The 142773-nt window shown below is 38.1% G+C and overlaps 12 protein-coding genes, 1 long non-coding RNA gene and 1 other non-coding gene across 20 annotated transcripts; 9 read left to right on the top strand and 5 right to left on the bottom strand.

Moving 5' to 3' along the window:
• The first annotated feature begins 12099 nt into the window (after window positions 1–12099).
• LOC116195549 (leucine-rich repeat extensin-like protein 4) lies at window positions 12100–15321 on the top strand. The gene has a single exon (XM_031524801.1). The coding sequence runs from the start codon at window positions 12349–12351 to the stop codon at window positions 14674–14676; it is 2328 nt and encodes a 775-aa protein (XP_031380661.1). The 5' UTR covers window positions 12100–12348; the 3' UTR covers window positions 14677–15321.
• A 9315-nt stretch (window positions 15322–24636) lies between these two features.
• Window positions 24637–32187, top strand: LOC116194701 (probable serine incorporator). Of its 4 annotated transcripts, none has more exons than XM_031523582.1 (13): window positions 24637–24978; window positions 28381–28696; window positions 29388–29461; window positions 29559–29718; window positions 29837–29861; window positions 30004–30093; window positions 30261–30432; window positions 30532–30605; window positions 30802–30871; window positions 30962–31033; window positions 31113–31246; window positions 31439–31512; window positions 31654–32187. In XM_031523582.1, the coding sequence occupies exons 2-13, from the start codon at window positions 28474–28476 to the stop codon at window positions 31710–31712; spliced, it is 1227 nt and encodes a 408-aa protein (XP_031379442.1). In that variant the 5' UTR covers window positions 24637–24978; window positions 28381–28473; the 3' UTR covers window positions 31713–32187. The 4 variants fall into 4 exon arrangements, with proteins under 4 accessions (XP_031379442.1, XP_031379444.1, XP_031379443.1 ...); XM_031523584.1 differs by lacking the exon at window positions 24637–24978 and adding an exon at window positions 27253–27369; XM_031523583.1 differs by lacking the exon at window positions 24637–24978 and adding an exon at window positions 28022–28272.
• A 283-nt stretch (window positions 32188–32470) lies between these two features.
• LOC116194700 (probable ADP-ribosylation factor GTPase-activating protein AGD14) lies at window positions 32471–39558 on the bottom strand. Of its 3 annotated transcripts, none has more exons than XM_031523579.1 (14): window positions 39304–39558; window positions 38586–38693; window positions 37726–37787; window positions 37471–37558; window positions 37322–37380; window positions 37147–37243; window positions 36509–36916; window positions 35219–35833; window positions 34967–35122; window positions 34736–34858; window positions 34570–34650; window positions 33965–34139; window positions 33796–33841; window positions 32471–33127 (listed from the first exon to the last, which is right to left on the bottom strand). In XM_031523579.1, the coding sequence occupies exons 2-14, from the start codon at window positions 38679–38681 to the stop codon at window positions 33016–33018; spliced, it is 2118 nt and encodes a 705-aa protein (XP_031379439.1). In that variant the 5' UTR covers window positions 38682–38693; window positions 39304–39558; the 3' UTR covers window positions 32471–33015. The 3 variants fall into 3 exon arrangements, with proteins under 3 accessions (XP_031379439.1, XP_031379440.1, XP_031379441.1); XM_031523580.1 differs by having other exon boundaries at window positions 38586–38690; window positions 39304–39531; XM_031523581.1 differs by lacking the exon at window positions 32471–33127 and adding an exon at window positions 33195–33216.
• A 5567-nt stretch (window positions 39559–45125) lies between these two features.
• On the top strand, window positions 45126–46302 carry LOC116197026. Of its 2 annotated transcripts, none has more exons than XM_031527031.1 (4): window positions 45126–45358; window positions 45493–45607; window positions 45705–45736; window positions 45886–46302. In XM_031527031.1, the coding sequence occupies exons 1-4, from the start codon at window positions 45319–45321 to the stop codon at window positions 45960–45962; spliced, it is 264 nt and encodes an 87-aa protein (XP_031382891.1). In that variant the 5' UTR covers window positions 45126–45318; the 3' UTR covers window positions 45963–46302. The 2 variants fall into 2 exon arrangements, with proteins under 2 accessions (XP_031382891.1, XP_031382890.1); XM_031527030.1 differs by having other exon boundaries at window positions 45131–45358; window positions 45705–45816.
• A 17378-nt stretch (window positions 46303–63680) lies between these two features.
• Window positions 63681–65257, top strand: LOC116195669 (protein SODIUM POTASSIUM ROOT DEFECTIVE 2-like). Its single transcript, XM_031524966.1, has 3 exons — window positions 63681–63982; window positions 64228–64303; window positions 64874–65257. Exons 1-3 carry the CDS (start codon window positions 63734–63736, stop codon window positions 65035–65037), a joined length of 489 nt encoding a protein of 162 aa, XP_031380826.1. The 5' UTR covers window positions 63681–63733; the 3' UTR covers window positions 65038–65257.
• An 882-nt stretch (window positions 65258–66139) lies between these two features.
• Window positions 66140–70716, top strand: LOC116195668 (U-box domain-containing protein 52-like). Its single transcript, XM_031524965.1, has 9 exons — window positions 66140–66599; window positions 66850–66953; window positions 67105–67226; window positions 67348–67623; window positions 67771–68074; window positions 68495–68596; window positions 68700–69131; window positions 69293–70078; window positions 70296–70716. Exons 1-9 carry the CDS (start codon window positions 66416–66418, stop codon window positions 70350–70352), a joined length of 2367 nt encoding a protein of 788 aa, XP_031380825.1. The 5' UTR covers window positions 66140–66415; the 3' UTR covers window positions 70353–70716.
• Window positions 70717–70881: 165 nt separating this feature from the next.
• On the bottom strand, window positions 70882–82958 carry LOC116195667 (DNA topoisomerase 1). The gene is given in 23 exon segments (XM_031524964.1): window positions 70882–71415; window positions 71767–71862; window positions 71949–72014; window positions 72427–72516; window positions 72607–72721; window positions 74161–74244; window positions 74453–74529; window positions 74608–74715; window positions 74793–74864; window positions 75325–75384; window positions 75513–75581; window positions 75661–75744; window positions 75965–76054; window positions 76198–76290; window positions 77110–77210; window positions 77309–77418; window positions 77711–77757; window positions 78465–78551; window positions 79296–79396; window positions 79399–79949; window positions 80449–80897; window positions 81267–81932; window positions 82664–82958. Coding segments are annotated over 23 exon segments (3411 nt in total). The 5' UTR covers window positions 82736–82958; the 3' UTR covers window positions 70882–71292.
• A 1256-nt stretch (window positions 82959–84214) lies between these two features.
• On the top strand, window positions 84215–90094 carry LOC116196701 (calcium homeostasis endoplasmic reticulum protein). The gene is made up of 4 exons (XM_031526560.1): window positions 84215–84444; window positions 86009–87039; window positions 88596–88873; window positions 89059–90094. The coding sequence occupies exons 2-4, from the start codon at window positions 86075–86077 to the stop codon at window positions 89817–89819; spliced, it is 2004 nt and encodes a 667-aa protein (XP_031382420.1). The 5' UTR covers window positions 84215–84444; window positions 86009–86074; the 3' UTR covers window positions 89820–90094.
• Window positions 90095–96260: 6166 nt separating this feature from the next.
• LOC116194346 (gamma-glutamylcyclotransferase 2-1-like) lies at window positions 96261–100171 on the top strand. Its single transcript, XM_031523147.1, has 8 exons — window positions 96261–96631; window positions 97568–97689; window positions 97795–97871; window positions 98091–98147; window positions 98497–98594; window positions 98758–98829; window positions 98919–98998; window positions 99590–100171. Exons 1-8 carry the CDS (start codon window positions 96276–96278, stop codon window positions 99763–99765), a joined length of 1038 nt encoding a protein of 345 aa, XP_031379007.1. The 5' UTR covers window positions 96261–96275; the 3' UTR covers window positions 99766–100171.
• Window positions 100172–105807: 5636 nt separating this feature from the next.
• On the top strand, window positions 105808–111437 carry LOC116194345 (spliceosome-associated protein 130 A). The gene is made up of 4 exons (XM_031523145.1): window positions 105808–108883; window positions 109584–110075; window positions 110718–110879; window positions 111054–111437. The coding sequence occupies exons 1-3, from the start codon at window positions 105875–105877 to the stop codon at window positions 110853–110855; spliced, it is 3639 nt and encodes a 1212-aa protein (XP_031379005.1). The 5' UTR covers window positions 105808–105874; the 3' UTR covers window positions 110856–110879; window positions 111054–111437.
• A 9421-nt stretch (window positions 111438–120858) lies between these two features.
• LOC116193639 (antifungal protein ginkbilobin-like protein) lies at window positions 120859–121278 on the top strand. The gene has a single exon (XM_031522382.1). It carries the CDS (start codon window positions 120859–120861, stop codon window positions 121276–121278), a length of 420 nt encoding a protein of 139 aa, XP_031378242.1.
• A 2914-nt stretch (window positions 121279–124192) lies between these two features.
• On the bottom strand, window positions 124193–125143 carry LOC116193638. Its single transcript, XM_031522380.1, has one exon. It carries the CDS (start codon window positions 125141–125143, stop codon window positions 124193–124195), a length of 951 nt encoding a protein of 316 aa, XP_031378240.1.
• Window positions 125144–129531: 4388 nt separating this feature from the next.
• Window positions 129532–130551, bottom strand: LOC116197960. Its single transcript, XR_004155121.1, has 4 exons — window positions 130480–130551; window positions 130273–130361; window positions 130039–130170; window positions 129532–129594 (listed from the first exon to the last, which is right to left on the bottom strand). It is a non-coding gene; the product is annotated as an uncharacterized LOC116197960 (long non-coding RNA).
• Window positions 130552–132685: 2134 nt separating this feature from the next.
• On the bottom strand, window positions 132686–132809 carry LOC116198345. The gene has a single exon (XR_004155280.1). It is a non-coding gene; the product is annotated as a small nucleolar RNA snoR77 (small nucleolar RNA).
• Window positions 132810–142773: the final 9964 nt, after the last annotated feature.

Below are 142773 nucleotides of genomic sequence, written 5' to 3'. Positions count from 1 at the left end.
TGGTATCAGAGCTAGTTTTGCTTTCACATAGACGTTTAAGCTCACATCATATCAAGTTCAGTCCAGTTTCGAGGCAGTTAAAAGTGTACCTCTAATCAAGCTTGAGTGTGGAATCCCTGATTAGTTTAGCCTAATTGCAGAGAGAAGCTCGTCTCATCGTCAGTTGACCACCGTCCTCCTCTCACCTGAGGTGTGGAAGAAAAAAAAAACCACCTCATCGTCAATTAAATCTTCTAGATCGAACTTTTATGTTGAAGATTAATTCAACGGTTTGTAGCTACAGTGAAAATTTGATAAAGTGCTAGTGTAAATCCAATTGACTAGAACTATGCAAATTGCATGGCTGACAGTAGCTGGTTTTGATTGGACCTAGCAACATTCTTAACATCTGACCACCTTTTTGATGAGATCTTAATATTTGACCATCAAGAAAAGAAACGCATATCGATCTCATAATAATACTCGAGGACACAATTGTGGATGCTTTCCTTGGCGGTCTATACACGCCATGTCTCTAATTACTGTGTCTTCTTTTTCATTACAACATTTCAGCTTCTCTTGGGCCTCGTAACTGAATGTTTGGTCCCCCGATAATTTCCTTAAATGATTTTCCTTTTCCTTTTTTTCGATTATAAATCGTAAATATCTAATAAAAGAATACAAATAGCCCAATTAGGTATCGAACCTGCAACTTATAGATCAACAGATGAGGGTGTGCGCTACTATATTATACCCTCTTTTAATTCATTTTCCCTTGATTTATTTATAGCTGAATATTACTCTCTAAAACACAGATATGCAAGGCATTATGATCATTTTCTTTTTTGAGCAATCTCAATGTGGTGTCGGACCAAATTACGCACTCTCAACTAATTCATCTTCCAAAGTGAGATGAACGCGAAAAAGGAAAAAGAAAAAAGAAAAATTCATGCTTAGCCTGGAGATTTACTTACAATCATGCAAGGTATTATCATCATCATTGAGAAATCATAAAAATAATGTCACTTTTTTCGGTGAATATAGAGGTCGTCGGAGCGTTCCATCAGTTGTCGTGACCTCCCTTGAGATTGTGATAGCGGGCGGCGAAGCCCCATCGTTGGGACTACCCTCCCTATCCCTCTCTTCAAAATCTAGAGGACAGTGGTTGGCGACAAAGCTTCTATTGACAATCTGCACCGTTTTTTTTAGAATTTTTTATACATTAAAATTTTAAAAATTTTATTTGTGACGCCATGTCAGCTGAAATACATGTGGTACCCTATCAACTAACACGTAAGCAAGAGGAGGGGGTGGGTGCTCTATTTTAAAAAGAGAGGATGTCAATGTCCTTTTAGTAAGTTATAGAGATAATTTATGAAATTTAGTTTAGGCAAAAAAAGGACTTGCACTTTCAAAAGACTCGAGGGTTGCTCTTTGAGATATAACCAATCAGCACAATGGGTATGGCATTACCACTAGCAAAGAGCTACAAAAGACCTCTCCTAAATTCTTGATGGACACGTCTAGAAAAGTGTTATTTTAAAGAACTAAGATTCGTCTTTTCCGATGTCCTGGTGAAAAATTTCTTTGATTTCCTAAATAAAAAAAATTGCATTTCGAAATAATGGAATGCTAGAAATGGTAGCTCATGCTAACTTAACCATTGACATTTTCATCCACTATTAACCTAATCAAAATGGCGGATACACGGGGGGGGGGGATGAATTATACAAAGACAAATTAGGAGCGATGATGTCGACTGAGCCAGCTGGGTCAAACAGTGAGAATGAGTCAACTGCCACGTGGGCCCCCTACTCTTCTCGTCTCATCGTCCTTACATGCATGGAATCCTTTCCTTTCCTTTCCCCCTCTTTTATATCGCCTCTCCTCGTCGTTGAACAGCTCCACATCCATTTGTATATAAAATTGTTTGTATAAATATGAAGCAATGAGGTTCTTTTTTATCCGAGAAAATCGGAGAAAATTAATTTTTTCAATGTTCATATTAGTATTTGAAAGTTTAATGGGTTTCGACTAATTCAGTCGAGCCGAATTAGTATATTAAAAATCTCATTGCATAAATTTCTTCATTCAAAATATTTAAATTCGAGATCTTATACGAGAGAAAGAAATGCGGAGTCATTTGATATAATCCAAATGACGAGAAAATTGATTTTTTTTTGGTTGAAAAGGAAAAAGAACAGATACAGAGGAATGGAAGCGGATGCTTCTGCCACGTGTCCCAGGAGAGCCTTCCAGCTGGCCTGCCGGCTGGCACTTTTGTCTTTGTCCTGGTCTTACGTGTCATGGGTCCCACGCGTCTTTTGTTGTCGTACTTAGTTTCTCTTTCGCTTGATGGATTTTTCCCTTTTTTTTAATTTATTTTTAATTACAAGACAGACAGGATGAGCAATGCCTCCAGCAGGGGATAAAGGCAGCGATACATGGAAAATGCCTTCAGCAGCAGGCCTTGCGGATGACTTTACAGGTGATTAGTGATGGTGATTAAGGATTTTTTTCTAATCCCAAGATATATATATATATATATATGAGAAAAATATTAGACATTTAAATCAAACTCAAAACTTCTTAATTTGAGATTTGATTGCGAGTTCCATTATATTACTCTCTTTATCGGGTAATTAGAGCTGAGGTATTTGCTATTACGATAGACATCAGTTTCACTCTTATGTATGATATTATATTGGGTAAATTTCGTTAATAACCAATAACATCCTCTCATTCCAAAATTAGCCATACACCCCTCTATCGGCAAATTGGCACCAAGAGTGCTTAAGCATTCACAACGTACATGATGTGCCAATGCTCTCCATAAAGTCGGATATATCGGGTCAGTTTATGGAGCACAATGCATAACATCCACGTGGCAACGATTAAGTATTCTTGGTATCACATTTGCGAAAGGAGGATGGTGTATGACTAATTTTAAGAGGATGGGTTTCATTGGTTATTTACTAAATTATATAAAGTCTCGTCCAAATTTATCAATTATATTTAATGAGCTAATTAGTTATCACGAGCTACTATATGTGTATGTGCCTGATTAAGTATGCATGTGTATATTTATAGATTAAAATATTAAAGGTCTCTTTCATGCGTTTATATATATCTACACGGGAGCATGGCCAACTTTATAACAAGTTCAATTTTTGTTTTTTTCGTTTTTCCCTTAAAGAAAGATGAAATAGAAGATAAAGAAAAAGTCAAGAGATAAATGAACATTATAATATGTATGCACGAGTTTGTACAAAATATACTTTTAACTTTTTTCTGGATAAATTGTACAAAATATACTTATTTTCAAGAAAGAAAAACAATCTCATTAATCCTTAACCGCCTAATAAAATTAGACAAGACTGATCAACATGATATTTCGAACCATTTTATTATCACATAAGGTTAAATATGTAGGATGACCAACAAAGTTACAAGAGTTGGAGAGGGACTCTTCTTATTTTGCCTCAGCTCGTAATTAACGAATGTCTTTGTTCTTGTATTCGACCAAGAGAACCCCGAACAGGTCAATCTTAAGGCGCCGTTTGATTTGGAAATATAGTTCTTACTCCACCTTACATCTAACAATATAATCATTATTTTTTTTTATCTTTTCCTCATATTTAATAATATATTCTCATTCATATTTTCTACTAACTATTATCGTAATCAATTTTTACTAATATATTCTTCCATTTTACGCCACTCCATTTCATCCTTCAACTACTTTTTTTAAATTTTTTTCCCATTTAATAATAAATTCAATCTCATACTTTTTTTTTCTAATTATTATTATAATCAATATCTTAATGATAAGTTTTTCCAACTATTTTGTCTTACACGGGTGGAGTAGAATCCTAACTCTGAAGCCAAATGACTATCACCAAATGTAAACGCAGGCGGGAGACGATATATATGCTACTAGCATTGTGAAGCCTGCACGAAATAAACTATTCTAGGCTTGTTATTATTAAGATAAACACAAAGAGAAGATGACCCATCTGGTCAAAAGATGCGATGTGGCTAAAATAATAATATCAACTCTTCCAATTCAAATGTTAAGTATGTCTAAATGAATAAAATCTATATATACGTATAATGCATGAGGCATGATGTATAACCTATACCACGCATGAAAATGTCTGAACGGTACACTTTCATACCGTTTGATTTTTTATCAACAGCTGGACGTGCGTCTGACTTTTGATAAATAATCCTTATAATTTCCAAGTCAATTTTCGGTGGCAAACTGATTTAATTAATAGACATTCAACGTGTATAAAACCATGTATAACTGGACCGCATATGCCCAAGTGTTTGATGCTGTCATCCACTTCTTTTTTCTTTCTGGAAAATATGATATATATATATATATATATATATATATATACCAGTGAATCTACACATGTATTGGACGTGAAATATTTCTCAATTAAGTGGTAAGATATAATACTTATAAAATGCTAGAAAATATATAAAACTAAATTTCATTCGAAAAATATACCATTAATTATATAAAATCAATAATAATTAAATAAATATAAATTACTTAATATTATTAACGTATTTTAATAATTTTATTTAAATAAAGCATAATTAATAATATAAAAAATTACAAGTAATTAATTCAATTTTTTAGTCAAAATTAAGTCAATTTACCTTAAAAAATTAAGATTAATATAAGAAATGAAGGTGTAATCTTTTTATATTGGACATTACAATATATATTTGTCAGACCTTTGAAGTATCTAGTTTAACCGATAAGAAATTGTAATAAATACTCATTTTAAGTATATTAGTAATTTAATATTCTTGTTGTATTGCATGTAAAATAAATGTTAAAATACGGGAATAAAATATGAGTAATAAATTAATTGATATAATAAAGCCTTAGCAGAAAGTATTATTATAAAATCATGAGAATAAAAAGCAAAATGAATTAACACTGTTAAATGAAAATGAGAGAAAAGAAAAATAATAAAAACAGATCGTTTAACCTACACTATTATAATGGGAAATAAAAGTAGTTGGAGTGGCTTTCCTTCTACCAAAAATGCCCTTAATTAGATAAAATTAACTAAATAAAAATCACTAAACTATTGAAAGTTAAATAAAGGATGACTTAGTCAATTCTTATCTTTAATTAATTTTAGTCAATTCTTGTTTCACTTGTATTGTTTGAATGAAAGGTATTTACCGAAGGGTACGATGATTTCAAGAATTAATTTGGTTTTGTTAATTATGTAAAGGGGAAAATTTGTAAAATCATTATTTGCGTATGGGCAAAATGGGAAGAAAAATTAGAGAAATACATCATATTTTTATTTTTTCCATTGAAAGCGTGGAACGGTGCAAGAGACAAAGATTGAGTGAAGTCGTTGGGCAACGAATATGTGATACAACGAAATTTTGAAATTATAAATCAATATGAAAAAATTGGACAAATGTACCGACAATAAGGGCTAACTCGGTTGAAATTGAGATGAGAAGAAAAATGTCAAAAATTAGTGATAAAGAGAAACAAATATATGAATATAAGAATTATGAAAGCATGCGACAGAAAGTAACAAACTTTAATAGGTGCAACGAAATGTTACGATGGTTGGGTATTTTTAAAATAATAAAATTGAAGAAATACCTCATACTTTTATATAGAGTATAGATATATGAAAGTGGAGAGCATCTACCTTTTCCATGACATGCCAAAACAAAATAACCTCTCGACTAGGTTTTTTAATGGACTAATGATTGTCAAATTAGATGCATATTTTTTTTCGTTGATACAATGCAGGAACGTTCTGCATGGACAACTTCTGATATATATAGCGACCCGAAGCATACCGAAGATATGTATACCCACCTTCAAGCTTTGTTGGCCTTGAGATCAACTATGGGCAATTGAACCTGTTAAGTCAATGAGGATAGAAACTTAATTAATTGTATGTTAGTTTTGGAAAAACTAAACTTTTATTACTACTCGTAAAGCCAGGAATGGATCAGGGACTGAAAGGAGCAATCTTTTTTTTTTTTTGAACATTACCTTAACTTTGATCACTTTAAGGAAATGCCCATATCATTGTCCATTTTTAATGAAATTCTTTACATTTCATCCCTTTAATTCAAAAATGTTTATCATCTTATTCGTTCTTGGAGGAGCCCACCCTCTGTAGTCCGAATTTTGAAGCCGTCCGTGCACACAGTTGCAGAAAATAGTCAATAATATGGTTTTTTTTTAATTATGTAACTAAAAAATAACTATGTGGAAATAAATATGAATATGTCTATTCAAATATACTCCTAGCCACAAAAGCCATCCATATGGGATCCCGCTAGGCATTAGGGAGGCCAAAGCGCGTTAATTAGCTGGTTCAGCAGGTCCACTCAATAACTTGGTTTATAAGCTAACCAAAATAATTAACCAGAGAAAATAAATAGCTACCCAAAATGCATTTTTTTCTTCAAATTAAAATTGTTAAATAGAAAAAAAAACAATGATTAATAAATACCAAAAAAATAATAAAATGGAAGCTAAGAGAGGCGAGCGGAGAAAGTTTAGGGTACGGGAATCCACTAGCAAGGGGACGCGGTACACCGCAAAGATGACGTGGGGGCCCATCCAATTGCTAACTATCCAACCATGCAAGACGTGACACGTGGGCTCCATGTCGAAACGTCGTCATAAGGTTATTTACATTAGAGCAAATATTATGTGAATATTATTCATCCATTTAGATATATAATATCTAAGTAAGACACTTGAAAGTGAAAAATTAACTTTATTATAGGCTCACGAATTCCGTTTACATTTTAATTGATTTTTATTTATTTAAAGTGAAAGTATAATACTTATTAAATATTTATTCTTTACATTTACATTGGGACGCTGTTTGCTCTAGAGCCAATCGGAGTGGTGGCGGGGTCCCACTTAAACTTTCGTGCTTTACAGAGGTCAAAGTAAACAAAATCCATCTGCATCATCATCATCATCATCATCATCTCCATCATGATGGTAATCACACGGTCAAAAAGCACCCATTCATCCTTAAGTAAAAACTACGTTTCCGTGGAGGAATTCCACCCGCGTTTATACAGCCTTCTTCTTTTGTATTATTATTATTATTATTATTATTATTATTATTATTATTATTATTATTTTTTATGCCCCCCAGCCGGACTCATTACCAATTGGTGGCCATCATTAAGTACATCTCTTCCAGCACTAGCAACAAAATTTTGAGATTAATTTCCACAAAAATTAAAAAAAAGAAACTTGAGATTAATGTAATTAACGAAAGATTTATATCAGTCTACACGTGCCAAGTAAGTATCAACTGTGCGAACATTGGAAAACACTGAATAATCTCTTCAATTGATTAATTATTGCCTATTGTTTCATAATTCATTTATGTCTGATTGGAAAAAAAAAATCCAGGATGGTCGTATTGGATAATTAGATACATCACTAGAGGCGTCGGTAAAATTTTCACTTGGACCAACACGAAATTGAGCCAATTTATAATCCAAAAGTTTAAATCGATAGGTTGCTGAATTCAAATCTTATATAAATACGTGGTTTATTTCTTAATTTTTCTGTATGAGATAACATATTTTAACATCCGCCTTCACGTGATAACGTGTGGTTTAGCACGTGCCACGTGTCCTAAGATACCCGCCCTTAACAACTGACCACGAACGGGGCATTCTCTTATGTGCTAGGGCGAGGGGGACAAACATCAAATTAGTCTCAAACTCCACGCTCGGACCTAACTAGAGGTGCATCTTTAGCTACCTCGGAATTGGATCAGGTTGCTCTCGGGCTTAAATAACATGAGACGCACTCTTAGTTGCCTTCAAGCCGAATCTGGCGTGATGTGAGCTCACACGTACGTGCAAAAACGTAACACACTCTGATACCAAGTAAAATTTCCACTTGAGTCTACACGGACTTGCGTCTCTCTGCAACCCAAAAGTTTTAGCCGATAGATTGTTGAACCCAAGCCTAATATAAGTTCGTAGTTTCTTTCTCAATTCTTTCGTGTGAGACAACGTATCTAAACATTGTTCATAGAAACTCCTTATAGTTTTTTTCATCATAATTTCTTTATGGTAATAAAATCATTTGTCACTACCTAGAATTTGGAGCATCTTCATTTGTATTTTAACCATGGATTTTGAAAAGGTTCTCGTTTTTCAATCATTTAGGCCTTGTGTGGCAAATAAATTTTTTTTTAACTCCACTCCACTTTAACTTCACCGATCTTCACAGCACAATTATTACTTTTTTTCATTTTCTTCAATTTTTTTAATCTTAATTATCATCCAATTCAATTTTTAATATTAAATTCTCTTAACTATTCATTACTTTTTTCCATAATTTAATAACATAATTATAACTTTCTCTAAACTCTTTATTACTTTTTCTCACTTTTTTCCCATAATTTAACCACTTTAACTCCACTCCATTCCCAAATAAAGTCGTAATATTCTTTTTTGGTTTTTACTTTGGATTGTATATGGGTAGATAGGATTCACGTTTTTAGTTTTGTGCCAGAAATCAACATTATTCTCACACTCTCAGTATTTTTAGAAATTAAAAAAAAAAGAAAGAGAAAGAACACTTGGAAGAAGCTTAAATTTTAAATTACCTTATTTTTTTCGATTACAAAAGAGACTTAAAATCTAGTATAAGAAAAGAGAAATCCTAAATAACTAATATAAATAGTCCTAGGTAGTCCCATTAGGTATCCAAACTACGATCTCTAGGTCAACATGTGAGGTATGCGCCATTACACTACATTCTCTTTTGATTATTTTATTTCATTATTACCGTTCTTGTTGAAGCGATTATTTATTGGTTAGGCCTTGATTTGTTTGATTTTTATGCGCCATTAAATATTAAGTTTGAGTTAACTTTGTCAGCAACTATAACGGTTAAATTTTCACGTGACCCTCATCATCATTAGCAGCATCACTTCTTGTAAGAAAGCCCAACTAAAAATTTTCTTTTTTCGTTTTTTTTAGAAAGAGGGGCCCAAAGAAAATTAAAGGGTACAAAAACCAGTTATGAAAACCCCAACGATATCTCCTAACAAAAGTTGGCCTAAATAGTAGGGAACCGACTTAAGGTAGGAAACACCGAGTGAGAATAAGGAAGCTCTCCACGACAAAGAAGAATAAATTTCGACGACACTCCTTATAGTTGTAAAATGACTAGCGACACCCTTCATTTTCAAAATTAGTCACACACCACCGTTCTTTTCGTTGATTTTTACCTTTTTTTTAAATCGGGTTAGATTTGGTTCGGGTAAAGAACTCAGGTGACAGGTCAATTTGTGCAGTTCCGTGACATGAGATTCTGTGGCAAAGTGAATGTTATCTTTGTGCCATATCAGCGAAATGAATTGTGGTGTGTGTCTAATTTTTGAAAGGAAGAGTGTCACTGGTAATTTCACAAATTATAAAGGAAAATGGAAGGGAAAATTCCGTTGTACTACATCATATGATACCTCGGATTGAGGGGGTCCGCCTCTGTTCGATAAGGAATTAGGACTCATCCAACAATGGTAATATCTCAGATATTGTTACCTGAGAACGGTGAAAGTTTCCAAAGATGCCAATGGTTGTCATTACTCATTATGCAGTCCTAACTAACCTTTGATAACACGCAAGTAATGCCAAATTCTGCAATGCGCCAATTGAGATAAGTGTATAAAAAGTCCCTTTTTAACAAATTAAAATATATTCCAATACTAATATGGGTTCGTTATTTGTGAATGGAGAAAATCTATGTTGTAAGAGTTTTATTCCTTTAGTAGGTCGACCCGACTCAGCTGGATTAGTCGGGGCCGATTGAGCTTCCAAACACTAGGTACACACGGAAAAATATTATATTTCAATGTTTTTAATGGTCTCTAGTTTTGAATTTTTGCAAAAATGGGGCTTTGATATCATTCGTGATCATTCAATTCTATGTGTCAAATCCAGATATTAGAATATTGAAATGGCTCATCCTAATCCCCTTGTATTAGTCAAGGTGACAATAAGTTTCCAGTGCCTCCGAAGGCCATTCATAAATCCAGGTGATTAGTTATACAGTCAGTCTTATTATTGTATAAAGTGGTGACATAGAGTTTCAGCTTTAAAAATATTCATTTATATGATACTGTAATGTCAAACTATCAAGATAGAAGTTACAAAAATTGATGCGAAATAAAGTTACAAAAATTGATGCGAAATAAAGTTACACATTAGTAAAGATTAATAAACTACTCTTTTTTTATAATTGAAATTTTTGTATAGATTATTAATGAAGACCAAACATTAGAAGATTCCATCCTATCGCTTTTTTATGGTTTATTAATTGAGTAGAAGTAATGCGCTTATCAATCTCAAAATTTACAGGTGACCTATGAAAGTAAAGCATTCGTCGGAAATTTATTTTTCTAGTTATTGCGTTTAGTATTATTGAGATTTTCACTTGTTATGTTCCTTCTATGATGCGTTTTGGGATTAGATTTATTCCCTCGGAATGATTGATTCTGGTCACAACCATTGAATCAACTTTTTTTTTATGAGAATACGACACAAGAAAAAAGAAGAAGAAGAAGAAGAAATGATCAAATAATTGCAAGAAATTGAGCCGGCCTAGGAGGGCATATGAGAATTCTCCGGTGATTATTATGTGTTCTCTACATTTGTTGAAAGTAAAAAAGAATTAAAAAAAAAAAGTGGATTAGCAACTTTCCTCTAATAAGGAGCCCCATACAACGATGGCAGATCAAACAAGAGGACGTAAAAACCGAGGAAACGTGGGGGCAATTCGGTAATTGGGGGCACGCGTGACTACCAGTACCATTTATAATCCAAGAGGCATTGCTTTTTTTTTTTTATATATATATATATTTATTTATAAATACCACTATATATCACAACCTTTAATTTTTTTTAATTTTATTTCGACATCGATTTTTTTTTTAAGATATCCTAACATTATTATTTTGCTTTCAAATCTATCATGTAGAGGTCGAAATACATTGTGATATTTTCTTTTCTATTTCCTCGCTCGCAAGAGGCTTTGTTCATTGTCAGCTAAACTAACGAACAAAGCACAATAATAAACAAATGGGTTTTAAAGCCTCCGTGACCCGCTCCTCACCGGGGAGAAATTCCCAAAATCTCGTGAGAAAATCCCCCCTTCATCTCGTCATGATATGCTAGCTGGTGACCGGTCAAACCTTCGCCGGAGCCCCGGCGCAACATCAACGACCGGCTCCCTCATTGACTACTAACAACCCCCATCGATGTGCAACTACTTCATAATTTGGAGCATAAAAGAAAATTAAAAGAAGAATCATCATGATTACTAATTATTAAGCCCAATTAGTTAACTAATTAGGGATTAGATTAATTATGAGTCCAGTTTTAAACAAAATCTTTTTTTTTTCCTTTTTCTCTTTTGGGTGTTTGTTCTTATTGCATGCTTTGGGCCGTAGAGTATGATAAACAATGGGTTTTCCCTTTTTTTTTTTTGCCCTTTCGTTTTCTCCTTTCAAAGAATAAGAAAAAGGGATTCCAAAAGAATAAGATGGCCTTTACGAAGAAGAAAGAATAACATAAAATATGTCCAATAATTCTGAATGATTATATTTAATTCAAATAAATCATCGGGGAAGAAATTATACACGAACATCGACCAGTTTAGAGCAACATATCATACTACATTGATGGTACATGCACAAATTTAACAAGAATTTCTGGTCAAGTTTAATGAGCTTGATTATGAAGCTTCCTTAGTGCATTGGGATTTACATTAGGCACAAAATGTGGAAGACTTTGTAGGTTATACCCAAAGAATAAACAGATAAAAAGAAAATGGGAGAAATGAGAAATCTTTCCACAGAAAATTATTCCAAATTGCTGAGAGGGAAGTGGGAAAAGGTGGAAGAGAGAGAGTGTGGGATGGAGGAGGAGAAGGGTTTGAGCTGTGATTTAGCTGTCTCTCTTTTTGATTTATTGTCTTTTTTTTTATTCATCATTTATTTTTATTATTAATTACAATTTTTTTTCTCCTTCCCCACTCTACTTCTTCCCCCCCTCCCTCTGTCTCTCTCTATCTATCCCCTCACACACACCCCTCCAAAAAACCCTTCTCCCCCTACTCTCACTCCGATCTCCTCATATCCCCCACTTCCCCCCTTCTCCTTTACCCATTCCTTCTAACACAGCCATAGCTCTCTCTCTCTCTCTCTCTCTCTCTATCTCTACATTGTCTTGCTCAGGTCTCCATTGTTGAGGGACAGAGGCTGAGGCAGACACAGTGGGCATTTGTGTGAGATATCAGATGTCTCATGTGAGATGAGGCACAAGAACAGCAACCTCCGTCATTCCGATTCCCTGCTCCGGCCTTCCTCCGCCGTCTTCCTCGTCTTCTGCTGCCTCATTGCGGCTGCCGTGGTTCAATCCGCTGCCGCCACCGCCGCCAAGAGCTTCCACTCCATCACGCCACATGGCGGCCTCACGGACGCGGAGGCCCACTACATCCGCCACCGCCAGCTCCTCTACTACCGGGACGAGTTCGGCGACCGCGGGGAGAACGTCACCGTAGATCCGTCCCTCGTCTTCGAGAACCCCCGGATACGGGCGGCCTACGTGGCCCTCCAGGCTTGGAAGCAGGCCATCCTCTCCGACCCGTTTAACCTCACCGCCGACTGGGTCGGATCCAATGTGTGCAATTACACCGGGGTTTTCTGCGCTCGCGCGCTCGACAACCCCAAGATCCGTACCGTCGCCGGCATCGACCTCAACCACGGCGACATTGCTGGGTACCTGCCGGAGGAGCTGGGCCTGCTCACTGACCTGGCTTTGTTCCACATCAACTCGAACCGGTTCTGCGGGACGCTCCCTCAGAAGTTCGGCCGGCTGAAGCTGCTGTTCGAGCTGGATCTGAGCAACAACCGGTTCGCCGGAAAGTTCCCGCGCTTGGTCCTCGCGCTCCCGTCGCTCAAGTTCCTGGATCTGAGGTTTAACGAGTTTGAGGGGACGGTCCCGCCGGCGCTCTTCGACAAGGACCTCGACGCCATCTTCATCAACGACAACCGGTTCCACTTCGACCTCCCCGACAACTTCGGCAACTCGCCGGTGTCGGTCATCGTCCTCGCCAACAACAAGTTCCACGGCTGCGTCCCGTCCAGCCTCGCCAACATGTCCAACCTCAACGAGATCATCCTCATGAACAACGGCTTACGGTCCTGCCTCCCGACGGAGATCGGCCGCCTCGTCAACGTCACCGTCTTCGACGTCAGCTACAACCAGCTGGTCGGCCCGCTCCCCGAGTCCGTCGGCGGGATGGTCAGCCTCGAGCAGCTCAATGTGGGCCACAACTGGCTCTCCGGCAAGATCCCCGAGAGCATTTGCCGGCTCCCCAACCTGGAGAACTTCACCTACTCGTACAATTTCTTCACCGGCGAGCCACCGGTATGCTTGAGCCTTCCTGCTTTCGATGATCGGAGGAACTGTCTTCGCGGGAGGCCGGTGCAGCGGTCGGCGGCCCAATGTAAGTCCTTCCTGTCTAAGCCCGTGGACTGTAGCTCGTTCAGGTGCAAGCCTTTTGTGCCGACCCTGCCGCCACCACCCCCGCCGTCGCCGCCTATGCCGGTACCCTCGCCCCCACCTCCGCCGGTATTTGTGCCGACACCACCTGTTTACACTCCACCATCGCCACCACCACCCGTGTCCTCTCCTCCTCCGCCTCCACCAGTTTACTCTCCGCCTCCCCCTCCGCCGGTTTACTCTCCACCACCACCTCCACCACCTCCCCCACCGCCGCCACCCCCGCCTCCCCCACCAGTTTATTTACCTCCTCCACCACCCCCATCACCTCCACCACCGTCTCCACCTCCGCCTTCCCCACCGCCACCATCTCCGCCCCCACCATCTCCACCACCACCTGTCTACTCACCCCCACCACCATCACCACCACCTCCATCACCATCACCATCGCCGCCTATTTACTGCCCGAGGCCCCCGCCCCCACCTCCACCCAGCCAATCTCCACCACCGCCCCCACTGTTCTCTCCGCCACCACCCATCTACAGCTCACCGCCACCACCACACCACTCACCTCCTCCTCCACACCATTCGCCGCCGCCTCCACCACATTCACCCCCACCTCCCCCACATTCTCCCCCTCCACCAGTTTATCCATACCTATCACCACCTCCGCCGCCGGCCCCTGTCTATTCTCCCCCGCCGCCCTCACCCCCGCCACCTCCAGCATGTATTGAATACTCCCCTCCACCACCATCGCCAACACCGCCCCCGCCACCGCCATCTACACCATACTTGCCACCACCGTCTCCTTCACCCCCACCTCCATATGTGTATAATTCACCACCGCCACCTCCTCCATCACCATTACCTCCACCACCATATGTCTATAGCTCACCCCCACCCCCATCACCATCGCTGCCCCCACCATATCATAATTCTCCCCCTCCCCCATCACCATCACCTCCTCCGCCAGTTGAGTGCCCACCATCACCACCTCCACCAGTCCACCACCATTCGCCGCCATCGCCTTACATTTACCAGAGCCCGCCTCCTCCGGCGCCGGTATACGAAGGGCCATTGCCGCCGATCCCCGGAGTCTCATACGCATCTCCTCCGCCCCCTCCCTACTACTGATTCTTTTGAGAATTTTCCTCCTCTAACCTCCCTGTTTGAGTCGAACCAACCCATCATACGGCGATCAAGTCTTCTCTTTCCTCTTATTTGGGCGACCCTCATCTTCTGTGGAGATTCATCGAAGAGAAGGAAGGATTCTTGAGCTGGCATACCAAGGAATAGGATACCGTGTGTTTCTTCAACAGAGAAGAGTTGAAAACTAGTACAGAGTGAGTGAGGTAAGAGGAGACAGTCAATATTCTCCATTTTTACTTGATGATGAAGAATTGTTATGGGATAATTTCTGAGTTGTGAAAATAAAATTTATCAGAGGAAAAGCAGAGATTTAGGGGTTGCATAAGTAGTTGTATGTATAGGTGATGAATTTGAACTTCGAAGACCGAATCATAAATCATAATCAGGGCTCCTTTCCTTGTACAACAACACAGTCTGCTGCTGTCTTCGGTTGCCGCTGCTGCTGCTGTTCTTGCTGGGGGGGAAAGATTATTGTTATTATCCTCATTTATATCATACTTTCGTTTCATTTTTTTCCTTGTTTTTTTTTTTTGTTTTTTGTTTTGGATTTATAGCTTTTAATTTAATATTGGAACATTTTACTTGTATTTGATTTGCACAAGTCAGATAATTTCTTCCACCATTAGTTCACATTCTCCTCTCCAGCACTACCAGATTGATGATTGTTCCCTGTCTGCTTAAACTTGTTCACTGACCCAAACTCCGGTTCTCGGGCGAGGTTGTGATCGCTATGTCACTGTCTGTAAAGTCTCTCGGTCGTCCTTGTCGCAGGTTCGGCATCCATGTTGGTTCGCCGACCGAGCACTAAACCGTGATTAGCTGAGCTTCATTTCGTGTTCTGTTTTGGGTCTATTTTCAGACATTCTGGGGCCATTGCTGTCATCTGGGTAGATAAGTCAGCAATAGTTTAATGCGAATTAGTTCCTGAATTTTCGATCGAGGCGAGCACGTCACTATAGAGACCGATCTTTCGGGCACGGATCAAGAACTCGAGAGAGTGGGTTGGACCCTCAAAAGGTCCTTCCTTGATTGGTGCTACTAACAGCTAATTTTTCAATCTTCCAAGGTCACTGCTTCAATTCAAATGGTTTCTTTATTCATATATCCGAGCTTAGCATCATGTGCAATCCTTAATGCAGATTTGAAAAATACAAAAAAAAGTTTTTGGGTTTGAAAAACTGTTACTTTAACGCTCACACTTTTCCCCCCCTTGAAACGTCATAATTGGAATGTCGATCCAATTTTTGACCAAATTTCCATTTCTTGAAAAAAAAAAAAGACAAATAATTGCCTCAAAAAAAGGTTAAAAGAAAAGGAGAAGACATGGCAAAGAAGTGTCGGCCGGCGTGAGGATAAAGCATATTCTAGTTGAGAGCATGAGCTTCAGCATCTCCATTATTAGCTGAAAAATCCGAGTTTTTTTTTTAACCATCTCGACCGCTTCAGAGTTCCGAACTACATTCGCGTTCGTATTAGATTAAGGTTTGAGTTCGGGCAATTCGGGTGCACTGATTTTAGAAAGATCCGATGTCCAGCCTTTTCCTTTCGACTGTTTAATTTTTACCCAGCCAGATGCCGTGAGGGGAGCAAAACGCTTACTGAGATCTGGTTTTATCCATTCTTTCTAGATCTATGAGTGGGATGGGATGGGATCTTGGATCCATTGCCATCTTCACCTGTGAGTTTGCTCCCACAATAAATTCCGCATTGACTCCATTGGAGCCTACAGCCAAGCATTGAAATTAAACCCCCCCACAAAATTTATTATTATGAACCCAAAAAGAGGGAAAAAAAAAAAACCCACTTTACTCCCAATTGTCCTTTTCAAGTACTTTCAACCACCACCTCCACCTCCACCTCCACAGTTAGAATACTACCCACTATCCCAATCTTGCTACTTAAGGCTAGACTGAAGACAGCTCCACGGCAAAATGAAGTTGTAATCATATAAACCCATGAGGAATTACACCCGAGAATAGACGGATTCTGTGAGTTCCCGAAGATCACGGGGATCGTTACGTGTCTGCCTGTGCGAGGATTAAATTGTACGTGTTTTTGGAGTTGTTGCGTCGGATGTAGATGTGGGAGTGATAAGACAACCCATGGGATCACCAAATATCATGTGTTTATGTGCAAGTCATTTTCTCCAAAGTTTAATTTCCAAAAGACTGTTTATATCTGATGAGCATTTGGAAATTGGTAGACAGGTTTAATGAAGCCATTTACCAACAGAAAGGGAATGGAATTAATTGCCCTTTTCTACATTTTTATTATTTTATTTTTCGGTTATAAAGGATATCCATAAATTTAATACTATGAATCAAATAAAAAACAATGAGTAATCTCATTGAACATGTAACCTCTTGTTTATTAGGCGAAAACTGCGTCATTGCACTACACCCACTTTGATACGAATGTACATCAAATTTGGCATTTTCTTTTTTTGATGTTTAAAAAGTTAGGTTTCTACTCCTAAGAATCAAGAAATACTTTTGAGCTATGAAAACCCCTTCTTTTTTTCTTTTTTTTTTTGGATTCCTGCTATCTTTACTAATTACCTATTGAAATCCAGAGATACGATAGAGTTGGTAAACTATGTTTTATTTTAAGATAATATAGAGATTTGAAATCTAAAAAAACACATAGTAAACAAGATTAAGTTGATGTCTAAAACAAACATTAATTTTAGCCCATAAAACTTAGAATATCTCTTAATTAAAAAATAACAATAGTAAAATCGTAAATCTCAAAATTGTGCATTTTATGGGGTTTTTCGTTCTCCTTTAATTGTTTCCCAAAATTTTTTTAAAAGAAAAACCTCTTTCTATTTCTTTGCGGGTTTATTTATTATGTATTTTGCTGGTGGTTTGTCCTTATACTATCTGATTGCATTGACAAGAAGGATGGTGATGAAGTGGGGATGGGCCATATTAGAGATTATACTCACATGGGTTGTTACCGCTCTCTCATAAAACGAGTATTATATCTATATATCTATATATCTATTTACATATATGTAGTGTATACTTATATGTAAATATGAACTTTTATATATATATATATATATGAGTTGGTTGGGTTAATCTTGTATATATGTCATCACTTTGAAATCGAGACACAGCCATCATTTAAATGGAGGCTCTTTGGACAGGCTGTGATTAGGTCATGCATATTTAATAGCATGTCATGTAGTGACATGATATGCTCATGACCCCATGAGCTCTTGAAAAAAGCGAGTAGCGGAGCTCTATCAATGTGATGATGTATGAATCTATTTACATTGTTATTGATCTCCCAAACACAATTGAACAAGTTCCAATAGGACATCTATACATATATATGCATACACATATAAATAAATAAATGTAAATGTATGAATCCAACTGAGAATTGTTTGTTGGGAGAAAAAATTTCATCTGACTTACCTGATGTGATGAAAAAAACTAATAAGACTAATAATAAAGCATTATTATGGCAAATTGGCAATGTTTTGAGTTATTAATTCTGGTGCCGTCAATCATACAACATCCGAATAGCCCACCGATACTATCCTGATTCCAGATCTCCAATGACGACAAGCCGCTCGAAGCAGAAGCCTGAGCTGCCCTACTCGCACTATCAATAGCTGTGGAAAAAGGAATGACAAAGATTTGGTTACGAAGAGACGCCTTGATACTCGTAGATGTCAATTTGCACTCACATAATTCGCCGTGTGAGATTAGAACTATTGTAATGGATATTATTACTAGCCTTAAAAACTTCTCGGATTGGTGTTGCTCATGGATCCCTAGGGACGACAATACCCTTGCCTATGACTTGAGCCAATTTGTCTCAAAGTCAAATTTTCATTCTCTTTGTATTTTTGAAGGGCATCCCATTCTAAATCCACCGGCCTTTGTATTTGGTAATTCTCATTAATGAAATATTTTATCCAACAAAAAGAAATAAAAATTATAATCTTGTCATTTGTTGTAATTTAATTGGCGTTTTTCTCACGTTATGTGATGAAATATGGTTATAGAAGAATTGTTCTTTTGTTGGCGGGTTGTGAGAGAGAAAGCACAGTTGTACATGGAAGGAAGAAAGGTACCCCCACATGCAAGAATGGACACAAATTGATTGAGTCGTTTTCAAACTGTTGTTTTCAACGCGTAGAAGCACAAAGAGAAATAAAATAATTGTCTTGAAGAAGCTAATCATTTCCCATGAGATCTCATTCGAATGCTAAGCTCTAAGGAGGATCGATGGCTACAGCTTTCATTATTTATCCGTTTGATATGAGAAAATGACTTTCTCCAACGTACCATCACTTTTTTCCATAAAAAAGAAAATGCAGTCTATTCGTGTGTTTTCCCGGAGCCTATGGGTTTGCTTTATTTTCGATATTTTTGCTTTAATACCAATTCTAACTGCGTGTTTCCTGAACATTAGTTTTAAAAAGCTGATAGAAATCAGTATCCGGTGCCAGAGAGCATGATGGTGGTTGCATCCGACAGCGGGAGCCACTAACGATGGTCGATAGCGATAGCGAATTGGAGGTGGTGGGATGGTGGAACCAAGAGAGTCGAGTAATAGATGACATGAGATGCTATACGTATCTGTCGCCTTCGTCTCCGTCCCTCTTAACTGGGCCAAAAGTACATCAGCCCAAGGAGGCCTGTTTTGACTTCGGGTATCGATTTCGGGCTATGATTTCTCGGCCCAAAGGTCTTGGGCATTGATTAGTTATAGCCAATTGAGCTACTTAACCGGACCGATTAGTGGGCGAGCTCAGTCTGGCCGGTGGACCGAGGCCCAAAATAAGTTGGGCTTCTGTCTGATCGGCCCATTTTTATGGAGCCCATACTGTTTGGGCCGAATTTCTATTGTGGCAGCAGCTTTAGCAGAAAATGCTGCTGAGTGCTGACTAAAGGAGGCCCCTTTTTCCTGGATCCCCGTTGACTTTTTTGACCAAAAATCTGTATGAATTAATTTATGATGGGAATTTATGGGATTTGATGAAAGCAAATGGGAACATATGGTGAAAATAGACCGGAAGCCGAAAGCAATGATTGCCAATGACTTTCATGAAGACCAAATCGGCTCCTTGATTGGCGTTTTAATGAGTAACTTCAAACCTTTAGATTTATTTGGTTTCATAAACAAAATTTAACTTTAATTTAAGTCTGTTCCACTTAATTTCACTTATTTTCAATTCAACAATATAATAATTACTTTCTTTTAATTATTTATTATTTTTTTCAAAATTCAACGATACAATTATTACTTTCTCTCAACTATTCATTATTATTATTATTATTTTTTTTCTCATAATTCAATAACACAATCATTACAAACCAATTAAAATCAAAACTCAACTCTATTTGACTTTAAAATTAAACACATCATTATATTCTCGTAGGGTCTTACATGAGCTCGTGTCATGTAACAAGGGAATCACAACCGTTCTTTCTTATCTTACATGATCATAGCGGACGACTATGACACGGGATTATGTAAGAATTTTCCTTATCTTCTTTTGCTTACACAGTGAGTAACAGGTTAGTAAATAAATAAAGTAGTATTAATTAAGTACCTTTTCACTTTAATTTGGCAAAATGTCTTAATCCTGAGATCTCAATGCGAATTAAATATTTATCTTTTTGACAGCAAAGCAGAAATTGCTGGGTTATTAGTCGAATTTCTTAATTTTCATATCTATTACATGAGCTTTGGCCCCCAGTTTCAAAAGAACGAAAATAATCTTATCTTTTACATTATAACGTTAAAGCTTAAAAATGAATTTTTTTTACCGAAGTTGGTTCAAGCAATTCAATATTTGTCATCCTTAATTAAAGTTGAGTTCAAGTCTTATGAATGAAGAAAATGTTGATTGGGAAAATATTAACCTTAGTGGCCGACCCAGTTCGAACTGAATTAATCGGGACCCGTTGAGATTCCGGATATCAGAATGCAAAAAAAAAAAGAGTAAAAAATCTTCAGCCTAAAGTACCCTAAGGTTCAGGATGCATTGTATTCCCCAAGAATTCATCGATGTTAAATTCTTGGATTAGTTGATGTGTGCCATAAATTAATAAGTCTAGACACAACCAATTATTTAATTGGAAATGAAAAACTTTCGGTTTGGGAAGTTGATCTAGATCGAAGAATTTATCATAATAAGTATAATCTAAAGATATCGGCTACTTGTGTTTTTTGGCTTCTATGTACATTGCACATTCCGCTTGAAGGGTTAAGCTCACTCGGTTACTCAGAATCAATCTGATAAATATTCATATTGTACCACTTGATATACAGAAGTTCAATGGACTCCGCCTACTTCAAATTAGACCATTATGGATTCTCTTCATGCATTAACAAAACTTGAACTCAAGACTTCATATAAGGGAAATAAATGTCGAATAACTTGAACCAATTCATATTGGTGATCTGGTAAATTTTGAATTAGGGGAATCGATAATGTTGATCACTAATGGGGTTTCGCTGCAATTAACCATAAGCTGTCGTGCATATTAAGTAAGCAAAGCCCCAATGGATGCCCCATCCATGGACCACACAAGGCCACAGTACAATGATCTACACCTCTTCTAGATTCAATTGTTTCAGTTCAATTCAATCTCAAAGTACGATTCTTCCTCCACCCTATTATAATTCAATCTCAAATTCTAACTGCTTTGGACATCACTCATGCCAAACCTTGAGGCTAGATACTCGACATACCTTAACCTCGAGCATGGTATATATTTTCAAGTAAAGCCATAATTAAGCTATTACTCCAAATAGCTTTCTTCGATGACACCCTAATTCGGTCTATCACAACGCCAGGGGTACCCGTCATTTTTTAAAAAGAAAAAGTATAAAAAAAAAAAGGACTGCAGCAGAGAGATTCCCTTCTTGATCTACCAGTCTTCCACGTCTGATCAGATGGTAATTAATTCTTTGAAGAATGTTAATCAGAGGAAGTCTGTCGTCCAGTCCCACCCATCTGATCTATCAAATACAGCTGCTTGTGTTTTGTCTTTATTATATGTAAGCATAAAGCGATTGGAAATTATAGGCTAAAAGATTTTTTTTAAAAAAAAAAACTAGAAACAGTGTATCACCACACGAAACTATATTAGAAATGGTTCATTCTTGCAAGTCATGCTTAGCTTAAGTCTACATGCTTACTTGAAACCTTTGTTTTGAGAAATTAGAGAAGTTCCTTAGGGGCATATATATGTGTGTGCGTGTGTGTGTAAGACAAGTATGTTAAAAGGGCAAAAAAAAAAAAAAGGAATTCAGCAGATTTAGGTCAATCCACTTGATTCGGTGATCTAATATAGAAACTTCGTATCTTATTCTATTCGATTTTCGATTTGAATGGAGGAACCAGATTTGCGTTTTGCGAACTGGATATATTATGTTCGTACCGCACAAATATTGCAATGCCCGACTGGAAGAAGAGTTATAAATAGAGTACTTGTGATGCCCAGCTTGGTAGGAGTTCATTTATTATTATGATGAATTTATATGCTTTACACGAAACAGTATGAGTGAAATTTCTGTTGAGTAAAGATAGAAAGTAGCATATAGCGTGCACCAACATTGTCTCCACCTTTTATCTTCTTCTTTTCCCGCTTTTATCCTTGCCATATTATTTTCTTTTGGCCACATTTTTTTGGTTATTTTACTAATTTATCATGAGCTTAATTTCTAGAGAATAATTCATGAATTTGAATGCAATATTTACAGACTTTTCGATTGGATCCATACAAGATATATATATATATATATATATGATTAATTGCATTGTTGTTAGGACCTTAATTAATAGAGGTACACCCAAAAGTTAATAATGTTGATTATTTCCAGCAGGGCTCCTCAAATGATTGAATAGGAGAACATGCCACAAAAGGACTCATTAATTGTGCATGGCAAATTGGCAATGAGAATGGTGCTTCTCATAGGTGCAGTGCGATGCTCTCTTGATTGCAATTATTAGAAAAATCTGTCCTTCCCGGATAATATATTGCAATTTCTTCACCAAACAATACGTAAAGCTAGCTAGGAGACCGACGATGGACATATATGTAGTGGCTTCTAAAAAAGTTATGATTAATATTCACCATCATTAGGCCGCTTCATTAGCATATAGCAATGATCGGCATGCCACATAATTATGCTTATGAGACAAGAAAACATTAGGCAAGTCGGTACAGCCATCATGCTCGATGGCTTAGGCTTCCACTTTCATGTTGTCTGACTTTCCAAATTAACCGAACAAAGATTTCACCTACACCTATGTGCGGAAAAAATGAAAGATGAGCGGAAAATGTGAAAGGCAATACGTTGTAATGTAATATTAATGTGATGCAACTTCAATGGTAATATAATTGGCTAGTTATATATATATATATATATATATCTATCGATCTCTGAGTTGCTTGGGGCTGGATTAGTTAATCTGATGTCAACCGCTATGTGCTTAGGTTTCCCGAAATTGGAGCCCTTGTCATTGATTGATCAATATTTTTCAACGCGTTACACTGTATCCGAGGGCACTTGTTTAGCTTGTGATGTTGGAGGGTAATTAAAACATCTCGAAGTTCTTCATTAAACTAATCAGTATTCTGATATTTACATTAATAATAATAATGCTTAGGATTCGGCTGAGTAATGAGACACATTAAATTTTGACTTTGAAGGTTATATATATATATATATATATATATACACATGTAATACAAAATTAACCTACTTTATTAATTATAGTCAGTATATACTCTCCGTTGGGAACTAAGAAACACCTAGAGAGAGAAAGAATTGACACATATATTCAATATAATTTCTATTTATCTCCCCATTTCATCATGGGGTGACTCTACAAAACATTTTACAGTGTAATGTAGGACGTACGCACTCTCAAGATCGTTGGATCGTTTTCCTTTCGTCGTTGGGGGAGACTCAACGGTCCTAGATGGAGACCAAGATTATGTACCAATGACCTCAAAATTACATTTGATTTAGCAATATTTCTGTAATTGGATATTGTTGAGATCTGCTTGTTTAAATAATAAAGAGCATAGAGTATATTCAATTGAGAGAGTACAGTGCTAGCATTTTCTCGTTCTTTTCTTTGGTGCGTGTATGTGCGGCTCATGTGGGCAGAAAATGATGTCAAATAATTTAATTTCCTTTTCACAAAACAATAATGATAATAATTAATTGTTTTATGTTAAAAAAAATAGATAATATTAAATAATTGTTTTGTGTACAACAATGGAGAATCATCAATATTTCCCACCAGCAGGTATGACTCCTGGAATATTCTTGTAATATTTTTAGGGAAACTTTTCCAGGACACTATACAAGAATCGAGCTGAGTTACTTACAATGTGAGTAGCTCTTATATATCAAAGTACTTTTAGTACTAAACTGTTTTACAAGAAACATTAATTATTGCTGAAATATATATATATATATATATATATATACTGATTTTACAAGAGCTTTGTAAGAAAAAGTGCACGAGAAATGTTTAGTTCAGACTGTCAAAACTAATTAGTATAAGTAATTACTCGAAGTTTGACATACAGTAAAACTCAATCAATTTTTACTACCACTAATCAATCTACCGAAGAAAATTACGTTTGCTTCTCGCTGCCATAACTTAATGAAAAATTATTTTACAAAATTTTCACAGAACATTGATTCTGCATAAAAATAATGTAAAAGGAAAGAATACTTATGGACTGTATCCTCACACTTCCCGACACCCTCTATACATCTGCTTAATATATGAATATTGATCAATTAAATACACTTTTAACGGTCTAGTTGCTTATTTATTTGTTTGTTTATCTATGTTTGTGTGTGTGTGTATATATATATATATATATATATATATTGTTAAAGGATAGGAGCGGAATCAGAAAGCTTACGGCGGGGGAAAAAGAAGAAAGCACGTCCCCTTCCCTCCTCCTCTCTGCGTGCAATATATATGTACATATATATAATTAACAAGACAATACAAAAAAGAAAAACGAGAAGAGCAAGAAAACACAGTGCTTCTATCTGTCCCCCTCTCCTCTCCTCTCTCTCTCTCTCTCTCTCTATTGTTTCTTGTCTTAGCTAATTTAGAGAGAGAGAGGGATTGATGTGTGTGTATATATATATTGAGCTTTTGGGGTTGGGAGAATTAAGCTGCAGCAGCCATTGCATTTTCAAGCTTCAAGCTTCAAGCTCCATAACATATACATATATTATGCACCAAGCCAGGACTAAGTAGAGTTCCATCATCTGCAGGTACGACGACTACGAACCCTCCTCGATCTTCAAAACTTCAATTGATATGTCTTCCTTCTTGAGTTTCTTTTGGTGTCCATGGAATCGAGTCGACTTGTTGCTTTGTTCGATGGAAGTTGGCTAGTTGTGTCGTGGCCACTGCCATTTGCCTCCATCTCGCATGGAAAACGAGCATGAAAGAAACATTTCTTTGATGCATTCTGATAATAATAAATAAAAACGGAAGAAGTGTGAAATTTTCTGGGCGGACCAATAGGTGCGACGCGCACATTATTGGTTTTGGTCTTGATTTGGAGAGGATGATAGATAGTTAGATTAGCAGAATGCATTCACTTTTCAGCCAACATTGAAGAAAGACGAGGAAGAAGGAGAAGGAACTTTATCGTATTTCTAAGCAATAACATTGCCATTGGAATCAAATCTCTCTCTCTCTATCTCTTCTTTCCTTACAATCCACTGCACTCTATCTCTCTCCAAAATTATTCGCCTGATACAAGCCACATCGCTCTCGATGTGAAATCAAATAAATCATAAATATAATTCTCACCAATAAACTTTCTCATCTACTATCTCTTTTTAAATTCATGAACTTTCTTTATAATCGGCAAAACAAAAATCAATAGATCATATGTCCATAAAGTCATCTCTCTGTCTCGGCCATTCTTGCCTTTCTTTTTTCTCGTTTCTCTAGGAAAAGAAAAGAAAGAAAAAAAGAAGACTGTGACTCACTTTTTGGTGATTTTATTTAATTTTTTCACCTGTTCAGGTATTTGGTAAATCTTGAGTGAATAATTGCCTATATAGTGGCAGCAATTTTTTTTTCGGTGGCTCAGTACATTGAAATAAAAATTTTAAATATCTACTAATTAAGCACGGATAATCCCACTAGATATCGAACGTGAGAATTCTTGATCACCAGGCGAGAGTGCACGTACATTAATGTGCTATTTTCTCTGTTGATTATATAGTGGCTGCAATTATCAACCCTTTAAGGATCATTCAAACTTGCAATAAGGCAAAAGCACATACAGCCACAGCACACATATTTTTTCTCCCGCTTTTCTTAATAAAGCAAAAATAAATGTTATTCCCTAGCTTAGGAATATGAATAATACAACTTTCTTCTGCACAATCATCTCTCGTGCTACAGCATTTAGTTCTAATTACTTTAACTTTCAGCTGACCAGCGATGCCGATATGTTAATCGATTGTGTGGTGTGCGACCATTGAACATCAGGAGACAAGGCATTGACAAGATATCTCTTTTTTTTTTCCTCCATCGTCATACTCGTACTTGCACTTGCCCCGAATATGGGGAACCTGGCTGAAAGTAAACGATTCATTAAAGCTTGCACGCTAGGAATTATTTTATTTTACTTAAAAGAATTGCCCTCTAGATAAAATAATTTTCATTTAACCCCAAAAAATTAAAATTAAGGTGCAACTCGAGAAGCAGTTCCGTGAATGATGCTGAACTATGAGTTTTGAGTGCTTTCAAAGTTTTTTGATTCTTTCATGCTCGTGAGAAACTTGTGTGCCTTTGAAATGGGAAGGGTGAGGTTACTCCGACGTTTGCGGAACTCATAGACCATCATCCGGACTGATAATTAATCTCCCGTGGATCATCGCTTCAAGGCTCTGAAGTTCTGATAAAATTCCTACATACTCAATCGTCGTTTCCGTCGTTTCTCTTACTGTATATGGAATGAACTTATTCTCAGTTTGTCCATGTTCGGTCATGCCATTTCACTTTCGGTCCTTCAAGTATAATCGGTTGAAAGGGTCTGGTTTAGGAGGCTAAAGAGATGACAAATAATTTGATGATAGAACCCATCGAGAAATCGTGGAATATGCCCCAATGCAAATGGCCTCTCAGTTTCCTCTTTTTATCGTAGCAATGGCAAGGGAGTTTTGGTTGTTTCTTGTCGTGCACCGTACGTCTTAATATTTCCCTTTGGATCGTCAATCGCTTTCCCTTTTGTTTTCTCTCCCCAAACTTTAACATTCTGCCCAGCAACCAATCTCCATTCCTATGCACTTGCCCCCAAAAAACAACCACTTCCATGAGATCATATGCTCATTCTTTTCCCATGCTCGCTCTCCTTTGCGTGTCCATTCCATATCAACAGAGGCAAATCATCCGTTCCCATCACGAATCAAGAAACCCGTTATAGCCTAACTTACTTTCTTTGTTCATAAAATCTCATCCTTCCATTTACGTGGTACAAATGACAAGCTGTGCTGATGGAGGATATACTTTACCTACTGCTGTAGGGGTTAAAAATCCACTTGAAGGAGCTCGTGCCAGAACATAAGCGACAATTAGTGGACACTAAACCGATATTAAGAATTGCTCAAACTTGGTGTGCATAAGAAAAGGAAGAAAACATGGTAAGAAATTCAGATCTAATAGGACCAAGTGAATCTGCTGTGAATGGTCCTTGGCTTGCTTCCCTTTTTCCTAAAATAATTATTACTCTGCTGCAATGCAATCCAGTCAGTGGAGGTGTGCATGAATATCGGGTACACCTGGAACCGGTCAGAACATATCCGTTAGGGTAGGGTTTGGGTAACTCGTATTGAAAATAGGGTATGGTCCGGGTATTAGAATTCAAAACCGGTGAAAATCGATTCTGGTTCTTGCATATAGAGTACCAAGAATCGAAACTGAAACTGGAACTGAAACCGATATCCGAATCCGGATAATAATTTCCCATATTATATATACATATATATAGTTTTATTCAGATGTTTCTATATTCAAAAAATATAGTCACTAATTTTTTTAAAAAATATAAATTTATGTTAACATTCTGTTTTGCATGATTACTAATTATGAATAAGACATTGTCGGTTTTATTTAGCGAGATAAAAAAAATTACAGGTTCTAATGGGGTGTCCGTAATACATGTTCCGGATAGATTTCAATTCCCGACCTCAACATGATACAGTCTGGTTTCAAAATATTGAAACTTATTTCTTTACGGGATAAGATTCGAATATAGTAAAAAAAAAATAATTCGCACACCCCTACCAGTCAGAACCGTTAATGGGAAGGGGCTCAGGCATTGAGTTGACGCTTAAGTGACGCTGACACATCAGAAACTGGAAAGACAAAACAGAAACAGAGCAGAGCAGAGCAGAAAAGAGAAAATAATAGAAAGAAACTGTGCATTATTAGTCCTTTCCCTCCCCATGGCAAACTTAAATGATTGGATTGGCGCTGATAAGATTCAACAAGAACATGAGGGGAAATCAGACCCAACATGAAAACCTCCAAATCCCATCACCCCCGTACGAACCCAATCCCTCATTATCAATGTCTCTGCTCTGTTCTGTTCTGTTCTCTGTTCTGTTTTTTCCATGTAAATCTGTTACATTTTTTGTGTTCCTTGTTTGCAGAGTCTTGGACTTCCAATGGTGAAGAACTGACGAGTTAGAGACGGTGATCTGTCCTCTCTGCAGATGCGGAGGGTGTGAAGGGGGCGGCCCGCCATGATGAGCGCTCGAGTCGGGGATTTGGAGAGCAACAGCGCGAGATTCGGGAATAGTGGCAATGCGGTGAGGCTGAAGGAGGAGCAGACATGGTGCAGCCAGTTCAGGAACGGGTCGAACCCGTGGATGGCCCGGTACGTCTACGGGCTCATGTTTCTTGCCGCTAATCTGCTCGCTTGGTTTGCCCGAGATTACGGGCGCGGGGCCATGACTGAGATCAACAGTAAGGCTTCCTTCTTACTACTTTTCGTTCCGCATTTTGCTTACATAATGCTGTTCTCTTCGGATTCCTTCTCGGCTCGGGTGATCTTCTTCAATCAGCTCCTGATGAACTCATGAATCTTTTTAAAGGGGCTTCTGAATGGAAAGTGGTTCCAAATGGGTCAATAAGGTGACAAAGCAAAGCTTCTGGTGTTTGATGCGAAAAGAATAATATCCATATACGAGGGGCAAAGTGGGAAGGAAAATTAAAGAAACTTATCAAAGGATCTCACATCTTTTTAATAATAAATGAGAAACCCAGCAAAATCTGGCCTCCTACGAGGATCGTATGGGCTGTCACGCCTTATTCCGCTCCTTTAACTAAGACATTTCCGTTGCAGATGAACCCCCTTTGTTTACTGTCATGTTTACAGCAGAGAAAAAAAACTAAGAACAAGCATAAAACAAACGGAAATCATAAGGCATGGTCTGCTGATCAGTACCATGTTTAGCGACAGTCTTCCTCGTAAGGAGATATTTTTTTGTGGAAGAACACGAATACCGATGTCCCTGTTTCACAGTAGGAGGACATAAATGTGAGAATGAACATCATGTTTACATAATGCATCTCTAGATAGGAAATGTAACTGTTAATTAAATGTACCCAAGTAGTCCTCTCGATGATTAGAAAGGACATTTTACATTGGTTGCAGGATTAAAAGGATGCCAAGGAACGAAAGATTGTTTAGGTACAGAAGGAGTTCTGCGCGTAAGCTTGGGATGCTTCGTATCCTTTGAGTAGACAGTCTCTAATGCAGTTGCATTTTCAATCCACTTTTGAGTACTATTACATAAGCTTTGAGATCCTTAATGCTTGTCTCTAGACATTCTATATGATAATGTTCTTGACGACGGTTGGTAACTCAAAGTTGCATAACCGGAGAGATTCTTGGCATTCTGGATGGTGGACAGCTAAGATCATCCTGTTGATCGGGTTGATGATCATTCCCTTTCTCATCCCGGCTCCTTTTATTCAGCTCTATGGTAAGCCGGATCTCATCATCTCGAAAGAGTTCTTTCCCAGCTCCATTACACCTTTGCTCTACTCATCGTTTCATTCTCTCCAGTAACATCTTCGATGCATGTTCTCTGGTTCTTGCAGGGGAGATTGCACATTTTGGAGCCGGGTACTTTGACTCTTGCTGTATATTTTCCACCTTTGGTTTTATCTTTTTCAGCAAAACTGATTGCTATTCATCATATTCAACAAGAAATCGGTGAATAATTGTTCTTGACCAAGAGGTTTGCTCCCTGAATTATTCTTTTCAGGGTCTTTCTCCTAATTCAGCTCATAAGTATAATTAGCTTCATCACGTGGCTGAACGACTGTTGTCAATCAGATGAAAATGCAGAAAGATGGTAAGCAAGGAACGAACATTACAAATTCCCTTGACTTCATCTGTTAAATTTAAGGTTTTGCACTGGCCTGGTTTAATCTCTCGAAATTCCATGGATTATGTTCTGATAAACTCTACGGGTCATGGAGATTCATCTCTGAATTAATTTTAGAATCTTTGAATTCGCAGCCACGTACATGCCATGTTAGTCGCAACGACGGCATACGTTGTTTGTATTATCGGGGTCATTATGATGTACATTTGGTATGCTCCCGACGCGTCTTGTCTGCTCAACATTTTCTTCATCACGTGGACACTTGTTCTACTCCAGCTCATGACCAGCGTCTCTCTTCACCCCAAAGTGAGTCCTTTTCTTTCTCTGATTACTTTCTCTGTTGGCTCGTCTTATTGAAACTACGTGTTCGGATGGAGACTTAGTCCTGTTTGGCAAAAACCACAGGTTAATGCAGGTTACCTAACTCCCGGTCTCATGGGGCTTTACATCGTGTTTATCTGCTGGTGTGCCATTAGAAGGTACAGTCGCCGTGTTCAAAAACACTCATCGTAAATCCGCATTTCCATTTAATGTCTAAAAGCTTCACGATTAGATTAGAAAAGATGTAAGCTTCAAACTGTACATCCCATATGACTAGTCCTCCACGGCAACACAAACTTCCTCACAATGGATCTGATCGTATCACTTTTATTAAACTTTTCTTGCTTTCTGCAGCGAACCTGCAGGAGAAAGTTGCAATAGGAAAGCCGAAGCTTCCAACAGAACAGACTGGCTTACTATCATAGTAATCTCGTTTCCCCTGAGAAACCAAATCAAATTTCACTGTACAATAAAAGAAAGAGATTAATGAAAAACATTTTATACTGACGTGCAGAGTTTTGTGGTTGCACTGCTTGCAATGGTTATAGCCACATTTTCGACGGGCATCGACTCCCAATGCTTTCAGGTTTGTACTAAAATCGGTGGGATTATTTACTATTGGGATTTTTGAGTTAGCAAAATGACTTGATGAGCATTTGGTGCAGTTCAGGAAAAAGGATAAACGAGAACCGGATGATGTTCCTTACGGCTATGGCTTCTTTCACTTCGTCTTTGCCACGGGAGCAATGTACTTCGCCATGCTTCTGATTGGTTGGAACACCCATCATCCCATGAAAAAGTATGCTCCACTATTGCAACCAGGGATAGCTGCCTACTGTAGAATTCTTGAATTTAATGATCCCAGAAGATCGATTTTTCCATAGCCTTTTGCAAGCTTTTCGTGAAAAAAGCATATCAAAGGACAATTTTCGAGGCATTATTCATGGGAAGGAGTGATACTCTTCCTTACTGTTTCGTTTATCTGCTGCAGGTGGACTATTGATGTGGGTTGGACGAGTACGTGGGTCCGCATAGTGAACGAATGGGTAGCAGTCTGTGTATACTGTAAGTAACCGACGAACAAACGAGCATCTTGGAGGATGAATATGTCCTTCCCGTCCCACAATTACCTCTTTTCCTCCTATGTTTACTTTCTGTAGTGCCCGTCTCTTTTAACATTCTAAACGACGTGTTTTTGCCATTCAGTGTGGATGCTCGTGGCGCCGCTTGTGTGGAAATGCAGACAAGCGGGCAATGCATCATGAGAGCTTGTCAAAGAACGTATCAAGTTCTGCTTCTGTGGTTTCGCCATTCTTCCACCTCTCAAACTCGAGAAGAAGGTCGAGAGAGGGACGAGAAGGAGGGAATGTAGTTCAGAGGACAAGAAGGCAGAGAATTACAGAAAGGAATTAAAGAGATTGCATTCATTTGATTTCTCCCAGAAAAAAACGAGACAATTTACAAAACGACTGCTGAATTTTTGGAACTCTTATTGCTGAAGAAAGCCCATTTGCCCATTTGCAGTGAGTAAAATCCTATATTGTATTAACACATATGGTAAAATATCAAAAACATATACATATATCTACATATAATCCTCATTTTGATCTCTGGTAGGTTTCACAATGTTTTTACTTCAGCATCTGTTTGAATTTGGTGGCCTGAAATTGGCATTTTGTAATGGATGTAAATAACAGTTCTTTCATCATAGTTATTTAATGTCATCGAGCTATTCTGATACTTGATCTGAACCTAACCTTATGGGTTTTCTTTGAGTTCGAACTTTGATTATCAAGCTATTTCTCACTCGTAACTAACAATTCAGGAACTACAGACCAAAAACGGGAATATATCTAAATCTGAAATCTTCCATCATTTACTGTAAAAGATGGCAACATTACTTCATCTCCTCCTCCCACTTGAATGGGTGCAGATGCCTTCTGCTGCATTCAGGCTAACTTCAGCTACGAGAAAGAAGGAAAACGAATGTTATCGTAGCATCGGAATTATTGGAAAATAACAATAGACAATTCATCACCAGAAGATTTCTAATACAAAACTCATCTCGATCTTCATAGTTCTATAAACAGAACAATATGGCTCCACTGTGACATGATTACAAATCTTCGCCATCAACTCTCAACTTACACAAAATATCTCCACCACCATAACTAAGTTGCTGCAGAAATCATTACAACCGAGGACGAATTATACAATTATGAAAAACAAAAACAAAAAGCAAAATGAAACAAAAAGAGGAATGATACAAATTCTACAGGTAGCCACCCATGCAAGAAAGATTGCGATCCTAAAGAAACAGACTCTAAATTACCATGCCCGGACAACTACATATACTGTTTCTCTCCTGAGCGAATCAAACAATTCCCTACACCTTTAACACGATATATCCCGGCACAAAAGAATTTTATCTAGTGAATCCTCTGGCTTTGCTTCATTCTCTCTAAAATGATAAGAGACCAAGACTTCCCACCACGAACCATTCAAGTGAGCAACAAGATGATGCCATCCCAAAAAATTGAAACTTTGGAGGTTCCGCAACTTAGAATTTCAACCGAACGGGTTTCCTCCGACAGATGAAGAAGGATTTGGTGGGGCATAGGTTGTGGAAAGACTACCAGGGGCAGCCTGATTTGTGAAACCACCCCCAATTCCTTGAGGCCTGCAAAGATGAAAAAAGTTGTTTTTTCCCCCTCTACCAGTAATGCTCAAGAAGTTCGAGGAAATTAGTGTATAGGCACCTGATACTATCTGAAACAATATCACAAGACAGATTAAGCATTATGAACGTTTTTTTTTTTTTTAAGCCGTAAAGAAACATTCAGAATTCTTCTTTTCAGTCAATTTATCTTTCATCCATTACTTTAGCGACCTTTCTGCACAAACTTAGATCCAGCATGGTGACATTCATTATCTAAAGAACACACCTCATGGGGGGAAGAATGATTTGAAGGCCTAAGGAATGAAATCAATTTCATAGGAGACTAATTAAGGGGCAGGAAGACTTGAAGCCTAGATCTAATACCATGTGGAATTTTCTTAGGGCTATTTGGCAGCCGATCTTAAGAGGGGTCCATGCACATGCCCATATATCTAGATTGGTCCTCACTCTCTGGCCACAGCTTCATCCCGAGCTGCCTCTAGCCATACTTATTAGCACAAATGTAAAGTAGAACAAGTTTTTGAAACCCTCTCTCTTTGTTCAAACCAAACCAGTATCCCTAAGAGTTGAAAGGGCAAAGAGAGGAGATGCAGCTTTTTAGCCATTACTCCAATAGGATATTAAGCTTGGTAGATGTTAATAGACAGAAAGGAAGCGGAAGACATTACCTGGGGGGAGGCATACTACCAGGCATTTGCTGTCCCATATATGCACCTGGAATTTTAAGACGAATAATTCAGGGTATAGAGACAATTTATCCAAAGAAAAAAAAAAGCAAAAAAAAAAGGACAATGGAACGGGTATAGATGAGACCGGTAGTAAGGAAATATGACTTACCTGGAGGTAATGTTGATGTATAATTTGGAGCTTGGGAAGGCACTGAAGGTAAATAGGATGAAGGCTGAGGTGGGGTCCATGATGCAGCAGGAACACCAGCAGCAGGGGCATGCAATAATGCAGGTGATGGGGGCACATTGGGTAGAGCACCCCCTAGTGAGGCCATTGAAGGAAACTGCAAAGAGAGGAATACACAGTGACATTGACCAAAATTTCGACAAATGATTGTCCAACAGATGTGAGACAATTTCTAGTGCTTCAACATAACACTTCTATTATGAATGCCTCTGGAACTGAACTGGGCATGCATGGGCCAATAGCATCTCTCACACAAGAGCACTCTCATCTGTCTTCTGTTACTCCCAATACAATTTTCAGTAAGAGATTCTGGATATTAAAAATGTCCACTTAATAACTTGAACCGATATGCTCAGAAGCTGCCCTTGAAACAGTAATCCCTCGCTCATATGTTTTCCATGGACCAATTTTCCGAACACCCAAAACCCCACTCTTTCTCAATAAACTTTTTTTTCTATGACCTTTAGTACCATACATTATGTGTGATATTATATCAGCTAGTAATAAAAAAAACTCTATTCACATACCGTTGAAGCTTGGGCTGGAGAGGGTTCCTTTACATCAAAGGGGTTCACTGATTTGGATGCTGGAGGATACGTTGGCATTGGCTGCAACATGTAGAGTCAAGAATGACAAATGACTCATATTAAAAAAGAATAGAATGACCTTTGAAGGAACTATGTGGCAAATCACCTGTGGTTGTAAAGAAACCATGGCAGGGTTATACGGCATATTGTATCCATATCCATAAGGAGGACCAGCTTGCCACATTGGAACACGAGCAGGATAGAGTGAATATGAAGCAGTAAAGAGATCCTGCACAAAATTCAGAAAAAGTTATACCAAATATTTTTCACAAGTAAAAGCAGCAGACGCACGAGAAAATTAAGGAACAAAACAGAGAACAGAATATAACATAATTACCGCAGGCAATTCTCTTCTTGCACTTGATTTGATTTCTGCCAAGGGATTTTGTGACATAGCACCGTCAACCACATCAGATGGTTTTGAGACAGGTGCTTGTGAAGGAACTGAAGTCAAGGGCCCCTGTGGATTGGGGGCGACTGATACATTCCAAGGCTATCAAACCATCCAAGAAGCAATTAGATTGACATTCTTTTGACCAAACAGAAAGTAACGATGTGCTGTATAAAATTAGACTTTGCATTCACTAACCTGACTGTGAGGAGCACCTGAAACATGGATTGTGGATTGATGCGTGGAATGTACACCAGAAACTGGGAATAGTGAAGGCTGCTGAGGTTGCATGCCATACGAAATCCCACCATTAGGAGGCAAAAGGGGGTTTGCTCCTGGAACAATTGTTGACCCACTGCCTTGGGCAAAGTTTGACAAGCCACTTGATGGCATTACTGTGGTAAAACCAGGAGTCAATTGCACTGTCGATGAATTTCCTACAGGCGGAACAGTTGAACCACCAACAATGGGCAAAATAGGTGAGCTGCTTGGAGGAATCGCTCCCACTGAATGTTGAGCAGGAGCAGGAGCAGAAGCTGGAACTGACAGCTGCGATAGAATATCCAATGCATTCACACAGGGAGGTGGCTGAGATACTTTCACTTCAGGTACAGCATCAAAAGACGCCCAATTGTTGTCGGTTGTGGAACTTGTTGGTTGGGGGGTGGCTTGAACAGCTCGTTGCGCTTGTGGAGGAGCCACAGCAGGCGGTCCAGGATTAGCATCAAAATCAATTAAGCTGGCAGAGCTCTCCAATTTAACTTCAGCTGCACTCCCACTAGTGGATCCCAAGCTACTGGAAGATGCAGTTCTCTGTAACCGAAACACATACATGATCAGAAAGAAAAATCAAGTGACATTTCCAACATGGACTTGATTGGCAATCCAGCAGTATTTATATGTGAGCAGTATTTATAGAGAGCTTGCAGAGCTCTCTTATATTAACAATATATAGAGTATGCTCTCAAACAATTTCATTTCTATTTTCCTTGAATATACTTTTCAAATCTCTGGCTGCTTTTGACTTAAACATTAATATTTAAATTTACCAATTGAAAAGTAAAGCATTTCATTATCATAATCTACAAACATGGCACCAGGATTCACCAAAAAGAAGGCATGGCACTAGGACATTCCCTACTAAATATCTTTGTTTGGATCCAATTACTTCTGATCAAGCGAGTACTAGTGGCTGCGGTCCACTTTCTGTCCTAAAATCCCAGTCCAGTTTACTTCGATATATCTTACACTTGGTTTTATTTAATATTCAGTAATTCATCACTGATAATGAAGCTGCTGAAAAGGTTGAAAAATAATTAATAATTATCTATTGTTTTCTTTTTACGAGTAAAAAATTATTTTTCACTTCCAACTAGTTTTTTGGGCTACTATTTTCATTAGCTAAGACATACATATGTAGAACCAATTAAGCTAAGCATGCAGAGATGCAAACAAGCAAACTGCACAATAACCAAGCAGATCAATAACCTGTGTCTGTGCTTGGGGATCAGCACGGGTACCATTGGCTTTTGGAGGTTCAGCAATTCGAAGAGGCACAACATTCTCCCCTAATATTTCTCTAACTGGTCGTACCACAGGTGGACTGGATGTATCTAGATCTTTTGGTCTTTCTGGTGATCCTCCCACCCGTGATTCTCCATCTGAGATTCTGCGGTCATCAAATTTCCTTCCATTCCCAAATCTGTCCTCTCGACGCCAGTCATTAATAACTTCTGGGCGACCTGGACTTTTCTTATAATCATTATATTGCCGGCTTTCTTGATCGTATGCGGGACTTCTTCCACCAGAGCTGGACCTGTCACTATAACGACGATCATAGACATCCTCATATGGTGGGCTTCGAGAACCTCCTTGGTATGAATCGTCCCTATCACCCTGCATAAGATGTGCTATCAGAAAGGAACACCTGAGAGTTTCTTATTTCTGTTTTCACATAACCAACATTGTTCCTGTTATTTTTTGCACTGGGAAGTGACGAGATTTAATTACAGAAGAAATAAGACCACACTAATCCATTCATTTGATTGAAATGCTCACGGCAAATACATAGTACAGAAGATGCCCGAGACTAAAATGTACAAAAACAAAAACCAAGAGCAGCCTACCGTTTTTGCCCTCAGAGGTCTATCTGAGCCTCTATCACCAGTAAAACGTCTATCCACGTAAGCATGCTTAATGAAATCTCGAAGTCTCTCAACATTGCTGGTAGTAGAAATATGCATTAGTACGAGTATCATAGAAAAATTAATTTAAAATATGATACTTTTTATAACAAATTACTTGCTGTCAGGTACAGCACGCTGTGGATCCCATTCCTTGAAGTAAATTTCCTTCGCCCGCTGAGTATATTACAGGAAGACAAGTCAAATAATAATTGAGGAGTTTAGTAACTTATTTATGTCCCAGAGCTGAAAGAGATGGTGATATACCTGATTTCCACCTGCTTGGAGTGAACTAACTTCCTGTGACGTAAATTTGGCCATTGATACCGATTTCACACGGTGTGTGAACTCGCGGCTGAAAAATTGTATCGTTCAGTTAACCTTGGAAGCAATGACAGCAAATAGAGATAGAAAGATGTCATCCTTAACCAGTTTCTCTTACTCATCGTTCATGACATGGAATAAAAACTGTACAGAAGTGAAGCTACATAGTCTGAATAGCAAACAAATAAAATTAGTTACTGTATTCCACTGCATGTTGTGCACACGAATGTCCAGAAACTGGTGCAGACATACTGTGGTCCCTGCTTAGCAGAAAGAAAAGTAACATAAAATATCAAAACTGTGAGGTTTTTTTACTTGATGAAGAAATTCTCTTCAGATGTTACTGGCACTAAATTTGCAAGACTGTATTTCAAAAATTGCTTCATGCCAAGTTTAATTCTAGAAATGACTAACTTCAAAGGAAGATGACAGAAATATCTCCCCGAGTTCACCCTTGACGCAGTCAATCATTCGATCTTAACAGAAAAGGTTATAATTTCACTGCTGGCCAGTCTCTTCATGTAGATTAGGCTGTGGTTTTTGCTACTAGATGTTATAAGAGCATTTGCTTGAAATAAGTCAAAATGGTGACCAAGCACAAAAAGTGCATTCTTGCTTTTAAGTGTATAAGAGTCAATTGTAGTGATCCTCTTTAATTAGACATTATGGTTATCTGCATCCCTCTCCCAACACCTAAAACAGTACCCTAAATTAACGATATCCAGTCAGTCCATTGACTCTTCCTCATCATAGACTTATCTCATACTCTAAATGTACCAGCTTACCAATTTTCTTGCAAGCTTTTAAAGCGGAAGAACCCTGATAACTAGGTTTTGCATCAGTTCGAAGCCAAAATAAGCAAGTACACAGTTAATTGTGATGAACAGAGAGTTAAACTGGAAAACAAAAGGCTTATGCTGTTGTGGTTGTAAAGTCTTCCATAACGTCGAGTCATTGCAGAAAAATCAGAGGATCCAGGCAATCGAGTAGATCTTAAGTTAACAAGAAGCAAAGGTAAGTAAAAAAGGGCAATCGCAGTAAAGAGGCATTCTCCATACCAGACTATTGCAGTTGATGCATCGGCGATTCTCGGGGAGTTTGAGAAGGCCCCGTATTATGCGCTCGTTTTTCTCATCTTCCTTCCGATTCGCCATTTTCAGTTGCTACTGAGCAACACAAGCCACAAAGCAAACGATTAGAGTGGGGAAAGTAGTCGGAATCAACTCGAGATTCCGAGCATGAAACGCAAAAGACCTTCCACAGACTGATCGAAACCAATCCTCTGACTGGATCATCTGATTACAGTTCAGATCACAAAATTCAGAATTCCCTTCAATTGTTTCATTCATTGGCAAAGTAAGATCGTGAAAATTCTAGTCTACCGTGCAAAACGGGGAAGAACACGAATTCGGAGTCAACTAGCTGGTTAGAACCGCGATTGACTCGATTTGACATGACACGACCGAGAATTTTCAGGCAATGAGGAGTGAAAACTAAAAGACCGCAGTAAGCGCAAATTGTCGAGACGCCACCGTCCTCGCGTATCTCCACTGCAATCGTCAAACAACAACCGACCGAGCAGCAGCTAAACGAAAGTGACGCGAACTCATTCCGCGCCCAGTCAAGGCGCGGTCAAAATCCACGTCCCGGATCAAATAAACACCGGATCTGAGGAATCGAGACTATTCGCAACGCAATCAGAAGAACAAAGATCAAGCTCAAAATCTGCGAAAGCAAATCACTGTGGATTGATGCAGAGAGAGAGAGAGAGAGTACTTGATGAGAGCAGTGACGCTGATGATGATGATGCTAAGGAAAGGAAGGCAGAGGGAGAGGAGAAACGGAAGGGAGATGAAGCAGAGAGGGAGTCTGACAGTCCACCGTCGTCTCGTCCTCGACGGATTATGGAAGCGGAAGGTCCGTACCGTGCAACTATGGCGAAATGTTACAGCTCAGAGCTAACCATTCTTTCTCTCTCCTCGCTCCTCTCTCTTCCTTTTCTTACAAGAGAAATATTTGGTTAGAGAGTGGGGTATTCTACGGTGTTACCAGGCGCAGCGGTGTGGGCTGGTCCGAACAAATTGCGGCCGCGCGTGGGGTAACCTTGCTTTTGGTTCCATAATCCCGGAGCATGTAAGCCCACGACACGTCGGCCAACAATCTTCACGGCGTTGGCGGCGGCGGGAACCTACCTGTGTCAACCGCGCCTAAGCATATCCCTTCAAGCTCGATGATTGTAATTTGCAACTGCCCATCACTCGCATCCCTTCATATTTACCATGCGCTTGATTTTCTTTTTTTAAAAAAGAATCTTTTCGATTTTTAGATTACTATAAAGTTTATCTTTTTTTTTACGAATACAAAAGAGGACTATGAGTCTATTATAATAAAATAAAAATTCTAAAATAGCTAATAAATGGGTACGAGTAGTCCTACTGAATATTCAATATGAAACTTGGAACGAACAAAATGTTAGTTGAGTGGCAAACAACTCCAACCCCCGTAAGGAGAAACCACACGTTGAGTCCTGAAAAGCTTACTTGTTAGGATGGGAAATAACTTTTATTGTTCGATCTCCTGCAATTGTAGAGTAATGTCTCCCATAATTTTATCATTTTGGCGAGAAGAAGAAGCATGTTAAGCTCACCATATATATAATTAGAAAAGGCATTTATGATAATAACAATGTGTATACTATCCGCCATTGACGTCGTAGTGTTAGTACAAGAGATTAAAAGGGTCGTGAACATTGCACGAGCTAATTAGTTAGGTCCTTTTCAGTATGCATGGCATTAGATGGATTCATCCGCATGTGATATGCTCGCAAATCAACTTCTTTTTTTATGTGTCTCTTGATATCCGGAAATTCAACGAACTAGCCTGAGTCGGATAAGCTCATCAAGAAATATAACTCTCCATATTATGTATTTTTTCCATTTACAATACTCGAAACAGAAATTTTGTTTAAAAGGAATGAACGCGGGACCATTTATCAACTCATGTTAATTTCCCACAAACTTATCAAAAATAAATAAATACGCATTTTCATACGACAATGACTGGTAACCGTGTGAATGGACCTCATCGCTTGGGCTCACGTGCTCCCGGTTCAGTCAGTGGGAAGTTTGAATGCGGGGAAGACTAGAGACTAGAGAGAGAGTGTGTGATTCTACTGCGTGTGTGGGGGTTTGAAATTTCGCATGATTACGGTCGCAGGAGGCGACTGGCTAGCAATCCTTTCACTTATCACCACAATTACATTATTACTAACACCATAACGAGTCTAGGATTGGGATGAACTTCCAGGGGATTTACAGTCTTACTTTTTATCTATATAAAAGTCATATTCTCCGAAAATAATTAACCATCAATAATCACTATTAACGTCTCTTAGTCATGTAAAATTTTTGACATTAATAATAGGTCTTAAAAGAAAAATACTTACTAATGAAGGATCACAAGGGGCAGTGATGATTTATGAGTCCTGTTATTTTTTCTCATTAATTGTCTTTTATTTTTTAATTCCATAGATAATTTGTTTTCTTTTCATTTCTTTCATTGCTTTAGTTAATGGTTTTCAATATTGAGAATATAACCGACAAGCATGGAATATGAAAGGACATTGCACTGCGAGTTAAGGGGAAGGCCAACGGTAAGCTCTTGTCGGACGAACGGAAGGCTTTTGTTCGCGAGAGCCTACTTTATATACATAATAGATATAGTGAGAAAATACCAAAACAGGATTCGATAGGGCGAATAATAAGATACGTTTTTTGAATTATGTGAGTAAATATTAGTAATTTCATAAAAAAAATCGGCCAATAATATATCAAGGTTCATGGAATGTTAAAATTTTAAAGGAGGAGATTGTCCACCTCAGTCCCTATATGTTCATTCCCGATTATAATCTTGAGGAAGAAATTGAATAGTTCAACTCTATTCTAACTTTGCATATATATATATATATATTTATTTATTTATTTGGATTGTAATGACTGTGTTGTTGAATTATGAGAAAAAAATATGAAAAAGTAATGAATAGTTAAGAGAAAATAATGATTGTGTTGTTGAATTGTATAAAAAGTAATGAGTAGTTAATAAAATTTCGTATTAAAAATTGAATTGAATGATTAAGAATTTTTTTTAAAAAAGTAATAATTGTATTGTTGAATTGAAGATAAGTTGAGTTAAGTGAAATAAACATGAACATAAACTCTAAAACTAAACAACTCATGAATTTCGCAGAATGGTCATTGTCCTTGTTGATTGAATATTCAAAAAAAGTAGACTAACATGCGGATCGATGCTTTTGTTTTTGCTTTTTCATCTCCCTTTTTTTTCCCTTCCTTTTTGCCCTTTTGGCTGAATTTAGAGTGTTTGCTCAATCATCATCAATAAACTAATCTCTCCACGCTAAGCGCAAGAGAAATTGGTCCATTCCTTTCGACAACTCTAATGAGTTATCGTGGAATCCTTTTTATAATTTAAAATAATCGGAACACAATTAATTAATCTTGGGAGGAGGGTTCCATGTAATAAGACTAAAAAATTTCATACAAGCACCTCACTCTATAACATTTCATATGATCTATCATTATATATTAAATCGTCACGAGGTTATACTATAGATTGTCATGTTGAAAATCTTAGCTCCTTCTCCGACCTGAACTAGTTAGCTGTCATGCGGTTACTAGGGCTTAAGTTTGCTTATCAGTGTGGAATTTGGATCATTAGCTCTTAAAAATGAAAAATATATAGAATCTAGTCACTTTTTAAATTGAAATCTATACCATATATTATAAGATTAATCCCTAATTGATTTATATTTGAGCCCCCATTTATACATATTTAAACTATACATGGATAAGTACCAAATAAGATTAAAATATTTGCTATATTTTCTAATTCGCGCTAGGGCGTTTATTTTTCTGTAAATAACACCATATAATGTTCGTTAAAATGTTTAAATAAGTCCTTTTGAAATTCTTTGATATTTTTACATTCTAGAAATTAAAATTTAATTTTTGAAACATTAAAAACTAAGACAAATTATATGTGTATATATATAAAAGCAAACTGACGAAGATAGGAGATTGAAGGGGGCAGAGGCCGTCGCCGACAGCCAATACTTTCATCAGGGGTTGCTAGCTGTGAGGTCGTCGGCCAATTATAATTGAATTATGCATTCATACCAAATGCATTGTAATCTTCATAGACAATAATTACAATATCAAATTCATAGTTATAACTATTTTATATAATATATAAACGTATGACATGCTTAATCCAACTAAATAAGAATGACTTCTTAATTCATACTTGAGAAAATGTGATGAATAAAGCCATCAGTCTATCACATGACATCACGATACTAATTGTAGTTATAATATATGAGACAGTGTGTGTCGAGTTTGTTGAGAAACCTAATATATTATACACTAACCACAATCTTCATGAAATCTGGAGTGTCTCATTGAAGACAAAGTGGCTGTTGGACTTATCAAGGTGGCATGACCAGCTTCCACGGAAATTGCAAGTAAAATTGGAAGAAAACAAACTTTATGATCAGCTACACATGATAATGTATCGGATTCTAATTAAAAGTTACATATTACAGTACGTGGATGAGTGAAAATCACAGTATTTCTTCTCCCTTCGTGGTCCAACTTAATCATTGCTAAACAACAGATTGGTCCCATATTGGACCTAATCTATAGTGTAATTAATAGAAGGATAGTTAAATCAGGGCATATATTTTGATCAGCTAGCTTTCTGATGTGTATCTTGGCATTCGGAAGCTGAGTGGATAGCGAGCCTCTACTAATTCAGTTTGAACTGGGTTGGTCAATTGAGGGTTAAAACTCTTTTAACCAAAGATATTATTTATTCACAATACTCAAATATGAAATCTTACTTAAGGAGAATAAATACCAGATCGCTTAAACCAACTCTTGTTAGTTATATTTTGATCAGCTAGCATTTGACGCTCATCAAGGATAAAAGGGTAGCTTAATTTTAATAAACGCAGTCGAGTATTGCCTTCCATAAGTTCCAATACCGGACAGCTAGAGAGTTAGATTTCTATCGCTATAGCGCATAAATACAAAGCGCAAACAATACGTTACATTCCCTCTCCACAAATGTCCTAATTTCCTCCACATCATATTTTCAATTTGTTATCAAAATTCACTAAGAAATTATAAGACCCCTACCTTTAGGTCGGACGATTCGTGCTGGTGTCCTGTTCTCTTATTTTTATTAGTTTGTGCTCGTTTTTATGTCAGGATCAATTAAGTCATTTTATTATACTAAGAGGTGTTTGTTTCGACTTAATCAAATAAGTGCTTAAAAGTTAGTTACAAGTTAGTTATAAGGGAAAATGAATGGGAGGAGGGAAAGATGAGAGATGAATGTCTAAACTACTTAATCATTTAGTCAAAAACTACTTAATGAGTTAAATCAAAAAATTTGACTTAATGAAATAAGCTAATTTCACTTGTTAGTACCTTTAACTTATCAAAACACATCTCCTCATTCTTATCAATCCTCTCATCTCATCAGATGCCACCTAAGTGCGTGTTTGTTTCAACTTAGTCAAGTAAGTGTTTAAGAGTTAGTTATAAGGGAAGATGAATGGGAGAATGAGGGAAATATGAGATATGAGTGTCTAAACTACTCATTAAGTCAAAAACTAGTTAATGAATTAAGTCAAGAAAATTGACTTAATAGAATAAATCATTTTTCACTTATTGGTGACTTGAACTTCTCAAAACACATCTCATCATCTTTATCAATAGTCTCATCTTCTTACATACTTCTTTTTCTAACTAATTAAATACTTATTTTTTAAACACTTAATTTATCAAATATGATATATGATTGAATCAAATCCACAATCTCATTTCACATGATGATATCATTCGTCATACTATCATGACTGAAGATCAATGATTGATCAAATTAATTTATGACAACTGGCCGCTATCTATACTCCATGATCTAACATTATCTTTCAACATTACGATTACAAGCCCACATATATATAGATCAGCTACATCAATATTTTCACGAGAATATAGTATCAGTCCATATGATGACTGAATGTTCTTATGACCTCATACTTGTTTTATAGATTTATATACGTATGTTGCACATAGAAAACACCATTTGATTCATTCAATATATTTTTGTGCGGTCTTGCATGATACCACATGTCTTTTCTTAAACACTAGAAAAAGATCTGCTACGCGCGGTGTCACATTTAAACTTAGTTTGTAATTTTCAATGGTGCCACGCTTTGTAATACAGTAAAACAATTATTAATTTATAATATAATATTGGCAATCTAATTTTTCAGAGAATTTTTTTTAATGATTTTTTAATATATTGATTAAGTTTAAAAATGATTTCTAAATTAAATTATCAAATAACAATAATTAAATAAGGAGAATTATTAAAAAAAAGAAGAAAAAAAAGGTGAACTAATGTACAATTTATCATTTTATTTTGGGAAATATAAAAAGTTAGACGAACTAGTTTTTTTCTTCCATTTGTAATAGTATATATATATATATATATAAATAACCGAAAATAAAAGTTGTATATATTCCGTTTCCGGCTAACATTTGATTTCACCATTAGGTGATGATATGAACCTGCAGCGTTTTATCCTAAAAAAGTGATAGAACTTGTTCATTAGAAATGCAGGAATTTCTCCTGGAAGGGAACAGAGCAAGGGCAGAAGGGCTGTTCGAAGTTGAAATGGGAGGAAGTGTGTCTTTCGATATGTGAATGAGGGTTGGACATTTGGGATTTTGGATTATGGAACAAGGTATGTATTATCAGAAACATTTGGACTCTTTTTCTCTACTCTGGATCATTGTGGATCGCTTGGACTCGAAAGTATCTAATTAAAAGGCGATGTTTTTGGACTTTAAAAATTCCTGCTTCGTGGCTCTTGGACAGGCCACTCCTCGAGCACTGTAACAGGGGTTTGCTTTGCTTTCCTACCATCGGAAAGACCTATTTTGAAGCAAGGAGTGTGGATATTGCCCCGATCTACATTTCCTCCAGTTGACTAGTTAAGAGAGTTAGCTTTAGCTATCCAACCTTAAGAGTTGCGGTTTTGTGGTTTGAAGAGCTTCTTCTAATTCTGGCCTATTCACAAACTGCATCAGCGTGCAAGTTATTAAGGCGTCGGAGTACAAAGGTAAACTGGTGGAGAGCTTTGCGGTTCTCTTGGCACATTCCTCGAGTCTCATTTATTTGTTGACTAACTTTGAAAGACAGGTTAGTCACGAAAAACAAATTGCTGGTTTGGGGTTTGTCTATTGCAGCTCCTAAATGTGAGTTTTGCAGGCACGATATCGAATCGAGAGATCATTATTCTTTGCTTGCTCTATTACTCCAGCAATGTGGAGAAGTCTTTTGGGTAGATTGGAGTTCAGAAGGAGGTCAGAGGTTGCTTGGGTGAGTCTATCTAAGGGAAGGAAACTCAACTCCATCGTCCTTCGGCCGTTATGGACGTGCTATGTATATCAAGTTTGGAGGATGAGAAACAGTTGAGTTTTTCAGAAGAAAACCACAACAATCGTAGTCCCAAAAAGAAGATTTGATCTTTCTTTGTAAAGTTTGTTTACAGTTTTCTCAATGCTCTCTCTTGGATAAGGATACGTTGTACATACTCTTTTATTAATGAAATAGACTCAACACTTATCCCAAAAAAGAAAAAAGAAAAAAAAGAAGAACCTGCAGCGCTGTGGATGAAGATTTATAATTGGCCTTCACATAATTTGTCATGATATATATATATATATATATATATATATTTTGTGTACTATGATATCCCGAAATACAACGAGTCTTGACTAATTAATTCGAATTGGGGCGGTCCACTAACTAAGTTTTATAAAGGAATAAAACTCCCACAACACAGATTTTTTTCATTCATAAGACTCGAACCCGAAACCTTTTCTAAGAAGAACAAACATCGAACCACTTAAATCAATTTATATTGGTATGATTTCTAAAATTTGAGTCTACCTAATTATGATAATAATATGCACTATATATAAATGGCAATCTTACTAAATTTAGGCTTCATTTGGGAGTACGGTAACCGTTGCATAAGTGTTTTTTCTGCTGATTCTTAAGCAAAAGTAGTGCTTGGTAAATTATTTCAAAACCATTATTTTGATTTCAATAATTAGAAACGTGATTTTCTCCAACAGATTGATAAGTACTTATAAAAATTGTATCTGTTCATTCTCTATTTTAAGAATTAATTTTAATTCCAGTAATTTAGATGACACGATTGGAAACAGCACGGGGATGACGTGCTTGGACTACACGAAGATGTATATGGTGGCTAGGGCTGGGCCGTTGGATGCCACCACGATGAGCTATTTCTTCTCCATTCAGCTGATTGTCGTGATATCGCCGACAATGGAGGACACGGTCTTCCTAACGATCATTATCATCGGAGGGATAGCATTCTTGCTAGCGTTCAGCGCCATGGTTTACAGTTGTATTCTGCAACAGAGAGAGCTCAGAGCTTTAAGGAGAGAACGGGAGGCTGAGGAGGAGGCTGATAAGATATTCTAGTCCCGGTCGCAGGACCCTCCATCCCATCATTGGAGGCTGATAAGATATTCTGCTAGAACTTTTAAATTATAATTGAAGTTTTTTTTGTCGGAGATAATTCATATGCATATTATTGCTAATAAATTAAATACTATTAATAATATGTATAAGTATAATACCATAATAGTAACAATATATATATATATATGTGATATACACATATGTATACAAATATATTAAAATATGTGTCCACATACTACCTTGTAGAAATAAAAATTATAAAATGAATAATTTAATATGTGATAAATGTGCAAGTTCTACTTTGTTGTATGTATTATAGGTGTGTTTCTAATGATAAATAATGAAACTAAAGTAGAAAATTCACAACTTGTACTTCACATGCAATGAATGTGTTTTCAATACTGTAGTGGGTACTTATATGTGCATCCATATATGTTCTCTGGGATATAATATAGACAAATCAATTAATTTAGAACAATTAATTAATATATCCTACATACGTCCTCTCTCTCTCCATTGAAAGAAACTATTAATGCCACAGACGCGCCGACCATTACGTAAAACTAACTTATGTGGTGGACCCACTATAATCTTTCATAATGTTATTATATATATATATATATATTTGTTTGATAAAATGGTTTTATATATACATATATATGTATATTCAAACATATGATCCTTTGTTGTTTAGCAGGAAAAAAAACTATATGATAATCTTTCCCTGTAATGCTCATGGAGCTCCAATAATGTTCGAGCACAGACAAAGTTTGTCAAATGAGGGAGTCGCAATGAACATGCCGCGTACCACTAAAAACAAAGAGAATAACGCAACAAAGAGGATAAAGTTAACGATAGTGATTGAACTAAAAAACTTCACAGCTTTGATTAAAGAAAAAGAGAATATGGATGGGTTAAAGTGATTTATCGCTTGTTTTCATTAAGTAAAATCACTCTTTCGAGTCTTGTAAATGAAAAAAAATATAATTGAGAGAGTTTTTGGGTTGGTCGAGATCTGTTGGGCTTTTGAATACTATTTTACATGTACATCGAAAAAAGAAAAAGGAGGGGGAAACTATTATAAGGGAGCCTAAAGCGCATGGTGTATTATTATGTGCTATTATGACTATCAACCATGAGATTTATTTCTCAAATTCAATGAGTGAGACCAGATACAATAGTATATGCATGCATCTAGGAATTTAATTGGTTCATAGTTCAATCGAGATGACTATATGGTTCATGATCATGGGGCCGACTCATGATGATGGCGGGATGGAATAGCTGACGCTGAAAGGCTCACACTAGAAGTATATTATTTATTAGGTACTACGTATATAGTTTAGTACTTTGTAAAAGGGGTCTCTTTAAAAAAAAAGAGGCGTTGTTAATCATTCATTAAAAATAGAAGGATTTCTAATAATATTTTATTAGCTCATGAGTTGATAAGAAATTACCATAAACCAGTATTTCTCCGAGGTCTGCTGTAAAGATAGACTTGATGAAAGCTTTTGAGTCTCTAGATTAGAACTTCTTGGTAAATGTTCTAGTTGCTGTTCGATTTCCTGCTTTATATGTGGATTGGATTCGAGTTTGCATAATCTCCCCTTGGTTTTCTGTTGCTGTTAATGGCTCACTAGCCATTAATTTCAAAGGTGCAAAAGGTGTGAGATAGGGAGACCATTGTCTCCGTACTGATTTGTTCTTGCGATGGAGGTATTCTCCAAACTCTTGAACAATGCTGCTGCCACGGGGAAAATGGGATATTATCCATGTTGCAAGGGTGTTCAACTGACTCATCTATGTTTCGCTGACGATCTCCTTGTATTCACTGATGGTTCTATTTCTTCTTTTGAAGCTCTGATGCAAGTTTGGAGAACTTCTATTCTTTGTCTGGTTTGAGGTTAAATGCAGAAAAAACCGAGTAGTTTTGCATTGGTTTAAGCGAATCTCAAGTGGAGGAGCTTTTATTGATGACAGGATTCGAAAAAGGCACCCTCCCAATAAGATATTCTTATTTCTGGATGCCTCTCTGCTAAGGACAGTGAGTCATTGATTGATAGGATTACTAGCAAAATCAAAAGTTAGTCCTCTAGATATTTGTCATACTCCGGGTGTCTCCAACTCATCAATTTCATTTTATTTAGTATGGCGAACTTCTAGTGTGCTAACTTTATTCTTCCCAAGAAAGTAATCAAAACGGTACAGCAAAAGTGTCGTGTTTTTCTCTGGAAAGGTACTGAAGGTTCCGCAATTGGTGTAAAAGTAAACTGGCTTGACGTTTGTCTTCCTAAATCTGAGGGTGGCTTAGGCATTAAAGAGTTAGAACTTTGGAACTCTGTTTGCATTTTAAGAAATATTTGGTTGATCCTTGTAAGTTCTGGTTCACCCTGGGTTGCTTAGGTACATAAGTTTCTTTTGAAAAAGAAAAGCATATGGTTTGTTAATCCCTCTAGCACAAGCTCTTGGAGTTGGAGGAAGATCTTGAAACTTTGTGAATTGGCCATATCTTTTATAAGCAACAAAGTAGGGGATGGACAACGCATATATTTCTGTTTTGATAAATGGATTTCTATTGGCCCACTTATTTATTTTTGCGATAGAGGTGCCCAATCTTTTTTCCTCTATTGGCTTTCTCGAGAAAGTCAGTCATATTTTCAAAGAAGGCATATGGAGTTGGCCGAGATCTAGTGGTTCCCAAGCTGGAGCTTTACAAATCTTAACTTCTCCGGTTGTTCAATATGCTAGCTCTGACATTGCGCTTTGGAATTCTCGCCCTCATTTTGTTAAGGCTCAAGTTTGGCATGATTTAAGGCCAAGGAAGCCAAGAGTTCCTTGGTACAAACTGATATGATTCTCGGGTCATATCCCACGTGTATCTTTCATCCCTTGGCTTGCAATCTTCGATAGACTTGCTATGAAATCTAGATTGCTGTCTTGGGGGTGCTTGGAGGGATCATCTTTTTGTGAATTCTGTAATACTGAAGTGGAAACTCATAGTCTCATTTTCTTCTCATGTACTATCACAAGAGAAGTTTGGTCTAGTATTCAACATAAATTGGAGCTAGTTAGCCCGATGGATGATTGGACTTATGAGCTGAATTCTGCTACTTCTAGGAAGGGAAGAACGCTGGACACAATTATCAAAAAGTTATGATGAACTTGTTACATTTATTTAATATGGAGGGAGAAGAATTCCAGGGTTTTCAAAGGCAAGAAGATGGATCATAAAGTCTTGGTTCCTCATATAATAGAGATAGTTTGCCTAAAAGCAATTTCACTGCCTAACTTTACTCACAAAGTCAGATCCTGTTGTTTAGCCTCTAATTTTAGTTTTCATGACCTGATGTAATTAGTAAAGCACTTTGTTAACTTGTGTTATGTATATTCTGATCCTTGAAGTATTAATGAAATTGCAATTACAAAAAAAAAAGCGCCAAACCTTCATTTGTTTCCTACATGTGATTATTTCTTGGTACCCATTATAGCCTGCATCCCAAGATGAGGTTCTTGAGCTCAATGCCCGATGGATGGACCAACTGATCATGAGTCTCTGTCTGATTTGATGGACAATTGATGCATCATTTTGATCGACTTTGATGACCTCCAATGAGCTCTGTGGTGGCTTGAACTCACAAAGAGAGAGAGCTACATCGAGGGGTGACAACATCTATTTGGCCATCGTACTCTCGAGTAAATCAAAACCCCTAGGAGGAGCGAATTTTGCTCCGTTTGGATTCCCAGTTAAAGTTAAAAAAAATTTAACTTTAACTTTAACACAACACTACACAACAAAACACACTTTTTCAAAGTCAAACTGGTAGGCCCTAAATCTTATTAAAACATACAATCCCATTATAATCAATTATCTACACCATCTATTCATTCGAATATTACTGACTTCCTCTTGTTTCCGCTTGCCATATTGCAATTGCAATACGGTTACGTAAGGCATCCATTTCCCTGCTTCTCATGTTTACATCAACCCGATCTCCAATTAGATGAGGAGGATTTCGGAATTCATCGTAATATTGCCATGCATTTCCATACTCTTCGAATAATCTATTGTGATAATTATTAAGCCGAATGAAATTGTGCAACACGAAGCATGCAAGAGTAATTTGTGTTTGGCAAACCGGGCCGTAATTTGGCATTGATCGCAGTATGGCAAATCTGTTCTTCAACACCCCAAAACACCATTCAATAACATTACGAACGGACGCGTGGCACTGATTGAATAACTCTTTCTCCGTCATTGGTGGGGTGTCATCATTAAAGTCACTGCGGCGATACATTTGCCCTTTGTAAGGAGCCATATAACCACCGGGAATATTGGGGAATCCCGCATCAACTACATAATATTGTTCTGCGAGCACAAATGTAGATATAATGTATAACAGTTGTTGAATGTAATTATGAAAATACATACGCGATTGACAAGGAACATGCGATATGAGCAAGAACAACTTACCACCATATGGTGCGGGGAATGATTGCAATGTAGGGGCATCGGACAAAAGTCTCGAGTCGTGAGCCGAACCCTCCCATCAATAGATTATGGAGTTAAGTGCAAATAGTCTTTAGTTTTTACTCTTTGTGTAAATAACTCTATGAAGTATATAAAATACAAAGTGTGGCTGATCCCACTCATGATTTTCCTTACGATTTCTGTGTTCTCATGGTATCAGAGCTTAGGGTTTGGGAAAATCGTCAACCCAGTTAAGCTTCTGATTCTAGTCGCCTCTGTTGCTGCTTGAATCGTCAACCCAGTTGAGGCTTTCTCCTCCAGTTGCTGCTCCAGGCGTCCCGACTGAAGCTTCCTCCAGTCGCAACTTCTTTGTCTCCAGTCGCAGCTTCCTCTAGTTGTTGCTCGTTGTCTCCAGCTGCTTCTAGTCGCTACTTCAGTCTGGTTGCAGCGTGCTTCAGTTGCTGCTCGTTGTCTCCAGCGTGCTCCAGTCGCTACTTCCAATCTCCAGTCGCAGCGTGCTTCAGTTGCTGCTCGTTGTCTCCAGCTGCTTTCAGTCGCTACTTCAGTCTCCAGAGGTATTGGTCCCGTCTCTGTGCTTCAGTCTGGTTGCTGATCTGGACGCCTATCTGGTTGTTGGCTTATCTTTGCTTCCGTTGCTTCTTGCTGCTTCAGTCTGTTTCTACTTGCTACTTGCTCTGCTTCCGTTGCTGCTTACTGCTTGCAGACTCTGCTTCAGTCTCTGTTGTCTTTAGTCCTTTTGTCTTTAGTTAATATGTCAAACTCGATGAGTACTGTGAGTGTCTCCCCAATCTATGGGAGCCCTGTAATTTCTACCATTAAGTTAAATGGAAAAACCTTCTCTGATTGGAAGGCTTCTGTTGAGCTATGGTTTTTGGGTCAAGGGCACATGGAGCATCTCACCAAAGATGTTTCAAAAATTGAGGAGTCGAAGAAGGCAACTTGGATTCAAATTGATGCATACCTGTGTACCCTTTTATGGCAGTCCATTGATCCATCTCTAATGTCCATGTTCCGCCCTTACAAGACATGTAAATCAGTGTGGACGCGTGTGAAAGAGGTGTATACCCGTGATATTACTCGGGTGTATGATGTACTTTCTAATCTATTTCAACTGAAGCTTTTAGATACAGATATGCACACACACTTGGCCCGACTTCAAGGATTATTTACCGAGTTTGATGAGGTCATGCCCTACACTGTTGACCTCAAGGAATAACAGAATCAATGTGACAAAATAAAAGCTATCATCTGCCTGCAGAGTCTCGGAGTCGAGTATGAACATGTGAGAAGTCAAATTCTTAGTGGAGAGGCAATCCCTCCATTGGCCGATGTGATTGCTCGGTTGATCCGAGTGACTGATATTTCGCAAACTCCATGTACAGTTGAGGAGAAGGTGGCACTTGCTATCGAGTCCAACTCGTCTAGTGCAACCTCTAGTTCAGTTGGTGTTGCCTATTCTCACAAGGGCCATCGAGCATCCAAAGGAGGAAAAGGTCGGGGGAATCCCCCAACGTGCACTTACTGTGGGCGACGCAGTCACAGTCGGGAAAAGTGCTATTCACTACATGGATTTCCTCCTAAGGTTGCAAATACTGCTCAGGTGCAAGTGTCGGTCGACACTGACAGTAGTTCTTCATCGTATAGAGGGACGCCCGCTGGACCGTCATCTTCTGTGGTTATTTCGGCAGAGGACTACGCTCAGTTTACTCATCTCCTTCAGAACCGGGCAGTAAAGCAAACATCTCATCCTCCTATTGTTTCCTTCGCACAGTCAGGTCAGCCAATTGCATGTCTCACTAAATCCTCTCCAATTGGCTCATGGGTTCTCACCTCAGGTGCATCCGATCATATGTCTGGTAACTCTAGTTTGTTATCCCACTTCCATAATGCTAGCTCTTTGCCCTCTGTTACTTTAGCTAATGGTTCTATCGCTTCGGTGAGTGGTTTTGGAACAGCTCAACCTACCGCTTCCATTTCCTTATCCTCCGTCCTATATCTTCCTAATTTTCCCTATAACTTAATATCTGTTAGCAAACTGACCAAAAGTCTCAATTGCATTGTAACATTTACCTCGAACTCTGTGATGATTCAGGACTCGAGGACAGGAGGAACGATTGGAATGGGGCGTGAATTTCAAGGCCTCTACCGACTATCTGCTCCAGTAACTTCTGAGGTACCTATTGCCTGCACCGTTGCTGCATCTCCAGAGCATATTCATAGTCGCCTAGTTCATCCCTCTTTAGCTAATCTAAAACAAATGGTTCCAAGTTTGTCCAAGGTCAGTCAATTAGAGTGTCAATCATGTCAGCTTGGAAAACATATTAGGGCCCAGTTTCCAAGTAGAGTCAGTAAACGTGCTAGTGCACCTTTTGTTTTAGTTCATTAAGACATTTGGGGTCCTTGTCCAGTTCCTTCAAGTCAAGGTTATCGTTATTTTGTAACCTTCATTGATGATTATTCCAGAATGACATGGGTTTATCTATTGAAGAATCGTTTTGATCTGTACTCCACATTTGTGTCCTTTTGTACTGAAATCCAAACACAATTTGGTGTTTCAATTCGTACTCTTCGTAGTGATAATGCCAGAGAGTATTTCTCAGCTTCATTTCAATCATATATGTCCTCTCGAGGCATGATACATCAGTCTTCTTGTGCTTATACTCCACAACAAAATGGAGTTGCCGGGCGAAAGAGTAAGTATCTTGTTGAGACCCTACGCACTCTCTTGATACATATGAATGTACCAGTCAAATTTTGGCGTGATGCACTTCTCACTGCATGCTATTTGATTAATAGAATGCCTTCCAGTGTCCTTCATGGTCAAATTCCTTTTTTAGTCTTGTTTCCTCATGATGCAATCTATTCCTTGCCTCCACGTATTTTTGGGTGTCTCTGTTTCGTCCACCAATTACTCCCAGGTTCATCAAAACTGTCTCCTCGCTCTTTAAAGTGTGTATTCTTGGGATGTCCTCAAGGACAAAAAGGATATAGATGTTACTCTCTAGAACAACGTAGATATTTTGTGATCGCTGATGTCACCTTCTTTGAGTCCAATCCTTTTTTTCTGCGTCTCCCAATTAATCTGAATTAGTTTCTGAATCATTGCCTCTCCCTTCTCCATACGTAATTGTCCCGTCTAATGTTCCATTCACATCCACTCCTCCTCCTGAAATACCTAAGACAGCTGAACCACGTGAATTGATCACTTATCAGCGCAGGAAAAAGGTACCTCATGTTGAATCATAGTCGGTAGAGAGAGTACAGGTGATCTCTCCTGCGAGTCCAGAAGACTCTACCCCTATTCCAGTCGTGCCTCCATCCTCGGATCCATCATTGATGTCCGTACCTGAGCCAGATTTACCTATTGCCCAGAGAAAAGGTACCCGTTCCACTGCCAATCCTTATCCTTCATATAACTTTCTCAGTTATAGTCGTCTGTCTCCTACCTATACTGCCTTTCTTTCCTCTTTGGATTCTGTTTCTATTCCTCAATCCGTTAGGGAGGCATTGTCACATCCTGGCTGGCGAGAAGCAATGGAAGATGAGATGTCTGCTTTACATGCCAATGGTACTTGGGAACTTGTACCTTTGCCACCTGGAAAGACTGTTGTTGGTTGTCGATGGGTGTATATCGTGAAGATGTCACCAAGTGGTTCTATTGATAGATTGAAAGCTCGTCTAGTTGCCAAAGGCTATTCACAGATTCTTGGACTAGATTATGGAGATACATTTTCTCCTGTAGCCAATATGGCTTCTCTACGTCTATTATTGTCATTGGCAGTTGTTCGTCATTGGTCGCTCCACCAGTTGGACATCAAGAATGCCTTTTTACACGGAGACTTGGAAGAGGAAGTTGATATGGAGCAACCACATGGGTTTGTTGCTCAGGGGGAGTACTTCGGCAAGGTATGTAAACTTCGTAAATCTTTGTATGGGTTGAAGCAGTCTCCTCGGGCATGGTTCGGTCGCTTCAGTTCAGCTGTTCTTAAGTTTGGTCTAGTGAGAAGTCAATTTGATCATTCGGTGTTCTTCAGACACTATGGAGGAAGACACATTCTCTTGGTTGTATATGTTGATGATATTGTGATTATGGGGGATAATGTAGTTGGCATTTCTCAACTGAAGACTTATTTGCACTCACAGTTCCAAACTAAAGATTTGGGAGCCTTGAGGCACTTTCTTGGGATTGAGGTTGCTTAGTCTGAGCGTGGTATTTACATATCACAACGAAAGTATGTGTTAGACATCTTAGAAGAAACGAAATTGCTTGAGTGTAAGCCCGTTGATACACCAATGGATCCTAATGTCAGGTTAGCATCAGGAGAAGGGGAACCCTTTTTAGATGTTGGGCGATATCGCAGACTGGTTGGTAAGCTGAACTATCTCACGATTACTAGACCAGACATATCTTTTATAGTGAGTGTTGTCAGTCAATTCCTAGATTCACCAACTGAAACTCACTGGAATGTTGTAATTTGAATTACGAAGTATCTTAAGGGAGCTCCTGGTAGAGGATTTTTATATCAAGATCGAGGTCATAATGAAGTCGTTGGATATACTGATGCAGATTGGGCCGGTTCAAAATCAGACAGAAGATCCACAACAGGTTACTGTGTATTGTTTTTTTTGGGGGGGGGGGGGTGGGGGATGTTATTTCTTGGAAGAGTAAGAAGCAAAATGTTGTCCGATCGAGTGCCGAAGCTGAATATAGGGCGATGGCTTTAACCACCTGTGAATTATTGTGGGTGAAGCAACTGCTTGGAGAGTTAGGAGTAGAACAACCTGGTCCTATGAAGTTGTTTTGTGATAATTAGGCCGCACTACACATTGCATCAAACCCGGTTTTTCATGAGAGGACGAAACATATCGAGGTTGACTGTCATTTTGTTAGAAAGAAGTTGCAATCTCAGGATATTGTGACAGCCTTTGTTAGTTCGAATGATCAATTGGCAGATGTTTTCACTAAGGCTCTTAGAGGTCCTCGAGTAGATTATATTTGTAACAAGCTGGGCATTCACAATATATATGCTCTAGCTTGAGGGGGTGTGTTGAATATATAGAACTCAATAGATTAGGGAGTTAAGTGTAAATAGTCTTTAGTTTTTACTCTTTGTGTAAATAACTCTCTGAAGTATATAAAATACAAAGTGTGGCTGATCCCACTCATGAATTTCCTTATGATTTTTGTGTTATCAGGTTCCATCGATTGCTCCAATGCAATTCTACAGTAATAATGAAAAGAATACGAATTATAGTATAAATCAAAAAATTAATTGCCATTTTAATTTCTCAGATGTACGACAAATACCTTAAAGAATGGGTACCATTTTCGGCATCTCTAAATTTCAGGCTACACATCAACGTTCCTCCGTCTTATGTACGTTAGTGACAACGAATGAATTCCTCGAACTATTAACTTGATGACTCGTGACACCGTCTCCTTAGAATGCTGAAATCGTTCGGCAACCACAGCGAAGCGCGTACTATGTCCAACTACCATTAAGAACATGTCGACCATCTCCTCGACGGTCATACCTTTCCTGGAATTTCTGATTCCACAGTTTGCCCTTAGCGTATCGCACAAGTTATGAAATACGTGAGGGTTCATTCTGAAATTCTCGTAACACTTTGTGTCATTGGCAAGGACTTCCTCTATGTAATGTCTGCCTTGTAGACTTGAGGTTCTACAAGGAATGTTGCGCGGGACATGTTTGGCCGCTGCATTCTCAAGCGCCAAATAAATCCACGTAAGCTCAGTGTCGTAATCTTCTTCATATGTTGCTTGATTATCATTTTGCCGTGAATTCCTGTCTCTTGGCATCGTGCGTTCCCTTTAGCTTAGCGAACTATATCAACAAACAACATGGCATATTATCACAAATTTGGATTTATAAGGTGAAAGGAAGCAAGTTTCTTATGAAAAACAAATGCAAGACCAATGCACAAACAACATAGACAAATATCACAAGATTCACATAAAACAAAGACAAACAATCCAAGCAAAGTACTTGCACACACAACAAATATAAAACAAGGGTTTGGTTAATGTCATAATAGATAAACAATATAAAAATATAACAGAGTAGAGGATGCATCATGCCCGTTCAAGGGCCAACAAGGCGACAAACCCATGGCAGCCTTGCATCATCGACAAAGCACATGAACAGTCGCCTTGTCTGCTCATCCTCTGAAAGACAATCACTGACCACGAGGTACTCCTCTATGGACAGTTCTAGACGCAGTTTATTGAGTACAACCATTGCCTCCTCGATGTTGTTCTTCTCTAGTTTCTCAGGGCTCGTCACGGATTTACTTCTCTTCGATGTTGGAGGGGTACAATTTCTCTCTTTCTCCCTCCTGCTCATATTGCACTTTAACATGTCGAGGCACTCCTGCAATCGGGAGTCGGCGTTGGAACTCCTTTTATGCACTTGATGACGGGACGCTGTAACGACCGGTTCGGTAACCTCATGAACCGAGTCATCACTATCGCCGAAGCCCTCTTCAAGATTGATTGGTTCTTTTCCATGACTTGTCGCTACTGCGAGGAACTCCTCTTCCATGCATGCATAAGTTCCTGGGCTCTTCGGTGGTTCGGCGGATGAAATACGTAACGCACTTGTTGCTGTCTTAGATCTGAACAACTCTTTTAATGAGTTGTAATGCTTGTAGCCTTTGGACTGGAAACTCTTGTAGCTACTGTTCTTCTGCATGTAAAAAAAAAAAAAGAACATTTGCGCAGTTACAACTACTTCCAGTGAAATGATACAAATTGAAAATAGTAATCCTCTACAGGTTATTGTTACTATACCTTAATAAACTTGTCCCACACATCAGCACTCGCCTTTACGGTGTTGGTTGTCTCATCCCAATCGACACCAATGTGCGCAGTCAGCTTAGTGAACTGTGTGTATTGGATCCGCAGCCTTCGAAGTTTCTGTTGGAACTTCTTGGTGCCGAGAGTGGTAACTGTAAATTGCTCTTCCAGCTCCTTATTCATTTGTTCCCAGTCCTTGCCTTTCCAAGATGTAGTATGTGTTCTTGTGAACTTCTTGAGCAAGATGTTAATGAACGCACTCTCCAGAGTGTCTGTCCACTCAAGTATGCCATCACCCTTGGGGGCCATCTCTTTCCAACTGCTATAGCAAAAACTTACAAAGTCACGCACAACAAAATTTGAGAAACAACAATGTGTGGGTGCAGTTGTTAGAACTGAAATTATACTATCATACATTGTAGGAACTGAAAAATTCGATTTTGTCAATTTTCTGCTTGTATGGAAACCAATGTTGAAGAGTTTTTCAGCACTCCTATAGGTCACACAACTACAACTGAAACCACGAGAATTTTTTATCATCAAACTATGGACACATGCTATATAGCAAAACATCTTAGAAAACACATTGAATTCGAGAAATGACACTGTAACATAAGCAAACTCGCGCTGTGTTCGATGTGAAGGAACGGAATCAAGTTGCCATAAGAAATATGTTCTCTTTGATGAAAGTGTATCAACAGACAATATTTCATCAAACAAGTGCAACACAGATCAGCAGGGGTACATGACAGTGCAACCAACGGCGGTAAGCAACACACAGTCACAATGAACAGATCAGTCTCATGTCATCCGAAGCAGATGGTAGCAACAATTCCAGCAACAGCTATACAGAATGCAAACCAACGAAAAAATATACAGAAATCGCACATTTCTTCAACCAACAGTAAGGGCAAGCTTCAATTCTTTACTGAACCAGCCCTTCAACGATGCAACTGTTTGCAATAACATGAAATTGGTCCAACAAATTCATTAATCAACTGCTATACAGAACACAATCCAACGGAAATCCACCAAAAATCGCACATATCTTCAACCAACAGTAAGGGCAAGCTTCAATTCTTTACTGAACCAGCAATGCAACGATGCAACCATTCGCAATAACATGAAATTGGTCCAACAAATTCATCAATCAACTGCTATACAGAACACAATCCAACGGAAATCCACCAAAAATCGCACATATCTTCAACCAACAGTCAGGGCAAGCTTCAATTCTTTACTGAACCAGCAATGCAACGATGCAACCGTTCGTAATAACATGAAATTGATCTAACAAATTCATCGATCAATTGCAATACAGAACACACACCAATGCAAGACCAAAAATCGAACATTTCTTCGATCCACAGTAACGGTTGGCACAATTTCTTTCCCCAACCAGCAATTCACCGATGCAAAGAAAATGTAACATGACATTGGTCACAGAAATTACCTTCGACGTCGATATGGAAGTGGCAAGTGAGCTCAGGCGCCTCTTAAGAAGAGTAAGAACTGGTAGGGGCCCAACAAAATTCGTCCACTTGCTCTCAGATGCACTAGCGACTGAATGCTTCAGAGGTAGGGGCAGCGGCTTCACGCGTTCGCAGAGGACAAGCACTAGGAGGCAAATCACCGATAGATTCGCAAAGAAAATCTTCAACGATGTCGAGCAGAGGAAGGAGAGGGGGGTCGGCGTTCTGTCGCAGGGGAAGAAAAAGGTTGGGAAGGGGGCCTGTTCTGTTTCTGCCTGGGAGACTGATCAAAGTCACAGGGAGAGTAGGGATGGTGGGCTCCACAATGGTAACATTTATTTCTGTCCTTTTCTCAATCAAAGTCAAAGTTAAAGTTTTTGAATCCAAACGGGAAGTAAAATTCGGAGAGGAACCGTATCTCGAAAGATGTAGAGAGAATACCAAACATTGGGAACTACCGGGGAGGAGTTATTAGGAACAGGAACAAGGAAAAGCAAGAACCACTTAAATAGAAGAATCATTTGTATTTCGTCCTTTGCTCCCCATATTGAGTAATAAATATATAAATAAATCATATCTAACAAGATTATTATTTTTTTAAAAATTAGACAGTTGTGACATCTTACCCCTTAGCGACTGTGACTCAAAAGCATAAAATTTGACGACTTATAAATGGCAAAGTAAGAGCATGTTGTTGAAGACGTTGCTACGTACCCATTGGTATTTGCTGAGAGTAGGTACGTTGAGATGTTGTATGGTATGCTTATCTACGGGGAGCCTGGGGCATATTATCTAGGAAACCTTGAATTGGAGAATATTTCCTTATCAGTGAGTATGAAGTATTTATTTAAACAAGGATTAATTTCAAGATAAAAAGGCCCCAACTTCTTTGACCTAAATATAGTCGGAAAAAAAAAAGAATTACTAGAAATTAAAGCATGTATTTATAAAATAGTATCATGTATAGTCATTTGTGATTTATGTTAACTTTTCCGTTCGAAAAATAATTTTCTTAATTTCAGAATAAACAAAAGAAATCTGAAAGCTCATGCTTTGAATTCTAACAACTTTCATTTTTGGTTATATTCAGGAAAGAGAGTAAAGTTAGGACTATTTTTTTTTTTGAAATTAACACTTTAAACAGAAAGTCTAATTTTTTTATTATATAAGAAATTTATGAGGTTTGTACAAGAAGAAAAAATTTATTATATTTGCTCATCTTATAGTTACTTCCTCACCATATATATATTCTCAAAAGTTATATCATAATTTACACGAAGTTACCATTGATATATAAAGATGCTTTATATGGTTTTCGAGAAGTTTGTATTAACACAAAGAGAAGCGAAATAAATGTGCCCTAGGTGGGTGATGTCACTTGTAAGGATTATGGGTTATTTGCAGTATTATATGTAACGGGTATATCATGTGATACTATATCACCATACACTTAAAAAATATTATTTGTTAACAATAATTTTTTTGGTGATAATACTAAAAATCAAGAAAAGTTGGAGAATTTCAATGACCTATGATATTATCAAGTAATATACTCGTTATATATAAAACTTTGTTGTTCAAGGGAGATGCATTGATAATTTGATGCATCTAATAAGGGCTGGATGCATCTTAAGGGGCAAATGAGAACTTATGTGATCCCCATTTTTATGCTGTGAGAATAGAAACCTTTAAAATTAGCACTATCCATACCTAGAAACAGTAGGTCTTTTTTTTTGGGTAAATCGAGAAATAATAGATTTAAAATATTTATTTTATTTTTTATTAAGTAAATTAATTCAAGCGGTTCGGTGCATATTCTCAACAAAATATTGAATTTTAGTATTATGAATGGATAAAATTTATGTTAGAGGCTTTTTTACTCTTCAACGGCGTATTCGTCTAAAATTGAATATTTATTTTTTAAATATCAGTGTCACACGAACAAAAAATTATTTTTTATCCAAAAAAACCCACCAAAAGTATATATTTAGTTTTCTCTAACGCAAATCGAGGTGAAACTCGAGCTATGGGGCAAATATATATGTTGCAAAAAGGAAAGGAAGAAAGAATAACTTATCTCTCTAGCCTAGTGCGACCAAGAATCTAGGAGGGCTATGTGGATGCTTAGCCAGCTAGGCACTAAAAGACATTTTTTTAGAGAAAATTAAGATATGTTCTTATTTAATTTGTTCAAGAGTATGTGGTGTAGGCAAAGAATAAAAAAGGTTACACAATGTTACGTGAGGGCGGATGTTGAGAGAATAAAAAATGTGTTGTTCCCCACCAACCATATAAAAGAAAACATAGTGTTTATAGAGAGCGAAAAGCTTAAGCTAATTTGAATATAGGCCCAAGATAGTATAAGTTTATTAAAAATTTAATATAATATTAAAGTCCAGGTTAGGCGCCCGTGTGGGAACTCACATCACACTAGGCCCGAGTATGGAACTCGTAGTTAGTGAAGTCCGTGCCGGATAGGGAAGCCCGACTAGTGATGACCCCCCTTGCCAAGTGTGGAAGAGGAAGCCAACCTCGAGAAAGAATGAAAAAATCACACGATGTCACGTGATTATGAGTGTTGAAGGAGTAAAATGGGTGTTGCGTCCTTTGACCATATAAGAGAAAATAGGATGATTTATATAATACCACAATTGAAAAGTTTAAGATTGTGTTTGGTTTTAGAGTTGAGTTTTGGTTTTAATTAGTTTGTAATGATTGTGTTGTTGAATTATTAGAAAAAAATATAAAAAAATAATGAATATTTGATAGAAAGTAATGACAGTGTTATTAAATTGTGGAAAAAGTAATGAAATAGTTGAGAGAAAGTAATGATTGTGTTGATTGTGAAAAAAAGTAATAAATAGTTGAGAGAATTTAGTATTAAAAATTAAATTGAATGATTGAAAAATTAAAGAAAAAGAAAAAAGTACTAATTATTTTGTTGAATTAAAGATAAGTGAAATTAAGTAGAGTAGAGTTAAAAAATATTTTGAAACCAAAGGGGGCTTATTTTTGGATTAGAGATGAACTAAGTTCTTGTAAGCGCGATAGAAATTTAAGATAATTAATTGAAATTAATTTTTACTTTTACATCAGGCCAAACAGTGCTTGCGATACATTTTAAACTCCAGCACCCACATTATAAAATTTACTACTATAAAATGAAATTTGCCAGCACGCAAAAAGACAAATTTCTTTTCTTATAATATTGTATATTTTTTATTATAAAGGAAATTTATAATTTAAAAAAATAATAAATAAAGAAGTACAGAGAGTTTCGCATATAAAAGTAAAATTCAGTGACGTTTAATAATATAGTGTAATTTAATTCTATTATCATTTTAAATATTAATTATGTTATTAAATTTGAAAAAAAATAAAATATAATGGAGTTGTAATACGAGTTAGATCCCGAGTGGAAAACAATGGCATTGAAATAAATCCTCTTTTTTCGTTAAATATTGCTGTTTTTAGTCACGAAGTGGTGTGGTCCTTCATTGGACACAGTGCTCTCTGCTCGACCTTTTGACTTTAACGAGGGAAAAACCTTGACCTCCGACTTCTCACTGTCCCCCCACAGTCCATTTCGCGACATTTAATTAATTTAGTCACATCACTTCTCTACTACTATTCTCTTTTATCTTATCTCATATAATATAATATGGAAAAAGAAAAAAAAATCAAATCTGCCTATCAAATCATATATTATAGATGTATATGGTGGAGCCATAACCATATAAAACTTGCTTGCTAGGTGAACGCATGATAGTCCATTATTCTCTCCGAGGGAAGGAAAAGAAAGATAACATCACTTCACTTGGCAATATGGGGAGGAGGGCAAGAAGTTTAGGCAAGATCTTGGGGCTTTTCCTATGCTCTTCTTCAGCTAGCCCATCTTGTTTCTTCTGCATGAACCCCACGGAAGCAGCAGCAAGTCATCGTTCGGAGGACGAGCTCGAGGGAAGGCCTTTGGTTGAGAGCGAAGGAGGCCGAGCGGTGAGACTGAAAGACGTACTTCTCTCCAACGATGATGACGATCAATGTCGGACCTTGGCGTTCCAGTTGAAGCCCAAGGTTTGTGTATTGCCTTGGATATTGGATCACTCTCCTGCTCTTGTTATGTTTTATATTATTTCGATGATGCGAATCTCATACGAGCGCGCAGGCGGGGAGAATTTAATCCGTGTATATCGGTACCGAACGTGATGTATATAGGTTCTACGCATACATACATTCTTCCATGGATTAGCCATTTCTGCAAATTGTTCTTGCATTGTGTAATCGGAGATTGACTGATCCATGTCCCCTAACGTACGCAGACGGTGACCCTCAGGGTGTCCATGCATTGCTACGGGTGCGCGAGGAAAGTCGAGAAACACATCGCAAAGATGGACGGTATGTTAACATCCCTCAGCAAATTCCTTCTTTTTGTTATTTTTTTGGATAAATACTTCTTTCACTCGGCTTCTTTTTTTTTATTTTTCAATACAAAAGAGGCCATAAGTAAAAAATTTGAATAAATAAATGAGGACATATAGTCTGACTGACGAGTCATATGTGGGTTGTGGATGGCCTAACTTAACATTTGGAGCCATCTTACTTTTGCTCAAATCTCTTTTTATTGAAAATTCAATTTGGACCGACCACATGTAAAGTTTTTTTATGCCTAAATCTTTATTCACATCTTCCTTTCTCCTTATCGGGCCCATAAATTTCTCGTATAACTGGAAAACCGAATCTCCGACACCATAGAGGAAAATAATGTATGGTTGTAACCCAATGCTCTCTGAATTGAAGGAAAACAAAAGAAAAAGGATCTGGAAACGGGAGAAAACCCGTCGTCATTGCAACACAGCACTAGCTGCATCATACGAGACGCCGAATACACCTCTGCTTTTATAACCTCTTGTTCATTTTCGATATCATAGTCATGATCATTGGTTTGTTTGATGATGAACAAAACAGGAGTGACATCTTACAAGGTGGATCTGGAAAGCAAGATGGTGATGGTAATCGGAGACGTATTTCCATATGAAGTGCTGCAGAGTGTTTCCAAAGTCAAAAATGCAGAGCTATGGATCAGTCCCTCCGAGTCAACACCTCCTTCTCCCCCCCATGCCCACTCATAGACAAACCATTGGCCCTCTTCTAGGGGAATCCAAAGACACCCTCCAAAAATTACTATTGAGTTGGGAGTAATTGGGTGTTAGAAAGATGTAAATGATATTTATCATGTATTAATACCTGACATTAATCATACGCATGAGTCGGACTGCACATTTGCGGTATGTAATCCGAGATTCGATTGGCAACAACTAACAAGTAGGTGCTTAATTTTGACTTCCAACCCATTCTTCGGTGAAAGATGGGGATGAATCCCACAACTAAATTGAAACGAAATGCAATGTCGAGGTTAGGATGCCCCATGACATCGTTAAGTAATAAAGCGTGAATCGCAACTGGAGGAGTCCCTAGAAGGAGACTCCCTGAAGGATAGGACTCAGGAGAGAGCATGATTGGCGAGCCAGTCAGCGCATCGGTTCTCCTTGCGTACAGTGCTGACATACAAATTAGGTGCGTATTATCCGTTTATCAATAGTAAAGTTGGGTATTTGTAGAAAAGGTCCCAATGTAAAGGTCCATTCGAACGTTTCAATTACTGCGAAGAAAAAAGTTGTATGATTTCAAAATGATGAGACTACGCCCAATTAAGGGAAGTTTTTAGCGTACTGCCGGCTTCGCAACTGTTGGATTTATAAATAAATAAATATAAATAAGTAAAATGCCGAATCCAACGGCTGCGGAGTCATACCATCTGCAGTACTCTAAAATCCTCCTCCAATTCAGATATCTGAAGAGTCGAGATGGATCCGCGATCTTTACACTTTCAATTTTCCATAAATCCACGGCAATTCATCTAGTACGATAGTTGCCCAGATTTTGTTCATAACGATCTCAAATCTTTGGCCGATGATAACTCCAAATTGCTTCGATGAAGCCGGATTGAAGTTTAATTTTGATCATCCCTTGGTTTGTTGGATCCTTATATATATATGTTAAGGTGAACATTTATATTACTATAAATAGAAAGAGAGCTGCTAGCCTAAAATTACTCCTCCTCTCTCATAGTTAGAGACAGAGACTTTCGCGGGCTGACCGTTTGAACAAATCAAACTTCCGTCAAAGCCTTTTCTTTCCCCTTCTCCTTGTCCTTGTCCTTCTTCTCAATAAGAGTCCATCAAGAAGTACAATACTAGAGAAAGTAAAATAGAGGGTGCATCCTTGTCTCTCTGATTGCCCGGAGGGACGAGGACGACGGCATAAACTTATCCAACACGATTACAATCGTTACCCCTGGCAGCAGATAGAGAAAATTACACGAATTTCCCATATTTTCCATTAGGAGGCTCTCGATACAATCTTCCTAGAGAAGACAATATTGATTATCCAGAAAGCAAGAATTGGTAGGAGGGTCGGTATCTGGCCAGTCAATAGTTGAACAAAAAAATGTGGCTACCGAGAGAGCAACCCGAGAAGCGAGGAACAAATGGATTGGTGGCTGTGGCGATCGACAAGGACCGTGGGAGCCAAAATGCGCTGAAATGGGCGGTTGACCATCTCCTTGGGAAGGGTCAGACACTGTTGCTCCTCCACGTCAAGCTTCGGGATCCCTCGGTTTCTCCTGCCCCCCGTAAGTTTCCTTCCGTGTGATCAATTTTCAGATTAGAGGCTACGGATATGGGTGAAATATCCAATTCTGGGATTTTCATTTTGTTAGTATCATTGACGTTCACAGCCTAGTACCGAGTTAACGGGTTATGAACAGGTCTATTTTGTCGGGTTTACAGATGTGAGAGTTCTAACGTATGGTAGTGATGAATTCTTAAGGATGTACATGATTAAGGTTGTTCTTCCTCACTTTTGGCATGTTGTAATTTCAGGGCCTGATATCCTGACCTCAGGCGATTCACTAGCCGGAAAAGACATTGACCCGCAAACAAGGGAAATCTTCCTTCCATTTCGATGCTTCTGTTCACGAAAAGATGTAAGTACTGCTTAACTAAAGTCTCAAGTGCCTATGCGTTCTACGAAAATAATGTTGTCAGATCAACATCATTCTGTATGAAATAGTCTGGACTGATCCTTATTTATTGCATCGATGTTTTTGAATGCGATTAACTCGAGTTTTGACACAGATACAATGCAAAGACATAGTACTAGAAAACACTGACGTAGCAAAAGCTCTAATAGAATATGTTTCCAAGACTGCAATCGACCATCTGGTGGTTGGCGCCCCTGCAAGATCTGCGTTTCTCAGGTACCGCGAACTTGATATCTAATTTCACCATCTATAATGGAGACTTTACTTATAGATACGTGACCGAGATTCGATTTATCATTCTTTCCGAGTGGGTGATTGATCCTTTTATCTTGTGAAGGTTTAAGTCGACAGATATCTCAGCCAACTTGACTAAAGGTGCGCCCGACTTCTGTAATGTGTATGTCATATCGAAGGGAAAAATAAGTTCCATGCGCTCGGCTTCTCGACCAGCCCCACCCATCTCATCTATGCGTGATCAGATTCTTAGCCAGTCGGTAGCAAGAGCAAGTCAGATCGATCCTCGGATCCCCCAAGCTAATAGCATGAGAGCAGTTGTAAAGCAAGCAGTGGAGCAACCCAATATTCCAAATAATCAGGAATCGGACTTCTTTAGGTAAGTCACACCTCCTTTGTCATGGAAGAAAGGTGGATCATTGTCTAGGTTGTCTTAGGCAGGTTGAGATGCCGCACGTATTCTGTAATCTTATTGTGTAGTGTCTTCTTCGCAATGTTAACTTTTCGGAGCCATTTTTTCAAGCAGGTCACCATTCACCAGAGGGAGAGCTGCCAATGGCAGATTGTACGGGGAAGTCAGTATGCCCGACAGTGATATATCCTTTGTCTGTAGCTCAGGCAGACCAAGCATCGATCAGATTTTCCCATCGCTCTATGACGGCCTTGATAGCGGGAGGTCCCCTCGACTCTCAAGCTTGTCCGACATGGACTTTGACATTGCTTCATTGCCACGGAGGTCGGCGGATAGTTACTACATGAACGATTTCTCATCATCTGCATCTGGCGGACAAGACAGCGAGAGATTATCTGTGTCCTCGTCATCTTACATGGTAATGTCACATAACTCGAGCTTTTCCCTTTCATCGTAATAGGGAAAGGATAATCTTGTTAATGTCTGAGAGGAACTACGTTATAGATGCACCTCTACAGTAGTTTGAATATATCCTGGGCAGTTGGAATTTGGAAACACAGGCTGCCCAATTTACCTCGATTCGCATTTGGTTTTGTTGGTATCGTTAAATGATGCCAAGATCTCAAAAGAACATGAACTAGACTTGATCTGCATAAACGAGAAGATATGGATCACAAGCTTTGATTCTGTTGAGTCGGACTCCAAGACATGGGTGTAGTCGAGGATCAGTATGGATGTACAATCTAGTTGCCTATTTCCGTTCTGAACGGGCCATCCTTAGGGGACAGATGATAAAATTTCCTTCTCGAGAACATTGTCGTAATTCTTCATTTTGCAGGATGATACAGAAGCTGAAATGAGGAGGCTAAAGTTGGAGCTTAAACAGACAATGGAAATGTACAGCACAGCCTGCAAAGAAGCAATTTCCGCAAAACAAAAGGTATAAAACTTTAAGGCATTTATCCGATTAGAGGAACTCCGAGAACTGTTCGTAAAAGAAAGCTTTTAAGCCAAACTGAGATAAGAGGAACTGAAATTTTCAGGCGGAAGAGCTCCGGTGCTGGAAAATGGAAGAGCAAAGGAAACTCGAGGAGGCCCGACTGGCCGAGGAAGCAGCGTTGGCTATCGCAGAGAAGGAGAGGGCAAAATCCCGGGCTGCAATTGAGGCTGCTGAGGCTGCCAGGAGGATCGCTGAGCTGGAAGCACAGAAGAGAATGACCGCAGAAATGAAGGCCCTCAAGGAGGCAAAGGAGAAGAAGAAATTCCTCGACAAGATCACACGGGGTGGTAATATGAGATGCAGGAAGTACAAGATAGATGAGATCGAGGCTGCGACAGAATACTTTGCGCAGTCTCACAAGATCGGGGAAGGAGGTTATGGGCCCGTGTTCAGGGGTTACTTGGATTACACGAGTGTGGCCATCAAGGTTCTCCGCCCGGATGCTGCCCAGGGGCGATCACAGTTCTTGCAAGAGGTATGCGGATAAGATTTTAGATATGTTCTATACTTTTCAGATGGATGTGTAGTGTGGATTCGCAGAATAATGCACGACAAATTATGATAATTCGGCAGCATGTTGTTGACTCGATGAGAAACCGATAAAGAATAAACTCGCCTAACGTAGCGCTTTTACAGGTGGAGGTGCTAAGCTGCATTAGGCATCCTAACATGGTACTACTCCTGGGAGCTTGTTCCGAGTACGGATGCCTGGTCTATGAGTACATGGCCAATGGGAGCTTGGAAGACCGCCTTCTCTGTCGAGGGGGCACCTCTCCCCTTTCCTGGCAGCTCCGGTTCAAGATTGCTGCCGAGATCGGCACTGGCTTATTGTTCCTCCACCAGACTAAACCCGAGCCTTTAGTCCACAGGGACCTGAAGCCTGGCAACATCCTTCTCGACCGCAACTTTGTGAGCAAGATTGCTGACGTCGGGCTTGCCAGGCTAGTCCCACCCTCCGTGGCTGACACTGTGACGCAGTACAGAATGACATCAACTGCCGGCACATTCTGCTACATCGACCCCGAGTATCAGCAAACAGGCATGCTGGGCGTGAAGTCGGATATCTACTCCCTTGGAATCATATTCCTACAGTTGTTGACAGCCAGGCCCGCCATGGGACTGACCCACCATGTCGAACGGGCGATTGAGGACGGGACCTTCGCCAGCATGTTGGACCCGACAGTGCCAGACTGGCCAGTGGAAGAGGCAGTGAGCTTCGCTAAGTTGGCTCTAAAGTGTGCAGAGCTAAGACGGAACGACAGGCCAGATCTAGGGAATGTTATCCTGCCAGAACTCAAGAGACTGAGGGCCCTTGGGGAAGAAGACATATTGCAACAGCCGCTATCGACCACCGGCAAGTGCACCATGCTGAGCCAGAGCCAGAGCCAGAGCCAGAGCCAAAGCCAAGTCTCATTGCAGCTGGTGAGTTGATTGCCTCGATGAATACATTCAACCAAAGTATACACTTTGCCTAGCATTTTGATACCCGAGAATCATAACTTCTGTTTGTCATAACACTTTCTGCCATGAAGTGCTAACCGAAACTATGACACGTGGCTCGTTATGATTGGACGAATGAGCCATAATTATATGGCGTGCCGAGAATATATGATAAAATTTGTCGGTTTCTCTTTTGCAGGAGTTGATGAGTCCCCCATCAGGAAGATCAGTTGAAAGCTGGACTAACCCAATTTGAGGTGGAAAGATATTCACAGCAAGAAACAGAGATTTTGTTATAATATTTCTTATCCAAATTGACACGGAGAACTCAGAGGCGGGATCCAGTGATCCACCTCAGTGAGATGCTTCGGAACCCGAAAGGCTTAGGCATCCATAGAGACCTGTCCAATCATTGGATTTCTTCTGAAGTCGGGAAGGATGAATTCACTTGTATGTAGTCGAGCATTCTCCGAGCTCAATCTGATCGGAGTATAGGACTTCTGGATGCACTTGTTATCCTCCTCCCTTTCCACCATTTGTTTTGGTGAGTGGAGCAAAGCTGCAAAGAAAAAGGCAGCCCAAGTAGATTTTGTGAATTTCACAGTTTGTCAATTGAATTTCATGCCCTTCCTGATTTCAATATATATAGGCCTGATATCACAATCAAAACCAGTAGAACTCAACAAAATAAAGCCACTTTAATTTCATAAGTGGACGAGTTTGAACAAATAATAAGTCTAAGACATGAATGGAAAAGCGTGAGAATGATGAGGACAATTTTGCAATTTAATCAATTTCTAGAGTTTATTATTCAATTCACATTTCCATTTCCAACAATTTGTGTGACAATGAATAACAAGATAATGTTACATATACAGATAAATGTAGCCGATCAATAGTGAACGTTTTACCCAATGGAAGCAACTCTATCTATGATCGTTAAAAGGTCCCGACTTCTATCCCTATCCCCTCTTGAAACTGACTATAATAAGAAGACAAAAAAATATAAAAATCGTACATGAAGAGCCTCGACGTATGAACCATCACCATGCTCTTTGATATACACATGTAGCCTTCACCCTGCTTTGGAGAAAAATGGGTTTGGTTGTGTCGGACAACAAAAGGCAATCACTGTCGAACCCTTCATCAGAACTCATCTGAGGCTGCCTTTGAATAAGATGTGCATAAGATACCCACTACATCATCTCGAGGGCTTCTTCAACCTTCGGCTTGCCCTTAGGTCGGCCACAGCGCCTCACATCCTTGCTTGACAATAGCTCTAATGCTTTCTCCATGGTGATATTGCCTGGTTTTAGATTCTGCCCATCAACGTAGATTCTCATAAGTAACTTAAACAAGAGAACCCCCAAAGAATTCACTATCACAAGTAACTACGAGATACCAATTAGGGAATTTAACAATTTAGAGCATGATCAAAATCAATTTCTTCTTTCAATGTGCACCACCTGATATCCAGAAATCCAATGGATCCCAATTAATTCGAGCGGGTCGGCCCACTAAGGAATTAGGCTCTTTCCATCGTGGATTTTCTCTATTCACAATACTCAAATCCGAGACCTTGCTAGAGGTGCCGAACAACCTGAACTAACCCACATTGGTTCTTCTTTTAAGGGTCCATTCTGAATGTAGTCAGAAAATTATAGGAGTACCTTAGGAACAGTAGCAATCGTACGCCGATGTCTAATGGTGAACCCAACTTTAGCGAGTTTTAGTACCACAGGTTGCTTGTCCTTGGGATGCTCACCCTACAGAAAATATAAAAGAAAGAATTGAGCTTCATAGTTCACTTTAACATTTTTTAGCAAAGAATGTAGCCAGTAGAAAGAATTACCAATGTGATCGGATATCGCAACAACTCAAGAGCATCTTCAACTGTAATTGAGTCTACATCCTTCAACTGAATGAGAAGTTTCATTATGTTGGATTTGGTCCCAATGGCCAAGGAAAAAAAATCGATAACTAATCTAAGGGAACTATGAAATTAATAAACTTAATATTTCCATCTACTGTTCTATGCTATTTTCCTATAACAGCTATATACTGTAATGTAAGTTAGAGTGATAGATGAGTTCTCCGACATGCTATGGTCCGATTTTTTCAAAACAGTTACTTTTTTCAGTTGTCTCCCGTCATGCACTCTGTAATCTTCTCCCACAATCATTACCTTTTTGCTCCCCTAGTTCATAAGGAAAGAACAAAAGAGAAGAACAGCTCAGGTTTCCAAGCCAACAGACTTGAAGGCTTATGCAATTGATACAGATATGTTGATTTTTAGTAAATACTGTTACAGCAGGAAAATCATATAGTACCTGCCCAATAGAAGCCCTTTTAGGTGTACAGTTCTTTCTGTCTTCGCCGAGCTGCACGTAAAAACCGTAGGGGCCATTCTTCAGAAGAATCTGCAGATGGAAGGGAAGAGAAGAAACATTAGTAAGCCTACAGGCATGACTATAAACTAATGGCAGATATAGTTTAAGAGTGAGCAGAACCTTCTCATTGGAAACTGGGTGAAGACCAAGAAGCTTTGGTTCCTCAATTGTAGTGTTATTATTTTGAGGGACAGCATCCTCTTCCTCCTCACCATACAAAGTCTTTGCAATGTACCTGCACAGCAACCAAGAAGCTCAGTGACTATATATACACGTTCTAGCACCGATGTCATCAAAGTACGTGATAGGTCTTATTTAAAACCTTGTAACCGACTATGGTGATCAAGATACAATTGCCTTTCCATCTATGACCAGGAAAGCTACCGACAATGGGCAGTTCCAGAAAATTGATGTAACCATAAGTCCAAGACAACTAACCAATATAATCATAGTTATTAAAACTGGACTGGACCAGCTATTGACATGTCAGACCAAGGCTTATCATATGACCAGTAAAAGGACCAATATGCATGAGAATTGGTATGAGCTCGAACCCATTCAAACCATAACTAAACGGTGAGGTTCTTGTCCAGTAAATAACATGGTCTAGATCTTAACTTTTTTAACCCTAAAAATGTTCCGCTATCAATGGAATATAATTCATAATTTCCTGGACCCATCATAATCCCCCAGCAGACCATGAACCCAAGCTCCTGCTTTCACAAGTTTGATGATATAATCGACCCAACCACAAAAATGTAAAAAAGAACTACAAAGAAACTACTGCAGTTTCCTGGCCATTCCCCAGGGTTTCTTTATTGGATGGCTATGCATTCTAAATAGGCTGCCCACCAAACATAGACTGCTGAATTTGGGAAGCTTGGACACCAATAGCACCTGTATCCTATGTGCAAAAGAAGAGGAATTGAGAGACCATTTGTTCTATGCCTGCTCATACGCAAAAGGAGTCTGGAGGGACATCCAAATCTTTTCGCGAGTTGATAAGCCTGAACTCAGGCATGTTGTGCAATGGAAAGGTAAGAAGCTTGACACAGCTATCTGGAAACTATCCTGGACTTACTACATTTATGTTATTTTGGATGGAAAGGAATAGAAGGGCTTTTCAAGGAAAGAACAATAATATTAGAGTAATGGTGAGACATAATGTGGAGCTGATGCGCTCAAGTGTTGCTTCTTTATTGAATGTCTCAATGAAGGTTACTGATTGTCCCCTTGTTTCTCCCTATAGACTGAGAGAACTTATGTATAGTCTTGCAGGTTTTGTAGCCTGTGCTGTTTTTGATCTGTTTCAGCACACCTGTACATACTTTGCCTTGAGTAATAAAATAGCACTTATCAGAAAAGAAAATTGTTTGTTTTCTATTAGTTTCCTTTTTTTTTGGGCCACATTAATTTCCTTCAAAAATGGCAAATCTTTTCCGTGGTTGAGCCCAGCCTCTGTCTAAGATGGGCAGGCCTAGACATGAATCTAGAACCAACCATCAGATGGACCATAAAGAGCTGTTCTTTAAAAATTGGGCTCGACTTGCCCAGCCCATGATGAAGCTTTGCTAGGAATGAAATATAATATTGCAAATAACTTGGTCAGCAGGTAATGAACCCAGATTTTGCTAAATATAAATATTAGTCAGGATTTGAGCTCCAGCTACTTACTTGCATTTTGGATGCTGATCACAACCGATAAAATAGCCAGCACCATATCTACTCACTTTAAATATCAAAGTGCCCTCCAAGCAGCTGCAATAAATTCAAGTTTATAGAGTCCATCTATTGATTAGAAGATTACAGAAGCATTTAAGAAATAAACATATCAAAGAAATTAGGAGAAATTATTGAAATATAAAACAAAAAACCACCCAGAAGTACCAATGCACACATTAATAACCATGTCAAGTGAAAAATAAAAATTCTTGGCAATGCCTCAAAACCCAACATCTGAATATACCTTGGGCACGTCCTGGTGTTATCAGGAAGAGAAGCAAACAAGAAATCTCCAAATTTTTTCTCCAACATCTTCTCCACCTATAGCAACAGTTTTGAAACTATGTTATTCACAGTGAAAATTCAAATAAAGAGAGCATTTTCATACACCTTTCTCACCTGGTGGATATGGACAGTAGCAGCCCGATTACAATATGAGCTAAATCGTGTCCAATAGTCTTTTAGGAGACCTTTCCATTCCGTTAGGCCACCAGAGACATTATCCAGCTATAAAGATATTGGAAAGCTTAGTCATATAAACTCAAATAGGAAAATAATGAAGGATAGAGTGGTTCAAGAGTCACCTCAGCCTCCATGTCAGCAGTGAAGCTATAGTCAGTGACCTCCGAGAAATGGTTAGAGAGGAATGCTGACACCTTGTGATGACATATAATAAATAATTAGTACATAAATAAATTAAGCTCCAGTGCCCAGACAACAACTAAATGTAGTATTTAAAATCTCATTTACTTAAAATCTCATTTTAAAGAATACTTAGACAATTTTAAGAACCCTCAAAAATTGTTATTAAAACATTATCTAACTGGAGCTATACCACTAGTGATCAAAAGCATCTGCAAGATCCGGATCACAATTGAAGTCGGTTAAACAAAATGAGGTATAATTATTGTCCATGGCACTTTTAAATCATATCCTATTTCACTAGAAAGGCACAGCAGTTTTTAGATTGTCAGTCAGCTCATATCTAGCAGTGACCTTAAGCAGGCCTTTTCTTTCCTATCTAATGACAGTATCACACTCACAAAAGGAGGACCTTTGTTAGTTCAAAGAAGTCTAAATTTCAACAGATCCAGTAGAAACTACAAGCAAACATACCATGCGGCCACGAAATTCAGGATAAAGGACACGGCTCTTTACAGACACATAATTTCTGTCCTGAAATGCACAAGATAAAGAATGGATTAATGGTCATTGAAACACTCAAGCATATAAATAAGGGCATCTTTCTAAAACCTGCCTCATTTGAAAAAAATTATGCCATATAAATATGCAAGACAAATTACCTGCAAAACTTTCAATGTGCTCGCATATGTTGAAGGTCTTCCAATCCCTAGCTCTTCTAACTTCTTAACCTTTAACATGTGTACATCAAAATGTTATACTTGTATGGCATGATAAGTACTCTAAGAAGTAAACATGAAAGCAACTTACTAGTGAGCCCTCCGAGTAGCGTGGTGAAGGCTGAGTAAAGTGCTGTTTAAGTTCCACTTGACCAAGAGATACATGATCACCAGCCTAACATGATCATTTAGCCAACAAGATCACAATCCCAATATTATTATATAAAAATATATATATGAAGAATCATCATGAGCAAAAATGTACAGCAATTATAGACTATAGGAAAGATCTATTGGTATGAGAAATCTTATATTATCGATGTTCGCCTGTCCTAAACAATAAATATACAAGATAACCAATTTATGGATCTTGCATGAGTATTTAAAAAGTTTACCTTTAAAGAATTGAGAACTTCGAAAGTTTCAACGCGATCATTCGCAATCTCCTCCTTTTCTTTAGACTTCAGCACTTCACATTCCTTGTCCTAAAATTTAAGAAGTATCAATGTCAGTTCAGAGGAAACAAGCGTGCTAATGCCTCTTAATGCAGAAGCGAACACGTATCAAAGGTCAGGATTGCTTTTCATGCCAAGACAATTCATGCCTATCTTACTGAAACTCGGTATACCTGGAAAACTGCCTGATACCCAAGAAAATCATTCTTCGAGCAAGAAGAGCTGAATGCAATGGATTCATCTGCACTCCTGATTTCAACTTGTACCTGGAGTTTTAGAATGAAATAAATGAGTTAGTAATTGCAACTGACACTGGTGATTAAAATGTATATATCAATTTCAATGATGATGGTATCTGTTTCTCTGAGATTCTAACAAACGCTCAGCATGAAATGTATAAGAGTTTATTTTCCAATATAATGTATATATTTTGCTTGCGAAGAAGTGTAAATTTTCGTTCTCTTATAATTAGAACCTGATATTTGTCCTAATTGCTCTTGAAGATAACTATCACTGTGTAAGATGAGGCATTTAACAAAACTAGAAACAAGTACAAGTCGGGCAATCATGCCCCACCCCCCCAACCCACCCGCCCACACACAAAAAGAGAAACACACACACGCACGCACACGTAACACAAGAAAATGTAAAATAAAAATAAGAGAAGACATTGAAAGTGTTTTGCACATTCTTAAGAAAAGTTTGGACACATTTTGGTTTTGTTCTCTTCTTTGCAGATGGGATATACTCATTTTGCTGAATGAAACTGACTCTTTCTTGTTCCAGATAGTCAGCGTCCTGTATTTGGCTTTTCTAATTTTGTTGTACCTTTTTCCTATGTGCATGTATCTGCACCCTTCTGGCATCTTACTCAGTAAAATTCTTACATGCAACACTCGAAATAAATATCAAAACATACATTTATTTGACAAGGAAGCAGATGATGTCAAACTATATGAAACAGTTCGAAGCTGATATGTTAGTTAATCATACATGGTCAAACTCTAGTTCCAGTTGACCAAAGAAATAAATTAAATAAATCAAGAACTGTGTTTTTATAATATTTAAATATTTATTTTCGTAACCTGACTGAAACTAGCAGGCTCCATTTGGCATGCCATTGTACGAGACCATATAAGAGAGTATAACTTCATCGAATCTTCATCAAGTACTCCAGCAATTGTTGCTAAAAGTTGACAGAGAAGATTAAATCAGATTCTGATCACCCATCAATAACTATCATATCAACGGAATAAAGATTTAGGCTGAATGAACGATTATTACATGGTAATCTCTGAACATCAGTAGGTCTGATTGCTTCATGAGCCTCTTGAGCATTTTTCACCTTCTTAAAATATTTGCGGGCAGTCTTCGATGCAAAATCGGGTCCATACCTTTACAAGATATGTTTTGAGAAGATATTATTACAGGGAGAGCCACTAATGGTGCATAGATGAAGGAAAAAACATAGATCGATGAAGATGAGAGACTAATTACAAAAGAGAATGGCTTTATAAAATTGCACAGAATTATCCCAGAGTGATTGCAATGCAATGCATGCGATTTTGCTTGATGGATAAAATCTAAGACATGATTGACTGCATTGACCTCAGTGGAAGCACCACTAACACAATTTAAAGAACCTAAAGGAGCAAAGTAGTTATATAATTTGCAGAACATCCTTACCTTTCAACTACCAGTGAATTTATTTCCCTTACAGCCTCATCAGAAATCTGGAATGTAAACAAACATGGAAAATCCCATCAATATGTCAAAATGATTAGCATGACAAACGACTGTTGACTGACCAGATGGAGCTAGAAGAAAATTGTACTTACTAATAATACAAACTCCAATTAAGATCTATTAATTTATTAGAGAAGACAACATTGAAGAGGGTCTTCCAAAGAACTACAATAATCGATCTACACAAACCTATACATATATCTATAGTAAAACAAACTACGCTTGCAATAAATGTGCGTATTAGATGTTATCAATATCTCAAGAATATTTCATAAATAAAATATTTTACTAATAATATAAATATTACATTTAATAAGATACAACAAATAAATATATATATAAATCAAAAAAATAAATAGGAACAATATTATAAACAGAAAAATTATGCAATCCATGTGATAATTAACAAATTTGGCTAATATAAAGGCATTAGATATTTTATTTTATAGTAAATAAAATAAACAACGGATGTTCTACCAACCTAAAAAAATAAAATTGTTATTATCATTCCTTTGCAAGTTCACTGCTCCTTCCTACATCCTACATTATTCTCATCTATTGTATAATAAGCCGTGCAATGCACGGGCAATATAACTAGTTCATATAGTAATATTATCTAACATCATCAATACTGAAGAGACTAAAATTGATCTCGCAGTACAGTACGATACAACCCAGAGAAGGTCAAACATACATGTAAACCGTCCGTTCTCATATAAGTTATCAGACCCACTGCATTGCCATCAGATAGTTGAACTCCCTCATAAAGCTTCTGAGCAAGCTGCAATGGTATTCAGATACAATATAAGTGACCTGACGGAAGCATATCTAAATTGCCATATAAATCACATGTGAATCATTACATAGAAGCTAGATCCTTAAAATTGTGAACACCCTAGTGGCAATCCCAGTACCATTCTAATGCAAGAACCTATTAGAATTGACCATTTTCTTCACAATGATCTATTAGATGAAATAAATGAAGGGATGTCCAAGCAGCATCTATGCAAGAGATTGTTACGAATTTATAATAAGTTCATAGAAATCCAACAAATCTTCCTTAACATAGTCACCAAAATCTGCATCTTGGAAAAGAAAGATTGAAGTGCCATCTGTTTGAACTTATAAATTTAGTAGAATATGCACTTCCATTGCAAGAGTTAAGATGGTCAATTTATTATTAGATGGTGAGACAAGTCTCACACATCAAACTAATCCATGAAACCGTCTCATGACTTTTGTTTTAAACCTAATGTTTCAGCTGCCTCTGGATTAGATCCTGAATAGCAGTGATCCTTCATAATCTATGAGATGAAACTATACAATCTTGGCGCAATCATGAAAGGTCGTGGCAATCAATCAGACGAGACAATGAAAATAAATACTTGCAACCCTCAGAATTAAATGATGTGATTTAGAAGACAGATAATGATGCCGATCTAAAAGATGATTTGAGCAGATCCTAAGTATCATATGCATAGTCAATCTTCTGCACATTTAAGTGACGAAGTGAATAATGGAGAACCTTCATAGTATATGTTGCGGGAAAATGCAACTTATTTGCAGCATCCTGCTGAAGTGTAGAGGTTATGTAAGGAGTAGGAGGATTCTTCCTTGTCTTGTTATTTTGGAGCCCATCACTTTAAAACTTGATGATAAAATCTTCTCTTGAATATTCTTCGCTTCTGTATTGGAACTGATCGCGAGCTGATTTAATTTCTTAGAAGCAAAATATGTCAAGTTGGACATGAAAGAAACTGACTCAATGGGAGAACCCGTGAGGCTTTTGTTAAACCCAGCCTCAATGCTCCAATATTCTTGTGGTTTAAATTCATCAATTTCCATTTCTCTATCACATATGAGGGATAAAGCGGCAGACTGGACTCGCCCTGCAGATTGGCAACCCGGTAGTTTCCGCCATAATAATGGTGAAATGTTGAAACCAATCAAATAATCAAGAGCCCTCCGTGCAAGGTATGCATTAACTAAGTTGGCATCAATATCTCTCGGCGACTGGAGGGCGGCTTTAATGGATGACTCTGTTATTTCGTGAAAAACAACCCTAGCAATAGTAATATTATCGCGTAATGCATCCTGTTGCTGTAACATCTCAATAATATGCCAAGCAATAGCCTCTCCTTCACGATCCGGATCAGATGCTAGAATAAGATTATCTGCTCTGAGGAATAAGCCAAAAGAAATCAAGAACGTCAGTGATCTGTGGATGAATTTATAGTTTGGTTATGCATAAATGTTCTAAAAACTGATGGGGTCCAAATAACTGGCTGTACTAGTGCACCCGCTCCATTCTCGATTTGCACTGTTTTGCAAATTGAACCCATCAAAAGCCTTAGAGGACTCAACCGGCCATTTCTTGGACAAGTCCATGAAATAGCCATTCAGATTATATTATACTTTTAAATTTTTATATTTTGTAGACTTGTTGTAAGCCCGTATGCATAAGCCAAATACTTGCTTGGCTTAATCTAACTTCTGGTCTAAAAAATGGGCCTAAAAGAGAACAGCAAATCATATCACACTTAGAGATATCAACTGAAACATGTCATGTTCGGTATGTAAATGGATGGTGTCATTTTTCAGCTTCTCTACATTCTCACTGATAAGACCGCTCCAATAGCATTGTAATATAATATTCATATGGCATGGAAAAACAGTACCCGCTTAAAGCAACCTTGATACTCTTGAGATGAGTCCATGCAGGAGAAGGAACCTCCCATACCATGCTGAAGTCCTCATCAGGACGGACGGATCCCGACCTTGCAGCCAAATCCCTCACATGGCCATAGCTAGGCAATACTTCAAACATGTCACCAAGGTAACGTTGTATAACTTTTGCTTTTGTAGCAGATTCCACCACAACCACCGATTTTCCACTGGGAGGATACAATGGTTTGAGGTTACTTCCTTTGCGAGAATTTACACTGGGAGTCCTTCGGTATCTGTCTATCTCAGGTGTATCCGTAGTCACCTTCACCGGTTGCCCCTGCTTCTCAAGTGATTCGGCAGTCATCTTCGCTGATTGACTCTTAGCCTTCTTTCTAGAGGCCCTTTTTGGTGAAGCAGAAGAACGAAGTGATTCTTCTAGCTTGTTGCCATTAAGATTGTCCTGGAAATGCGTGTGGTTTATGGTTAGTGAAAGAGCTGTAGGAATCTCCTTGCACATTTAGAAAATGCCAAACCGACTATATGGAAATACAAAACGACAAACAATTCTAGACTTAAAATAAATTAATGTTGCATATCAAACTTAAAATATTTGAAGAGACATTAACTTCCAGTCTATCAATTATGTACAGATCATATGCATAAAAGTAAATGTAGAATAACACAAAAAAAAGAAGAAGAAGAAGAAGAGAGAACTACAGAAATAGCTAACCACGTTTATCAAAGGGCAGAAAACAGAGAAATATATTCCATTTCCATCCTATTCTTGCATAGGAGATGGGCCACTAGTCATCAACCAAATCTCACTAACCTCTAGCTTTGTTTCCGAGGACGATCTTCTAGATGGAGTTTTTATTCCCGAACATTTTGACTGAGAATCTTCATCTACAACAGTAACACCGCTCTTCTGCTTTTTGTTATTTTTCTTGGTTCTTGAGTGCTCTTGTTGCACTTGAGCTTTATCATCCTGCTTAGTAGAGAGCTCTTGAGTTTGCACGATAGTATCATGATTTCTACTACCAGATGTAGAGCCATCAGCACTCTTTCTACTCCGAGCAGCCAGTGCCTTAGGAAGCTTCCGGTTTGAATCAAAATTAGCTCTCGAAGCCAAGACACTGGCGCCTCCCCTTTTCTCTTTAGGAAGCACGTCATCCTTTATAAATACTTGCGATTTCGGAAACTGGGAATAACACCGAGTCCTGTAGGCTGAAGCACTAAAACTAGGCCATCCAAATCGGGACCCACCAACGATAGGCTTATAATAGAATCTAGGAGCTGCTAAAATGGATATCTCATCAGAAGCTCCAGTTTGAATTGAAACATTACGAATGGCTCGTGGAGCCTTTAAGCTGTTTGCAATGTTCATACGTGACAATTTGCCCTTTTTGAACTTAAGCTGGGAATAAGTCCTGTATAAATCACCACCGCCAACAGATAACGAACTGATGTGTATCCCCAGTTGATTCAGAAATGGGCCCTGTTGCAAAAAAAATTATCCATTATCAAGTGCAACGGTCAGATATGATATTTGAATAGTATGTAAACTTTTAGCCCACAAAGTCCTCATGAACTTTAGCAAATGAAAATACATGAAAAGCACACTGACCACTGAAACACATGGAAAGCACCAAATTTAAGAACAAGGTCAGTAAGTAATTGTTCGACCAAAACAACTTGTCATCCCCATAGTCCATTCAATACCTATTTATGCAGGGAAGCACATGTGCAACTTCTTGAACAATAGGTATTGAATGAACAACAATTTGAAAAGGTCCATAGAAACAAATTCTCGCTTTTTCATCGAAGAGAGTTTCTAAGTTGCAAGACAAACTCTTCTTCCATGCTTTCTTACAATTCCAAAGAAAGGTTCGATATTTTTGCTATAAAGAATTCAGCTTAATCCTTCTCTCCAAAAACTAAAATTAAATATTTCGCCTTTCTTTTCATTTCCACAATTGCTTCACCCATAATGCCGTGGTATCACCATTTTTCCGCATTCAGACATAACCTCGAGCGAAACGACACCACAAAACTTGACATTTCAAAGCCAAAAAAAGGGGGGAAAAGGGCCTTTAGCCCAAAAAAGAGGAGACATTGAAATGGGACGAAACCCACTGGCAGAAGCAGAAACTTCACAACAATGCGAGTATCAGAACAGATAAAAAGCATGCTTGTCTTAATAAAAGAGTGACGAGAGAGGGCCAAAACCTGAGCCATGGAGGTTTCAGGATGACTGCTCCACAGGAGTGAAGAGAAGCTCCTCCGCAGCTGAAAATTCATCCTCAAGAAGACACACGAATTGCTCCTCCTTTCATAATGTTTCGCACCAATTCCACTTTCCTTCTCCTCGCGATCAGAAATTTAGGGATTGGAAATCAGAAACGGAAGTATCAGCTCGAGAGCTGTTCATGTGTGTGACTGGCGGTGGAGGAGAGAGACGGAGAAGGGAAGGGATAGAAGATGGCGGAGGGTTTTAGGATTGCTGTGCATAGCAATACTACAGGCTATTGTGAGGGTTTTAGTTTTTTTTTTTTTAATTAATGTTAGTTTTTTTTTTTGAGATAATTGAAAAGTCCCGATATTTTGAACAAATTAAAAATATACCCGACATTTTGATGATTGCAAAAGAAATACTATGATTCCATAACTTTGCTACAATGGACTCTCACGTACTATTTAATTTTACTTGATCTTGACATGCCGAATTTAGATATTTGAATAATCGATATGGATAGCCTATGACTACCTTGATATCTATGAAGGTCGCGATCAAAGTTCATAGAGTTCAATCAAAAGAGAGTATAACGCATAACGCAGTGACTCACATTTTGTCTAGTAGCCAAGAAGTCCCAGATTCAATGTTCAGTGAAACTATTTATGCTCCTTTATTAGATATCTAGAATTTTTATTTCAATGTACTAGGCTCATGACCCCCCTTGTAACCTAAAAAAAAAGTTTAGAGAGTTCAAGCTCATTCTCTATAGATTTGAGTGCCCAATAATTTAGTACACATTCGGCTTTTTGTCATAATATTGACAATATGTGGCGGGAACAAAGATTTTATTAGGGATTGGATTTTGGGGCTTATCTGGTTAGGCTCGAGAGGCCCATCGCGGTGTAGCCCGTTCTCCTGCAACACGGGCCTACTCTATGTGAAGCAAGTTCGTTGAGGGGCCATGTGGTCTAGGTTGCTAAATTTAGCAGGTTGCCAACTACTTTATAGTCAAGCAAGCCAAGATATCTTTACTCTTTTGTCGACTTCATGGATTGAGTGAATATTCAAGTAGTTCATCAAATTGGTAACGAAATGTATCTCTAGCCCTCTTATAAATATAACATATGTGTTTATTATAGAGGCTAATTGACATCTAATATACTTTTTTTTTTTGCACATAAAGCCCAATTTGATTTGAGCGCTGAAGAGGAAATCAGGACAAACTCCGAGTTTCGTGACCAAGACCCTATTTTCTAGGCCCTAAAAGATTCCATAATTTTTACATTCTTCTGAAAATTAAATGGTCCTGTATTGTTAAAATGTCGAAGTCCTGCACTTTAATAAAATTTAGAGCTATGGGTCTTTTTTGTAACAATTAAAGTGTTGGAGTAATTTTTTATTAAAATAAAATGTTGGGACTTTTTACTTAATTACACCCATTTTTTTCTGCTGAAGAATAACTATCACACTACAGTTTGGTCCTTCAACTTGTATTTCCTTTTCAGAAAGGCCCTCGAAGTCCTCAACTCTTCGAAATCTCCCTGTTCCTGCTAGGCTTCATTACAGGGCGCGGCTTCCCCACCTCACTCCTCACCGTTTCTACCGCCTCGCCGGCGTCCCGTCAGTCCTCTTGCCGGTATCCTCTTCTCTCTTTCCCTTTCAATTTCAGCCGGTTCCACCTCACGGTCTCTGACCTCCACTCCTCTCGAGCTCCTTAATCTCGGAGCTTCGCAGTCCTCATTCCTCATCGTCTTAAGCTCGCACAGAAGCAAGGGTAAGGCTGAAATTGGTACTATTTATTTGTGTTGTTGCTTCCCAAAGATTGCAATACAGAGGTTTAAATTGGAAATCGTTGTTGGGAATTTCTTCTTCAAATTGGTACTGCTTGATACGGATGCTGAAATTGCTCCGGGGCTGTTTTCGGTTTGCTGAGTGTATTCCTAGGCTGTGAGATTGGGAACAAGAGTGCTCTGAACTGCTTGATTTGTATCTGCGTGAATCCGCTGGCTGATTGTTGAGCGGACCATGTTTCGAAATGTGCAGCTTTCTCAATGTTAAGGATTTTGCCTTTACATCTTTATGTCAATATTTTGTAGGTCATTACTATGAATGTAAGTTGAGCTGTATTTTTAACTTTATATAAACGTTACTGTCCTCGGGTGAAGAAGAATATTTTTAAGCATTATATTCGTTCGTCATAAAGATTTACAATTATATGATTCGATTTTGTGGACCCTCTATCATTTCTACCTAAAAGCTTGATTGTGGCAGTCCTTTGGCTAAGCTAATCCCTCTCTTTACCATGGGTCTTACATTTTTTGTCTTTGATATCGGACAATTTGAAGGTGGAATTTTGGATTTCAAAGGATATGCTGATGGTGTTTGCGAAGGTTTTTGCTTTCTGTGAGAACTCCCGTTGCTCATTAAGCCCAGTTGACTCATTAACGTTCGTCCATTTTACTGGTTCAAATTGAATATCAATCATTACGTGGAGGATTAGTTAGTTCTTCCCATCTTTATTTACTCAATATGCTGTTGATCAATATCTTGCTTGATATGAAGCTTTTGAGAGGAATTGCTTTCTGTGGAGCAAGGTTGATTGACTCTAGAGGATGTTTTAGTTGGTTGCCTTCTTTAGTGAGAGTTAAGTCAGGTTTAGCCGTCAAAGCTAGTATGTCCATCATGAGCTGAATTGAACGCGCCTATAGATGCCAACCTCTGCATTTTGCCAGTTGGAAATGAATATCAGTTCTGTTTCACTGTGAAAGCTCCATCTCTTGTTTATTGTTATTGGCTTAGAAATTCTCATTATATTCCAAATGTTCCATCATAGTGTAAATATGTTGAGACTAGAGGGAAAAATAATCTACTTGTATAAAAAGTTCATATAGTGAATTAGATGTTCCGCAATACTTATTTGGGACTTCTTACCCTTCCTTAGGATCCATCTATCGTGCTGTTTCTCAAGTGTTAGAGACTGTGAAGGGTCATTGGACTTTATATCTCCGACTTATCTATAAACTTTCTTTGATGAAAAAGACTAAATATACGTTATCGTGAAATTCGCTATAATCCGACCAATTTGGAGTTTTCAATTTTACATTTTTTCTTTCATCTGTTATTCTAAACAGAACTGCAGGATGTTTGTGCCCCGTTGCTCTTCCCAACTTGGTATCTAATAAGTGCATCACTATGATGCACCATCTTTTGAACTAGTTGCTCATTCGTACAATGTGTTACTATGTAGGATTCATTTATGGAGTTTTCTCATCATACTTGTGCTTATATTCTCTATACTAAACAAATAGCCAATGGAACACTCTTTGTGTCTTTTTCAGGAAAAAGAAAGAAAATTCCACCTGGTCTCTCCATTTCTTTAGTCTACTCTCATCTATTGGAGTAGAATGGATAGGCAGGGTCATGATTATTCGGCAAATTCTGCTATGGCATATGCTCAGCAGCAGCGTCAACCCCCAAACATGCAGCAACAGCAGCAGCAGTTTGGATTCCCCCCACAGCACCAGCAGTTCCCTTCACCACTGCACAACCCTCCTTTCCTACCAGGACACCTCCAACAATTCCCTTACCGCCACCCAATTCAGCAGCAGCCACCCCAACTTCCCCCTCATGCCCACCTCCTCCACCAGCAACCACCATCTTTCCCACCTCACATGGCCCCACCACCGCTCATGCACTCCCCTTTTCTGGGCCCCTATGACTCCCCCCCGCCTCCTCCCGCTGCTCCCCCTGCTGATCCTGAGCTCCACAAGCGTATTGACAAGCTTGTGGAATACATTGCGAAGAATGGGCCTGAATTTGAGGCAATGATCCGTGAGAAACAGCAAGACAATCCCGAGTACAGCTTTCTAATTGGTGGGGATGGACACGCCTATTACCAGTATAGGCTCTGGGCATCAACACGTCCACCTGGGGCCCACTTCCCTCCTTTCCCGCCGATGATGCATCCACCTCCCAATCCTTTGATGAACCCTTCTCTCCCACTGAATGCTCCCAGGGCATCTTCAGGTTCCATGCTGGGCCTACCTCAGATTCACCAGCCTCCTTTTGGTTCATTTTATGATCCACATGCCCATCCATCATTCAGTCGGCCTGATTATGATCAATCAACCAAGGCCTTCAAAGGCCTCTCAGGACCGCTTCCCTCTGATGTTGCTGCGGAGCTCAGCAACGTGCTTAATAATCTCAGTGGCACCAAGGATTCAATAAAAGGTGCCAAGATTTGGTTCATGCAGAGGTCTCCGTTTGCCCCAGCCCTAGCTGAGGCCTTGAGAGAAAGGGTCTTCTCACTGGATGATTCTGAGAGACAGCTGCACATAATTTTTCTTGCAAATGATATTCTTTTCGAAAGGTATGTGCATTGCTCTTTTTATGTAGATATACATATACAAATCACTTATATTTTATTTTGGTGCTTACACTTTCCTTTTGCCTTAATTCTGACCTTTGATATGTTGTATAGGTAGAATTTTCCTTTTTCTTTCCATTGAATTCCCAGTTTATTTTGCTTGAAATGAGGGAGAATCTTGGACTGGAGGAAGATCTATATCCTAGAGAAGATGCAGCTTTCTTTGGAACACTTAATGATAATGAAAACATTAGCCATTTTTATTTAATTCCATCAGCATAAGTCCTTTCTGCATTAACTTTGACAAGTATCAATTATTCTTTGTGGCTTGGAGACGATGATTTCAGAGAGCTAATCTAATTAGTTTTTTTTAAATTTTTGTTTGGTCATTGTATGCGACAAAGATAACTGGTCCTTTTTGCACCTGGCATTAATTCCTCTTAAGTATTAAAAACCACAAAGAGCAGGCCTTTTTTCCATACCAATAAGTAGCTGGGTTGGCATGGGGAGGATAATCTGTGTCTATGGAATTCCGATGTTGCAAAAAGATGAGGGGCCTAGTGATAGCTATCTGTGTTTTCTATGTCTATGTTGTTCTGCTTGATCGCAAATTTAAGCTGTTCAAAGATGAATGTTTGACTTAGTCGTAGTTTTCTGCTAAGTGTAAACTCTTTTTCATCTAAGAGATAAAAAAACCACATCAAGTCACACAGTTTGCCTTGGCAAAATGAGGTTGGGAGCTTGGTTTTCAGCATTCATTATCTCTTTTTCTCGTTGAATATTGCTGTATAACTTCATTCATCACCTTGTTAGAATCCCATGTTGCCCAATAGAAAAGGTGGAGGAAAAGGAGAATTCATACTCTTGATCAATCATCTTGAGATACCAAAATTCTTCAGTACTTCCACTCTTAAGACGGTACAAAAGTACTCTACCTTAAGAAAATGATTGGTCGATAACAGTCTGAATGATGATTAACCATGTTTTCTCAAGAAAAAGATCAGCAGGAATTGCATTCTGACTTTCATTAAGAGCAACAGAATTATTGAACATTGAAAAAACGACAGAAGACACCTAAACACAATGCTTTATCCCAATTTAGTTGGTCTGTAGATGATATGGTAAATCGGGTTTAATGTTACTATGATTACCCCCCCCCCCCCCCCCCCCCCCCCCCCCCCCCCCACCACCATTTTAGAAGTTTCGCAAAGTACTAATATGCAGGAAAATCAGTGATAGCAGGTTTTGGCCTCTGTTTATCTGATAGATTTTTCTATCTTTCTCCCTTTGAATCTTTGAAGGTGTTCTTTTCCCCCATTTGCCTTGGGTATTTTTTACAATTTTATATTTTGCTTTTTTTCTTGGGTCTGGTAGATTCTTCTATTGATTGTGGTTTTTATGTCTTATGCTCATATACTTTTCATCTCTTACTTTTTACAAGTATGATTGTGGTAGATTCTTCTATTGATTGAGGCAAATTTTCTGGTGTTAGATCTATCATCTATGTTTTGTTTATTTACCTTCTCTAACCTCCCATGCTTTTCTTCCCAAATTTACAGCTTGCACCGGAGAGTTAACACGAATGAACTTGATAATGAGGCCCTAGCTTTCAAACCTGTTTTAGGTTCCATGCTTGCGAGGATTTTCCACAATCCTCAGAACAGGGAGGAAAACCAATCGAGGTTGCAGAAGATATTGCAGTTCTGGGCCTCAAAAGAAGTTTATGACCAGGACACTATCCATGCTTTTGAGAATGAGATGGTCAGCGGAGTATCGAGTAATGCCTTCTCTGGTTCTTCTATAGAAGTATCTTCTGCTTCTACAGACTCTGCTTCAGGTAGGACTCCTTTAACCTCTCTCGTGTTTAAAATTCTACTGTGCTTTATGGGTTTGAAGTACCTGAAACTAGGTAAATTACGAAACCATAGCAAAATAAATGGGTAAACTGCACGGATTATACCAAGAAGAAGGCCAAGCAGAATTGTGATAATGTGGTGGTTGTAATTTGCAGTACTGTCCCAGGAAGCATCAAACCAGAACATTCCCTTTGGCAACAGCATGAGAGACTAGGCTCTGCTGCTGTGTTAACCGATAAAGACCGTCCTGATCATCCCGCCTCTTTCCCGGGAGTTACACCTCCTCTGTCAACCCCGCAATTCCTCCCCAATGCAGTTGTTCCAGGTCCTCCTTTCACGGCTTCCGGCCCAATTCCCTCATCTGCACAGCCTGCAAATCAACCCCCAGTGCTTCCTCCTAGCCTCGGCGAGAAAGTACCTCCCTACCCTATGTTCCCCCCAGGCCTCATACCTGGAATGGTTAGGAAGATGCAGATTGGTAGTGGGGTACCCTACTCCCCTTTGAGCCCATTGGACATTCCGAACACCATCCCTCCCTCAAATGTGCCCCAGTCAGAGATCCTTGAGCGGGTGTCCAAGTTCTTCAAGGAGATTGGGGAGGTTAACCCTTCAGAGGGGCCCATGAGGTCTTCAGGCTCAAGAGACGATGATGATGCTGATGACTATGAGTATGACAGGGAACCTCCTCTTCCTCGTAAAGGTGGAGCCCGCATTCCCCCACCCCCAAACTTGCATGTTGACCCTGAGACTGGGGCTCATGCTGATGGCAGTGTTGAAGGAAAGGGGAGTGGGTCTGGGAGACTTGGGCTTGGAGCGACTGCCAACCCGAACGAGGTAACCCAGTACGACGATGTTTACACTTCTTATAGGAAGCAGAGGAGCACCTCGTATCACACCTCAATGAGCGCTCGGGCGGCTACGAGGTAGGAAATCAAAAGTATAGAGTTAATGTTTCCATCGCTTCTGCTTTTTGGCAGAGAACAAGTGTAGTGGAAGAAACGATGTTATTTTAGCATTGAAAGTGTGCCAAACTTGTCGTACTTCATCGATTCGGCCTTCACTACAAATTTGTAGTTTTGTAACTCTAGTTGGGATGCTATCAGGACTTCAATTTTGTGGATGTTTGGTGGAGAAAAGCCCCCAAAACTTCTTCTCCAGTAGGTTCAATATTGTACATGTTAAGTTCATCTCTATGTTTGCCTTGCGATTATTGTCTTGTGCCCCCCTATATCCAACCGAACTGGAAACTCGAGCTAAAGCAGTTCGAGTTTCAATTGAAGGCTCTCTACATGGTAAAAGATTTGCGTCTTTGGAAATTCTGAAATTAGAGTTTCAATCCAATGAGTCCAATCAGACCACTTCCAATGAAGAAGCCTAATATATATGTATGATTTATGTCAACATATTAACCTTTTTTCCATTGGATAATAGTAACCGTACAATCTTAAATACAGCTGGATCGTCTAGATGATGGGAAATTTTATGGTGCAATCAACGCATCTCCCGTACTTGAAAGCCGGTTGGAGAGTGAAAGAGAGGGCACTGATCCAGTGGCCAGTGGTTTGGGAGCAAGTGCCTTGATGGCACTATAAAAGCCCGGCTAGATGATTATGATTATCCCATATAGTGATGATTGATAGGACAGAAAGAAAACGAAATTCGTAAAAAGATGTGATGGTTGGTAGAAGGCAGGAAAGGGCATAATGGGATCTAAATCGATATAATTGAACTCTAGGAACGTTTCAAAAATTAACATCGCATTTGGTAATGAAGTTGATTTACTTTGATTTAATTTGATTGGAGAATACGAAGAAAAAAATAGTTAGAAAAAGTATGTGAGAGAATTTAAAGAAGAAGATAAAAGAAAGTAATAAATTGTATCATTGAACTGAGAAAAAAATATTGAAATTGAGAAAAAAGTATTGAATAGTTAAAAAAATTTAGTATTAAAATATTAATTATAATAATCTATACTAAATATAAAAAATGTGGAGCTGATCTTTTGTTTCTCCACATTTTTTATTTTCCATTTTACCCTTCTGGTCTATTCTTTTTTTGTAATTCCTTTTATACCCCTAAGTCAAATTTGCACTGGCCTTTTTATTCTTTTTATTGAACGGTAATGGTTCCCCCCTTCTCCTTCCAGCGGAACATCCATGGATTGGATAAGTTAACTCCCACGTTCTGGACTTGACTCTCAAATGGAAGAAGCAAAGAGGTGATTATTTGTTCTTTCCGACCCCATGATGGCGCTTTTAACTTTTGGTTGTATTTTTTGATGGTGCTCAATCTTCTCAAGTTGTAAAGGTAATGTTGTTGACACCTATCCCTCTAAAACTATTTTCATCGTCTATATTGAAGCCTCGTGTTGCATACTCTGATCGCGTTCGGCCGGTTTATTGTCACTATTTTTAGTGAAGTTCCTGTTTCTGCATAACCGAGTGAACCCCAGTTGACTCGCTCCATCAGTGGAATCCGAGATGGTTCGAGCATATATATTTCCATTTTATGTTTTCTGTCTGCCAATCGTCCAACATATACATCTACATGATGTAGTTCATGGAGGATCATGACATGGTTATAATCCGAAACAGATATGGATCTCTTGTGAGCTTTGGCTGATCATCAACTGCCCAAAATATGTACTCATTAGATTACTACTTTTCCTCCTTTTGTAATGCTTCAGCTTTGTTAAAAGGTGTTTTTAACATATACTATGTATAGGTCATTATCAGTTGGACATGGCTTAACAAAGTGCATCATTGACGGTTGGAAAGTCATCGAAGAAAATGACGAATTCAGTCTATCAATTTTCATTCTTCATGCTGGATTTGTGTGTTAATTAGCCTAATGCATCTGTAAGATCGCCATAATTTTTTTTTTAATGAATAGATTACCACTTCCTTGGGCAAATGTTCCTATATATGGCTTATGAAAATATTTCGTAACTGTGGCGGGTTGTACTTCAACCTTTCTCCTCTTTATTATCATGATTCAGAAGCATCTTGATAGCCAGTAGCCTTTATAATCGCAAAAGAGCAATATGAATGAAGCTTTTTAAAAGAATATTGAGTCTTTTGATTTGAAATATGATTATATGCAGGACCATCTTATGCCCCCATAATTTTAGGCCCCACTATTAATTAGGAAGATTACATTTAAAATATATAAAATTACTGTACTTACCTATAATGGACTGAGGCCCCTAACCATTCTTAGAGTATATAAAATTACTATACTTATCTACGATGGATTAAGGCCCCTAACTATTCCTAATAAGAGTCACTTTTCTTTATTTATAATAATTAGCCAAGTATGGCATAATTAATTTCACAAAATTCCTAATTTGTTTCATATACACAAAATCCATACTTTTTCCCTCTTATCAATACTTTCCAGTTTGTTGATCATTTTCTCTCTATTCCTAATTACTCTCCCAATTAACTGTATGTTAGAGTTAATTGAATCAAATTTTCTCATTCTCTTAATCATATCCGGATTTGTCCATCCTCTAAAATGTTCAATCAAAGATTTGTTCTTTTTAGTCATTTTCTTTCCATACCTCTTTTACTGAATTACTCAGCTTTCCTCTGTTCTTTTTTTTTTTTGGGGGGGGGTGTTGGTGGGGAATGGTTAAATACTTTCCTCTTTTCTTCATTATAGGCTTCATATTAAATTTTCGCCTTAGATCACAGTATCTCTTGGACCGCTACTGATTATATGCATGTGACTCTCAAAGATCTTTAGATTCCCATAAGAGGTAATTTAGTAGCAGTAATACTTGTTATTGATGCATACGTTGTTTTTTATTCTTCGGTGGACGAAATTGAGGAAAAAGTAAAGTAAAATAAAATAAAATTTAATTTTGTTAACAAACATACGAGTCTACGATCTTATTGAATCACAGTACGAGTAGTTGGCCTGTCTCATCAAAGAAAGCCATGTTAATGTGATATTGAATGTTGACAAATTTGTGGCCAAAAGAATGTTGACCAATTCATACGCGGTGCTGCTCAAATTAAATGAAAATCGGATCTATTTGACGATGGAGAGATAAACATTATTTAATGGAAGAGAAATGAATGAGTGACACTTGTATATTCATAAATGGCTGAAAGAGTTACATTCTTTCATGAAGGAGGTAAATTTGACATAGATGATATGTTTAGGTAGATATATTAGGGTTAGTCTATTCCCATAAAGTTTTTATATATCTATATCTATAATATAAAGATGTGCGTGCTTCATGTATGTATAAGAGATTAATTTGAAGAACATGTGATAATCGACTTTAAAGCATTTTTATCTGGATTACAAATGAGTATTTCTGCACTAAAATCTCCATCTCCATCCTAAGTACACACGTAATAATATAACTGAAAAAAAAGGACCAAGACAAATTAATTGGAAAAAGAAAAAGAAAAACCAGCGTTTTGAAGAAAAAGAGAGAACCGAAAACATATTCATCCCATTTGGTGTGTCAGAATGGAATGGATTGGAATTCCATTAGTATACTCTATTTTCTTATACGAAAACACTAGTATAAGTTAGAAAAGAGTATTTCATTTGGAGAAAATTTCTTTATAACATGATAGAATGGTCATTCCTTTAAAAAATTTAAGGAATGTTCATCCCATCATTTCTACTAGGTTTTACATATATCATATAATATCTTTTAGTTCAATACATTTAAACATTTGATATATGGATTGATATTACAAAAAATAAGTTTATCTAATTAAATTTTTATATTCTCTAGTTCAATATAAAAATCACTACTTTTCTCTAAATATAATTACATTCACTATATAAAAAACCCATTCTATTCCTTTCCATTCCATCCGGCATACCAAACAATGAATTTTTTTTAAACTTCCTTTTTAAAAAATTTTATATTTGAAAGATTTCCTAAATATTAATGAAGAGGAAATGGTTAATGACATGGTACATATATGGATTATAAATTATAAAAAAGAAATAAATTTGGGACGTACAGATAGTACAGTTATCAAATCTCAAAAACCGATATTTATTTGGTATTGTTCACATAAAAAAAATATTTGGTATTCCGAATCCGAAAATAATTTTTAAAAAAACTATTTTTTATGGACACCTTTACCCACAGGTCGCAATAATATATTTTGCTGTTTACATCTTTCCATCATTTGCCAATTTTGTCTTTGGCAAGAACATCCAATCAAGAAACATGGCTGTCATCGTCACCCCAAACGTTTGGGAATTGGTGCATGTTGTCGCAGGCTGTCTACATTCATTGAACCTAACCCATTTATTTATCCAAGAAAAGAAAGGGCCGATAATTCAATAAAACGACTTCAACTATATTTTCTCAAACGGCCTCGGGGCTACGCGTTAGTATAAACATGTCCAGGTTCAATGAACCTGCTGGATGCATATGCTATGCCATTCACCGCCATGGGTATGGACGCATGCACGAATGCGGATGCTGTGTCTGCACATACCATGTGATGTTGTTGTTACAGTGCGTGCAATGTCAACTAAGATTTTGGTCCACCGATAAAACTATCCCTTTCTTTTTTGGTTACAAGATTATTAATCGAATGGTCGAATGGTCCCGTAATCCGGGTCTTATCTTTATCTTGAGGACGTGGTTTGAACTTGTGAATCAGATGTGCGGAAGAGAGTGGGCTGCATTATCTATATCAACTTTACCGCCTTAAAACATACAAAGAGAAAGAGGTTGAAAAGAATTTCGGTATACAACTAAAGATATCAATAGGCTGTTTGGTTTGAGATTATTTCAATATGTTGTTTCCTATGTGATATCAACGTGCCTGATCCTCCAAGAACGGGGTGCACATTTTACTATTTGCAATGCATATATTAAATTTCGCAAAAAATAGAAGGTCATAGTTTTTAGCTAATGAGAACTCACTAAAATTAATCTCATACACAAATAAGGAAATATATTGAAAATTCTGTATATATCCATTTTCGCTCACATTTACTTTACAACTGATGAAGTAAATTCTCTGTATATATTATTACGTTACTATTATAAGAAGTCCAACACAAATGTTTGATATAAAACGTACTAGAACAGATACATTGCACAATCATTTCGAATATAGCTCCCTACAAGTGGGAAAGAACATCAATGGCTTAAGTTATTGTCGATCTTAAATCTAATTTTTAGTAAATGTAAACACTTTACCCAATAAAATTCTTAGGCCTCTCATTACATTCATCCATAGCAGTGATATACAAATCATCCGATGAATATAACAAAATTGATTTCATAGAATATACTCATGTCTAGGGTCACGTTTTTTATTTAATTGTGTAGAAGTAGGTGCATATCTATAAGTCCTTTACCATCGACAAGCTCTCCAAAGACGTTGGAAATTCATTATAGAGTCACCGACTAGAGCACTTAAGAAGCTCCCATGTCAATTGCTTCCATATTCTTCTAATTAGACCCACTGCAACTCTCATATATAACTAAATAGCTTCAATTTTAATGTGATTATTTCTTAATAGTAGTCGTACATTCTTGACTGATAGTATCTCGACCTTTAACTATCAGAACCTTATAAATATCAGTCGTTTTGCATGGGGACCAATGGTTTGAGTTCCAAGATTTTCGCGCTATGATGGATGCTTTTTTTTTTGGAAAAAGGTCAAATTTGGTCTTCAACCTTTAGCTCTTTTTCTATTTTAGTCCTAAACCTTTTCTTTGGCTAGATTTCGTCCTCAATCTTTTTCGCGCAGTATGAGTTTAGTCCTTCCGTCAAAAATTCCATCCATTTTCCCTTACATGTATATTCATCAAATGAGAGTGAGCGACAAATCACTCATACTCTAAAACGGTTGTTATAGAACAAATCCGATTCTTTTTTTAATCAGATCCGTAAACTAGACTAAGATATTTTCAGTTCTTTTAGGATTCCAGCCATCGCTTCTATTTCATCATCTCACGCACCGACATATGGCTGGAATCCTAAAAGAATCGAAAATATCTTAATTCAGTTTACGGGTCTGACTAAAAAAGAATCGGATTTGCTCTATAACAATCGGTTTAGAGTAGTAGTGATCTGTCGCGCACGTGGTGCACTCTCATTTGAAGAATATACATATCAGGGAAAATGGACGGAATTTTGGACGGAAGGACTAAACTCATACCATGCGAAAAAGATTGAGGACGAAATCCGGCCAAAGAAAATATTTCGGACTAAGATAGAAAAATAACTAATGACCAAATTTGACCTTTTCCTTATCTTTTTTTTTTTGTGGGGCCGGGGGGGGTGGTGGGTGAGGGGTTGAAGACTGAAGAGGATGATGGATGACATAGCATGCATGGGATGTGATGACTGCATGACATGGCTCAAATGATCCCATCCCCACATGCATACGTGGCGGGGTTGGCACCGCACCCCACCCGCCACTATAAATAGTCTCCTTCAACCTGCCGACCTCCTCCTCTCCGAACTCGAGAAAAAATACACACAGAGCGAAGCAGCTCGAAGAGAGAGAGAGGGAGAAATTCTAGAGAGAGAAAGCTCTGAAAACTTCCCCAAAATCTCCGTTCCGGAAGCTAAATTCGTTCCTATTCCCGAGCTTGTGGCTTCCTCTCCTCTCTCTCTCTCTCTCTCTCTCTCTCTCTCTATATCCTCCGGTTTGAATCATTCTAGCTCCCTCCTTCAGATCATACCCAGTTGCGGCTCTGCTTTTCTCCCCGAAAACCTAGCATTTACTTCATTGTAAGTATCACCATTATCTTACTTTCCTTATTCTTCCCTGCGCCATTGCCATCTATTTTATTGTCTGGATGTTCACCGCCATTTGGGCCCGCTGTTTTGTTGATTTTACGGTAAGAAATGGGAAGAATCGAATGATTGTTGGGGAGGGTTTTTTTCGGCTTGCGGATGAATGTAGAGGGCGGTGTAGATGTAGGTGATGCAAATGGGAAGAGATTTGTCGGGCATATGGTGTACTGAAAATTTCCTTTCCGGTCTCTGGTTTCGAAGAATGTTCGCCTCTGAGCTGTGGGTCGATGGGTCATTGTGCTGCAACCATTGCTGGTAGTTTGTGCTTTTTGTTAATTCACGTTATATTCGATGCTAATTGCTCCGATTATGTTTGTATTTGAAAATGAATGCTGCTCTGCTGGAATTAGGATTAGCAGCTTGCCCCAAAGAAAATATGCAGGAGAAAGTGAATTAGGGAAATAAACATGGGTTGTAAGATAAATCCGTTGGCTCTAACCCGGCCATCAATGTCCTTTATGGGCCAAATTCTGTAATGACTTGATATGAGAACTCAACAAGTATTTCATTAGTGAAAAAAGGCTTTGTCTCATGTACTTTATGTTTTACCTACTGTGGTAATTAATGTTGCTTTCGTTCTGTTCGTATAAGTTAATTAGATCGATCTGGTGGTTGAGCCGGGGAAGTCGTCATGATAATAAGTACTATTTTCTCTGAACATGATATTTTTCTTTCTTGGACTTTTTCTTTGAATTCCTCTCGATAATGTGGGAGCCTGGAAATCTTGCTGAGTTTTGGTCCCACGTACAATGCAGAAACTTTTTTGCTAAACTATTATTTATGCTTTAAAAGCTGAAGATATCTGCTGGGGTGTCTCTTTTTTATTTAGAGTCAATATGTGAACCTATTCTCTCTTCAACGTTATTGCAGGTTCTACACAGCCATGGTTTTCTGGGTTTTTGGCTACGGTTCACTGGTGTGGAACCCAGGATTCGAGTATGATGACAAAGTAATTGGGTTTGTTAAGAACTACAAGCGCGTATTTGATCTTGGTGAGTTTTCTTTTGGTACAAGATACTGTATCACTTCTTTTTGGAAATGGTGGGCATTTTTATATAAATCTTTAGTTTAACTTACATTAATTTTGTTTGTCCCAGCATGCATTGACCATAGAGGTACGCCTGAGCACCCTGCTAGAACTTGCACTCTGGAAGAAAATGAAGGAGCAATCTGCGTAAGCATAACGTTTCTCATTCTCATTTACAATGCTTACGATGCATAGCAGTCTTATAGCGGTCTTAAAATTTCTTCAAGAGCTTCATAATTTCCGTATTTACTTGCATAGGACTAAGAGTTCATATTCAACCATTTAGTCTTTGGTAAATTTTGTGGATGACAGTTTCTACCCATGTTTTCTAACTCAGCCTCTTTTGCCACCCTTTTTGCATTGCAGTGGGGAGTTGCTTATTGTGTACGTGGGGGCCCTGAAAGGGAAAAGGCAGCAATGGAGGTATGGATCTTCGACATCCCATTTGATTTAATTGAGAAATACTAGCAATCTTGTCATTCTTTGCGAATTCATTAGAAAATGCATCAGCATATGTGCTTCTCTTTGATAATACAGATGCATTTTGTATACGGAGAAAAGAAATGCTCTTAAACATTCGTATTTTAATTGTGGATGAACTAAAGCTCCATACTGTGCATATTCATTATTGCGGGGGGGGGGGGGGGGGGGGGGGGGGGGGGGGGGAGTTTACCTCAAAATTCACACGTTCTGTTTTGCTGGCTTGAGATCATGTTATCCCTTAAGGCAGATTTTTACTCTGCTCAGACGCTGTTCTTTTACTTGATCTCAGTATCTGGAGCGGAGGGAATGTGAATATGACAAGAAGTCTCTTGTAGACTTCTATAAGGAGGAGGATCACTCACAGCCTGCTTTGACTGGAGTTATAGCGTAAGACACCTTTATTCTTATCAAAATCTTGCACTACCTTATCTTTAACCTGAATAGCTCTTTCAAGTCTGCAGTTTATGCTGCCTGTAACACAATGCTGATGGTACGATATTGCCATGCTGATGGTACGATATTGCCAAGCTGATATATCTATTGTTTGCAGATTTACGTCCACCCCGGATAAATTTTCAAACAGGTACTATTTGGGGCCTGCACCGCTGGAAGATATGGCCAGGTAACAGAGGGATCATCTACTGCGTCAGACCTCGCCAATTTGTTCCTTGCTTAAAATCGATTTTCACAATTTTTATGTTGCTTGTTCAGGCAAATAGCAACTGCTTTTGGACCTTGTGGAAACAATCGAGATTATCTTTTCCTGCTAGAGAAAGCCATGTTTGACCTAGGTAAGTTCTTTCAACTGAAGCAATCTAGCAGGAGTTACCTTAAGTTGCAAGGTCTTGGGTCTAAGTAGGTTGTGCTTTCTCAATCGGGACACAATTTCACTGTAGACACATGATGCAATTACAGGTGTGCTGGAATTTGGAGAAGTTATTTACATAGCCAAAACAAAAGAAAAAAACATAGTAAAAAAGGTTCCTGAAACCTGTTGCCTATATTTCCATCTGAGAGAAAATCCTTGTGGACTTAATACCATATTCCTGCAAAGTATCGAACTGAGTTGCTTGGCCCGTTCTCCACATAAAATGGAAAATTCACCCGACATTATAACTGGAAAAGTTTCATTTTCCCCTTTTTTTAATTAATTTTAGGAATATAACATGCCGGATCACTTTTTGTAAAATAGATTGGGTTATGAGAAGTGTCTTGTTTAGTGCGATTCTTCTCCTACTTTGATTGAGTTTCAATGGGTCAAATGAACTGCTGGAAAGGACAACTCTGCAGAGCCAAAGCTTCTGCTTCCTTTTGTTTTAAGTGTTTGTACGTTTCCTCCTTGGCTTCATAATTGAGAAACTAATGGGTAACTTTTGTACCAGGTCACGAGGATGACTATGTGATCGAGCTAGCAGATGAAGTGCGAAAGGAACTTGAAATTATCGGGAAGCGGGAAAAGAAGTTGATCTCGCCCCACAAAATCCCGCCAAAAGCTGTCCACATCCCATCCCTCCAGAGACGTCCCCTTCAAGAAGCCATAGTCATGGATTCCTCATGAAAGGCAATAAACCCGCCTAAAGAGAGGGCTCTTTAACTGAAGTTAATGCCCGCGTGCAGGAGCATCGGCGCGCATTCAATTTTCTCGAGTAGTATCAGTAACCTCATTCCTTGTTCGCAATTAACCTATCGTAGCTTTCCATTGTTTTATTTAGTACTTTAGCCATTGTTAAGTTCGGGCTTCAGCTGCGCATGGAAGTAGTAGTCCATAGCCGAGAGGACTGACTATATAACTGGGAGACGATAGTGAAAACTAATGATAAAATTGTAGCAGTTGCCTTTGGAGCTTAAATGAAGTTTATTTTAGTAGTAAAGGAGAGGAATAACATATCAGCTCTCACCCAAACTTTTTTACTTGATTTTTCATTTCTATTAGTTATGTTATGATTCTGCCTTTACATTTGGTACACTGAAATGTCTTGGTATGTAATGAATCGACGCGGTTAGAATGTTTGGTTCACTGAACCGTATTGGTACATAATAAATCGACACGATTAGAATTGTCGGGAATATTACGAGCCTTGCCGAGATGGCAGAGCTCTCCAGCTATGGCTGACGGTTTGACTGGTGATAAGTCCGGGGCTGGTCTTGCCTTGGACATGTGAGCCCCGTGATTGCCCTGGGGGTGTAAATGAGATGAGATGATTTGCAAAAGGTTCGGGCACAGTTCGATGAGAACTTGCATTCGGCTCGATCTTATTGAGCTCGAGCCCCGGCTCAGCTCGCCAATCAAACGAGCCGAGTCAAGCTCAGTGGTATTCGATTTGATTGGCTCGCGTGCTTAAACCAGTTTTATTATTATTATTATTATTTGAATTTGATGATTAGCAACTCGTATCAAGTTCCAATCAGTATCGTTGGATTATACTTTTGTAGTATATTGTTGTTGTATAGTTTAGTTTACCATCATTGATTCTGTAACAAGTCCAAACGAGCCCAAACTCAAGCCTGAACCGGAGTCCAAACTTTTTTACTGTACTTGGCTCGTCAACCAAGCCGAGCCCGAATCTGAACCTTCTATTTATTTGATGAACCGAGCTCGAGCTCGGATGTTTAGGCTCGACCAAGTTCAAGTCTAGGCTCACATTGACGAGCCAAACTTGAGCCTCATAAATTGGGGTTCGGTTCGACTTGTTTACACCCCTAATTGCCCCTTGGTCGGAGCACAGGCAAGGGCATGGTGGTGCAAATCCAATCTGAGGAGTCCAAAGGCCACACTGCCCTTGGAAGTTCGAAACTTCCCCAAATAAACAAGTTTTGTCCAAGATAATCTATTGAAAGTATTTCGCAACTAGAGTAAGTTGATGTTCGATATGATTTAGGTATACTTGGTAGTTCCACAAAAGTTAAGATTACATCCTCGTCATGGGCCGAGAAGGGGGGGATCATTGGTACAAGTAGCTGGTGATATAGTTCAGCTTTTCCTATATTGTGAGCAAAATCTGCTTTCAATATCTATTCCGTCTCATGTCCCTATGACCAGGAATTAACATGCTTCCTCACAAAAAATCAAGAGCTTATAAAAAAAAAAGACGCACATTTAATTCCTCTTCCTCTCTTTCTTATATTGTCCACAAAGTAATAAATAAAAGCTTCTTGCACTTTTTTTGGGGATGAATGAATTACAATTTACAAATTTAATATATAGTCACATACAACCCTTCATCTGAAATAAGGACATTTAGGCTCCTCTATTTACTGACATGGATTTCCACGTCAGCCTCTGTTATTAATTGAGTAAAATAAGCCCCTCTATTTGCAGGATCTGATTGTATTTCCAAAATCATCTGCTTCATGTCATCGAAGACTAATTTTCAATTTTTGACTCATTGAAGAACCTAATTCCTTCCAATCCACTCCTCTCCCAAAGACCTTCCCCCCCCCAATTCCACCGATCACATTGTTCTCAACTTACTATCTATGACTGTTGCAATAAAAGAAAATCTATCCTAGACAAGTTGTTCAATTTCATCTCTTACGATTCCGGTTTGTCATCTTAGTAATTTGATTTACAATTTTTTTCAAAATTTTCCTAATTTTTTGGATAACTTAATTCTCAAGTATATTGGTTGGATTATATAGATTATTTTGATGCTGAGATTGATTGAAGTCTCTAGATGTTACGTGTAGATAAGTTTTTAAAGTAAACTGCAATAAAATGAATAAGAACAAGGAGAAGAGAGCAAAGGATTTCCAGGAAAGAAAATAGTTTTTGCCATGGAGAAAAGTAAAAATAATACATTATATCAAGAATTTAAATATTTAAATGTAAGAAATTACAAAAAAAAATCATAAAAGTCTAGAAAGAAAAAAAAAAAAAAAAAAATTACAAGACCATAGCAAAAGAAACAATAGAAAATTCAGAAAATGAAAAAAATACAATAGAATAAAAAATTTTAAAATGCAATTGGAAAATGAAATAAAAGGAAGGAATGTAAAGAATAAAAATTTGAGAATGAAAATGTTAAAAAGCTTTGAGAAATTTCAACTACTTGGGACGTGTCAAAAAATTTGGAGTGAGCTAATATATATAACTTAAAAAAAGTGGAAAACTTTGCAAGGTAAAAATTTATAATTAAATAAAATGAGTAAAAAATTGGAGAAAAAATGTTCATTCTCTGGTGTTTCTTGAATTTCTCTAAACTTATATATCGTTCTGATTTACCATATGCAATTTATTTCTCCGCTCAACGCCCTCTCAATCTCCTCATCTTTGTCCACCGATCTTTACTTCATCTCATCTCTCTTCTTGGTGGAAAGAGAGGAGGAGGGCAAGAGGCGATGGGTAGAGAATGAGGCGGAAGCCGGAAAGGTGAATCATGACAGGCCTTTTTTTTTGTTATTTAATTTGTTTGTCTATAAATTTGTTTATTTTTAATCTTTCAATTTTCTTTTTCATTTTAATTTTAATTTTTATGAATTTTTCAATATTGTTTTTATTGATATTTTATTTTAAGTTTTAAAATTTTCCCTTTTTAAATTTTAAATTTTTGAATTTTATCATATTTCTAGTTGGCATTTAAATTTTTTAATTTTATATCTTTCAGAAACTTATTTTAATTATTATTTTATTTTTTAATTATTTTGGATTATTTTGGTTTTATTTTTTTATTATCTATCTAAATTCGACTAATTACCAAGTTTAAACTCCAAAAATATTTCTATTCTATGCCCTAAGGGCATATGATAAGCAAACTCAAATTACCAATTTTTAAATCCAAATTATTAATGCCAAGATTCTTTTATTTTTGTGCCTAATTTACCATTATTCTATCTTACCTAATTAATTTTAATTTCCTTTTAACATATAATCCCTATCATTTTTAATAGCATTTAACCTATATATATATATATATTTTCATATATATTTTGGGTGAATTCATATATATATATATATATTCAAAGTCATACATATTATATATGTTTCTATATATATATATGCACTATATTTTATATGTTTCTATAATCATGATTTGAAATCTGTTTCTTTATTTCTTCAATTTATTGCATCGATAAATTCTAGAACATAATTAAAATGACCATGTAGGCTGTAGCTACTAGAAAGTTCCTGCAAAAGATGACGTCGTTTTGCTACGTTTCATTTTTGGAAGATCGATGCACGAGAGATTGACAACTAGTTTGTTATTATATCTATACTGCATAAAAAAGGTCAAGAAAGCTTTTGGTCTAACATTTGTTTTCCAAAAAAAGCCCATAGTGCCCAAATATTAGTTAATCTGAGCCATTAATTGGAGGTTAAAATGGTAAATTCAATTAAAAAACTTACACTCTACTTCTTCCCTTCCCCCTTTCACTTCCTCGCCCTTCTCAACTGTATTTTCCCTCTCCCGCCCCACGTTCCCTTTTTCTTTTTTGCATTTTTGATTGAAAATGAATTAAAATAATTTTTCAATTAATGTGAAGATGAATCAATGTAATTTTCATACAACATAATATTAAGTTAGGTCCCATCCAATAAAAATTATTAAATCATGAATAGGACTGTATATGAGTCAATCTAATTTTGCACATAGTGTATAATTCATTGTTTTAATCTTAAAATTCAGCATGTAGGGTGGGTTCTTTTCCTAGTATATATATATTAGATTGAATCATACTTAAACTAAGAACAATGGATACTATCTATATCAAAAGCTAAGGGGGCGTTTGGTTTCAGAGTTAAAGTAATTTTGATTTTGATTGTGGAAAAAGACAAATGAGATGGTATTATAAATTTGACTTGGGAAACGTGTGTTTTTGTTATTTAGTGGGTAGAGTTAAAATCAAAATCATGATTCTAAAATTATTTTATGAAACCAAACAAGCCCTAATAAGTCATTTCCATGCATAGCACAAACTTGCCTCTAGTTTAGACCATCTCCAATGGGAGGGACTCCACGAGTCTCTAAAGTGGGTTCGATCTCGTTACATAGGCGCCACATAGATGAGAGGCATCCCTAAGAAAAAGAGAAACTTGGAACTCCGACGCTCGTCTCTAATCGAGTCTCTATTATAATCCCACAATTTTAATTAAAAAAAAAAGGAAAGTAGCTGTCGCGTGAAGCCTGCGGCTGCCATGCAGCAACCACGAATTGATCTCGCTGCAGAGAGGCTCGTCTCTCAAATGAGAGACTTATTGGGCTTCTCCCAGCTGTAGAGATGCCTGTCGAGTCTTGTTCCACGCCACGTGGGCGTGAGAGAGGCAACAAAGCTTACCGCTAGAGGTAGTCTTATATATAAATCAAGAAATTGATATGAAATATATCTTTATCCATGCCTAACTATATATACTATATATATATATATATATATATAGCTAAAGGAGGGCGACTTTCCTTTATCCACGTGTCATTTAATAAAAATTTCTAATAAAATATTATACCGCTTCAATTTCTTTTTCTTTTTCCACAATTAAAAAGAAAACCAAATGGTTAAATGGTGAGGTATATGCAATAATACAAACATAAATTAGGTTATAGGCGCATTAAGAGGGACATGTCCTTATTTTTCAAGTATATATATATATATATATTAATATATTTGTATCGATAAATTTATTATACTTTCAGCAATACAAATACTAAAACATACTTCAAGAAGTTTTGTAATTTTTCCACTAAAAATGAAAATTTTAAAAATAATATGTTATTTTTATTTACATTTTTCAAGGCGTTCTATATTACTTACATAAAAATATATCTAATTTTGTTAGTATTTTTCTTTATTTTTAATTTTCTAACTTCACAATCTTCCATAAGAAATCCTGCCATGTAGAACTATCTCACTGTTTATATGTATTTACTAAATTGAATGCGTAATACGTGTTTATATCCTAATTAATTACTCAAAAAAATTTCAGGAATAAATATATTTTTAATTGTCCACATGTATTTTATAGTTATAAGTTAATGTATAAAAACAAAACATTCTAAGAATTTTTACTGTTTAAAACTTTAGAGATTAGAACTGTGCATTGCGGTTAATTGACCTAGTAAATTAAAATAACAAAATACAATTAGATCTAAAATAAGGAAATTCTTATTATTATTACTAGACGTAAGCCCGTGCTACGCATGAAATTTAATTAAAAAAAGTGACAGCGCTACTTACAAGATTTTCAACGTAAGGTCGTTATGAAAATTCTTTGTGCGGTGTTTTTAGAGGTTAAAAGAATATTTTTCTTAATTTAATTAAATAATAAAATTAATAAGAGAATATGTTGAAGAAGAGAAATGGTGGAAGGAAGGTTATTTATCAAAAATAAAAAAGGTGAGGGGAAGGTTTGAGAGAGAGAGAGAGAGGAGAGAGCAAAAATAAATGAGGAAAACTGAAAAACGATAAAAAGAAGTGGAGCAATTAATTAATGTGGAGTAATAAATTTATTATATCGCCATTTAATTCAACGGTTATAAATTTTTAATAGAATTTTAGAAAGGATTTTTACAAAATGTGAAAGTTAGATTTTTTTTTTAACAGTATAGATTTTTTTTTTTGCCCTTTCCCTCCAAGCTGTCGCTCTTAGGCCCGAACCGACATGACTTCCGCTTAAAACCCTAAAAAATCCTTCACTCTCAGTTCTCCTGCTCGATCTCTCCTCTCTTCACCTTGCCATGTATCTATACAGCCTCACCCTCCAGAAAGCCACCGGCGTCGTCTGCGCCATTAATGGCAACTTCGCCGGCGGCAAGTTGCAGGAGGTCGCCGTCGCTCGCGGCAAGGTCCTCGAGCTCATCCGTCCCGACGACAGCGGTAAGATCCAAACCCTTCTCTCCGTTGAGGTCTTCGGCGCTATCCGTGCCCTCGGCGTTTTCCGTCTCACCGGCTCCACGAAGGACTACCTCGTCGTAGGCTCTGATTCGGGTCGAATCGTAATTCTCGAGTACAACAAGGAGAAGAACGTCTTCGATAAAATCCACCAAGAGACTTTCGGGAAGTCCGGGTGCCGTAGGATAGTTCCGGGACAGTACCTAGCGGTCGACCCGAAGGGGAGGGCTGTTATGATCGGAGCTTGCGAAAAGCAGAAGCTTGTCTATGTTCTGAATAGGGATACTGCTGCTAGGCTAACAATTTCTTCGCCCTTGGAGGCGCATAAGAGTCACACGATAACTTACTCCATTTGTGGGGTTGACTGCGGGTTCGATAATCCCATTTTTGCGGCCATTGAATTGGACTACTCAGAGGCCGACCAGGACTCAACGGGGCAAGGAGCGAGCGAGGCCCAGAAGCATTTGACTTTCTACGAGCTTGATTTGGGGCTTAATCACGTGTCTAGGAAGTGGTCGGAGGCAGTGGATAATGGTGCCAATATGCTCGTTACTGTTCCTGGGGGAGATGAGGGACCTAGTGGGGTCTTGGTTTGTGCAGAGAATTTCGTGATTTACAAGAATCACGGTCACCCTGATGTTCGGGCAGTGATCCCGAGGCGCACAGACCTGCCTGCAGAGCGTGGGGTTTTGATTGTCTCTGCTGCCACTCATCGACAGAGGTCAATGTTCTTTTTCCTCTTGCAGACAGAGTATGGGGATATATTTAAGGTCACTTTGGAACATAATGGTGGGGAGGTCTCAGAGTTGAAGATAAAGTACTTTGATACTCTCCCTGTGGCTGCCTCTCTATGTGTTTTGAAGACGGGGTTCTTGTTTGCAGCATCAGAGTTTGGGAACCATGCATTGTATCAGTTCCAGGCGATTGGGGAGGAGGCTGATGTAGAGGCTTCGTCCGCTACACTGATGGAAACTGAGGAAGGTTTCCAGCCTGTGTTTTTCCAGCCCAGAGCTTTAAAGAACCTTGTGAGGATTGATCAGATGGAGAGCTTGATGCCAGTAATGGACATGAAAGTGGAAAATTTGTTCGAGGAAGAAACACCTCAGGTATTTATGCTTTGTGGACGAGGTTCTCGTTCTTCCCTGAGGATACTGAGACCAGGCCTGGCTATCAGTGAAATGGCCGTCTCACAACTTCCTGGTGTGCCCAGTGCTGTTTGGACTGTGAAAAAGAATGTGAATGATGAGTTCGATGCATACATTGTTGTGTCATTTGCAAATGCTACTCTAGTGCTTTCGATTGGTGAGACTGTGGAAGAAGTCAGTGACAGTGGCTTTCTTGATACTACACCTTCTTTGGCTGTTTCTCTCATAGGTGACGACTCTTTGATGCAAGTTCATCCTTCTGGTATTAGACATATTAGGGAGGATGGTCGTGTCAATGAGTGGAGGACTCCTGGTAAGAGGACCATAGTAAAGGTCGGTTCAAACAGACTACAAGTAGTTATTGCATTGAGTGGTGGCGAGCTTATCTACTTTGAGGTGGATTTGACTGGTCAGTTAATGGAGGTGGAAAAGCACGAAATGTCTGGGGATGTGGCTTGTTTAGATATCGCCCCTGTGCCCGAAGGAAGGCAGAGATCCCGTTTTCTTGCAGTTGGATCATATGATAATACTATACGTATTCTATCTCTGGACCCAGATGACTGCATGCAGGTTTTGAGTGTGCAGAGTGTTTCTGCAGCTCCAGAATCTCTCCTATTTCTCGAAGTACAGGCATCAGTTGGAGGAGTGGATGGTGCTGATCACCCTGCCAGTCTCTTCCTTAATGCCGGTTTGAGTAATGGTGTTCTGTTCAGAACAGTCGTGGACATGATAACTGGTCAGCTTTCTGACTCCCGTTCCCGGTTCTTAGGATTGAGGGCGCCGAAGCTGTTTTCCATCGCCGTAAGAGGCCGCCAAGCTATGCTCTGTTTGTCTAGTCGACCTTGGCTTGGCTACATCCATCAGGGACATTTCTTGCTCACACCTCTCTCATATGAGGCTCTAGAATATGCTGCTTCCTTTTCATCAGATCAATGTGCGGAAGGTGTTGTTGCCGTAGCTGGGGATGCTTTGAGGGTATTCACCATTGAAAGATTGGGAGAAACCTTCAATGAAACTGCGATACCTCTGAGATACACTCCTAGAAAATTTGTACTCCACAAGCGGAAATCTTTGGTTATAATTGAGAGTGATCAGGGAGCATTTACTGCCGAAGAGCGGGAAGCTGCAAAGAAAGAATTTTTCGAGGCTGCTGGAATGGGTGAAAATGGGAATACCACCACAGATCAGATGGAGAATGGGGATGACGAGGATAAAAATGATCCCTTATCTGATGAGCAATATGGTTATCCAAAGGCAGAGTCAGAGAAGTGGGTTTCTTGCATCAGGGTTCTTGACCCGAAGACTTCAAGCACGACGTGCCTGCTTGAACTTCAGGATAATGAGGCTGCATTCAGCGCATGCACTGTGAATTTTCGGGAGAAGGAGCATGGGACTCTTTTAGCTGTTGGTACAGCCAAGGGTTTGCAGTTCTGGCCAAGACGAAATTTAGTTGCTGGATTCATCCACATTTATCGGTTTGTCGAAGACGGGAAGTCCCTGGAGCTTTTACACAAGACCCAGGTTGAGGGTGTTCCTTTAGCTTTAAGCCAATTCCAAGGAAGACTACTTGCTGGGATAGGGCCTGTATTGAGGTTGTATGATTTGGGGAAGAAGCGATTGCTTCGGAAATGTGAGAATAAGCTGTTTCCTAACACAATTGTCTCGATTCACACTTATCGTGATCGGATTTATGTGGGCGATATGCAAGAGGTACGTGTTGAATACATATGTTGCTGCATATGTGTCATGTAGTCTAAGGTGTACCTGTTTCTTGCATCTTGTTGTCATATGCATATAGGGCTGGGAAGTGTTAATATTTGAGTATCAAAATTTGGATTTTTGCTGTTTAGGGCTACTTTTCTATATTCTAGGGTTATTATAGTTATTAATGTTATAGGAAATCAGAAAATTCATTTTTTTTAGTGCTCAGCTTTCATTTATTATTAATTATTAATCCAATAAAAGTATAGCTGGATTAGTTTATCACTTGATCATGAAATTTCTAGTATTGGTACTGGGTTGTGATTGCTAAGACAATGAGTGAAAATATTTGGAGGAAATCAATTAGATGAATAATCTGTTAGTTGCTTGGGTAAAGAAAATAAAAACGGTAGCTACAGCTTGAAGTGCATAAGATGTTGAAATCTGCTATCAGGCTGATATGTAGTTTGGAGTTTCATGTTATTTCGTAGAGTTTTGATTGCTTACAACCTTATGTTTTGAAGCATGCTATTCAATATCCTCAGACTGCATGTTTGCAGTATGTAATAGAATTCCAAGTAAATTTTTTACTTTTATAATCATCTGAGATATTTTCTTCTATTCTGGTTTGATTTATTGCTACAATGCTATAATTAGTAAATGATTATGCTTCGAAGCTCTAATGTTTTTGACTTCTCTGTATCTGCAGTCTTTTCATTACTGCAAGTATCGTCGAGATGAGAATCAGCTCTACATTTTTGCCGATGATTCCGTTCCGAGGTGGCTTACTGCTTCACACCACATAGACTTTGACACAATGGCGGGTGGGGACAAGTTTGGGAACATCTACTTTGTACGTTTGCCTCAGGATGTCTCAGATGAGATTGAAGAAGACCCAACTGGCGGGAAGATAAAGTGGGAGCAGGGGAAGTTGAATGGTGCCCCCAACAAGGTTGAGGAAATTGTTCAGTTCCATGTGGGTGATGTAGTCACTTGCTTGCAGAAGGCGTCCCTTATTCCTGGTGGTGGAGACTCGGTAATATATGGGACTGTAATGGGGAGCTTGGGGGCTTTGCTTCCATTCACTTCTCGGGATGACGTTGATTTCTTCTCACACTTGGAAATGCATCTGAGGCAGGAACACCCGCCATTGTGTGGGAGAGATCACATGGCATTCAGATCTGCTTATTTTCCAGTCAAGGTAAATTTCCACGTTCCTATTCTTTTAAATGGACCGAGGTAGGTATGCTGATGAACCCTTAATCTACTTATCAAAATGTTGATTGCACGGCGTATTACATCTTCTTTTGGTGTCAAGTTACCCAGAATTTTGTTAAAATTAGATTTAGAACTCTTTACCTATCTATTCATGCTAGAGACCGTTTTAGATAAATCTACTTTGTTCTTCCATTCATGGGAAAAGCATGACACAGAATTTCTTGTTTGTAGTAGGGAGACCGCGCTCATGGCAGATTAGTTTGTCGCTGCATTTTTTTCCTTCTTAAATTATGTTCTGATGGAACAAAAAAAGAAAACAAATAGAAAAGAGAGCAGTTTTAATAGCTGCTTTATTTCTGTCTTTATTTCTGGCTGTCTAGCTCAGATTCACATCGTCTGCTGGAATAGCTGCTTTACTGTTTTTAAGTTCTGTATAAAAATGGTTATTTACACTAGCTGGGAAGAGAAAAAGGTCATTTATGATCATAGTTCAGCTTTCTGGTGCTAATGGTACTGAGTAGGCCAAAACCCATGAATGATTTGGTCATTGCTAAGACATCTGATTTCAGTTTCTTCTTTCTTGTTTGTTTCTATCAACTACTGACATGATTGTTGAATTTTGTAGGATGTGATCGACGGGGATCTATGCGAGCAGTTTCCCACATTGCCTATGGACTTGCAGCGGAAGATTGCGGATGAATTGGACAGAACACCAGCAGAGATACTGAAGAAACTCGAAGAAGTCAGAAACAAGATCATATAAAGAATAAGATATGTCTGTTTCAAGGTGTTCCCACATTGCCTACATATCTCTCTTCGTGGTGTTTTACCTTTTCTCAATGTTGGCTTGGCTGCTTTCAAATTGAGACAAATCACTGCATAAACAGGTCGTTGTTAAAGAGCATATATCTATGAAGTTTCCTGATTACATTGCTGATATTGAGCTTCATCTGCTTTCTAGGTCATGTAATTGTTTGTCATCCACCAGGGCCACGGCCTGACAGGTCTGTCGGAGAAGGGTCATGGAAGGGGCCCAATCTGCAGAATGATCGGGTTTGGGATCTTTCAATTCTAGCTAGCTATTTGCTTTCTATTGCTCTTTGTTTTTGGTTGAGTTCACTAGTCGATAGTGTTTCGCCTAGACAGAACCCAGAGTGTAGGGTTTTAGGTTTCTTTCTTCCTTCTATCCTTGTAGGAATCTGAATGATGATAGATTGAAGGTCACTACCTCTTTGTAACTCCCCCCTCCCCAACCCAACCGTAGCCCTGAGCTGAGTTCTTACCTTGCCATTCATTTTGTTCGAAGTCTGAAAACGTCCGAATCACTCTGTTCGATGTTTGAGCACATCCGAGTCTCTCTTTGGGATACCTTCACATCAAATCTCTCATTTAAGACGCATAAAATCTCACTACTCGAACTACTTCAGACAACTCTCCTGTCAGTTGAAATGCGCATAAACAGGCGACTAGCTATAAGAGGAATAAGAAAAGGCCTAGTGATAAGAGTGGAATAGAGAATTACTGTAAACGAAATCATGTACTTTGTCGAGTTTTTCTCCAAGTTAGGCCTTTTTTGTTTAGAACTTGTTCCTAAATTAGACTTAGTTTAAAGATAATTTCCAGTTGAGACTTATTTGTGTGAAATCATTTCAATTCAATACCTATTTTTTACAACACTTTAAAAACTACCCTAAAAAGTATAATCGGATAACTATTAAAAAAATATTAACTGTTTTGCCAATCAGGGTAATCGGTTAATCGAGTTTTTTAAAAATAAATTCTTTTTAGAAATTAACCGGTTCAGCTGTTTTGTACAAAATTCTTAGGAGTCAAGCATGAATTGAAGTCAATTTTTGTACTCATAAAGATATTCCTATATTTTATTTACGATATCTTTTTTTCCAATTCGTTTAATTGAAATCTACAAAAAAAATCAGTTAGGTTCAACTATGTTGGACACAATTTTTAAGAGTCAAACGTAAATTCAAGTCGATTTTTGTGGATATTTTAGTTTTGTTAATTTAATTTTCAATTACTTTTACTGTTTAAATAATTTTAGTTATTTTATTGAATTTGACATTATAGTGACTAAGAAAGAAAAGAGAGAAGCTTGTACGACATATGGGCGAAAAACATGACATTATATTTACTTAAGAATCTTTTAATCATAATGATCGGATCATTTGACATGACTAGTCAATTAGGTTACACCTTTACTTTATCGGTCCAGATTTAATAACATTGGACAAAAGAAGGAAAAATAAAAGAAAGATGCCTAGGAGAGGGAAAATGTTCCTTGCTTGCAACCTAAGATTTGGAAAGAAAATATTGCGTATATATATGGTACTCCTAATATGAAATCTCTTCTAATCCTTCAAAATAAAATTTGGGGCAAAATAGACTAAATTACCTGATACCTTATTCGGGTTGGATTTGAAATAATAAAAAAGGGAGAAATTTCAAAGAAACTTATAAAATTTTAAAAGTTAAAAATTCAAAAAGAACATGTATTTTTTTAGAAGTGATCCATAATAAATTGATCGAATTACGTGATATTTTTTCAGGTCGAATTTGAAAACATGAAGAAAAAGGGAAATTAAGCAAAAGTTTGAAATCATTTCCCTCCCTCACATGTCTTTCTTTTAATTTTCCTTTTCAAATATAAGGTCGCCTTTTTCGCCTCGGGCAGCATGACAGGGAGCAGGATCGCCATCACTTAATCTAGGCTGAAGATAGATATGTAGAAGTGACGCAGCGCGGATCACGGTTTCTCGCGCCTAAATCTAAATTTAGACTCGAAGGGAATAGAATACAACTAAACCCTAACGATATGCTGAAAACAAAGAGTTATGGCAAACTCAAAGTATCATTCATTAATAGGTGTTTCTGAGGTATATGGTTCTCCTCTTACAATGAGGTGAATAGCCTATATATAAAGGGAAGACACCTCCCTTGACTATAGAATAGGAAACTGACATCTATACTCTTCTAGATTACCTTCCTATAATGGAACACAGAAATAATCTGAAATAGGAAACTTCAGACTCCTGACTCAAACTAAAATTGCACGTAATATCTAATTCTAAATATATTTCTATCGCCTTAGATTTACTTTAGCCCTTTCATGAAGATGTTTGGCAAAATTAGCAAAATTTTCTTGAGTTTCTGTTCCAATCTTGTCCCGAATAGTTGGCTTTAAACTTTCCATATACTGGGAAACTTGTTTGCTCTCTAACTCGTTTAATGCATTACGCTCCGCCAACCTTAAGAATTCCGCCGTGTAATCATGGACGGACCTCGACTCTTGCACACATCTCTGGTACTTCATGAACAAATATTGCTCATAATCTGGAGGAAGAAATCTAGGCCTCAACATTCGCCTCATGCGTTCCCAAGTTTGGATGGGCTGCTTCCCTACACGTCATCGGTTCTCTTGCACACGATCCCACCAAGCAGATGCTCCTCCCTTCAATCGGTATGCCACCAGCTTTACGCGCTTCTCCTCGAGAACCTCGGCGTATTCGAAGAACCGGTCGACTTTTGAAAGCCAATCCAAGAATTCCTCGATGTTTAAGCATCCGTTGAAAACGGGAATATCGGCCTTCAAACCAAAGTCTCCAGCATCCTGGCGATTTCTTTGATTCATTCATTGATGAACAAATCGATCGTATGCAACTCCACTCTCCTCATCCGAATCTTCATAATATTGGATCTTACGGGGAACACGTTGAACAACGGGTGGCTCACGAGGAAAAACTCGCTGTGCCTGACCGCCGTCTACCGCATTCTGGTCAACACGCAAGTTTAGAGCACCAAGCATGGTACGAAGCTCCTCAAACCTCAGGTCTAGTCTTTGCTCAAACCTCCGCTCGAGAGTCCGCTCCATCCTTTCGATCCTCTGCTCCAGTGCTTGAATCGCGGCCACCTCCAGCTCTTCGGCATTAGGGTGGTTGTGAATCGCCTCGTCCGCCATGATCAGATTTAGGCAACTCCTGCTCTAATACCAACTGACGCAGCGCGAATTACGGTTTTTCGCGCCTAAATCTAAATTTAGATTCGAAGGGAATAGAACACGGCTAAACCCTAACGATATGCTGAAAACAAAGAGTTATGACAAACTCAAAGTATCATTCATTAATAGGTGTTTCTGAGGTATATGGTTCTCCTTTTACAATGAGGTGAATAGCCTATATATAAAGGGAATGCACCTCCCTTGACTATAGAATAGGAAACTGACATCTATACTCTTCTAAATTACCTTCCTATAATGGAACAAAGAAATAATCTGAAATAGGAAACTTTAGACTCCTGACTCAAACTAAAATTGCACGTAATATCTAATTCTAAATATATTTCTATCTAAATTAAATATACTACCTAATTAAGATAATAAAATTCTGAATCTATGGATCAAGACATCTCATCTTCCCTTTTCACATTACGAGAATATTTCCTTGATATATCCAAGATATGCTTCTTTAGGCTTGGGATTGTTGGTACATATATGGGCTGAAAATCTTCCGCGTCAAGAAGTATGTGATGAGTGGGCGCTTCAAGCACCGGGCAGTGCCCAGCGCCGCGTCCGTGGGCCGGGATTGGTTTCCAGCCTGGCCGGTGTGGGACGGGCAGAGGCCATGATGATGGCAGCGGAGAAGAGGACCGAGGCGACAGAGTAGGCAAGGACAAACAACCAGTCGGTGCCAACGAAGAGGCGGAAGTTGTTCTGCATACCGACGAAGAGGTTGGCGAACTCGGCGCTGGAGGGGCTGCTGAGGAGGAGGAAGGTCTGCTTGGCGATGACGTCAGTGACGAGGGGTGGGAGGGAAGGGAAGATGGTCGGGAGGAGGAAAAGTGAGAATGCCAAGGTGGTGAAGGTTACCCAGAATTTTGCTCAGATGAACTTGGCTTGACTCCTTTTTATATTGTGCGTGTATATATATATATATATATGCCTTTGTATGTGTATATAAGCCTATACATAAAATTGAATGAGTCCCATTGAGAAAGTGGATGGAGAAGAGAATGAGTCTTCCTTTGTATAATCTTTTTTCGATAATGTTCCTTTGCATTATTTTCAAGTCAAGAACCATTAATGCATTAATGGAGTTAACTCGAGAAAATTAAGGATTGGCTGTCTTTGTGGAAATGTAGCTCCTGGTGATGTTCCTTCCGAGGTACAACCTTATGTAATTTATTTATTTTTTATATAATTTTTATAATTTTTTACCAATCGGGAATAACCGTTCATTCTAAAAGTTTTAATGTATTTGCATTTTCAATATAATATTGAATGTCGTAATTTTGTTAAAAGTAAAATAGTAAAAAAAGAATAATCAATAAAATTTAAATTAAGAATTATCAATACGGAGCTCGCCCGAATTATGCGGAGTTTTATTTGGGTAGGAATTATGCGGAGTTTTAGTTATAAGCCTAAGTAAGATAGAAACGAAATATTTGATGGCGACAATTGAGTTATAAAAATATTGTACGATAACATATATAATATCTTCTGTAACGAATGGAAAATGTATCCAGTAACAAGAAAAGTAATAAGAAGAATTAATGTGATTTGTATGAAATTATTATTGTCAATAAAACATTACAAAAAATATACATTATAAAATATATAATACAACACAATATAGATAAAAATTATGATATAGACAATGATCATTAAAAATATAAAAGAACTGTATCAATCGTGAGAGGAATGGATCGGTGTATAGAGTAGATAGAAGATAGTGTAAAAAATGAATTTTCTCGTGTTTTATTTATATGACATATGGTACATTAAATTTTGGAAAATTTTTAATATTTCGAGAAAAATGTTTTAAATTATTGAGAGAACCTTCAATTTTTCAAAAAAATCTTTAAATATATCCCTAAATACAAATAACATATATGAATATCTAAAATTCTTTTGATCAAACGTATACATGAACTGGCAAAATTCAATTAACTTGAAGCGGTAGTTAATGAATCATTTCAGAATTTATTAGGTCATACAGTCGAAAGATGAATTGAGAATTTTATGAGGGTTGGAGGAAAAGTGAGAATGCCAAGGTGGTGAAAGATGGTCAAGGTGGACAGAATCGGATGAAGAAAATGATTATTAAGGCGTCAAGAAGAGAGAGAGAGAAATGGAGAGTTTGTGCTTTTGTGGATTAACTATGTGATTTTATTTTATTTTATTTTATTTTTTTAATTCAGGTCAGTCGAAGAACCGACTCAAATAACCCGATCCACTAGCAGTTGGGCTTTTTAGGCAATTTTCATCCTTACGGGGTGGAAGTTTCCCTGAACCGACTCAACCTGAAAATTCGGTTCCTTGGCTCGAATTTAAAAAATCCGACCCAACCCAAACCATTTACACCCCTAGCACTTGGTCCATGGAAAAAGAACCACTTTTTAATTTATTAGTCTTATATTCTCCCCTTATGTCAGTGCTCAAAACCTGCACTTGCATTTTTTTAGGTGTATACCATAGGGGTGTGTACGGACACCGGGTATACCTGGAACCGGTCGGAACCTACCCGGTAGGGTAGGATCCAGGTAACTCGTATTGAAAATAAGGTAGGGTCCAGGTATCAAAATAAGGAACCGGTGAAATCCGGTTTCGGCTCCGGTTCCAACCTACATGGTACCTAGAACCATAACCGGAACCGATACCCGGAACCGGATGGTAATTACTTAAAAAAAGAAGAAGGTAAAGTTAGTCTCATTCTCTATTAGTCTTAACAGAGTCGGGAAGATTGAAGACACAGGATAGGAAGAATCCTAAATCGCCTCTCGTCTCCGACTCCACCTCCTCTCGTCTCCGTCGGTCGCTGCTCGTCTCCTACTCTGAGTACTCTCCACTCCAACTCCCCTCCGTTACCGTTCTTCTCGCCTCGGTTCACGTCCTGGTACATTGTTCGGCGGGTGCGAAGCTCATCCCGCCCTCATCGCTTTCGCGGCTGCCTGCCTCCTTTTCCCTCTCTTCCGCTCTCCGCCATCCCTCCTCTGATTATTGTTGACATCCAATCTCTGCAACCGCAACCTCTTACCGCATCCACTCTGCATTGCCCAGCCGAATTGAAAGAGGTGAGGGTTTTCATTTATAGGGTTTCCTAATTTTGTCGACTTCCTCTGGCTTGGTTGATTTCCGATTAATTGTCCCCTCTGACGGTGATGAAACCAAATCTCATTGGGTTTCTACTGCCCCCTTACCTCCACTCTCGTCTCGGTCCTTACTTGTGCCTTAATCCCGCTTCTAATTTAATTTGAGGTATTGGGATCTCAAATTTGTCTCGATCTTGCTAGACTTCGTGATCTTGGTCCTTTGCCGGTAAAATAACGCAGTTAATTGCTCAAATTTGTAATGAGAAGTACGATGACAAGTAGCTTTTTTTGCAATTGATTCCTTGAATGTTCCTGAGCTGGTTTGTGGAAAATAGGTAATGATTATGGTTTTATCTTCTTTAAATATCGAAAAACAATTCCGTAGGGGGGTCACACGTTGTTGATTCAAATAATTTGCGGTGATTACTGATTATGGGTGGGATATTTTCGATTTTATTTAGCTATATAAAAAAATTTACAAGTTCCAATAGGGTACCCGGAACCTGTGGTATAATATAGGTTCCGGGTAGGTTCCGGTTCCAGGATTCAACAGGGTAAGGTTTGGGTATGGTGAAAAAAACTGGGTACCCGGAACCGATCACCCCTAGTATACCATGATATTCCGAAATCTAATAAATCTCGACTAAGAGAGGGTGAAGCGCTCCATTCACAAAGGATGCTTTTGAATTTCTAATCACGTGAATCATATTTTACATTATTAAAATTTCGGTGTTTGAATTCTCAGCCCAACAATCAAGGGCAAGGATGGGATCTTATTGTAGCCCGTCAGCCCATACATCCGCACCGCACCGGCCATAGGCCAGACTACAGAGGATGTTCTACTCTATCTTCCATTTGGGCGAAGTAGTTTAGGCTATGTGAAACTCGACCTGAGATCGATTATGATTGAAGGAACGCAACCATGTTGAGATGCCTGGAACTAATAGCTGTGGGATGAACACGAGACCTCCTGATCACAGACTGATGGAGTCGTGACTGTGTCGTTGAGGATGACTCTTACTGTCACAGACTTTGAACTTGAATTGTTTGAGGGAATCAACCATGCCTCTACAAGCTCGGAATACTCTAAGTTACGCCTACTCCTAAGGATAGATAGCTTGAAGAAATTAGGAAAAACTGTAAAGATACGATTTGTTAAGTTGATCGAGGATCCCTTCTTCAATGGGATTTTCTAGTATTTATAGATTTTCTCAATCCAGTGGTGTTTATGAAACTTCTCTCTGGAACCTTGAGAACGTAAGTTAACGGTTATTGATATCCTTCAACTGTAGATCATTATCCTCACGTGATAATTATCCATAGAGTCGACGCGACTTTATGGATAACCTTCATATCTTCTCTGCATAATATGCTCCCTATCTGGAATGGTGTCGCTCAGAGCTCACTTCTAGAATATGCTAAGCAGAGTTCGAACCATACACTTCCATGGGCTCCGGATTCCGTTTGAATGTCGGGGCAGAATCTATCCATAAGATGCCTTCATAAGACGTCGTTCCCCTCCCTACGTGAACGTCCACAGCTTTGTATATTTATAAAAATGCCCCATGATACTATTATGCCACGTGTATTGTTGTAGAAATTTATCTAAACAATGATTATAGGTCCTTCTATTTGGTGGGGGGTGTGGCTGGGTGGGAAGTGGGTGGGTTTTTCCTCTTCGCGAGATTCCATTCCCTTTTCTTTTTGTAATTCTTGTAATTTTAAATTTTTCCCCGCTTTTTTGAGTTTTTAAATTCGGTCCAAAAAATGTACTATGTAATTCGATCCATACATCGTGTCAAAAGATTCGATCAAAAAGCTCAACGCATTATTCATTTTTAATGATTTTATATCATACCCTAATAAAATTCTACATAATCCAATTAACGTGTTAACGCCAAATGATTCAATAGTTATGTTGAAAAGTTAGTGATGTTGTTCTCCTACATTTGATGAAACTAACCTAATCATCATGTCAATAAAAGATGCTTGACCCTGTTTTCAAATATCTTTTTAGCGTTTTCAAATCTAAGCCTAATCCAATGGACATGTTACGCCAAATGATCCGATCATAAATCGTTTTTTTATTTTTTGTAATTTTCATTTTCTAAAATTCCCCCACTTCCCCCCTCCTTTTTAGCGTTTTCAAATCCAATCCAAATAAGTACCACGCAATCTGATCACGGATTATACCAAAAGATATGATTGAAAGGTTGACGAGTTAAGCCTTTTTAGCATTTTCAAATCCAATCATAATAAGATTACACGTAATTCGATTGACGTATTACGCCATATAATCTTATCATTAGGTCGAAAAGTTACTCGTTTTTAATGTTTCTAAATCTAACATGAGTAAAGTACTGTATAATTCGATGGACGCATTATGTCAAATGATTTGATTGTTATAGTCGGATTATTTCCAAAAAATACTTTTACCCAAACTTTTATTTAGAAAAATTAAAAGAAATTTTGTACTAGAGGTACTAGATATACAAATTATGATTTACGTAATATTCTTTTTCAAATTTTAGTTTGTGGGTGTGAAATCCTTCTCTTTTTTTTTTCCTTCTTTTGTCCAATATTTTTTTTTATCTTGGCTTGACAAGTTAGTGGTGTAAACTATAACGTAATTGATCCATCGGGTCAAATGACCAATCCTTATGGTTGATAAGTTATTCATTGAAAAATATAATGTCATCTTTTATACCTATATAGGGTACAAGTTTTTCTCTCTATTCTCTCTATCTATTTTACCTTTTTGTGAAAAGTTATGTATACCATATACTTTTTTTTTTTTATAAATATCCATCCACAAACACAATTTTTTTTTGTCTTATTGCATCTGTCTTAAGAAATTATACTAATTAAACACGCATGTTTTATTTTACAGATAATACTTTTTCTCCATTTATCTATATGGGAAGAGCCAATAATGAAAATTAATTTCGTTGTTAATTTATTTTCATATATTATAAAATACAAAGATTTTCTTTCTTAAAGTCCATTATGTTTTCCTTTACTTAATATTATTTTCATCCCGATTATATTTTATGCTGGAAACAAAATGATACTTCCGTCACTTTTTTAAATGAGGCTGTGCATTATAAGATTATTGTAACATTGTGGAACTACACTTTTGTAATATATGAAAGTGTTGTAGGGATACGGTCTGGTTTCTTTAGGCTAAACGAATCTGCACCATTGGCAGCAACTCAAATGCCATATGCTTGTTATGACCGAGCCGAGAGATTCTTCCTTCGCCTCTTATTAGATTATTAGAACATCGTGGAGCTATTTCGGGAATATATCAAAGTTTTATGATGTGTAATTGTTGAGTTCTCGGATACGATTTCGTCATTTCTTTAGCAGCAAGTAGCTACTACTGTCACCACCCAAATAACATAATCAACTCTTCTCGTGAAAGCCAAGAACATCCTTCCAAAGGTGCTGATCAAACGTATAACTTCCAAATCTCCCGCCTTGTAGATAACTTCTATGACAAAATAACATATATAAGTACTTCGTGGATATATTGAGTAGAAAAATCGGACAAGCCAATGCGAACATATGGCTATATATTCAAATAACCAAAGAAAAGAAATACTGTCACACTACACATACACAATAAGGAGAGGAGAGGAGGCGGCCAAATGAGAAGGCTGGACATGGCTTCTCGTGAGAAAATTGCAATCATCGTGGCCCTTGTTCTCTTTTGTATTTGCTTCGAGGTTGCTAAATGCTTTTCCCAACGGCTGTACCTCGGTGCGCCTAATACAACCTTATTGTCGAGGTTCTGCAGTAATGAAAAGACTGGTGATGGTTCACGTTACCCAGTTGCTGTGGGCTTCATGCTTCTAGAAATACTGAACACAGCAATGAAAGGTCACAATTATTACACCACAACTCATTTTTTTGGGGCGATAGTGTACGGACATGGAGCATGTAATGGACAACTTGAACAATTGAATTGCAATGACTGCCTAAATGCTGCCGAAGAAGCATTAGCCTGTGATTCGAGTGTTGGAGCACAAGTTCAGCTTCAAGATTGCAGGATTAGGTATGAGAATTATCCCTTTATAGAGTGATGAGGCCGACTTGGATCTACTGCGCGTAAACTTGAGTATTTCTCAGGGGCAAATGGAGAATACATGCGTGGTGTCTATTGTTATTACTTAAAAAATTGTAAGTTGAATTTTGATTTTAATTGGGTTGTAATGATTGTGTTGTTGAATTATGAGAAAAAAGTGTGAAAAAGTAATGAATAGTTGAGAGAATTTAGTATAAAAAATTAAATTGAATGGTTAAAAAAATTGAAGAAAAGAGAAAAAATAATAATTGTGTTGTTGACTTTTGTTGTGTAGCGAGTATAGTTAAAGTTAAAATTAAAATTTTAAAAACCAACCTAAAACCAAACGGGGCCGGTAAGCTCATTCTCTGTCTTTCACTTAATGAGGAGTTTTATTCTGTCTTGCATTTGGGATGATTGATTAAATAATCTTTGGATGCCCCATAAATAAACATTATATGTTGGGATTTCATGGGGGTGATCGGTTCCGGGTATCCTGTCTTTTTCATGATACTCGATCCCTACCCTGTAAGGGACCGGTTCCAAGATTTTGGAACCGGACCCTATCCTGTTGAATCCTGGAACCGAAACCTACCCGGAACCTGTATTATACCACAGGTTCCAGGTACCCTGTTGGAACCTGTAAATTTTTTTGTCTCGCTATATAAAACCGAAAACATCCCACCCATAATCAGTAATCACAGCAAATATAATATCGACAAAGATTTAGATTAATCCACAACAATAAAAAATAAGGCCTCATCAATCTATTCACAAAACTAAATATCCATAATACGATCTCACACAACAAAATGTAATATTTCCTCACAATACGTCCATCATGGACTAATACGGTCCACGAACTAAAAGTTTATCTACCCAAAAGCAGACAAATCACACTTTAATCTTAAGAAAAAATACAGGACTAAAAAAAGATAACTCAGAGGATCTGATCCGATAGGCAGGGGAAGGGAATTGTAAAGTCCCTGACCAACTTTGTCTACTGGATTGTCGAATTCATCAATATCCCTCGTTGCTGCACCAATGGAGGAAATTGCCACATTCAGAATGTCTATTACAATGTAGATATGAATTTGCTCAACAAAAAGTTTTGTTTCCTCACAACAGAACCTTAGACTGATCTAGAACACGAGGATGGAGACTACTTCTTCGGAGCAGGAGCCCAAAAAACAGAGCAAATACATAAAGGTGAACAAAGAATTAACCTAAAGTTCGTTAAGAAATAGAATCAACCTGATCAAGTTTTGAAATGGAGCTAAATAATTTTTTTAGATTCCCTGATATAAAGTGACAAACATGATTTGATCATCCATGAAAATAGCCCACCAGATAAGCCACTGGAAGAGGACTAGACCACAAACGTAATGCCTCAGAAGCCAATTGCCCCAGAAGAACATCCGAAAAGGATGTAGATATTAAAAACGAGATATTGATTCACCCCCGTCTACCATCCAATTTATTTTAGTGTTTAGCCTCTTAATTTGTGAGAACAGGCACACGTCAGGACCAAAATTAACCCAAATAGAAGGATATATATACTGTGTTGGTAATAAACAAGAGAAACATGAGCTTTTATTTTATCAGATAAAAGCATTTTCTAATTGTGTATAAATATTAAAAATGAGATACTGATCACACCAGGAAATATCCAGTCCATCGTGAAGCGTTTGTCTCGTAACTCATGACTCATGAGAACAATCACGTGAAGCTGATCTTAACCAGAATTAACCCAGACAAAAGCAAAGACAAGTAAATATATATTCACGTATCGTAATAAAGAGAAGAAAAGTTAGCTTTTCTTCTTAATCTCAGGGACAAAACATTGTGTGGGTGCGATCCAGAGAAATGCCAAAGAAAGACATTCGATTAATAGCTTTTCTTTTACATGAAGGAATGCCAAAGAAAGATATTCCTCATATATATCGGTAACCAAATTATACTATCCATTAATGGTTGGAGATATTCCTCATATTCCTCAGATATTCCAGAGAGAGTCGGAGACAAGAGAGGAGGCAGAATCTCACTGGGAAAGAGGGCGTCAAGGAGAGTCGGAGACGAGAGGCGAGCGTCGAAGAGGAGCTACAGGGAGTACAGAGCCGATTTAGGGTTTTAACAGAACGGACTAACAGCAGCTGAGAGGCGATTTATACAAATTGGGTGAGCAGTGGAGTCCAGAGGAGAATCTCACCGGGAAAGAGAGCTTGAAGGAGAGTCGGAGACGAGAGCGACGGAGAGAGGCCGGAGTCGAGAGTCAGAAACGAGAACGACAGAGAGGAGGCAGAACAGAAGCTCACCGGGAAATGGGATTACGAGCACACTCAGAGACGAGAGGCGAGGCTAGCGAGCGACAGAAAGGAGCTGGAGTGGAGAGTCGAAGACTTGAGGTGACTGACGACGGAGACGAGCTGGAGTGGAGATTCGAAGACGAAAGCCGATTTAGGTTACAGCGGAGACGAAAGCTGAGCAGGGTTCCTTTCCCGACTAAGACTGAGAATAACTTTACCTTTTTTTTTTTTTTAGTAATTACCATTCGGTTCCGGATACCGGTTCAGGTTCCAGTTCTGAGTACTATGTAGGTTGGAACCGGAACCGGAACCGAATTTCACCGATTCCTTATTTTGATACTCGGATCCTACCATATTTTCAATACGAGTTACTCGGATCATACCCAATCGAATAGGTTCCGACCGGTTTCGGGTATACCCAGTATCCGTGCACACCCCTAGGATAGCAGGACCGCATTTGCATTTTTTTTAAACTTTTGTTGGTTAAATATTTTATAAAACTAATATAACAGGTTGAACGTGTCTTATCACACACCAAACATATGTTGTTAACTTACAAAACAAACAGACAGCATTATCACAAAAAAAAAAAAAACGAAAGATCGAGAATGTTTCATCACTCTCTGCCTAAGGCAAATTCCCAGCAATCAAGGGCAAGGATGGAATCTTGGTGTAGTCCATGCCCAACACCGTCTCTGTCTCTTCACCATGGTTCCTCTTGCCCTCATAGTACAACACTGTGAACCCCGTTAGCCCATACATCCGCACCAGCCACAGGCCGTTGACCGCCACCAACCCCACCAGCAGCAACACGTACGATGATCGGCTGCCTATGGCCACCTTCCATATCTGTCCCACCCCATAGGACAGTATCGTCACTAGGAGGCTTATTCCGAACCCCTTCAGATCCAGCCCACCCTTGACCAGCTGCCAGGCCTTCCCGAACGCCTCCATCCCCGACTTCTCCTCGAGCACCGACACGACCATCCCCATCGTCCACACCACCGACAGGTAGGCGTAGAACAGCATGGCGCAGACGCAGGTGGCGACGGTGATGAACGATATTGCTCGGGACAGCATGATAGGGAGCAGGATTGCCAGGAGGAGGAACATGTATCCCAAGCCGAAGATAGACACGTAGAAGGACGTGATGAGTGGGCGCTTCAAGCACCGGGCGGCGGCCAGCGCCACGTCCCTGGGACGGGACAGGTCACTCTGCCCGGTGTGTATGATGGCGGAGGCGATGACTGTGGCTGTGGAGAAGAGGACCGAGGCCAGGAAGTAGGCGAGGACGAAGACCCACCCGGCGCCGACGAAGAGGCGGAAGTCGTTCTGCATGCCGACGAGGAGGTTGGCGAACTCGGCGCTTGAGGGGCTGATGACGAGGAGGGGGGTCCACTTGACGATGAGGTCGGTGACGAGGGAGCGGAAGGAGAGAAAGTTGGCGAGGAGGAGGAGGGAGTATGCCAAGGTGGTGAAGAAAGCAATGGAGGCCATGAGCCACCCGTTCCTCAAGATCTTCTCGGTTTCCCTCACGGTCTCCATAAACCCAGTGAGCTGCTTCTTGAGCTCCACCATTTTCGTGTTCCTTCCTCGGACTTTTGAATTAGGTCGACGCAATGAAGTGTTTGCTATCGATCAAAACCCTACACGGATCTTTTCTTTGTCTGTGATGAAGTTGCTCGAATGAACTTTGCCTGGCCTTTTTTCGTATTGTGTATGTATGGGTATGTGGATATATATTTATGTACGAGTATATGCATAAAATTGAACGAGTTCCATCCATTGACGAAGAAGATGAAGAAGGGAACGAGTCTTCCATTGTCATTTTCAAGTTGAATCATTAATTAATAGGGCTGACATGAGCAGACTTTCAAAGATTGGCTATCTTCGTGGAAAAGTAGCTCCAGCCGATGTTCCTTTTTTATCCCTTCCCCCTTCGTCAATTGTAACCATATGCGTTGATGCGACACTCGACTGTGACACGTGGCGCACGGATATTGACTAAGAAGGCCACAAAAATTTTATTATTAAAAATAATTATTAAAAAATAAATAAATAAATGGAAATGGAAAAGGAAACGGGGAAGGAGGAGAAGAAGGTAGGGGGCAGTGCCGCTCCACCTCCAATCGACTGCAGCACCGTTCCACCTCCGACGATCCTCCACTTCCGAAAAGCCTTCTGCATGCCTCTTCCCCGACTGCAACAACAGACAACCTTCGGACCTCACCCTCATCTTCTTCGTCTGCCTTCTTCATCAGCAGCCACCACCTCCTTGCCAATGGCAGGAGCTCCGCTGGCTCCGTCCCTGACTTAGCTGCACCTCGGGACCTCCACGATAGCCTCATCTCGACTCCAGCGCGTTATAATTGAGCTAATCCCCGTCTTATCTTTTCGGATCCGGCGCGAGCACGCCTAACTCCATTATCTCTTCCACCGCAAGCTCCTCGTCAGTAGTGGCAACTCGCCACCGTCCCCCTCCTCCTGATCGTGACTTGGTGTTGTGACGGATGCTCGCGAAAGGTGGAGCGGCGCTGCAGTTGATTGGAGGGGGAGTGGCACTGGCCCCCTTCCCTTCTCCGCCTCCGTCCCCTTTTCCTTTTTCTTTCCCATTTTTAAATTTTTAAATTTTTTATAATAATTTTTAATAATAAAATTTTTACTGGGCCTAATTAGCCAATATCTCTGAATTATATGTCACCGTCAAATATCAAGTCATCACATACGATTATAATTGACAAAGAGCCTGACGGCAAGCTAAAAACTTACAACGATTCGATAGTTTGTATCATTTTATGCAAAAAAAAAAATTGAAAAAACAAAATGTAAAGTTTGTATTTTCTTTTTCTATTTTTTGTTTGTAGTTTTTCCTTCAATTTTCAGGGGTAAATGGACAATGATACCTCTTCTTTAGGACATTCATCACCCCTATTTTTACTGATATGAGAGCGGACTGTGTGTAGTATGTTCACTATACTGACATCGCACCTCTAAATATTATTTTTAGGGAAAAGTATAAAAACCGTCTTATTGTTTGGGATCGAAGTAAATTGCGCTGTGTATTTTCATTAGGGATAATTAAACCTTCTGAGGTGTACTCCGTTAACTATAGGGTTTACGACGTTAATTTTTTTTCCTTTATTAGTCATTAATTTTTGACCTTTTAATCATTTTGATTCTAAAATTTTTTTCTATTATCATTCATATCCTCAATTTTTCATTTTAATCCTAGAAAGAAAATCGAAAGGAAATGAAGGGTCGGGGCCGCCGAGATCACCAGCGTCCTTTGTACGTACTGGCGATCTCGATTGAGGGGTCATGGTTGCCGATTGGCGTCCACAGCCCCCGAATCGATCGGGGGCTCCAACTCGGAGTTCCCGCTTGATTCGAGGGTTAAGACCACCAATCGGCGACCTTGACCTCTCCATCGAGGTCGCCAGTATCCTCCGTGGGTACCGTCGACCTCGGTGGAAAGCAACCCCAACCCCCCGGTCGACCGGGAACTCTAAGTCAGAGCTCTTGATTGATTTGCGAGCTGGGATCGTCGACCCTCCATCGAGATCGCCGGTACCCACGGAGGATGTCGGTGACCTTGGGATCGCCGATTGACAGCCCCGACCCCTCCTTCCCTTTCGATTTTCTTTCGAGAACCAAAATGAAAAGTTGAAGATATGAATGATAAAAAAAATTAGAGCCAAAATGATTAAAATAATAAATATTAAATACTAAAAAATGAAAAAAAAAAAAAAAAAACTAACGTCGCAATCCTGTATGGCTAATGAAACACACCACAGGGGACTAATTGTCCATAACAAAAATACATTGTACAATTTGTCCCGATCCCAAATCACAATGGAATTTTTGTAATTTTCCCTTATTTTTACATTGAAAAATAAAAGTTAAGAAAGTCTAAATAAAATAAAATAAGAGAAGAAATGGAGGCGGGGACACTAACGTTGAGGGGCTCCCCCACCAAGTCACCCGTAGGTCGGCGGAGACATCAGAGACCTCCGACGACCTCACTAGTCACCCAATGCTAGTCTCCTCCTACTGCTTCCACTTTTTTTTCTATTTTTAGAATTTTTAGATTAGATTTTATAATTTTTTAAAATTAAATACTATTTAATGGTGTCGCGTCATCGTAATCACACTAGATACTTAGTCAATTGCCACAACCAGAAAAATAGGAATGACAAATATTCGAAATTTAAAAAAATTACAAAAAAAGATATCGCTATCCATTTATGAAATCACGGGGATCATTAAAGTTTATCCAAATTTCAGTATTTAAAGAAAGAAAATGGATATTCTAATTTCTGAAGAAGTTCATTTAAGTCACGCCTTTCATTCACGTGAGAATCCTCTCATGACTGAATGATAGGCCCGCTAGGCGGTGATGAACTTCAAGATGAGACCTTATTAGTACAAGATCAGCCCATTTTGGTGAATATAAAAAAATAAAAGAAAAAATAACCCCCTACCTATCTAGAACATTGACGACAGAAAAATAAAAATAAATAAATAGATAAATAATGCCAGACTCGGCTTTGCTATTTTGTACTTGAACTTCAATTTCAGCTTGGACTGGCCCTGAAGGTTTAGCAAAAGAGGACTCATATTTTGGGAAATATTGAGCAAATATGAAGTGAGTATTACACATCCAAATGGATGTGTAATATCCAATAAAAATATTTAAAAATGAAAAACTAATTCTACAATGAATAATTCTCACTTACAAACATTTTAATTGAATTTTACTCATCCAAAATGAATGAATAATTATTAAATATTTTCTCGTAATTATGCACAATCCAAAACTACAGGGTGTGATTTCTAATTAATCAGTGTGGGGCTTGCTGATTCATTCTGCTTGAATGACGAGATAGAAGCCACAGTTTTTGCCCCTCCCAAAGGTCTGAAAATACATTGTACAATTTGTCCAAACCCCAAATCACAATGGAATTTTTGTAATTTTCCCTTATTTTTACATTGAAAAATAAAAGTTAAGAAAGTCTAAATAAAATAAAATAAGAGAAGAAATGGAGGCGGTAGGGGGACACTAACGTTGAAGGGCTCCCCCACCAAGTCACCCGTAGGTCGGCGGAGACATTAGAGACCTCCGACAACCTCACTAGGGAGGTGGGTCGCCTGGGGTGAGCAACCGCTGCCCCCCAATGCTAGTCTCCTCCTACTGCTTCCACTTTTTTCTATTTTTAGTTTTCTTTTTAGAATTTTTCGATTAAATTTTATAATTTTTAAAATATTAAATAATATTTAATGGTGTCGCGTCATCGTAATCACACTAGATACTTAGTTAATTGCCACAACTAGGGGTGATCGGGTTCGGGTACCCTGTATTTTTCACAATACCCGGACCCTACCCTGTAAGGTACATGTTCCAAAATTTTGGAACCGGACCCTATCCTGTTGAATCATGGAACCGGAACCTATATTATGTCACAGGTTCCGGGTACCCTATTGGAACCTGTAAATTTTTTTTAGTAGTGGAATGACATAATCTACCACTACTGCCCGAATTCAGCATAAATGAATACACATTGATCTAGTAGTGGAATGACAATCTCACAAAGCCCCTCTCCCCTCCCGAAACTAACCAAATGGGAGATCTTACTCTCTTCTCTCATGATCTATTCATGTCCTATACAGTTACGGAAATTGCAAGGCCATAGCAGAGAAATGAGTCCTCCGACTCGTAGTGTTGACAAAGAATGTAGTCAACAGAGGATGAAATAGCAGCCTTGCCAAAAGTAACAAATCAGAATTCTGATCGAACAGCTCTTAGCCCCCATCTTGTGACCAACCAAATATTCATATTCAACATAAGAAAGATATGTGCAGGCATATTCGAAAGACAACCCTATCTTTCACAATTTTTTATCTACAAGAATTAAATTCATGAGTAAATGTTGTCCCAGAGAAAGGGCTGCAGTGCGAAATTAGAGTTCCATATACTTACCATCTGCAAAGTCTGATGATGTGTATGTGATGGGATCACAATTGCCGGGCTTCTGTTCAGAACAAAGCAGTGAAAAAAAAGAATATAAGTAATAAGATTACGTCAGACCACTTCGAACTTTCCATGCTGGAAATGCTTAAAGAACAAGAGGCAAATGCCAATTCATCCAGAAACCACAGTAGATTGTTTAATTAACCAAAATAACTCTACCAAGCAATGAATTAAAAATTAAGAGCCTCATCAAAACAAACATAAATGAAATCATGCATCTAAGAGCAAATGTGGAAGCATGCTAAAAATAAAAAGCTAAGAAGACTATCGTAACTTGTCGTGATGAAAATTCTAAAAATTATTTGCTAATGCAATACCAATTAAGACTATGCATCAAATAGCACAAAGAATTCGACTTTTGCTCCAGTTATAAAGCAGATTGTATAACGGCCGAATCCTGAAACAAGCAGCCAAATCATTTCTTAATATGGACTACAGAAATTACCATGTTGACAACAGCTTGGCTCGAAAAGAACTCAAAGACACCATCACTCGCAACGACAAAGAACAAGTGATATGATCTTAGTTGAACCACAAATACTTCTGGATCAGCAACCATTGGAATCGGATTACAACCCTAGCAAGAAAGCATTTGATAAATGCCCACTCTAAGCACATAAAGCATGAACCTGTTTATCGCTTCTAATTTACGCCAAACTAGAATAAACTTTCAGAATACCTGAAGGAGAGTGAAGAAGCGTCTCCCTACAACCTGACCAGCCAGGGGCGACCGTGAGATCGAAGAACTAGACGCCGGCAAACGAAAACCTACAAAAAAACGAAACTTTACCTTGGCGAAGCATAAGAGATGCTCTGGCTCGGCACAGGGGACGGAGCAGAAGGCTGAAGTTTAGAAGAGAGATCGAGAGAGAGAAAATGGAGATACCTGGGTAGGATTGGAGCTTAGCTCAGAAAAATCGAGAAAGGGGAATGGAGAGAAGAGTCGGCGAGAACAGAGTGAGAACGACAGAGGAGGCGAAGGTGTTATATATATATATATATATATTTTTTTTTTTAAATTAGTAATCGGATTCCGATTCCGGTTCTGGGTACCCTATGTTCAAGAATCGGAACTGGTTCCTCATTTTAATACTCGAACCCTACCCAATTTTCAATACGAGTTACGTGGACTCTATCCTAACGGGTAGGTTCCGACCGGTTCCGGATATAGTCATTTTCCGTACACACCCCTAGCCACAACCAGAAAAATAGGAATGACAAATATTCGAAATTTGAAAAAATTACAAAAAAAAATATGGCTATCCATTTATGAAATCACGTGGATCATTAAAGTTCACCCAAATTTCAGTATTTAATGATAGAAAATGGATATTCTAATTTCTGAGAAGTTCATTTAAGTCATGCCTTTCATTCACGTGAGAATCCTCTCATGACTGTGAATGATAGGCCCGCTTGAAGGTGATGAACTTCAAGATGAGACCTTATTAGTACAAGATCAGCCCATTTTGGTGAATATAAAAAAAATAAAGAAAAAATAACCCCCTACCTATCCAGAACATTGACGACAGAAAAATAAGAATAAATAAATAGATAAATAATGCCAGACTCGGCTTTGCTATTTTGTACTTGAACTTCAATTTCAGCTTGGACTTGACCTGAAGGTTTAGCAAAAGAGGACTCATATTTTGGCAAATATTGAGCGAATATGAAATGAGTATTACACATCCAAATGAATGTGTAATATCCAATGAAAATATTTAAAAATGAAAAACTGATTACGCAATGAATAATTCTCACTTACAAACATTTTAATTGAATCTTACTCATCCAAAATGAATAAATAATCATTAAATATTTTCTCGTAATCATGCACAATCCAAAACTACAGGGTGTGATTTCTAATTAATCAGTGTGGGGCTTGCTGATTCATTCCCAAAGTGCACTTCTCATTAGATCGATTTATTCGAAACAATGTCTAGTCTTTCCTATCCTGTTGGTAGGACAGTTCTGATCATAGAGTTCGGGATTGGATGAGCATCCTATAACGGCACAGCATCCATCGAATGCGGAGTGGACGCGCCTTGAGTTTATCATCCTGGAAAGGTCAGAAATCGAGTCCTTGACTATGATGAGTCGCAGTTTGCCGCGTAGATTAGAACTGAACTATTCCCTTCCATAGCAGTGAAGAGTCAAGAACACCATTAAATAGATCCAACACAGCCACAATGAAGAGACTTTAGGCAGTTAGACGCACAATCAGACATGCACATGTTTTGAGCCAAGGATCAAAATGCGAATGGAATGTGTCATGATGCCAGAAAATTCCTTCCGCACATCTTTTCCCTCCAAGATCTATTTTGAAAGAAATCACGTTAATGATCAATCCGCAATTTCCCTGCACGGCTTCAACTCGGGTTGAGGGCTGATCGAATTCATGCAGGCAATTGAAACCGAACACGGTATGCTCGATGCTCCATCTTACAGTGATTCTCCATATATCATAATCGACTTTCGCCAATGAATTGAATAAAAAACGAGTATACTAATAATTTTTCCCAAAAAAAAAATCAATTTCATATCAAATTTGACATCAAAAATAATTTTACATCAATTGATGTTGACCTATCAAATGTAAGTCATATTCTCCCTTTTGTCTATCTACCATTAAAAACTCGACGAAGCTCTCTAACGAAAGGAGCAATATAATGTATATTTTATAAGTCGAGATCAAAATTGACGTAAAAAAATAAAAAATAATCACATAAGATATTTCCGTTCACTATTGAACAGCACCCAAACAGTAGAGGTACACTTAACTGTAAAAATTTCTTGAGGTATGTCACATCAATCTCCATGGTAAAATTGTTAGTTTACTTAATAAAAAAACTATCGTCAATCGACAAAGTCACCGCGAGCCACAGGGCAGCAACTAACTACACCTAGTCCTACAATAAAAATCAGCTCTCTCCTTCTCTGACAACTTCAATATTGATCTGTCAACGTTAATCTTCTTAAGATTTTGCAGTTCCTTAAATCAGATCAGATAAAAATTTCAGAAATCATGACAAACTGGTGGAAAAAAATGGGATTTTTCCCTTTGGTTTGGTAAGGGGGAGAAAAGGGATGTAAAAGATGTACTAGAGCTTACTAGACCAGCTTCAGAGAGCAATCTCAGCAAGTCTGAAGAGCAAAAGCAAATCGATTTCCGAGCAGTTAAACACCTTCCCTGCCATGGCCGCCGCAGGGAGGTTGCCTGAATTACCACTCGATTCTCGATTCCTTCCCCCGCTCCCCCACCACCGCAATATATGAATCAAAAAAGGAAAAGCAAGGAAATCCAAATTTAAGAAAGAAAAATGTCAGCCTTCCTAACGAACCCACCAGATACTACCGGACATGGAGATCGTGGCGAATTGGGTGAAGAAAGGGCGATTGATTGGTATAGGAGCTGCATTCATCTCCAAGGCACGGCGGTTTATAGAAGCCGAGGAGCCAAACTTCAGCCCCAGTGGTCAATAGTCCGATGGATAACCCTAACTCGGAACAATCAAAAACCCAACAATAACTGATAATCGATTTAGGATGCTGGGCGGTCGATCGGCTATGACGGCCGCAAGAAAAACCCTAATTGCAGACCGAAGAGAGTGAGGAGGATGCTGGTCTGAGGACGAGCAGGACGAGGGTCATTATATATAGAATATAATATAAACCGATGTCTGACTTGTACATTTACTAATATGCCCTCATTAGTTTCTAGCTCATAGTCGTACGGTGTCGTTCTCATTTGCTTTGATTTTTTATTTTTTTTCATTGTGAACCTGATATTCGAAACCCACTATGGCTATGTAGTCCAGTCGAGGTTGGTTAGTCCACTGAGGTATAAAACTCTCTCAATGTGAAATTTTTACATTCACAAGAACTCGAATTCAAAATTTACTTAAACTAAACAATCATCTTAAATCAACTTATGTCCCTTACTTTGTTTTTTATGGCCTTTCCCATAAGTTTGCGACGCGTCCTGTCAATTCTGAGGGAAAATTGCATAACTGGTACAAGAATTTTTGGAAAAGCAACATTTCCGTCCACCACGATGGACTGCTCCTTGAACCACATATTTGAATATAAATTCAGGTTATTTAAATTCTCAATATACATGAGTTCTAGTTTACAATCGGCAACGCATTTTTTTTGGGCCTTGCACTTGTCTTGGGTTAGCAATTACTCCAGGATTTTACCAAAAAAATTCATATGAAGCGAACTCTTACTTCCATACTTGCGATCATCAGCAGTGTCTACAATTACTTTATCACTTTAGTTATTAAAGTTATGAAAGTTCAGTCTTTTTCGTTGTGGATAAATAAATAAATATATTATTAGTAAATATATTAATAAATGAAGATAATACAACAGCAACGGCCACCTCCCAGGCTGAGAAGAGTGCCCTCCAAGGACCTCGCCTTGGAGAGGTTCCCCCTCTCTTTTTGTTTTTTTTTTTTGTTTTTGATCTTTTATAGATTTTTTTACAAATTTTTAAAAATTTAAAATATTATATGTCCAATCGGGAGATGCCACGTTGACTGATTTAACGCTGTTAACTTCTAATTATGGTTTTGGACAAAAAAAAAAGGTTTAACGAACTAAACGTTTAGAACTACTTGAGCCAAAGTGATATTTAAATGAGTGAAGATTAACTTTTTTTTCATAATTTTAGTATTTCAATAGTAACTTCACTAAAAAATTTAATTAAAAAAATCCACCCCGTTGTTCCAAACCAGCCATCCTCTAGACTAAATTATCCATGCCGAGCTCCCTATAATTAATATCGAGTTGCCTCAATTTATATATTAGTTTTCTTTCATCCGTACGTTGTAAGAGTAATTGTTATGCAGAGATTTGTTAAAACCTTTTGCTTTATATGTGATTATAATTAATTTTTCTTGGTGAAGAATTTTTATGTTTTTCAAATTTAATTATAGTTTTATTTTGAATAAATTAGTTTTCATAAACTATGCAGAATTCAAAGTACATATAATTATATTATAGATTTATACACATAAATAAGTAATTTGTTATATATAATGGAAATTTTATTGGCTATAATAAATTATCCAACATTAGTTTAAAATAAGAAGAGATTTGTATTGAAATATTATGATAATATATTGAATTTGTACTTATAAGTTTTACTTCATTTATAAATTATACAGTTAACTTATTACTTTTTTTGTCACCAATTAACCTATTTTTTGAAAATTAACCTTTTAAAAATAAAATATTTCAAATTGAAGGTAAAAATACCTACATAAATTTTAATTCAAGTAAATTTTATGCATATCCAAAGTACAGATAATTGTAGTTTTATGCACGTACAATAATTAATTTGTTATCTATAATATAAATTTTATTTGCCATATTAAATTTTCCAACATAAATTTAAAATAATAGGAAATTTGTATTGCAGTGGTCTAATAATAAAATTTATAAGTTTTAGTTCATTTATAGATGGTATAGTTAACCTATCAATTGGAAATTTTGTACAGATAAAATTTTCTCAAATGAGGTCAAAATACCTACATAAATTCGTTCAAGTAAAGATTCTTTTCTAATTTTATTTTTTATTTTTAAATTAAATTTATTCCAAACTAAATATAGAATATTATTTAGGTATTCACATTTCTAATCTTATTTCAATAAATATTTACATTTATAACCTTATTTATTGCATAGATATAGACATTTCTTATCACATATCAGTAAATATTTGTCTCGCTAATCTTCTTTATTGCATGGAATACAATTATATATATATATATATAGATTACTTAGTTGATATAATTTGAATGCACATATATATTCCACATATAAATATAAATAAATTAACCACTTCACCTGTGCTTAGTGACAAATATTAGAATATTTTATTATTTAATTTAATTTGATCAAATAAATCGATAATTTGTTTATCATTATAAAATTTACTCTTAAATAATTTTTAAATTACCTTTTCATAGAGTATATTAAATTCATGATTTTTTCCTTTTTTTTCCAACTGTAAAGTACTTTAATTATATCGAAGTCCCACTAAATTTATATCAAAGTTAATGTAATTTTTGTTAATTCTTTATGGTTTCAAAAGGAGATTTTTTTTAATATCGAAATTATTATAAGTATTTTTTATTTTTGAATTCACTTTACATCTTCTAGACATAATCTAAAGTTTCAATTTAAAGTAATATAACTTTACTTATTTCCTTAATAAATCGACATAGCTTGGTGCTACGTGCATGCATGTATGACCCACATAACATCTTCAATAGAGTGTTCCGCTTGAAAAACTGCGCTTATATTTTTGTTTCTAAATTTTACAATAATTTGTCTTTTCACGTCATTTATTAATATTCTTCTTTACTTTTATTTAAGAAAAAACACTTGCATCAAATGAAATTAATTATTCTGTTCAAGGCCAATGGTGGATTGCCTACCTTTGACTCTACTAGGAATGTGAATTAGTGAAGGAGCGCGCACACTAGTTGTGGCACTAGCTAATTGCATATAAAAAAAGGTTATTGTTATTAATATTATATCGCGAATATGATTTTATTTTTACATTCATTCTACGTATAATCAAAAAAAAATTTATCACTACAACTTGAAAGAATCGATTCGGAAATCAGTTTCGAGATCAATTTGATATGCTTAGTCATTATTAGAGTAAGAAACATAACTTTTATTTAATTAATTTTTTTTTATTTTCAGCTTTTTAAATTTTTTAAAATGGGTTAATTATTTTACGCCATCAAATTAAAAATTTGTTCTTTCTAATTTTCATTCTTTAATTTTTAATTAAATTTATTATTTGAAAATTTCAATACAGTTAATTATAATTATTATAGATGTTAAAAAATTATTTTATAATAAACAATTTAAATTTCAAATATGCTTATTTGTCAGCAACTAAAATGAAATTCGATCTTTTTATTTTTCATTCCTTAATTTTTAATTTTAACTTGAATTCAATATTTAAGTGAATTTATTATTCGTAATTTTAAGTGAGTTGGCAGATTCTAATGAATGTTTATATGGATTATTAAATAATTATCCTATTACACTGCACGTGAATTAAATTAACATTTAGTTAATTAATATTTTTTGAGTAAACTAACAATTTGGTCCTTGATGTTTGGACCGGCCATCAATTTCGTCCCCAGTGTTTCGTGGCCATCACTTTTACCCCCGACGTTTGTGCTCCGTCCATTGTTTTGGTCCAACCGTTTTCCTGTCGTCACAAATGACTTAACACCGTCCATTAAATAGCTAAAAATAAAGAAAATAAAAGGGAAAATTGACTTAAAATGATATCGCTTCATACATAGTTGAAATCACAGCCCGACATCAGTAGAATCCCTTTGCCAGTAGAAACCCACGCCGCTCTCAGCTCTCACGCATCAAGGCTCCGGCGGGGAGCAAGTGAAGAAAGTGAAAAGCGCGCGAGCAAGAAGGCGAAAGGCAGGAAGTTGTTTGTGGTTTGTTCGCCAAAATCAAATTGCAGCTGAGTTCTTAGGGTTGCAGCTGAAATCAAATTGCAAATCCCAATTGCTTCTCTCTCGTTTATTCTTTCTTCAATCCCCATATACCTTAGCTTGATTCCAATTTGTCGACCACCAACCCCAAGTCCTTAATGGGATTGCAATTTCTTGAATTCAATTCAATTTTTGGCACTCAATTTGAACTTCCTTCTACCCATTGAAGCGGAGCTTCAGAAGAACGGTGACACTTTGCAAGGCCATTGAAGGGGCATAGAGGATGACAAAGAGAGACCTTTCCATCTGTCTGGTTACAAGCTTTGTGTTTACTATAGGGGGAAGGGAGCAGCAGAGCAACAGGGTTGCAGATGATGATGTCGAGCTGTAGAAGAAGAGAACCTGCCAGGCTTCCATTAGAATGGTGTGGTCATGCATTTGTTTGTTGTAGAAGAAAGCGAATGAGTTGCTGATTTTGTACTTGTCATTGTATATACCCATCTTATGTAATCAAGAAGCAATTATAAATACTATAACACCTCTTCTTTGATCTACTTGGAAGTATTTCGATTGATTGACTCTTCTCTTTTAACTTTTTCCTCTGTACAAGACAAGCAATTGAATGCCCACGAATAAGTGAATGAGTTGCTGAATTTTTTTTAAGCTCTGCTATTGTTGTTGCAGTGAGCTTTCTATTGTTGCTGTTGTGGTTTTGTTATTGCTGCATATTCCTCTCCTTGTCCATATTGAAGGCTTGCTTATTCTAACTTATAAGCAACAACCAAATTGAGAAGTTATATCAGGTTTTACATATCAGAATACTCCACAGATTCTTCACTGGTGAAAAGTTGATCTGCTTAATTTGATAACTGAAGGTTATGAAGTTCAGCCAACACATTTGCACAAGAATAAACAGTCATCGCATCACACAACAACAAACAAAGAATTTTCCTTTTGGTTAAAAGCGAACAAAGAAAGAACTGAACAAAACTTAGGTGCTCTCATGTACTAGAAGTTTACCATTTCTGATAAAACATATGGAGTCCAAAATCTAAACTAGCTACTACTCTGGCTGCTAGTATCAATCAATGAAATTTGTTTGCATACAAACCTTCGTCAAATGGAGGTTGCTGCTCGAAAACTGTGCCAACTGAAGTTGCTGAACATCAATGAGCAAGCAAGCTTTGCAAACAGAGGTTGCTGCTCGAGCATTTAGTGTTCTGACTTCATTGTCCTAGTTACATTCTGCAATGAAGTCATAGCCCAATCCCAATTACCCTTTACTCCCAACAACATCAACGACCCTTCACAGAGTCAAATATTTTCATTGGTATCTAACAAACACCTCAAAACTTAAAATGTAGCATACTCAATCAAACCTGAAACAACCTTACATTTCACCCAAAAGGATCATATTCAGATGACCATGGACAGTTTTCCATAATCAATCAAAAAGAGAATATTCAATCAAACACGGGAAACATATTTACCAAAAAAGAGCATATTCCATACTTAAAACAACATATTTACATGTTCATCCAAAACAACATATCTCACATTTCAAAAACAAGCTGCATCAATTCTCTTTAGTTTTAGCAGACGAATTGGTGGAAGATCTTTGAGAGGGCTGGTTGCAAGAAGGCTGGGATGAAGCCTCCTCCATTGTTTGTAACTTTTTGTATATTCTCCTGTTGAGCTTGGATGCTGCTACTAGACTTTCTTGGGTGATGCTGGCTGTCCCTTCCAAGTGTACGATGTTGGAACTAATTTTGCATGTTGTGGTAGCATTTGCTTTGGATCTACAGCTTGAGATTCTCTTGGTACCTACACCAAGTTATGTCCAATAAAGTCAAATCAGAGGTCCATATTGAAGTCAATATTGACTAAATTTAAGTAAACAGACCTTATCTTTATTGGATGGGTCCGTAGAAGCAGTAATGACTAAGGGAGTAGATGACCTTGGATATGTAGATGCGGGGCATGAAGGTGCAGCTTGGTCAATAGAAGTAGATGGGCCAGCTTTCTTGGTGCTCTTCTTTTGCTCTTTAATTTTAGTGCCCTTACACCTCCTGGAATTATGGCCCTTGTTACCACATTTTCCACACTTTTGTTCACCTCCTCGCTTTGCCTTGAATGGATTAGTTGGCACATCATTACTCTTAGTTCTTTTCTTCTTTGGACGACCACCACCCCTGGAATATTTCGGAGGCAAAATAACTTCATGACCACTCTTGTCCCACAGATCCTCACCTCTCACTGGATTGATATATGGAGTATAAACACTCTCCCAAGTCTCCTTGGCATAATATTGATTGACAAAATGCTCGGGGACCAAGTTATGATGTCCCATACAAGCCACTGCATGCTGGCATGGGATTCCACACAATTCCCAATCTCTACAAGAACAAGTATGCTCCCTCAAATCAACAATATGCATGTCACTAGTCCTGAAAATATGATGCACCTGATATCTTGCAACATCTCCATCTCCTACCCACAATGCATGCCAAGAGTGACTATTCTTCTTGGCTTGCTCTAACTTACTTTGTGCTGCTGGTGTGATCGGGCCTTTGTACTTAGCTATCATGGATCTGCTATCATTCATCTTCCTCATCAAATACAACCTTATCTCTTCTAACATGCTAAGAATGGGCTTCCCACGAAACTTCACTATGGCAGCATTGAATTGCTCGCACATATTATTAAGCAAACATGGATTCTTCGTGAAAGGGCTAAATGCTGCCATGGACCATGTATCTGGTTCAAATTTCTTTAAATATTCCCAAGCACGCACATTCATTTTTTTAATCTCTTCAAAGTTCCTATGGAACTCAGGCATGGTCTTTGATCTGGCACAAGCCCACAACTTCTTGCTCAACTCTTTGTTATTACATAGCTTATACATATTTGCCTCCAAATGCTTTACACAAAATCTGTGCTTTGTCCCAGGAGATAACTCTTGCATTGCTGGCAACAAACCCTACAAGTTAATTAAAACAAGTCAGTTGCTTATAAATAACTAATTTTTAACTGGAATGCCAGAAATAAACTCCCAGGCCTAAGTCATTGGTTTACCTTCTGCATGTCAGAAATAAACTCCCAACCCTGAGTCTTTGGATCTCCGATATCTTCAAATAATCTACGCAAAAACCAACCCCATGTATTTTTCGTCTCCTGCTCGACAACGGCATATGCGATAACATAAAAGGATTGGTTTCCATCTTGAGTGACTGCAGCTAGAATAGTGCCCCCATAATATCCCTTCAAGAAGCATCCGTCTAGACCAATCAGTGGTCTACACCCAGCTAGCATACCTTTCTTAGTAGCGTCAAAACCTATGTATAATCTATCAAATACTGGAGGAAAACTTAAATCAGTTCTGACAACCCCCAGCTGGAAGGTGGAACTAGGATTAGTTTTTCTTAGTTCCTCACAGTAGTCCCACAACTTAGCAAATTGCTCCTTCTCAGAGCCTTCAACCATTTGTTTTGCAATCTTTAGAGCCCTATAAATCTTCATCTCATTCACTTGAATTTGGAAAGTCTTACCAATTTGCTTGAATGCATCTCCACCGGTCATATTAGGGCACAAACTCAACATCTCCACAAGCTTATTAGCAATCCAATTTCTATCTGCAAGTTTGTTCTTTAACTTTCTACTACAAGTGTGGTTAGGATTGAAGGTCTTCATTTGATAAGCACCATACTCTTCTGTCCATGCACAATACGCTACCCATTCACAACCATCTTCACACACAAATCTGCACCTAATTTTATCATTTTTTATTGCTCTCACGAATCTCCCAATAGCAATATTGTAGTCCTTGATTGCATTTTTGAACACGGACAAGTTCGGGAACAACATCTCTACCTCTAGATGCACTTGTCCGTAGGGTGCTTGCAAGTAAAATTCTGGTGGCTTGTCATCTTCTTCATCATCACTACCCTTCAAACTCTCAAATTCCTCAGAAAAATATCCTTGTTCTTGCTGGATTTGAGCAGCAACTTCTTCCCTTATTTCTTGTACCCTTTCAACTTCTTCTGCCTCATACTCCCTAGAGTTGTTAACAGAAGCATTATAGACCCTCCACTTACGCTTATGCCCACTAGAATTTGTAAAATTCCGACTAGAACCTGCAATATCCTCCAAGGACTTAAAGGCACCTCCAGCTTGATCTGACTGATCTTCATCAACATTGTCTTCTGCTTCAGGAATATAGGCACCATCTAAATCATCTTCACCATCCCAGTCAGAAAAGTAAGTAGCTACAGCTAATTCAACATCTAAATCAAACCCAGCCTCTACTTCCACACTTGCAGCCACTTTCCCACTCTTTGCATCCACAATCTTATCCGCACTCTCCACCACAATAACCTCATTTTTGTCCACAAAGAAAAATTCAATTTCAGTTCCTCTTTCCACTGAAGATAGCTCAGCATACAACACATGAACATCCTCATCATTCTCAAGTAGCCTCAAACCATCTGCCAAATTCGACCCAGGAGCCAACCAGAAAATTTGACAATTTGGTTTCTTTTTGTAATGTTTTTCGTACAACCATTCAAGCTCAGTAATTGAAAATTTGTCTATATCAATATCGGGCCAGACATCCACTTCTCCCCCAACATACTCCATGTGAGTTTCAGATACAAATTGTCCCCCAAGATGCAACAGCAGGTTGATCCCCACCTCCATTATCTATTACAGCAATAAAAAAATTCACAAAAGATACCACGTGAACAACAAAATCGAAGCACAAGGGACCACGTGAACAAAAAAATTGAAGCATAGGGGACCACATAATTGAATAGGAAAAAGAAGGGGGCCACCAAACTGACCTTTACAGATTTTCGCCCAATAATTCTTCTTCCCTGTCTTCAGAATAAAAAATGACAGACTGGTACAAGGATTCTTTAGGGATTTGGGTATCGAAGAGTAAAGAAGGGTAAAAGGAGGGAATGTTGATTTGGGAATTGATTTCAATAAAGTAGGGTTCATTTTGTTTGTTTGTTTCTTTCTTTTTTTATATCTGCAGTAACGGGGGTTGGATGGCTGCATGAAAGTGATGGACGGAATGCAAATGTCCGGGATGTATTTGATGGCCACAAAACACTGGGGACGAAATTGATGGCCGGTCCAAACATGAAGGACCAAATTGTTAGTTTACTCATATTTTTTTGAGAATTTTCATGGTTTAATTAATGTGGTGTATTAATAAATATTAATCATATAATAAATAAATGTGCTTAATTAGTGTCATTGAGCATGTGAAGGGTCAAGCAATGAAGGGGGGAGGATTTGACAATTCGAGCGATGACATTAATCCTCCCACATCGTCTTGTAATTATATATTATATATTATATATAGATAGATACATAAAAAAAAATTCCCAAACATGCCAGCAACAGGGGGATATGTAATTAAATTGAATCTCTTCAATTAATTGATCTCCTTGTACATGTTTGGTCCCGCAAAAAGGGGTTTTGACTTTGCTTAATTATATGCATGTATACATGTGCTTGTATATTTAATGAATAATATTGAGAGACTTCAATTATATCACGTATATGCTTGTCTGTGCGTGTATATTTGTGTGTTATTTACGTGAAAAGCTGGTTCTACAACAAATTCTTCTTCTTCTTCTTTTCATATTTTTTGGAATATTTTCTCCCAGCTTGGCGCACAATTCAGAAAGTTA

The sequence above is a fragment of the Punica granatum genome, chromosome 2 (assembly GCF_007655135.1).
Source record: "Punica granatum isolate Tunisia-2019 chromosome 2, ASM765513v2, whole genome shotgun sequence".
Classification (NCBI taxonomy): Eukaryota; Viridiplantae; Streptophyta; class Magnoliopsida; order Myrtales; family Lythraceae; genus Punica; species Punica granatum.
Note: the sequence above shows the minus strand (reverse complement) of the source record. Positions and strands in the feature narration are given on the sequence as shown.

What these genes read in the sequence shown, in the direction of transcription:
- LOC116195549 (XM_031524801.1), top strand. Translation starts at nt 12,349, where the DNA reads ATGAGGCACAAGAACAGCAACCTCCGTCATTCCGATTCCCTGCTCCGG.
- LOC116194701 (XM_031523582.1), top strand. Translation starts at nt 28,474, where the DNA reads ATGATGAGCGCTCGAGTCGGGGATTTGGAGAGCAACAGCGCGAGATTC. An exon ending in GCGTAAGCTTGGGATGCTTC is followed by an intron (nt 29,462 to 29,558) that starts GTATCCTTTGAG and finishes GCTTGTCTCTAG; the next exon opens with ACATTCTATATGATAATGTT. An exon ending in GATGAAAATGCAGAAAGATG is followed by an intron (nt 30,094 to 30,260) that starts GTAAGCAAGGAA and finishes TTGAATTCGCAG; the next exon opens with CCACGTACATGCCATGTTAG.
- LOC116194700 (XM_031523579.1), bottom strand. Translation starts at nt 38,681, where the DNA reads ATGGCGAATCGGAAGGAAGATGAGAAAAACGAGCGCATAATACGGGGC. An exon ending in ATCCCCAAGCACAGACACAG is followed by an intron (nt 35,834 to 36,508) that starts GTTATTGATCTG and finishes TTTCGGTTACAG; the next exon opens with AGAACTGCATCTTCCAGTAG. An exon ending in TGGTTTCTTTACAACCACAG is followed by an intron (nt 34,651 to 34,735) that starts GTGATTTGCCAC and finishes TACATGTTGCAG; the next exon opens with CCAATGCCAACGTATCCTCC.
- LOC116197026 (XM_031527030.1), top strand. Translation starts at nt 45,319, where the DNA reads ATGAGGGTTGGACATTTGGGATTTTGGATTATGGAACAAG. An exon ending in ATTTTGGATTATGGAACAAG is followed by an intron (nt 45,359 to 45,492) that starts GTATGTATTATC and finishes GCTCTTGGACAG; the next exon opens with GCCACTCCTCGAGCACTGTA. An exon ending in TGACTAACTTTGAAAGACAG is followed by an intron (nt 45,817 to 45,885) that starts GTTAGTCACGAA and finishes TGAGTTTTGCAG; the next exon opens with GCACGATATCGAATCGAGAG.
- LOC116195669 (XM_031524966.1), top strand. Translation starts at nt 63,734, where the DNA reads ATGGGGAGGAGGGCAAGAAGTTTAGGCAAGATCTTGGGGCTTTTCCTA. An exon ending in CGTTCCAGTTGAAGCCCAAG is followed by an intron (nt 63,983 to 64,227) that starts GTTTGTGTATTG and finishes TAACGTACGCAG; the next exon opens with ACGGTGACCCTCAGGGTGTC. An exon ending in ACACATCGCAAAGATGGACG is followed by an intron (nt 64,304 to 64,873) that starts GTATGTTAACAT and finishes TGAACAAAACAG; the next exon opens with GAGTGACATCTTACAAGGTG.
- LOC116195668 (XM_031524965.1), top strand. Translation starts at nt 66,416, where the DNA reads ATGTGGCTACCGAGAGAGCAACCCGAGAAGCGAGGAACAAATGGATTG. An exon ending in CTCGGTTTCTCCTGCCCCCC is followed by an intron (nt 66,600 to 66,849) that starts GTAAGTTTCCTT and finishes TTGTAATTTCAG; the next exon opens with GGCCTGATATCCTGACCTCA. An exon ending in TGTCCTCGTCATCTTACATG is followed by an intron (nt 68,075 to 68,494) that starts GTAATGTCACAT and finishes TTCATTTTGCAG; the next exon opens with GATGATACAGAAGCTGAAAT.
- LOC116196701 (XM_031526560.1), top strand. Translation starts at nt 86,075, where the DNA reads ATGGATAGGCAGGGTCATGATTATTCGGCAAATTCTGCTATGGCATAT. An exon ending in AATGATATTCTTTTCGAAAG is followed by an intron (nt 87,040 to 88,595) that starts GTATGTGCATTG and finishes CCAAATTTACAG; the next exon opens with CTTGCACCGGAGAGTTAACA. An exon ending in TTCTACAGACTCTGCTTCAG is followed by an intron (nt 88,874 to 89,058) that starts GTAGGACTCCTT and finishes GTACTGTCCCAG; the next exon opens with GAAGCATCAAACCAGAACAT.
- LOC116194346 (XM_031523147.1), top strand. Translation starts at nt 96,276, where the DNA reads ATGCATACGTGGCGGGGTTGGCACCGCACCCCACCCGCCACTATAAAT. An exon ending in AACCTAGCATTTACTTCATT is followed by an intron (nt 96,632 to 97,567) that starts GTAAGTATCACC and finishes ACGTTATTGCAG; the next exon opens with GTTCTACACAGCCATGGTTT. An exon ending in CAAGCGCGTATTTGATCTTG is followed by an intron (nt 97,690 to 97,794) that starts GTGAGTTTTCTT and finishes TGTTTGTCCCAG; the next exon opens with CATGCATTGACCATAGAGGT.
- LOC116194345 (XM_031523145.1), top strand. Translation starts at nt 105,875, where the DNA reads ATGTATCTATACAGCCTCACCCTCCAGAAAGCCACCGGCGTCGTCTGC. An exon ending in ATGTGGGCGATATGCAAGAG is followed by an intron (nt 108,884 to 109,583) that starts GTACGTGTTGAA and finishes CTGTATCTGCAG; the next exon opens with TCTTTTCATTACTGCAAGTA. An exon ending in CTGCTTATTTTCCAGTCAAG is followed by an intron (nt 110,076 to 110,717) that starts GTAAATTTCCAC and finishes TGAATTTTGTAG; the next exon opens with GATGTGATCGACGGGGATCT.
- LOC116193639 (XM_031522382.1), top strand. Translation starts at nt 120,859, where the DNA reads ATGGCTTCTCGTGAGAAAATTGCAATCATCGTGGCCCTTGTTCTCTTT.
- LOC116193638 (XM_031522380.1), bottom strand. Translation starts at nt 125,143, where the DNA reads ATGGTGGAGCTCAAGAAGCAGCTCACTGGGTTTATGGAGACCGTGAGG.